Here is a 144,179-nt window from a genome sequence, read left to right on the forward strand (position 1 = left end):
AACTACTAAAGCCATAAACTACTAAACTACTAAAGCTATAAACTACTAAACTATATTTTTTAATGTATCTACACCAGAAAAAAAAAGATAAGTCTGCCATAAACTTTCCATTTACTGACAACTAACAGAGGTGTTAAAACGTTTTATTAGTTTTTATTATATAACAATAAAGCCTTATTTATATATGACTAAAAAAAACATAAAAATCCTTAGATATCACTATTCTGATGCATCCGGCCGTGTTCCTGCATTACGCTCCACCCAAAATGTTATTGCTGCTCCAGTACATGTTTGGGGCTTCACATCTTCCTTCCCACGACAGATCAGATCTCTTTGAACATTACATCAAAATAATTTCAAAGTCACATTCTTTAAAGGTCTCTCAGGAGAGAAATTTTAAGGCATCATAAAAATTGAAGGGGTTTGACTTCTGTCTTCTTGTTATGAAAGAACGATGTGAATCATCCTATGTAGCTATTATATATTATTTTGATTGGGTTGTAACTAAAAATGATGGAAGGTGTTTTGTGTCCCGGCAGCGTACATTTTAATAAATTCAAATTATTTTACAAATTATTAAAAATGGTGTGTCATTTTTGTTCACTGAATATTACATATGTCCAAATAACACAGATTAGATGTAAAATAAGGATTATGGCTCTGTTCACATCTGTATTGTTTTCCATTGGTGTTCTGGTGTTTTTTTTACATCAGGAATGGCCTCCTCTGCCGCAGTATAGTTGCTGTCAAAAACACCAGAACCCTGATGGAAACATGACAGAAGTGGTGCACACCATGATGTAGGTAAGAATCTCTTGGTGATTTCATGTCTTTTTGAATGGGATTGAATAGGTCAACGGGATCCATCTGGATTTGTTGGGATATGTCATACTGGTTATGGCTCCTTTAAGTACGAAGACCATGACGGAGGTATGAACAGAGCCTTAAATAGGGATAGTTTCCAGAATCAACATTTATCACCTATCTACAGAATAGGTGATGTGTCTGATCGCTGTGAACCCAACCCTGGAACCCCCACCGATCACCAGAACAGGGGTCCCTCATTCCTCCTCACTGCATGGCCGCTGTGAGAACTTTGAATGGAGCAGCAGATGAGCATGAGATAGATGATAGATAGATAGATAGATAGATAGATAGATAGATAGATAGATAGATAGATAGATAGATAGATAGATAGATAGATAGATAGATAGATAGATAGATATGAGAGATAGATAGATGATAGATAGATAGATAGATAGATAGATAGATAGATAGATAGATAGATAGATAGATAGATAGATAGATAGATAGATAGATAGATAGATAGATAGATAGAAAGATAGATAGATTGATTGATCATAGAAGATGATAGCTAGATAAATATTGTAAGTAGATTTAGCAGTAATGCATATTTATTTATATTTAGAGGCTTAGATGGCATTAGTGTTCGCAGTGTGCTGTCGCTATTTTCTTGTGTGCTAGATAGATAGATATGAGATAGATAGATAGATAGATAGATAGATAGATAAAAACACTTGTTTTGGTGGATCACAGCTGGTTATCAATTGTAATGGATGAATCATCCAATATTATTTAGATTGTGTTAAAATATCTGAATGTATACGATAAATGCTACGATATAGTGATTAAAGATGTATTAAATAAGAAGTATCCCCTAACATATAATTACAAAAAGAAGCTGCGGTTTCATTCAAAACCTAAAAATTGAGGTGAATGACATAATCCTAAAATTTCTGTTCCACTATACCATACTGAAAGGGTATAGGAAGCTTTGATATATGCCTGCCAAGACATGGAGGAAAGGTTGTGGCCACCAGTGATTTTCCTTCCCACTTTAACAAAATAGCAGCTCTGCAGAGGTTAAAAAAAAGTCCACATTTGACAACTTGACTATATTTTTAGTGAAACAAAAAAAATCACTGGTGACCACAGCGTCCCTTCTGTTTCACAGGCAAGTACAACTTTCCAGAGGACCCCACCAAACAGCAGCTCATACCTCAGCTTCCTGGACCCCTCTGAGTGTAACATTGGAGACAACGGTCCTAGATATTGGGATTATCGGCAGCCAGTTTGAAAGTAAGTTTTCATCATTATTGTTAGTGATTGTCGTTTACCATCAGACCATTGAGAAAAGCATTGCCTCTATTTTCAGCTTGACACATAATTGTTAATAGTGTATTATTTTATTCAATAGGAGTCAATGAGCAAAAATATTTATAAACCGCAGTTTCTCAAGTGTGTGAAAACATTATCAAATTCTCTTGTCAGACTGTATTTTAGAAGTACCATTTTGCAGCATGCTGGGAGTTGTAGTTGCACAACAGCTGGATATCCACAGATTGCTTCCCTTTTTACTATAGACAGACTATGAGCATCATTATAATGTCAAACTCTAGGTTGATACATGCAATTGATTTAAAATACTATGTGTTCAATGACATTATATTATGTTAGGTGGTCCACATAGTAAAACAGTATATACAGTATAAAGACGACTATGTATAGACACTAACCTTAGATCGTAGACTTGCCAACCACAGAGAACTGTTAGTCCAGAAAACTGAAGATCCTATAGCAGCAGCAAACTGCAGCTCTCTGTGTAATAAGGTCAGTGGCGTCAGCAGTGGGTTCGTAATATGGGCCGCGGGAGTTATTCTCACAATACCACCCCAGATCTCATTACAGTCTGACCCTGAAATCGGATGACACAGGTGTTATTGTGGCTGCAGCGATACCTTGCGTCCACAAAAGGTCCCTGTTCGCCTTGTTAGATTGATATCTTGATTGTTTTTTTTTTTAGAATGTGTTGTTGGATCTGTGTATATTTCTATATAAGTATATTTTTAGGTCCGGCTTCTCTAACCCCAGGTGATCAGCTTGAAGTCGCAGGGGAAGCTGTGTGAGGTTACCCGTTTAGCAAACAGTGGCCAGTGCCCATTCGTAAGAATGGGCCACCATGTAACATGGTTGCACCAAATCTGCCACAGAGGGATCTTCATATACCCTAACAGAGCTTATGTCCAGATAGGACATCCCGCTTTAAGTGACTTAGCTACTCAGTGAACCGGAACGGTCAGAACATTGTAAGTAAGGCTATGTTCACACCTGCGTCAGTGTGTTCCGTTGTACTGCTATGTCAGAGGAGCAGAACAAGGGAATAACAGAAGCAACACTTGCGTTGGATAGTGGATACCGACCATGGCCGGTGAAACCCATTGCCATAATGGGATCTGTTTGGGATCTGGGATTTTACCGGTGACAACAGCGCTGCATGCTGCGCTAGTGTCTCTGGTAATCTTGGCTGGATCTGCGACGGAGGCCCCTAACGTAGCCTCCAAAGCAGATGTGAACAATGCCTTATTTACAGACAAATCGTGCATGTTGTTCTGTTGACAGTTTTACCCATAAATGGGGCGTCCACTTTGGATTACCGTAGCAACTACCTGTTATCATTCGCAGTGTTACTTGGTAAATGATCACGCCGGCGGATTTCCACACGCAGATTAGCCCCATTGAAGGAGGCTAATTCGCATAAGTCTGCGGAAAAAAATCTGTGAGTAATGTGTGGATTTATGACGAGGATTTCCCTTGAAATCTGTGTCTGTTTTTCTGCCACTAAATCTGTAGTGTGAGTATAGCCTTAAAGGGGTTTTCCAAGCACTAAAAATTGATAGAATATCCATAGGTCCGACCTTCGGAACCCCCGCCAATCAGCTGTTTTGAAGGGCCATAGTGCTCGTATGAGCACTGCTTCCCCTTCATTTCTTCTTGCTCACTGTGTGTCGTCGACACGCATTTAGCGGCGATTCACAGGTATTGCATCCTTTTCACCCATTGAAGTGAATGGGAGAAAAGGATGCAATACCTGTGAATCGCCTCTAAATGCGTGTCGACGAGTCACAGTGACCAAGAAGAAATGAAGGGGAAAAAGCGCTCGTACGAGCACTGCGGCCCCTTCGAAACAGCTGATCGGCGGGAGTCCCGGGAGTCGGACCACGACCCATCAGCTATTGATGGCCTATCCTGAGGATAGGCCATCAATTTTTAATGGCTGGAAAACACCTTTAGGCTGGGTTCACACGACCTATTTTCAGGCGTAAACGAGGCGTATTATGCCTCGATTTATGCCTGAAAATACCGCTCCAATACGTCGGCAAACATCTGCCCATTCATTTGAATGGGTTTGCCGACGTACTGTGCCGACGACCTGTAATTTACGCGTCATCGTTTGACAGCTGTCAAACGACGACGCGTAAAATGACTGCCTCGTCAAAGAAGTGTAGGACACTTCTTTGGACGTAATTTGAGCCGTTTTTCATTGAATTCAATGAAGAACAGCTCTAAATTACGGCCGTCAAAGACGCCTCGCAAAATGCGAGGACGAGCAACTACGTCTGCAATTACGGAGCTGTTTTCTCCTGAAAACAGCTCCATAATTTCAGCCGTAATGGTCGATATCGTGTGCACATACCCTAAAAGTTAACGGCCCTCTGTGAATTGCACAGACATCTTCTTTGCAGCAGCTCTCTGATCTGGCTCATATGGGGATTCTGAATACTTTGTTTTCTAGAAATGCTATTTTAGTACTGCAGCCTTTGATTAGATTAAGGGTATGTTCACACGGCAGCGTCCAATACGCCTGAAATGGAGTCAATGAAAAATGGCTCCAATTACGTCTCAAGAAGTGACATGCACTTCTTTGACGCGGGCGTCTTTTTACGTGCCGTCTTTTGACAGCGGCGCGTAAAAAAAAAAGCCTGTGTGCACAGAACATCGTAACCCCATTGATTTCAATGGGCAGATGTCTGCCGGCGGTTTGGAGCCGTATTTTCAGGCGTAATTCAAGACATAAAACGCCCGAATTACGTCCGGAAATAGGGCTTGTGAACATACCCTAATAGTGTTACAATTATAGAATTCCCTACAAAAACTTCACTCCTGGATTTCAAAGCATTACACAGAGAATCGGTGTTGTACGTCCTAATGAGGTGCCGTGTGTCACAATGTTTTTGACATTACACAACCATAATTATGCCCAGGTCGTCACTATTCTTCATAATGGATTCAGATGCAGTGGTCGGAAAAACCAACGCTCATTGATTTATATAATCTAGTAAACACTCGAGGGAAAGCTGAACGTTTCTACATCAGTTTTCTGGCATAGAAATGTCACAAACGTCCGAAAAGTCAGAATTGCAACTCTTGGTACGTTTCCCCCATTCGCGGCACTTTAAAAAAAGGGTGGAGCTTAACTGAATAGGGTGTGGCCCCCCGCAGGCGACGCATTTACTATCATTTACAGGAGAAACTGGCATAAGTGTAGTGGAAATGTAAAAGGTATTTTAGAAAGGAAAAAATAAAAAATATAACGTGAAATATTATGAATAGGATACAAAGGAAATGAAAAAGAAGGAACAGCCTCACATGTATCAATGTTCATTGCACGTTATTAGATAGGAGAACGCACAATGCTTTTAGTTTAGGTTTTCTGCTTAAATGTAATGCTGGCGGCATCACATTTAATAAATATGACAATACGGTAACTCCGCCCACTTTTCTAATATGAATCACAAAGTGGCACATTCAGCACAAGTAGTAATTCTTTTTGGCACAAAGATTTAAGGGAATGTATCATGAAATTAATTTTATTTTTTTTAAATTAAATGTTAGAATGGAAAAAATCATGTATTTTATATTTTAATTTAAATATAAAATATTAAAATTCCTTCCTGTATTGTCTGCACAGCCATTGCAGCAGGGGGTGTGTGCTTTATGGCAGCTGCAATTAATGGGTTTTTCTTTGACTAAAATATTGAAGGCCTAGGCTTAGGAGAGACTATCAATGTTGGATTGCGGCATAAAATCCCTGGGCAACTCACCAATCATCAGAACATGTTTATCCAGCCCTAGAGGCTCATTTACACACATGGCTGTGCCCGATACTGCAGATTAACCCCAATCAAGTAAATGGACTATTTTTTTAAACTTGAAATCTGTTTTTTGGTGAAAAGGTTGAAAGTATTAGGTGTCATTAACATGGCAAAGCCGGGAGAATGTTGCCTTTCTACGGCACACAGTGACTATGGTTTTTCGTGGTACTACATGTGCCGCTATATACCGTAGTTCCTCCATCAGGCACCATAGTCTCCTCTAGAAGCTATACTTCAAGTGGAGAATACCTCAGGAATACAGCATGTAATGGAACATTCCATTATTTTTCCTCCATTCCATTAGCTAAAACTGCGGCTCTCAGTGGTGGAGGATGGCAGGTGTGGATTGGAAATTATTGATGACCATACATTTTCATTTAACCACAATGTTCTTACATCTATTTTCGGTGATATTGTGTATATAATCCTAGTACGCCATCTGCTGACAGCGATGTGTAAAGCTACCTGTTTATCACAAAATAAAACACGATGATATCAGAATATCCACTGCAGTGCATTCGTAAAATATTAACAATTTTATTTGTGGGGTAAAGCTGGGGTGCGGTTATCTTTTCTTGATATAGAATGGCCTTCAAGAACCCTAAATACAGTTATACCATGTGTTCTATATGAGTGGGAGAGACGCATCCATGTTTTCCAAGGAATGGCAACGTGTAGAGCATGTTTTGTGAATAAAGTAAGTTTTTTGGAAGAGTGTCAATTTCCTCTATATATGGAGACTTTTGACCCACCCAGTATATTCCAATGTAGACCCGGAAAGAAGATCTTCGGTGGTGCGACTGTATGGAGGGACTGTGTAATCACGACTCTGTGGCAGGTCTATGGATCTACTTCATACATTGAAGTCTATAATTTAATGTACTGTCTATAGACTGGCAGCTCAGTTCTTGGTTTCAGGGAATCTTAATGCAATCTAAACTGCAGAGTTTAATAATATAATGTGCCGAATAGGGTTGTCAGGATACCAGAATTTGGACTTCGATACCGATACTTTACGTAGTATTCCGATTTCGATACCAAAACGATACTTTGATAACAGTAATAAAAAAAAAAAGTTCTTCCATTTTCTAATGTGAGGCACGAGGTGTGATGAATTTTTAACGTACCTCACATTAAGGCTGGATTCACACGAGCATGTCCAGTCTGTAAAGGATGGAACGTATTTCGGCCAAAAAGTCCCGGACCAAACACAGTGCAGGGAGCCGGGCTCCTAGCATCATAGTTATGTACGACGCTAGCAGTCCCCGCCTCGCTGCAGGACAACTGTCCCATACTGTAATCATGTTTTCAGTACGGGACAGTAGTTTCACGGAGAGGAAGGGACTCCTAGCGTCGTACATAACTATAATGCTACGAGCCCGGCTCCCTGCAGTGTGTTGGGTCCGGGACTTGCGGCCGAAATACATTCCGTCCATTACGGACCAAACATGCTCGTGTGAATCCAGCCTTATAGTAATTAACCCCATCATGTTTCTCAGTCATAATGGGTCAATGTGTAAGGTATATGATGGGGTTAATTACTATTAATGTGAGGCACATGGAGGTTAAATTGATCACACATCCTGCCTCACAATAAGCAGGTTTTTTTATTTTTATTTTTACAGCGTACACATCATAAATGAAGCAAAAAAATTGTTGTGCAGGTTATTACAGCTGCGCCAATACCGAATGTGTATTTTATGTATTGAGACTTATTTTAATGTTTATTGTAAAAAAGGTGTACGAGTATTTTTTTTAAATTTAACATTACTTTGTTCTTAAACTGTATTGTACTGGCATATATCTATATGCTGATTTTAGTGTACCGGTATATATATATATATATATATATATGCCAGTAAATTAGCCTGTGTACGGATAGTACACAGGCAGTTGTTAAGACATACCTCAGTATGCCCTAACAGGGAAATATGGTAAGAAAGCCCTGGGGTCCTTCAATGGACCCTGGGCTGTCTGTCCATATATGGTATGTCCCTCAATCGCGTCACAGGGATCCCCTGTGACGCGATACAAGGGGAATCCCCCCCTTATCATTTTCCCCTTGAGTGCTGCGGTCAGCTTTGATCGCAGCATTCAGGAGAATAGCGGCGGCGATCAGGTTTCTCTGATCTTCGCTGTTAGAGCACGGCTGCAACTGTTTAATATAATACAGTCATTGCCCTGCTCCTGACAATAAGTGTGCACTAATGAGCGTCGGTTCAGGCACTGAAGACAGAACATAGGGGTGTTTTGCAGTGCGCCCGCCATGTTCTGTTTTCGGGGTCCGAGATTATTAGTGCAGCGCTGGTCGCATCACAGCATGCAGACCGCGTGCACAAACTTGTCAGCACTCAGGAGCGGGGCAATGGCTGAATTACAAAGCCGCAGTCCCACTCTCATACATTCATGTGTTACAATGCTAAACTGTGCGGCCACAGTTTAGTATCGAAATACACGAAATAACGGTATCGAACCGTTTGAGGGTGCACGGTATCGAAACTATCGACGTTTCGATGCATCGTGCATCCTAGTGCCGAACCCCTTAAGAGGACTTCCTTTATTCTTAAAGTAGTTCTATGCTTTAGACAATTCCTGATTTGTTACGCGGGTTCCCTAAAAATAAGCTGATCACAGGGGTGTCCTGCTGCAGAGATCCAAAGTGATAAGCTGAAATCTGCGAGGGAACCTAGCAGCAAGTGTTGAATTCCCCTGCAGCGCCACCACAGTGGAAAATGAATCGTTACATCTTGCCTATTAAAATGAACGGGCTGTCCGTGTAATGCACCGATGTGTTGGGTCCTCCAGAGGCCCCCTTTGTTCCAGATAAATGATTGAGGACCTATTTACTCAGAATGCCCTAATATTGTAGTTGACAATTGGTTTCTAAACCTATGAAAAAAAGAAATATATCTTTCTATATATTATTAGCTCTTTTGAGTCCTTTTCTGCACAGTGTGAATTCAGCAAGATTTTACATGGTAGAGCAAAGCTCGTGGATATAATGTTACCAGGAGTAACTCTCCTTATTAAACAATACTATGAAGACAGTGAATCTATTGTTCACAGGCACAATGTTTACTGGCCAGGTATTGATGTGCTGCACGTAAATAAGCAATCCCCCCCCTCCTAGTGTTGGACTGCGGACAGATTGATGTGAATGAATGCATTCTTAGTAAAGCAAGCATAAGGTCAGTGCTGTATGAGAAGAAATTTACCAATCCCCAATGAGATCTCAGTATTTGCCAAGCTCGATCATGAACAATGTAGAAAATTCTAAAAATTGAGACCGAATGCATACTGTAAATTGCACCACAGCAAATTTCATCATATCAAATGTATGGTTACTTACTAAAAGGAAGTACAAAATGTAACTTCTTACATTTCAAAACTGAGATATTCTTGGTAAGCTGATTGTTTATGTATATATGTATCCAAAATACAAGGTATATATAAAAAGGTTATGTTAAAGGCTATCTACACCTTTAAATTAGTGGTTTTTTTAATAAAAATGTTTATCAGTGTGTTTTGTGCAACTTTCTAAATACTTTATTAAAAATTATTTTAACTTTTGAGATACGGCTGCTTTGTATCCTACATACAGAGCAGCTGTATCTAGTGCTGAAACCTGTATCTGTCAGGTCCGCAGGACTGACGGGTTCAGTGTCGGCAGATTCTGCGTGTCTCTGACATGCAGGATCAAGCTGCTATCGATGTGATCGATTCCAGGTGGATCCTCTGTGTCAGACATGCAGGACCCACTGACACTGAACACGTCAGTCCCGCGGACCTGACCGATTCTGGTCTTAGCGCATGATACAGCTGCTCTGTACAGAGGATACAAAGCAGCTGTATCTCAAAAAGTAAAAATTATTTTTAATAAAAAGTATTTTAAAAGTTTTACAAAAAACACACTGTTAAACATTTTTATTACATAGCCTTTAAAATGTTGAACCATGAAAATGCTGTTTGGCGTCTAGATTGGTCGACACATATCCTACATCTGCAAGAGAATCCAGGATATTTTTAGCAGGGCTAGTTTCTTAGTCATTATATCTAGTGTTAGGTACGCGGGGGGGGGGGGGGGGGGGACACACGACGATAACCCCTATGAAGAACATTCGCACCGATTTTGATTCCAGATGGAAATCAACTTTACGGTGTCCCTCCAACTCCATGTAAACTTTTGAAAATTATTGAAAACATTTTTTTAAATAAAAATGTGTATCAGTGTGATAATAAATTATAAAGTTGCACCATTTTATTAAAAATCATTTTTACTTTTTCAGATACAGCTGCTTTGTATCCTGTATACCGAGCAAATGTATCTAGCGCCGAAGCCTGTATCCATTAGGTCAGCAGCACTGACTGGTTCAGTGACAGCGGGTACTGGGTGAAAAGGTGGCACTGTGGCATAATTACCCTTAATGACTGCGGTGACAACACGCATTGGCGGTCATTAAGGAGTTAAGCAATGAAGGACTCTTCTGGCGCTCTGCAACATCACAAGCCACCACTTTTCCTGCCACGGTACGTTTTGTAAACGAGCAGCCGAAACCAACGGTCCTGACTGGACTCAAAAGAAAGGAGCTGTATCAGTTTTTTCTTTATACCTTTCCTTCCTTTTGGATCCACTTTTGGCTTTGGCTCAAAAAACTGATCCAAAGACTGCATCAAAACTGTGTGTGTGAACCCTGGCCTTTTTGTGTATGTGAACTCTGATTTGTTTCATAAAGCAACAATCCGTGAAAAGAGAACCACAAAAACAAAATAGTCTTTGGACGCTTTATTGACATGATTAAAAAAAACATGTGCTTTTGGCTTGTAGATCATACAGGTTTCTCACATGGAAGAGTCTGACATCTCATGTTATACATTTTATTGCGAAAGTTGGTTTTATCGTATTAGACATAAAATTCTCACAGGGAACAACGTATAACAACATTTTATTGATGCAGCGAACGGTTGTTCTGTCACGTAAAAATATGCTCACTTTTGCTGGAAAAAGGTAGCACAGTTGAGTCAATTAAAAAAAAACATTCCTGTTGGAGATTCTCTTCATGTACAAACACAGACAATCACATATATAGTTATATATACGTCATATAAACATGGCCCTGTGGGAGATACAATTAGATTTTGGCCTTGAGGGTTATTGATTTGCCTTGGGCAACCTATTCTTCTGGTCCAGGTGGGTTAAGGACGCTTAATTTCTTTTGCAAGTTTACACCGGCCGGAGAACGAAAACGGCATCGTCCAAAACATAATAGTCATTGTACATATCACCTTCACATAAATAGGGGAGTCTGGTTAACGCCTCAACAACAAACCCTGCTTCCTGGAAGACGGCAGCCAGGCTGTTCACTTGTTCCTCCCACATGATCCCGTTTACTTCCATGAGTTCCGCTGGCTTCTCCCATTTGCCTCCTATTATCATACATAATAGTAATGATTAATATTTTGCACATGATCAATCTGCTTCAATAATCTATGATCATTTCTGACTTGTCAGATTGCTATACACTTCAATACCTGTGAATCGCCGCTCCATGCGTGTCGACGATCCACAGTGAACAAGTAGAAAAGGTGAAGGAGCGCAACGGCCGCACCCTCTACAAAACAGTTGATCGGCGTGGGTCCCGGGAGTCGAACCCCAACCGATCAGCTATCTATGGCTTATCCTGAGGATAGGCCATCAATTTTTAGGGACTGGAAAACCCCTTTAACCATTTTGCTACTTGTTTCCACAAACCTTCAATATGCCTACATGACCATGAGAAGAGTAATAAGTTGGCCTTATCAAAGCTGCATTGAGGACACTTTGCTGTATACATAGGTATCGATTTAATGTTTGGCAAATTGAAGGCTATAATGGCCCCGTGCAAAGTTTTCCATTGTGTCTCTCACCATATTTTATTAATTATACATTGGGTTACAGAAGGTACGTAAAGGTCTTCACATCAAAATTGTCAAATTGAATTAACTTATTCCATCTTCCCTTTTCTTATAGTACATAAATACATTTTTGCTAACAATATAATAGTTTTAAAAGATTATTTATGTTTCAGAGATATTACCTCATTAAATGGAATTACTGAGAGTCCTTACCACGCCAAAATGGTGTCGCACATTAATACGTTATTTCTCAGACTTGTCACAAATTCTGAAACACTAGTGTAAGACACCTCAGTATCCATGGGTATACCATCTCCCTTTCCATTTTACAATTTGTAAGTAATTGGTCTCCCTCAACCAGTCCCTAACATGTCTGAAAATATCACACATTGTATAGCCTCAAGACGGGTAAATTCACACCACCTAATTTTTAGTTTTTTTGAAGGTTTTTGCATGCTACTTCATATAAAAGCAAAGCAACTGAATTTATGCTTTTGATGTGGGATCATCTGTAAGGAGTACAATAACCTCCCAAAGATTACCATTTTTAGCAAGTAACAGCGCCCCCTAAAGGAAACAAAAGTGGAAAAGACTCCTAGGTCATTCGTTTTTATTATCTTCTCAATTGTTGTAATGAAAAAACATTCCCTTACATTTTTATCTATACAAATCCCCAGATAATGGATATAGTTATGAGCTACCTTAATATACGGACAACCCCATTCATTGAGTTTGATCCGATACACAACAGTTCAGATTTATTTGCATTTACCATATACCCTAATAAAATACTAACAAACTGTTGTAAGAAAAGTAATAGCTCCATCTGAAGACTTCTTATTTCTAGAAAGTCAAAACAGTGCTTTAGACTTTTTTTTTTTTTAACTAGCCAGCAAAATTCATTGCATCTCTTTAGAGGGTAGGATATATCTAGATAGGGGTTGTTTTAACTAGATTAAATAAAAGAGGCGATAAAGAAAAAGGGAGACGGGAAACCCAATGTGTGAACCCTAGCAACAGGTTCCTCATATATAGCACTTATAAATCTAACTAGGTCTCCCTTAAATTCAATCCTCTGCATTACAGAATGCAGCCATGGCCACTTGTTAAAGAGGCTCTGTCACCAGATTAAAAATGCCCCATCTCCTACATCATTTTATCCGCGCTGGAATGTAGTTAACAGCAGTTTTTTATTTTGAGAAACGATCTTTTTTCAGCAAGTTATGACCTTTATTACATTTATGCAAATTAGTCTATTAATGCCCAAGTGGGCGTTTTTTAACTTTTAACCAAGTGGGCGTATTACAAAGAAGTGTATGACGCTGACCAATCAGCATCATACACTTCTCTCCATAACACCCAAGCTTGTTTCACTGAACAGCGTGATCTTGCGAGACCACGCTGTGACGTCACTTCCGCACACAGGTCCTTCATCCCTGCGTCTGAAGACTGAACATAGATAGTCTCCAGGCATATGAGAAGTTAGACGTCGGATCTGTAGCAGTAGCAGCAGCGGAGGAGGCAGCATCACACAGTGCAGGTAAGCATATAGAACTCCCTAGAGACGAAGGACCTGTGGGCGGAAGTGACATCACACGAGATCACGCTGTTGAGTGAAACAAGCTTGGGTGTAATGGAGAGAAGTGTATGATGCTGATTAGTCAGCGTCATACACTTCTTTGTAATACGCCCACTTGGTTAAAAGTTAAAAAAACGCCCACTTGGGCATTAAGAAACGAATTTGCATAAATGTAATAAAGGTCATAACTTGCTGTTGTTTCTTAAAATAAAAAACACTGCTGTTAACTACATTCCAGCGCCGATAAAATGATGTAGGAGATGGGGAATTTTTAATCTGGTGACAGAGCTTCTTTAAATACTTTTTCAGCATCCAATGTGACCCTGGCTGAATTTCTTTATGGAGAAACATACTAACCCTCCTCTCACAACCTTTCTAAGATGAGTCACTACTGCTCTTTACTTTATAAACCCTATTTGCTTTGGATGTATTAGTTCTTTAAGGGTTAAAGGCTTTTTTGGCACATATCACGCTAACTCACCAGCGATATTCTAGCAGTGTCATTTGTTTCATCCCAGCTCAGCGGCATCTATACATTTTGAATCTTTTCATTATGGACAACTGTGTCATGTGATCTCAGTCTGACCACCAAAGTAGTCCACGCTTTCATGTGTAGACAGGAAGTCAGACTTCCGTGTGGCCGACTTCCTATGAACTACAGGATTACATTATCAACTATCAAATCCCTCCTGGCAGCTCCAAATCCCATCCTCTCCCCACCCAGCTCCACGCTCCTTGTTCCTCTGTATGTCTGTTAAAAACCTATTAAAATCTCAACCAGCATGACGGGGGACCAGAATGTATATTAGTCATGTACTCGCATATACTGCAGTGAGTACACTGCCCATACTTTTCGGTCCACACATAACCCCTTTAACTTCTCTACACTTATTCTGCAATTTTTATTAAAAAAAAAAAAAAAAAAAATTGTTCCTGTTAAGTCCGTAGAATTTATAAATATTTCAATCTTTTTCCCCCAATTTTACGTGTGCTTTTATTAACCATCCCATTTGTTTTTGATAAAATCAGTTTATAACATTGGTTTTTATGGAGTAGTTTTATTGTGCCCGACATCTTGCCTTCGTCAAATTTATCAAGCTGCATAGGTGGTTAAAACTTGTACCTACTACTACAATGAAGATGATGGGACACTCTTATTCGGTATAATAATTATCGGGGCAAAATTCACATGTGAAGGAAATCGGTTATATGAAAAGGATTGTGTAAAAAAGGTCTAAAAGGTTATGAGGTTAAATTGGTTGTCCCATAATCGACAATTACCACCTATTTAAAAAGGTGATAGTTTCTGATCGCTAGGACCCCCGCCGATCGGAAGAACGGGGGTCCCATATCCCCGATTCCATCTCACTGCTCGACTGCAGTGATGAGGACTCTGAATGGAGTAGAGCATGTGTGCTACTGCTCCATTCAAAGTTTATGCAACCGACGGAAACAGCTGGCCACCGTACTCTGCTGTTTCCGTCAATCCCATAGACTTTGAATGGAGCGGCAGCACACATGCCCGACCGCCGCTCTATTCAAAGTCCTCCTTACTGCGGTCGAGCAGAGAGATGGAACCCCCATTCTCGTGATTGGTGCGGCCCCCAGCATTCAGACAATTATCACCTATCCAGTATATAGGGGATAATTGTCGATTCTGAGGATACCCCTTTAAATGTTTCTGACTACCTTTATGGGGTCAGGGTGGAGTTTGTTTTCCTCTGTGAGGCAGTATTAGCTACATTTGCTTAGCTATGTCCGAGAAGGATTCAACCGGATGGACATTTGTCTTTTTTACAACCTAAATGACCCGAATGAGGAGTCTCAAAAGTTTTTTTTGATCAGCTGGAAAGCGGCAGGTGGCTAAAATCAATTATAGTACTGTATTTTTTCCCGTTTAATCCAAGTGAAGAAATACATAATAAATTTGTCTTCTCTAAATGTTTATTATGGCTGGGCACTTCACCATGTTCAGCTTTGGTAGATTTCTGCTGCAGCAAGCTGCCACCCATATGAGCCTCAGGGCAAAACCTACCTGTGCCCGTGAAGCAACCAAGAAATATTATTTTGTAAGCCTTTAGTGTTACTTTAAATATCTTATTTCAAGAAACAGGTTATATAACTAATTGAATTATCCTATCTGTACTTATTTCCCCCCTTCAGAACAAACTTAAAATAAAACAAATCAAGGAAGATTAAAATATCCTGTTAAGAGCGTCTAGTTAAGGGGATTTTACCCTGGGCGATCATCGGGCAGACAAGTGTTCATAGATCGCTCGTTGCCAATAATTGCCCTGTGTAAACAGAGCAGCGATCAGCAGATGAACGAGCAAACGCCTGTTCATCAGATGATCTTTTCGTTTTAAAAAACTGAAATATCATCACTGTCGGTAGCACATCTACCTGAGTTTACAGGGAGACATGCTGCCGACATTATAATAATATATGGGGACGAGCGAGTTGTCTCGTTGATCGGCACTCGTTGCACTGGCCAAAATTGGCCGATGTAATAGGGCCTTAATTCTCTCTTTAAAGGGACCAAAATACACTGCTGGCAATAAGGGCTATAGGGAAGGATATCAAAAAATAAAAAACTTAATCAGGAAGTGACCCAACAGTTACATGAGGTCTCTGACACGAATTGCTATCAAGGTTCAGTTCCCCTTTCAGAAGGAATTAACAGAGACAAGACATGGACACAAACAGCTTAGGAAAATCTATTCTTCTTCAGCTCATCCTTATACATTATAACTGTGGTAAGTGACATTAATGCTATGATTATTTGTAATAAATCTTAGGCTCCCAATCACTACTAGTGCAGTCTTAGGACACCAATACAGCCAACAAATTTTGAGGGTAGTGTCGTAACTTAGGGTGTCTTTACAAGCTTTTCTAGTGTACACAATTCGGCAATTTCTTGCTTCTTCTATTCTCTACTGCTCTTGAAAAGAAAAAACTGAACACCAGGTAATTACATTGAACGATTCCTCGATATTCGGATGAAATTGTACAGGAGGTGGAACATTAAGAAGTCTAGATGGGCTGTTTAATTGCCAGACCATCAACTGATTTACATACAGCGATTTGTGGATCTTCCAATTGATATTTTTAGCATACTCGAAGATCTGCCATCACGATTTTGACTATAAAAATCGATTGACTATTTACAATTGCAAATAATCTAAATTAATTGAATAAACTTGAGGAAGACGCCGATTGAAAAGCGTAGCCGGGCGTGATCTTTTCTCTTTTAGATATTCAATTTGTCTTATGGTCTTACATTAGATCTGTATTTCATCCTAGTTAAAATTCACCTATCACGGGTGTAAGCTATATGATGTGCAGACGTAGCATTCGTAACCGGGTGTTGGTGCCTGAGTGGGCCACTCTGCCACATAAGACACCAGTATCATAAATGGCACATGGTAAGCAGGGGGGGGGGGCGCAGTTTCAGATTTCATATTAGGGCCTGGAAAAAAAATTCTGTTGGCTTCTAACTTTTTTTATTTTTCTATTTATGGAACTTCTTCTTAACTGGTTCCTAAAGTGATCTACATGGCTCCTTAAGCGTATAGTAATTTGCCCATTCCTGCCCTTCCCATTTTGGTTTGAGTTTATTCCCCCTTTTCCTACAGGGTGTGCAGGGAGTTGAACTTTTGCAACATCTAGAGAGCTACAGGCTGGAAACCACTGCTTTAGCCTACGCAAAGATTTCAATCATGTCTCCTCTATCATTTCGAGAAATACTGACTCAGGGTTACCACTGGAATATGCTTTGTACTAGGGTTTTAAAGAAGAACTCTGGCAACATCTTTCTCCCCTCCCCCATTTGTAAACTTGATTATGTGAAAGGAAGTGACATTTGTTCTCTTTCTGGGCGCTTTATTTTTAAGTTCGCCGCTCAGTTCCGGGTCGCTGCTTGGTCACGTAGCCAGCGCTCTGACTGTATACAGCATCTGCTGCATGGACCGAAAGTAAATCTCTCTATGTAAGCCTCGATGGGAGTCTTATAGACTTGCATAGAGAGACTAAACTCTAATTCACACAGCAGACAGTGTGTGGTCAGAGTTCGGGTCGGATAACCAAACGGCGACCCAGAACAGAGCGGCTAAATTTAAAATAAAGTGCCCGGTAAGTAAATTAACATGATTCCCTTTTACCTAATCAAGTTCACAAATGAGGGGCAGGAGATTTCACCAGAGTTCCTCTTTAAATCTATTTCCCAGTCTCAAAGAAGAACTCTCTTAGCACGACTTTCAGAGACTCTTCTGGTTTGAGGTTTGTGCAAGACAATGTCTGAATTTGTTAAAGTCTAAGCTTTTCCTCATCAAGAATTCTCAGTACTGTTTTTGGTTATTTATTTAAGAAAAAAAACAAAAAAAAAGGTGAACTGATAAAAATTGTGGTTTAAACACTGATTTGTGTCACATCACAATACATCTTAGAACCTGTTCACGTCTGTGCCTGAAGCTCTGTCTCAGATCCAATCAGATTTGACAATGAACAGAACCCAATGGACTGGATAAGTCAATGGGATCTATCTTGCATGTATGGGAAAGGACTTCTATAAGCATTGGTAATTTGTTAGATTCTGATGTGTGTGTATAAAAATAGAGTGTATGTCTATATTTTTCTATTGCAGTCCCCCTTAGTGTATTCTGCAGTGTATTCATATTGCCTCGAAAAACGTAAACTATGGGTGACCACCACTTGGGTACATTTTGCGACGTGCACAGAGTGTACACAGGAAGCTCTACTGGCCTTATCAATATATTACAGCTTTAAGATTAAAACATGTCAAACAGAAGGGAAAAAATGAGGAAAGATTGTAAATGATATACATACCCCCATCCCCAAGTGTCCGAAACTCCGCAGGACTGTCCTGAAGTCCAGGCCCAGTCTCGCTGTCCTGGTAGCTCCTCTCCATCCTGAGTCCTGAAAGGACCTATGAGTTAGGGACCCATTGAAACTCAGGAAGCAGGAATAATTATACCAACGAAACCATCAGGTGGCAGTGTCAGAGTGATGCTACCCCCTGCTAACCTAGAGACATGATCAGGATGACTAAAGAAGGCAATAACTCTACACTGGGGGGGTTGGCATGAGATGGACACTTTGTATGGTGGCCATAGGGCAGGCACTGTATTTGGGAGCCCTGTTGGCTATTGCTGTGTGAGGTGTGGTGGCTTTCACTTTGCTTGCAGCCTATTACATTATTATTATCCCTCTCTTGTCCGACCGAAAGTTGGAAGGTATGTATGTGCTTTCTGTCTACCGTAAGGGAGACATTGTATTACAAATAATTGTCTCAGCAGCCCCTAGAGTTATATGAACCAAGAAAAAAAAATAAAAGTACACCAAAGATGAGGAAAAAACAAAAACACAGGATCCTTGGAGGTGCTGCTGTGACTAAATCCAAACCAGGCTTGTATATACTTTTTTTTTATTTTATTGGTACCAAGGCGTACATGACCATCCAGTTTTTAGGACTGAATTAGTCCTTTCTTTAGGGTAAAACACCATAATATAGTTCACACCTGAAACCGCTCCGTCATGTACACCTTGGTATCCATAAAATAATTTTATTTTTTTATACATACAGCAGCCTAGTTTGGATTTTGTCACATCAGTGCCTCCAAAGACCCTGTTTTTTTCATTCATCTTTGGTATACTTACCAGACGGCCACAGTACCAGCAAGACGTATTGTCCGGAAGGGGTGGACAGCAGCAGCTGACCCATTGCATGCTTCTAGAGAGGTTGTGCTGCGAACACAACACCCGAAGAGCAGAACGGACACCAAACCACTATTTACATTTTTGCCTTGGATCATACTACGCTATAAATCGCTGTTTCCCTTTCTTTTGAACTATTTTCTAAGAAAAAAAAAGGGGAAATGCTGACTTATTCTTGAAAGAATTGGGAAATCCCAAAAGAGAAAAAACTTCTGGTTTGAAATCAAACTTCTGCGGACCCTATGCAAATATATGATTGAATTGCATAAACGGCGATTCCCAAACTTATTATTGGAATCACTTTTTACAAACAGCATTTGATATCATCTTCCAGGGCAGTAAGGAGATCAAATATACCACCATTGTGGTGGCATCAACTACCCTCCAAAATATAAACATTTCCTGACCAATGGAAAACATCTTGGTACCAATCATTTTGACACCAGATACTCTGGTTATTTTTTGGGGATTGGACAAATTGTCACTTTTATGTCTTCCTTAGGTTTTTTAGGTAAAAATAGAACCAACTAAGAGCTACGATACTCAATATTTGAATGTGTTTGTCCTCTAGGTGTCAAATGCTGTAAAGTGAGAGTGAACCAGCATACGTTTTTTGAAGCATTAGTGGTCCAGAAAGCCGTCAATTTATCGTGCAAATATGAGGCTAGCGACTGTTCCGGCAACGAGAAGATACATTGGTTTCGATATCTTGCTTCTACATATGAAAAGATAGACCCAAATAAAGGAAACCGCTTCAGCATTGAGAAACCTTCTGAAAACACCAACCTCCTGATTATTAAGGACATAGAAGTTTTAGACAGTGGAATATATATTTGTGATGTAGTATTTCCTGAATTTCAACATTTCGCAGGACAAGGAACAACGCTAGTAATACGAGGTAAAACAAAACACCGATAGACCTTGATCTAACAGTAGACCAAAGATATTAGTACCGTAAAGGTTGGTATATTCCAAATTTATACAAGAACTATACTAAAGGTATATTCACACTGCGCTTGCAGTGTACATTCAGCTTATACACTGCTGCATATGCCAACCATATCCATGGGGCCCCATTTGCCCCAACTGATACCAAAAGAATGTCCTCTGAGCATCCGTCGGCGGGTATACCCATTTGTCCAACTGTGTGGAATAGTGTAGTCTACTACGCAATTCCATACAGATGCATCCCGCAAAAAAAAACAAAAAAAAAAAAACAGTAGTATATAATATATATATATATTATATACATATATGGATGACAACAGGATGTGTTAAAAAAAGATGTTGGATGAGAAGAAAAGGAGTGTAGGTGACACCAAAATAGGTACGTAGAGATATTGAGGTGGATTTGCAGGTTGATGCCTTTGGGAGAAGACAAAAGATGCTTTAGATAAGAGGTCACCATTGTAGCTTCAATGGGACCCAACAAGTGTAAGATCTTCACTTTACAAACCAGCAAAGAATTCCAAATAGTAATCTCCGATAAGGATATTCTGGATTATCAGATGCAAGACTAATGGATGTCAGATGAAGGCGATTATACTTTATTACATATACAAGAAGGAAGTCAGTTGGAAAAACGTGCAGACCCATCATGGGACAAGTAAAATGAAGAGGATATTTGACGGACCTAAATAACAAGAGCAGTGTTAAGACAAGTGCAGGAAAAAAAACAATGTAAAATTTAAGAGACAGCCAGAAGAATCCGGGAGCCCCCTTAACTTCTCTGGCGCCAGCACCAAGAGCTTCCATAGACATCAACAGAGCCATAGACAACAACCTGTCAAACTGTTCTAAAATAGCGTCTAATACATCCTTTTTAACTTCATTATAAGCTTTGCTGTTATCGTTGCAGACACAGGGCATCAATAAGGGCCAATAAACCCAAAAAAGGGCACAAGTACTGTTTGTTGAGGCTGGGCCTGTTCAACAAGGCAAAGCCTGTGCCCACTCAAGAACCCACTGGTGGGTCAATCCAAACCCAACATCCCAAAAACATAGGTGCCAGCCGCATACTTATAGTCTACCTGGCTTGGGGCGTCCTATTTCAATAGAAGAGATTAGTGGTGTCACACAGGAATGCACAGTCTTACAATAAGAGTAAATCTATGTAATCACAAAGACTGTTAGGGTATGTGCACACACACTAATTACGTCCGTAATTGACGGACGTATTTCGGCCGCAAGTACCGGACCGAACACAGTGCAGGGAGCCGGGCTCCTAGCATCATACTTATGTACGATGCTAGGAGTCCCTGCCTCTCCGTGGAACTACTGTCCCGTACTGAAAACATGATTACAGTACGGGACAGTTGTCCTGCAGAGAGGCAGGGACTCCTAGCATCGTACATAAGTATGATGCTAGGAGCCCGGCTCCCTGCACTGTGTTCGGTCCGGGACTTGCGGCCGAATTACGTCCGTCAATTACGGACGTAATTAGTGTGTGTGCACATACCCTTAGAGGTTGCAATGCAACATGCCGCAGATTTTTGCAATCTTACAAAGCATCGAAAAAGGCACAAAAACAACGACTACTGAGAAAAAAAAAAAAAAAAAGTTGCGCCACGGGGAAACGTGTGTACGTGATGCTAAACGGTCAGGAACAACTTTCAGTTGACTCAAACGGTTGCAGTGATTATTCGGACATATATACAATAAGGTAAAGGTCAGTAACCGCATCTTTTTCTTTGCAGATAAACCGGACGTGGCTGTTACACCAACCAATACTGCTTTAATAGTCCTGTGTACATTGCTTTTTATATATTGTATAGCAGTGTTCTCATATTATACATTTAAGGTGAGTGATCTTATATACTCGAATACATATGGAAATCTTTGCTATAAGAAAAAAAATAAGATCCCAGCTTATTTGCCTCAGTATATGTGTGTCAGTCACCTGATAATCTTATTTTCCCTCTGGTGGTTTAGTTGCTTGAAATTTATAATGATTCTATCCCTGATGTAAAGTTGAGCTTTTGTTAGGCTTGTATTTATGCACAACACACAGTGTGAAAAAGCAGTGCTGTAGTTTAAAGCATGGTGGAGGGACAGAGCAGCAGCCTAACCCTCAGAGTACACAAGAGATAGATTTCAGACTACCTTACCCACTCAGACAAGGTGACTGGGGTCACGGATTATAACGGTGACCTAATGGAGCATAGCTTTAAGCGAACACTAAAGAAAATAGAGACGTGAGCAGTATCCAAGGAGACGAATTTAATTTCTAATGTTGCAAGAGGAAGCGCGATTTAAAGATACATTTCTAAAATCGAAGCTGTATCGCCTGAAGATGGCCTGTTACAGAGTAGTCTTCAGCCTTCATCAGCTATAAAGGCTGAGGCTGGTCATACACATTAAATAGCCGTCAGTCGAATGCTCCTTCGGCCCGACAGCTATTCTTCCCGGCACCCGTTCCCCCATACACACACACGCGTGGCTTGGCCGAGCATGCACAAATTATGAATGAAGAGAAGAAGTAACCCACTGCCAGCGACAACCCCTGAGAACAAAAGGGTCGGGCATGTTGAAATTCAACTGCCCGATAATTCTCTCAGGGAGTCGGGAGGCCCCATACACATTAGATGGGCATCCGATCCTGTCGGCAGGTTGGGCCGACATTAATCTAATGTGTATAGCCACCTTAAGATAACCAAATGGGCACAATGCTCAGCCTAGCACCCACTGATATAAATTTCTGACTTGTCAAAATTGTATTAAAATTATGTGTGTCGATGACGTGGATGAAGGTGTTGGGTGCCTAGCTCGATTCCACAGCTAAGACAGCCCCCTTCTCTGTCTCGGAGTCTGCCATGACGGTTGAAGCTCCATGCACACAAGCGTAGAATTCACCCGTAATTACGGTCCATAATTACATACCCATTAATTTCTATTGCCCACGAACACCTTCCCGCATATTTACGGGAAGGTGTCCGTGCCGTAGAAAGGCTCTGCAAAAGATAGAACATGTCCTATTTTCTGCTTTTTACGGACCGTGCTCCGAAACTTTATATGGAAGTTACAGGCAGAGTCATGTCATGTGCAGCCAGCCCCTTCATCGACAGAGTGAATGGGGAGCTCCTTCCCCCCGCAGCCTGTGTCGAATCGTCACCGCAAGAACGGCAGCTCCGAACTTCCAGATCCATTCAACGAAGACTGAAAACCTGCACACCGTGCAGGTTTGAAAAATAAAGTACATTAGAAAGTTTCTTTACTTCGCAAAGCAAAATAATATTTTTTTTCATCGGACAACCCCTTTTAGGGCGTAATTACAATCCTAATACGCTTTAAATTGGCTCCAAAGTCAAAACTTCACTTAAAAGGCAATGTAAGAATTAGAAATACATGGCTCCTTTCCTCTGTAGCCCATGGGCTGTGTGCCATATTGCATATTAAACAAGTGAATGGTGCCGAGCTGCAATATGGCACACAGCCCATGGACAACAGTGGCACTTTGTCTGGAGGAAAGGAGCCATTTTTTTTTTTTATCTCATACAGCCACCTTTGAATAACTAGAAGCCATGCTCTTATCACATTGCATTTTCTTGTCAGTTCTTTTTATTCACTTGCTTGTTTAATAACTTTGCAAACTCCGTTTGTAATGAAATTATTGACCGAAAATTGTAAAAAAAAAAAAATTCCAGTCAAAGTGGAGAATCTGGAACAAACCAAAGAAGTCCGGCTTCACAATGGAAAAAAACGTAAGTGACCACGTTTTATGTCTACTTTGTCCACTACTAAACATACTGGGATATAAAATAAATCTCTCCCTTTATATAGAAAACTTTCAGGACAAGAAGTGCTTTTCAGGCAATTGCAGCAGAATACCACAAGAGATACGATAGGAAAAACAAAAAACAAGTAAGTCACTTTTCTGATCACACGCAACTCCAATATAGGCGAGACTAATAACCTCACATCAATCTGGGAAGTTTGTTACTTTCCTAAAGGCGTTGTCTCACGATGACAATCCTTGCCCGTGCAGCCTACCAGGGCATATAGACGTCATCGACGGGGCTCTCCCCACTAGGAGCACCCCTCTATGAGCCAGAACAGAGAGCCGCTATATAAGAACATTTGGTACTCCGGTTGACCTGGCCGGTCCACGTGTCTTCCAAGTAGGACTACACTTCCCCTGCAGCGATAGCCGCGTGGCAAGACACAACTATCATTGGCAATAACAGCCGATTGCCAGGAGCTAGAAAAGTGGGACGTGAAACGATAAGCTGATCGCCGCGTCGGCATCTAATTAAGAAGGAGTTGTCTCACTAAGAAATAGTCAGCGTGAACTGCACGTCACCAAGGTGGTTTTTCAGCACAGGCAACGTTGGAGCTCCATGGCAATTGTACGCTCTTCAATTATCTTACGTTATCACAGCTCTCTAAGGGGGAATGTGGGCATAGAAATCGCATGTGTACATGCTGTTCAATGCACTCGAGATTTAGGGATTGCAAAAAAAACAAACAAACAGACATAGTTGCTCGCTGATGGTCTCCGTCCATTTGTTTTGCTGCCAGCCTCAAGCCCAAAGCCTCCTGCCACCCGCACTTCTTCTGCCCTTTCTATTACTAAATGCCACACCGGGTAATAGAAAAGCGACACCACTGTTTTGTGAGTTAATTTTCTCAAGTTTCTTTCTAATACGAATACCCTACTTTTTCTTCTTAACAGAGCCAGGTCATAGAGGATGACACAATCTATCAGAACACGCAAGATTTACATTGAAATTCCTCTGGGTCCTCAGAATCACAAGGCAGGAATGTATTGACCGTAGTGATCAAAAGACAGAAAATATGTAAAAAGTTATTAAAATATTTTGGTAATAAAACTTCACAATGTAATAGGACTACTTATGTGCAGGAAGGAGTAGAAATCTGTTCATGATCATCAAGAATCCCATGTTCTTATGCGGTTTGTGAAATCAAGCACAGTCAATTGGCTGTACATGGAAAATGTATTAGTTTCCCCAAGAATATTACCCAGCATGCAGCACTATAAAAACGTCAAACAACGTACCCCATTACAGTCAATGGGGTATGTAGGGTGCCAATGGTGTCTATTGTTTGATGGATTCAGCACCGCCGTCATGGATTCTGTTACAACAGAAACCATGACGGCAGTGTAAACAGAGCCTTAAGGCACACCGCTTATTTTTTAGCGTATTTCAGAGCGTAAAACTCTTGCATTATGATCCGAAATACACCCGGAAAACCCCTGCAAACAGATTCCCATTGATCTTAAAAAGGTAAAAAGCTGTGTAATTCATTTGAGGAATAATTTTACGCTGCTGTTTCTAAAAGAGACTGCGTAAAAAGACACCATTTTTGAAGCCCATTTCCAATGCATAATGCCGAAACGCTTTGAAAAAAAGATCTGCAAATCTACTTCAAGAACACCTGGTTTTCGGAGGCAAACTTCTCTTGAATTTAGCTTCGTCTTTTCTGCTTCCCACATAAGCTGTGTGAACATGGCCTTAGGCTTCATTCATACAAGCGTATTTCTTGTTCATATTAGTCATACCAGGAATGAGCTAATCAATGCATCCAATCATGCGGCCGTATTATTATTTTTTTAAATTTTTACACCCGCATATCAAATGTGCAACATGTTCCACCCAAATTTAGTATCGATACCATAATTTTCCTATAGATGTCAACAAAGAAAATTTGTGGCTGGGTTTCGGGAGAAAATTTTTATTTTTTTTTTAAACCTAACAAAAAAAAACAACCCATGGATGAAAGGCTGCTTCCACGTCAAATCACTAGTGACTTCCTACTGCACACAGCCAAGTATAGTCCAAACCTCAGCCAGACTGGGAAAGAGCAGTCCTATAAAGCAATGCTCAAGATTTAGTAATAATCGTAGTTTACCTGCTATCCTCCACCATATTAACACAAAATACCTTACCACGCCACTGAACATAGGCCACGTTTATTGGGCTACTTACCATTTTCCACATAAGGGTGAAATGGCAGGACCAAGGCTAATATAACCCGACCTCGTGTTGGCTCAAGGACACTTCTCATTTCCTTCAGTAAGGTCACGGGCTGGTGGCAGCGATCAAGGAGGTTTAAGCAGCTAATGACATCGTACTGGAAGCCAGTGCGTTGCCATTCATCAATATTAAGTACTCTAAAAATAAGAAAAGATGTTCTAATTTTATTAGTGGAAAATATTGACTTTTGCCAGGTACTGGGTGAATTCCAGCTCCTTGGTAATAAAGGTTAACGATAGACAAGCAGGTTTAAAGGGACACTAGAACTTATTGCTGATATCTGCAGGCCTGTTTGATATGGTTTGTGCAAAATATCAATCCGGTTGAAAACAATTGATCCCTGTTAATCATGCACCCGCTAATGTGAGAGTATTCCTGGTGAATGGAGAACATACATCCATTATCAAACTAGCATTACAGTTCTATAGAAAGTCTAGGAGAGCACCATCCATATTAGGTTGGAGATCTCCAAGCTAAAAAATGAATGAGCTTAGAAACCCCCCCGGGGTCCCATCATTTCAGTTGTTAGTCCCCCACTGATGGAAAAACTGGACATACGCCAGTATATGATTTATTGCGTATGTCGAAAAACATTCTTACAAGATTTTTATGGGTGTGGGCAAAACATACCTGTACTTTTTCTTCTGAAGTTGCCATATCATTGTCTGGGACATCTCTGTGACATAAATCTCCTCAAAATGTGGACTCATAACCCTTGTCACTTCACCGTCTCCAGCTCCTAAATCCAATAATCTATGAGATTTCCAATCTGGGCCGACTCGGAGAAGTCTCTGGAACTGCTCTGGTGAAAAGACAAACATCGACCCCCTCCCAAGGAGCCTAAGGACGAAGGGGAGAACGGCAAACATGTGGTCACAACTTCACTCCGATACAAATCATCGTCTGCATCACGTGATCCACAGTCATAAACCTGATAAATAATGATCTTTATATTACCCACAGTCGACCCTTTTTCCTTCAGTTCACAAGGAATCCATAGCAGCTGCTTCTTTGTTACAAAAAAACACATTAGGGCAGATTTATTATTACTATCCTAAATGTAAACCTAAACCAGACAGGCAGAAACGTCACCAAATTTATCACAGTGGTGCACGCTGTATAATAAATTTGGCGCATCTTGCTAGATAGGTTAGATACTTTTTATGCCACCTCATGGCTGGCGCACTCCCCAGCGGTATTTTGTGCCCAACAAAATGTTGCACGCCGTTAATAAACCTAACCCTGTTGGGTTGCAAGCATGGCTAAAACACAAATTTAGTGCACGTCATGGGTTTTTGGTGCCATTTGAGCCAGAATTCTAGTAAATCTTCCCCTAGTGCATGGATTTGGTTATCCCCAACTAGTGAATTGTAGGATACACGGAGCTCCAAGTATACCGCATGTTGCCCTATACAAGCAAATTCTACTTTCTCCCTGCTCTAAATGTTTTTGTCCAGCTGTGTAGAAACTCAAAGAAAACTATGGCTGATAAGAATGACGTCTAGTGCTGCACGTCTGGGGAACATCATTCAGAAATGACCATCATCACATACAATCCTCCGGAGGTCAGACAGAATTACTGACGGTCAGATACACACAGGTCATTGTGCATGCGTTACAAGTGACTACAGATGTTCGCAGGGTCTCGCAGGTTGAGAAGAGGTTGTTAAAACCAGGCCGAGTACAATGGGCCGCATTGGGTCTCCTGGATGGAGGTAAATCAACTCACCCATTGATGGAGGTTCTGGACATAAACATGCTGAAGACAGAAGACATGAAGGAGTGGTAAAGCTGTATAGACAACCAGCCAGATTTCTCGATGCTCCTGTTCAGGAAGGTCTGCGTTTCTTGATCCAGGTAACTCTGGATAAATATTGGTTCAAGTTCTTCACTTAACTTCTCTTTGTCACATAAATACCACTGTAAGAAAGGATGGCAGACGTTAAAAGAATTTTACCCAATTTTCTAAAACAGCCTTCTAAGGGTATGTGCACACGATGAGAGGCTTTTACGGCTGAAATGACACTGTTTTCAGGAGAAAACAGCTGCCTCGTTTCAGCCGTAATTCCTCCTCCTCGCATTTTGCGAGGCTTCTCTGACGCCGTAAATTTTGAGCTGCTCTTCATTGACTTCAATGAAGTACGGCTCAAATTACGTCTGAAAGAAGTGTCCTGCATATAATGTATATAAGTGTCCTGCACTTCTTTTGACGAGGGTGTATTTTTACGCGTCGTCTTTTGACAGCTGTCAAACGACGACGCGTAAATGACAGGTCGACTGCACAGTACGCCGGCAAACCCATTCAAATTAATGGGCAGATGTTTGCCGACGTATTGGAGCCGTATTTTCAGACGTAAAACGAGGCATAATACGCCTCGTTTACGTCTGAAAATAGGTCGTGTGAACCCAGCCTAAACGTTGTCGGCAGCACATCTCCCTGTGTAAACCGGGAGACATTCTGCAGACATGATAGAAATGTATGGAGACGAGTGATCGTAGTAATGAGTGCTCGTCGCCATACATTACTGATCATAGCTCCTGGTGAAATGAGCTAGTTTGCTCATTTTACAAAAGAGCTAGTATGGGGAGGAGCGCTCGTTACTCCGATCACTCGTCCCCGTACATTTCGATCATGTTGGCAGCACGTCTCTGTTTACACAGGGAGATGCGCTGCCGACAACTATTAGGGTATGTGCACACGTAAACTGCATTTACGTCTGAAATTACGGAGCTGTTTTCAGGAGAAAACAGCTCCGTAATTTCAGATGTAATTGCTCGTCCTCGCATTTTGCGAGGCGTCTTTGACAGCCGTAATTTAGAGCTGTTCTTCATTGAATTCAATGAAAAACGGCTCAAATTACGTCCAAAGATGTGTCCTGCATTTCTTTGACGAGGCAGTCATTTTACGCGTCGTCGTTTGACAGGTCGTCGGCAAACCCATTCAAATGAATGGGCAGATGTTTGGCAACGTATTCGAGCCGTATTTTCAGGCGTAAATCGAGGCATAATACGCCTCGTTTACGCCTGAAAATAGGTCGTGTGAACCCAGCCTTATATTTTCTGCATTTAAAACGATACAATCAGCCGATGAACGAGTGTTTGCTGATGGTTCCACGGTTTACACAGGGGAATTATTGTGCATGAGCATTCTGTGAATGCTCGTTTGCCCAATAATTGGCCAGTGTAAAAGGGCCTCAAAGGGGTTGTCCCATAAAACACATGTATCCACTAGATAGTGGATGCATGTGTGATCGCTGGGGGCCCAACCACTGGGACCCCCAGCGATAAGGAGAACGGGTAACCGAAAGTCCCCCGAAGTGCTCCATGAGAAGAATGGGACTTCCAGGGTCTGTGTCCGGCTTGTGTGTCCGGAAGCTCCATAGAAATTAATGGTACGCCAGCCGCGCTTGTGCGCATGTGTGACCGGCGCTCCATTCATTTCTATGGAGCTTCTGCAAACACAAGCCGGACCCAGAGCCTGGAAATCCCATGGTTCTCACGGAGCACTTCAGGGGACTTTCAGTTCCCCGTTCTCATCGCTAGGGGGTCCAAGTGGTCGGACCCCCAGCGATCACACATGTATCCCCTATTCCGTAGATAGTGGACACATGGGTTTTGTGGGACAACCCCTTTAAAAGGACCACCAAATCATGCCAAAAAAATATCAGGAAAAAGCCTTGATGTGTAATTTTATAAGGACATCTTACAGGTACTCTAACACAGGCTCTGTTCACACCATTTGTTGGCCTTTCAAGAGATATACTGAACTCATAGGCTTCTGATCCAAAAATATGGGTATACATTTGCACAGTAGACACGTTGAACAGTTAAAAAACCCAAAAACAACCATTTCCTTTTTTGCTGGATACGTCTGATGTATGGCGGTTGCGTTTTATAGAAAATATCCCCTATTTTTAATGCAGCAGAAATACTCTGTACTCCAAGTTGGTACACTTTACAATACGAATATAATTAAAGCACATTATATCTAATTTAATCTAAAAAGTGGCAGCGCATGACATGAGCGAATTCTGCCAGCCTAGTGCCAAGGAGCAATGTGGCAGGCTTGTACCATGGTATACAGCTAGTGACAGAAACGGGTGCAGTAAGATGGTTTAGGAAGGGGGGGGGGGGCCACACGATTATTAGAGAAAAAAAATTGCCCAAAATAGCTTTTTATCCGTCACAGGGAATAAACTGGAGTAGTGATTAATATTATTAATTACCAGATCCAATGAAATAAAATATATTTCAAATAAATAAATGAAGAAATCAAAGCAATGTAGAGATCCTACTTATTGAGACAACGAATGCTAATAAGAATCTGCCTGGAGGGAGAACAGAGCAGGATGAGGCGGCTTCCATGCCCCTTGTGGCCTGACGGTGAGAAGTGCATGCCGTGATGAATAGACGGCGCTGCTCTGCCAGACAATGAGCAAGAGGAAGTCGCACAATATCCTGATGAACAATGACAACACGTCACTCACGTCTATGTGCCGGCCTGCGTTCCATCACAATCCATGTCCTCCACTGCACTGTGTTCAGCACTATATAAAGCCAATGAGGCTTGTAGCGTAATAGCTTATAATATAGATCTAGCAATGACTAGGGATGGAGACTGGGAAAATGGAAACAGACAGGTTGTAGCATTAGAAATATAAGCCCATTGTAATAAGCGGCATGAAGAAGAATCCAATCAAGGGCGATAGATGAAGAGCCAATGGTTGGTAGTAGGTAAAAAGAAACCCCGACAGGGATAGATCAAGTCCAGATACCCCCTGAGAACCCTTTAGAATTGCAATAATAAAATGCATCCTTATTGGCATGGATTAAGTGGGTTTCTCCACCAAAGACATTGATCAGATATCGATACGATGTCTGGTCCCTGGGACCCCCACAAATTCCAACAAAGAGGTTACTGCACTAGGTAAAGAACAGAGGCTCCTGCTTGTATCCTGAAACAGCGCCACTGCTGGTTAGAGGCAGCATGTGCAAGGAAAATAAATATTGTTTTCCCGCGTGATCTGACATCAGGCGCGAAGAGACGAAACTGCAGCGCTGGGCAGTACATTTGCCGAGGCAACCCTACGATGCCCAGCAAGTTATGAGTCCTTTTTAATTAATAGGACCCATGCACAATGCAGTCTGGGTGTCATACGGTCGCCTTGGCAACTGTACCGCCCAGCGTGCAGTCGTGGCTCTCCATGTCTGATTATGATGGAGTAACATTAGAGGGAGAATTTATTAAAGGCCCACTTACACGAGAAGATAATCGTTCAGATTCGACCGCGAGCGTGCACCATAATCGCTTAGGTGTAGCGATTGAAAAACGAGCATTTTATCGCTAATCGATCATGAAAACCATCATTTATGCCGACATAAAAATAATTGGCGGTCGTTCTGACAATTTAGTAGGTAAACATGAATGATTGATCGCCGACGTGATATTGGCGACCGAATTATCTTTTCTTTTTTTAACATATATTGAGATGTAAATACTCGGCGTACTCGCTTATAGCAAATATCGAAGATCGCTAATACGAATATCTGCTCGTGGAGATGGACCATTATGTTCAGGATTAGGGGGGGGGGGGGTCCCGCGCAGTCAGACCCCCATCTACCGGCTTCTAGTACAATTGGATTTTCCTCCCAATGTAACAATCTCATAATATATAGAAATATTCATTACAGGAGAAATATTACATCTATAGATGGATACAGAATATATGAGCAGCACATAGATACAGGCTGCAGAATAACACACGTCTCCCGGTCACGGCCACACTCCCATTACCGTGGCACACACCTGGTGGCTTACTTCCCAGTAAGGGGCCTGGTTTTGGCTCAGCATGTTCATATACAGGGATCTAGTCAGGTGACTCCTCAGGTACCGGCTGCTCCACATCTTCTTCACCACGGCCAGGCAGAGCACGTAGGTGAGTACCCAGCCGACGAACAGTTTCATCTGAACAGCCTCGGCTGAGGTCCTCCGGAACCGAGCCCGTCCATGGCCCACATCGGCCCGAAGAGGCGAGTGATGGGTGGGAGGAGAGCAACCGTGCTGAGAAGGAGGGGTGAACAAGACTGGAGAGGGGCGGAACCAAAGTCATAGTCTCTGTTTCCACACGGACATTATTTTCCAGGTGATCACACAACAAAGAGACGGCAGAGGGCGCTCTCAGCGCCGAAAAGCCTAGCTGTATTACTGAAGCCTTTCTCTATGATAAATACTTCCGGTGTACTGGTCTAGAATATACATATGATGGCGGAGGAGTCAGGTGTTAGTCTATGGTCATAGGAAACATGTCCGTCGCTGCCTATGAAGTGTTCACCTAATAATTGATAACTTTTTAGTGTCGGGGAGATTTGAGGCGAGAAGCACCATCTGCACAGCCACTATTTTTTTCCATTTATCACAGTCCTCAGAGAAAGTTAAGATTTTTTTTCTGTGTAAACTCTGGCCATAAACAAGCTCCATTAGAGCGCCCCCAAAAAATACCCCATAAATAACAGCAGAGTGCCAGTATAAAATCTTCCTGCAGCTGCGATAAGGGGGAGCTCACATCCCTGCATACGTCCGTTCCCATTTCATTCAATGGGAGCAATATCAATACATGCACCATATGGACAAAAGTATTGGGACACCTCCACATTACACCTACAGGATCTTTTATGACACCCCGTTCTATATCCACAGGCATTAGTATGGAGTTGGTCCCTCCCCCCCCCCCTCTTTTGTAGGTTCCACGCTTCTGGGGGCTTTCTACGAGGTTTTGGAGTGTCTGGGAATTTTTGCCCATTCAGCCGATAGAGCATTTGTGAGGCCGGACCCATGTTGGAGGAGAGGGGCTGGCTCACAATCTGTTCTACTTCATCTCAAAGGTGTTGGATGGGGTTGAGGTCAGGGCTCTGTGTGGGCCAGTCAAGATCTTCTACACCAAACTCACCCAACCATTCCTGTATGGACCTTGCTTTGGTGCACTGGGGCACAGACATGCTGGAACAGAAAAGGGCTGAACCCCAAACTGTTCCCACAAAGTTGGAAGCTACATTGTCCAAAATGTCTTGGTATTCTGAAGTATTAAGATTTCCCTTCACTGGAACTAAGGGGCCAAGGCCGACCCTGACAAACAACCCCATAGCATTAGCCCTCCTCCACCAAACGTTACAGTTGGCACAATGCAGTCAGGCAGGTAACGTTCTCCTGCCATTCGCCAAAACCAGACTCGGCCATCAGACTGTCAGATACAGAAGTGTGATTCATCCCTCCACAGAACACGTTCCCCTACTCCAGAGTCCAGTGGCTGCGGCTTTACACCCCTCCATCCGACGCTTGGCATTGTGCTTGGTGATGTAAGGCTGGCATGCAGCTGCTCGGCCCCCATGCCATGAAGCTCCTGGTGCAGTTTTTGTTCTGATGTTAAAGGGGTTTTCCAGAACCTGACATGTGATGGTCAATCCCCTACAACTGGCAATACAAGTGACTTTTCAATTTACTCACGCTGGAGAATCTGCACAGTTTTCCCGATCGCATCGCGGGTCACATGACGCCAACCGCATCTGAAATTCACTCTTCCGGTGAATTCCCGTCCGTTCACTGTCCACACTTCCTTCCGGCCTGCTCGATGTACGGAGCGTCATTACTGACGTCATGTACAAGGGTGGGGGCCGGATAGGTTCAATAATTCACAGAGCATGCGTGGTTCGAACTAACTCTTTCCTCCACGCATGCTCAGTGCAATGTGCGGTCTTTCTGAAAACAGAGGAGGTGTGCTAAGGAGCTGGCTGAAATACCAGCTCTATGCATTGTGGTAAATGTAGTCTAGGCGGGACCGGAAACTAACGTGGACCGGAACTCCTGGATGTAAACAATCGGAAAAATTAGGAAGAAGAGGAATCGTGAGGAAAACATCAGAATGAAGAAGAAGGTATTTGGGGGGGGGGGGAATATTGGAAGATACTAAGTGCGCCCAGACCTTTTTAAAAATTTTAAATTCGGGTCGGAAAACCCCTTTAATACCAGAGGAGGTTTGAATCTCTGCAGTTATTGAGTCAGCAGAGCGTTGGCGTCTTTTATGCACGATGTGCCTCATCACACGGCGACCCCGCTCTGTAACTTGGTCTGACACTTCGTGGCTGAGTTTCTGTGGTTCCTAAACACTTTCACTTTACAATAATAAAAGTCACAATTGATCGTGGAATATCTAGGAGGGAAGAAATGTAATGAACTGACTTGTTATAATGGTGGCATCTATTACAGGACCGCGCTGGAATTCAGTGATCTCTTTAGAACGACCCATTCTTTCACAAATGTCTGTAAAGACGACTGCATGGCTAGTGATGGATTTGATACACCTGGGGCAATTGGACTGAATAAAACACCTAAATTCAATGATTAAGAGGTATGTTCCAATACGTTTGTCCATAAAGTCTATGTGGCACCCTTACATACTCTGCTGGGGGGGAGACAATCTGGAAGGGAAGGCAGGTACAATTTAAGTGTCTATTAAATCAGGAGTTACTGAGATTTTAAATGCAAATTTGGAATCAGAGGGAAAAAAAACAGCCCAAATATGCCTCACATTGATTTCAATGGGAATCAGAGGCTTGCTGAAAAATGTCCCCTGCCCTATCTTGGAGTGGATCATTCGAGAAAAAAAAAAATGCAATCTTTTTTTTTTTTTTTTTTTTAAAACCAAAGAAGACACACTAGAGGATTTTTGAGATTAATAAAATTCCCAACCAAAAAAAGATCCAACTCAAAAGCACCTGCATTTAAAAAAAAATAAAAAAATTAAATTCTGAAACAAATTTAGAGGCAGACTTTTTTCTGCTTGACAAAAAAAACTCAGCGTGAACTTACGGTTAACCCTTTCTTCAATCACCTGAGCTTCAGACATCCACACGCCACAAACTTTGGAAGTATTGAGAACATTGCTGTTCTAGCTATAATAAGGGGACTTTCGTGCCGTCAATGTTATGAGTACATTGCCGGGAACTTGAGGGCGCTGCCACTTATGAAGACTGGCTGGCATTTCTAAGTGTACTATGTCTAAGACTTATGAGGGCACCGGCTGACACATGGGATCTCTTCAGCTCAGACACTCTGAACAGGACTGCTGGCTTTTTCAGGTGACCAACTAGCAATCTTCATTGTGAGCCCAGTGTGGCATCCACTCATGGGGGCACTCAAAAAGGGGTATGTGGGAAATTTGCTACAGTATTCATGTGTGAACGTCGTGGTGGACAGGTTGTTCCAATTTTTTATTTCAGAATGTTGAAGAATATGCAAAGCGTGTAAGAAATCTTTGGATACAGAAGTCCCATGAACATTGCCTGCCAGAATCCCCCAAATAAACCCTTGAGGGGGTTGTCTAGTTTGGGGGCTCTTTTTTTTATACTGATGACCTATCCACAGGATAGGTCATCCGTGTATGATCGTGGGGGTCCGACACCAGGACTCCTCATCGATCAGCTGTTCTGACTGCCTCCAGGCACCGTAAGTTATGCAGTGGTCGGTGCCGGAATCAGATGGCCCCGATCACTGTATATCAAGTGAATAGGAGCAGAGCTGCAGTACTGCATCACGGCCACTATACAGTGTACGGCGCCATCTGCTTCTGACACCGTACACTGAAATCCAAACCTGAAGAGCTACGGGACTTCAGACATTACAAAGGCAGGTATAATTTTATCATTTTGCTCCTTGGCTGTACAGGCAACTTGATCTTAGAAAAAAATGGACGTCTAACCCCTATAGTAATATATAGAGAAGTGAATCAGCACAGAATCAAGGCTCAAATGATGCTCAAAATCCAGAGAAAATAACGCACTCAGCACTGGTTTAATGTCAATCATCGACTTTTATTTCTAAATGAAATTCTAAAAAAATGTAACAGTTCTACCAGTGAAAACACATAAATAAATACATCATCGCTCTTCACAAATAACACCACAATAAAAAGATCGATTTTACAGACACGGATCAAACTAATAAGGTAAAACCACTACAACCCCGGCAATTACGGACACCGCAGAGACAGATACCATCTTACTACTGATGTCACATCCTTCAATCTTCCGGACACTATATTTATACGCTATAATCTTGTGTGCAATTATTTAGATGAAATCATCTTATACGTGTGGTCTCTTAAACTTCTAATAGTAGTAACTATCATTTGTAGCTTTTTGTCAATCGCATTGGATTCAGTATTGTGTGTGGCCCCGGCTCACAAAGAAGATTATTTAATGGGAAAATGTAAAGAACTTGCAGTTATACCGTGAAAATGGCAAATACATAAAATACCTGGTTGCCTCCTGTCTGTGTGTCTTCCTCTAGGATTCCCGAACATACGGATCATATGACAATTAAGGTGGTAGCAGGATTTATGATGGGATCTAAGGCCCACTTTCCCATAAATCTGGCGCAGTACAGAAACGCCAGAGGAAACTGATGCTAGAACTGATCAATGTTTTCCTATGGGATCGTTCCTGGCATCAGCGGTGTCACTTTTTTACGGCAGATGTCTACCCTCGCCGGACAGAATTCTGTTGCATACAGCGTTTTTTTTTGACCGGCTGTGGACAGCGAACCAGAACACAAAATGTCATCAGTTGTGTCCAGCTCAGGAGAAGAGCAACTGGCCAGATGCAACTGATATATGTGAACCCAGCCTAAATATGTACTAAGAACCTCACATTTATTTACGATTATTGTAGCATAAATTTATATACATATTATTCACTTATTTACAATATGAAAGAAAGCCAAAACTTCTGCCTCCCCATTTCCCCAAACAACCATAGCACCATTAAAAAAAAAAAAAAAAGAAAGACGATCCCAGGGCTAGGTCGCCATTTTTCTCTGCTTAGATCTCTAGGTCAATGACTCACAGACTGTTGGTTAGCAAACAGCACGGCTCAGAAATTATTCATTATGTAAATTGAAAGGCTACCTAATGCAAAATTAGGCTGGATATCACAAATGGCGTATTTTTAGTGAATCCGCCGCCATATCCACATGTTGTAAAACATGCAGATTTTTCTGCGGCTAAATCCGTGGCACAAAGATCCACCAGATGTGAATCCAGCCTTACAATGGGAAACTACACATTCATAATGATCCAGTGACTACAGTGCGCTTCTATCCTGTAGTTGAGAGAATTCAAGAAAGTTTTCCCAAAAAAATGCTGCCAATGAACACCAGCGGTTATATTTATCACTTTCAATATAGGTCATTAAAATTACAGTTTTTACCGTGGGGGAATTTCAGTACTAGACAGCAACCATCCAGATGAATGGACAGCTTGAGCAAGACCCAGGACTTATTAGTGGCCTTCTGCTCTGGCGGATAGAGAGGGGTCCAGAATGGGGTATATGGACGGGGGATATCCTGATGGACAAACTACTTTAATATCATAGCTACTTATAAATAAACAGATTTCAAGGGCATTTCTAGAAAAAGGAACCAGGAGTAAATTCATTTCATTCAAAACGTTAACATTATAGCCCTGAATTCATAAAACACAAAATATCCAACATTCACTAAAATAAATAAAAGTAAAGCAGAGTCGCCCAGACTTGTAAAATGCCCTGGCAGGGATTTTGCTTACCATACCAATATTAAAAGGAAAGTATAAGGCACCAGTGAGAAAAGTATAAAGTCATTGTATATTTAGCCGTTCAATGTGCATTGGCCACATGACTGTTCCGAATAGAGTATGGCGTCCATATGATGATCTGTACAAAGGCTATACAGAGAGGGACGATGCAGGTCATATAGAACATGGTGTCATGAAGGCCTAAAAATAAACTGAAAATAAAATTTTATTAGAGGTCTGCAGAATAGGTTACCCCCCCCCCCCCTAATAGTTTCCGAATCCAGCTCTAGATATACAATCCATCATCATTATAAAATATGTAGACAGATATTTATGCATGTTTGCAGTGGAAAGTATTGTCCAAGCATAAAGCTATTAAAAAAAAAAAGAAGATAGAATAAATAAAGTCTCTAAACCCCCCCCCATGATGCATCCAATAGCTGACATAGTACATTGTGTCACTGTGGGAAAAAACGTGGCCTCGGCCGTGGTAATGCGACATGACGTCATTATGTACAACAAATCATTGCAAACAGATCTAAACATGGGAGCGTCAGGGTCCTGAGGTAAATATATTAGAACATTTATTGTTTTTAGTACTGGGAGTGTCGGGGGTATTCTTCAAAAGACCCCTTTAACAAAAGCTTCAATTAAATGTAATAAAAACTATATATGGAGCAACTTTGGAATTTTATGCCATAATCGTGGAAATCTGCAACTCAATAACAGTGATTATTACACCATCTCACCACTAGATGGCCCCAAATAACCTTTTTATGATGGTTTTCCCCACAATGGACATTTATCACCTATCCACAGGATAAGTAATAAATCTCTGATCGCTGGGGGTCCCGAGCCCCTGTTCCTCCTCACTGCACGACCACACCATTCAAAGTCTATGGAGCTGACGGAAGCAGCGGTGGGGCCCTCAGCCATGAGATATCTGTCACCTATCCTGTGGATAGGTGATAAATGCCTATTGTGGGACAACCCCTTTAAGAGCAATCCTAAAATATAACCAATACGACATCCAAATGCCCTAAATAAACAAATGGCAGGGAGTTGTCTTTACGAGACAACCACTTTAATTAGAGGACATTAAAGGGGTTTCTGGCGAAAAAAAAAAATAAGGACCATGGCCTCAATGTAGCGCCCATGGCCGCGGGCCGTCGGGTTTACTCACCTCCCGACGCCCGCAGCCATGGATCTGTGAGCGCTGGCTTCCGTCTCCCTCCTAGGAGATGCCAGCGCTCACTTCCGCTCCGTACGGCTGGGTCCCGTAGGGTGCGCGCGCACGCCCGCGCCCGGCCTTAAAGGGCCAGCGCGCGCAATTAGGAAATCATCAACTGCCACGATTTCCTGGTCTATAAGAAGGCCCCTGGCGTTCTAATCCTTGCCTGAGCGTTGTTAGTCTTTCCCAGTCTGTCTCGCAAATGGTCCCTTAGTGTCTCCCGTTCCAGCTGTTACCCGTGCCCTGTTACCGTTCCTGTATTCCGTATTGTTCCTGTGCCTACCCGCGTTCAAGTGCCGTCTGCCACGTCAAGTGCCGTCTGCCACGTCAAGTGTCTTCTGCCACGTCAAGTGTCTTCTGCCACGTCAAGTGCCATCTGCTACGTCAAGTGTCATCTGCCACGTCAAGTGTCTACCGCTCATCGGATACTGCCCGCCACGTCTGGCGCCACTTGCCGCACCTGCCTCCATCCGGAGGCAGTGGCCACTTGCCACAGCCACCGCCCGTTCTAATTCAAGTACCCAAGCATTACTGTCTGCAATTTTACTTTCGCATAGACTGTGACCTGGTCAGCTGCCTCCCCGCTACGGTGGAGCGGCCTAGTGGGTCCACAAACCCAGTGTCCGTGACGCTCAAAATTAGAAACTTTTTAATATACTAATCTTCGGGATTCTTTACAGTTCTAGCAGTAATGCTGCAAACCTCTCCTCAACACTAACGGTTTACTCATGTATGCAATGATGTGTATGGAGATGACACCTCACCTGACCCATAACTGCCTGTGGAAGTGACGTCACAGTGGATGACATGATGAGGTGACAAATTGTGTACAGGAGAGAACTCCTAAGTTTTTCTTCTTTTCTTACCTGGTCTGCCATTGAATTTCCTGGAAAATCCTTTTTACTAAAGTTGTTAGCTGGTATTGACATATTAGCTTAATTTAAATCTGCATTAACAATCGTGAAACTTTGTATTACTCTTGTACTGAACATTTGGTCTTTATGCCGAGATGGCAATAACGGCTGCTTTTGTGTTTGCACAGCAGATTCTCTGCATGGAGTGGATATTCAGACGCAGCACATCCACATAGATGGGGTCACGGACATATTTTTAGTGCATAGTATAATACAACGTTTCAGCAATTTAAGTGAACATGGAAATTTTTTTTTTTCCGTTAGGCCCAGGCCTTTAAAATAATTTTTTTTATGTTAAAATGACAGATTTGCATTCCATCAATAGAAGACCTGACCAGGCTACAGATCAAGGCAAATATCGATCGGTGATTTGTCATCCAAAACGACAACCTTCACAAACCAAGCGTGGACGACGCGTCATTTAGAAAACGGCAGTCTGAGATCAGTAATGTATGGCTAGCTTTAGGCATATCAGCGGTGTGCAACTCACCTGGGATCCGGCTGATCCACTTTGTTAGATAAGTTTTCATATCCATACTGATTAAGTATAGTAACAACAAACATGGGTGCCAGGGACTGTGCAGGCTTTGTGAAGAGGGCATTTGTCCCAAAAACCATTGAGGACAATGGCGACCTAAGAAATAAAATAAATAAAAATAAATATTTCCTTAATAAGTTTCCTAAAATAAGTTTTGTGTAGCAAAGTAGCCTACAAGTAAGGGTATGTTCACACGCAGTTTTTTGCAGGCAGAAAAATGTGCCACGTTTTTCAGCCGCAGCCATCGAGCGCCACGGGCAAAAAATGCTGCGAAGACCGCTTTTTCTGCCTCCCACTGATATGAATGGGAAGTCAGAGACGGAAACGCAGGAAAAAGAGAGCATGACGCTCTGGAAAAATGACTCCATCTTCTATTGAAATCTATAAGAGGCGATTTCGGAAGCATCTTGCTCGATCTTCAAGCAGATTCTGCCCAAACCTTACATTAAAGTGAATGGGAGTAGGAATCTTCCTGCTGACGGCAGGAATAATTTTGCGGCGGTACCCGCCAAGCAAAATCCGCCGTGTGAACATAGCCTTAGAATTAAGCTGTTAGTTCACGTGTTTGACAGCAGAAGAGAACTGAACCAATTTTTAGTCTAGATGCGACCTGCAGAGGTTTTTAATTTTGTACATGAATGGAGAAAACAACTTGACCGAATTCAAAATTGGTACAAAAACTATTAAGCAAAATATTTGCAAAGTTGCTTAACTTTTTGTTTACATTTCAACTGTGAAAATGTGCAAAAAGGTGGAATTTTTCAGTATGTTCACGCGCAAACTCAAAAACGTCAAAGTATGGAGCGGTTTTCAAGGAAAACAGCTCCTGATTTTCAGACGTTTTTTAAGCCACTCGCCATTTTTGCAGTGTTTTTCGCTGCGTTTTTTTACAGCCGTTTTTGGAGCTTTTTTCAATAGAGTCTATGAAAAACGGCTCCAAAAAACGTCCCAAGAAGTGTCCTGCACTTCTTTTTCACGGCTGTTTTTCAAATCGGCCACATAAAAAAAACGTCCCGTCGGAACAGAACGCCGCTTTTTCCATTGAAATCAATGGGCAGATGTTTGAAGGCGTTCTGCTTTCCGATTTTTCGGGCATTTGCGGCCAGAAAAATGGGCAAAAATAGGCCGTGTGAACATACCCTAAGGCCTCATGCACGTTTCAGTTTGCGGTCGTATGGCCGCTTATGACGGACCAAATAAATGAAAAGGCCGAGACTGTTTCGGCAAAAACCGAGTAGGACCTGCCCAATTTTTGTCAGAACGGCCACACGGTTCTGTTAAAACGGAAGTGTGCATGGCCCCATAGAAATAAATTTGTTAGGGTATGTGCACACGCAGTGTTTTCAGCCGTTTTTCTGGACGTAAACATCCTGAAAAACGGCTGAAAATCGGAAGCAGAACGCTTCCAAACATTGCCCATTGATTTCAATTCGAAAAACAGCATTCTGTTTAGACGGGCCGTTTTTTAGGCGGCCGTTTTTCAAAACGCCCGTGTAAAAAAACAGCCGCAAAAAAAAAAAAATTGCATGTGACTTCTTCAGCCGGTTTTTGGAGCCGTTTTTCATACAATCTATAGAAAAACAGCTCCAAAAATGGCTGTAAAAAACGCAGCGAAAAATGCGAGTGGCTCAAAAAACGTCTGAAAATCAGGAGCTGTTTTCCCTTGAAAACAGCTCCGTATTTTCAGACGTTTTTTTATTTTCTGTGTGCCGTACCCTTAGGGTGCTATCAGTTAAAAAAAAAACGGATAACACCCTGAAGAAAATAACTGATGTGGGCACGAGGCCTAAGTAACACAAGCCAAATGTAAAATGTATTCTCCACACAATTACATCACAGATGAAGAAAAACAAAAGCGTTCTCGGAGGAGAGATGGGGGAGTTGCTAGAATTCTCCACATACTCGACATAATTATTAAAAGAAGGACAGTATTCAATGCGCAGATCACTGGGAAGACTGCGGACACATTACAGGAGGAACAACTGTTGTGTGTCATTATGGCCTATGAAGAAAGCCAAGGAAGGTTTGTTTATTCTTGTGGTAAAAATCATATAAAGAAATGATATATTATGAATTGTGAGGCGTCCATCTGTAAACGGGAATCATTGGTTTTCATTTTGACATACTGCGGATTTTCACCACAGATTTTATTCATTGCAATGTGTGAAATCCACAGCTTTATCTGCACAAAAATCTGCAACGAGCTCTGGGACCCGCACCTATCTCAGGAATCGCGGTCACCCAACCCGCACCTATCTCAGGAATGGCGGTCACCCAACCCGCACCTATCTCAGGAATGGCGGTCACCCAACCCGCACCTATCTCAGGAATGGTGGTCACCCATCCCGCACCTATCTCAGGAATGGCGGTCACCCAACCCGCACCTATCTCAGGAATGGCGGTCACCCATCCCGCACCTATCTCAGGAATGGCAGTCACCCATCCCGCACCTATCTCAGGAATGGCAGTCACCCAACCCGCACCTATCTCAGGAATGGCGGTCACCCAACCCGCACCTATCTCAGGAATGGCGGTCACCCAACCCGCACCTATCTCAGGAATGGCGGTCACCCAACCGTCACCTATCTCAGGAATGGCGGTCACCCAACCCTCACCTATCTCAGGAATGGCGGTCACCCAACCCTCACCTATCTCAGGAATGGCGGTCACCCTACCAGCATCTATCAGACATTTATGGCATATCTTGTGGATATGCCATAAATGTATAAGGTCAGAATACCCCTTTAAACAAGCAGCATTAACCTTGTTATCCCGTCCCCCTTTCGTATTTCTGATTCCCTGTTAGAACCGTGGTGCTGCAGGGGAAATAAAGTATTACATGGGCACCCATAAAAATTTATGATATGACAATGTATTATTACATGTTCATACAAGTACTCCAGACTGAGAGCTGTTCTTTGCTAATATAGGGAGTCCCTGAGCAGGGGACCTCACTCTTATTTGTCCATATAATCTCATAGGGCATATGGACAGGGGCTGCCCTGAAGGGATAACCCCTTTTGGCTATGGTCACACATCATGACAAATCCGTGTGAAAATCCACGGTAGAAATGTGCAGCTGACACTCAGATTTCTGCTGTGGATAGGCCAGCGGATCCGCACGAGTGTTAGCCCCATAATAAATCTACTTTGTGGCTTTTCAGCACGGAGTCTGCTGCAGATTTTAAAATCTGCGCTGATATTTTCCTATAAAATACCCCATTAACATTCATGGTCAGCGGAATGTAATTCTCTAAGGATTTAGGCCCGGAATCCACACCTAAATCCTGAATGTGATCCAAGTCTTAAAAGTTTGCAATTTATATTATGCTATTCAGTGGTCCCTCAAGTTACAATATTTTGGGCCGATGATTGTAAGTTGAAAATATCGTAACTTGAGACCATAAAGGCCCTTTTATACCGGGCAATTATCGGGCAAACGCTCGATATCGGGCAAACGCTCGATATCGGGCAAACGCTCGTTCCCGATAATTGCCCTGTGTGAACAGGGCAACGCTCAGCCGATGAATGAGCTCGTTCATCAGCTGATTGCATAGTTTTAAATACAGAAAATATTATCGTTGTCGACAGCACATCTCCCAGACATACTGCCGACATGATAGAAATGTATGAGGACGAGTAATCGTAGTAACGAGCGCTCGTCCCCATACTAGCTCCTCGTAAGAGGAGCAAACGAGCGCCGATCAACGAGCTGACTTGTTGATCGGCGCTCATTTCCACAGCCCTCGTCGGCCGTGTAAAAGGCCCTTAACTCTATGGAAAACTAGGAATTGGTTCCAAAGCCCCAAAAATTTCAACCACAGATAAGAAAAAAATAATGATTAAGCAGATAACGAATACAGATAAAGCAAGTTCTCACATATAAAAGTCAGAAATACTGTAGCGGCTGGAGGCTGTAAATCACTTTCTACGATGAGGACAGGAGCTTCTTCAGGAGCCTGTACAGTACACAGTGTACCAGAAATATAACATGGAGCCGTCCTCACCTGGTGTCCAAAGGAGCAACTCATCCTGGCACAGGTAAAGAGCAGTACAGGACATGCAGTACCACACTGTACTGTAGAGAGGCGCTGCTAGACAGCCAATCAGGACATGCACTTCATTACAGCAGGTGTTAAACCAGTAAAGTGCGCATGCTGATTAGCTGGAAGATCCAGCCAATCACACGCACCCGAGATCCAGACGTTTTGTGGCAATGTATGTTGAATGTGGTTTCAAGTTACAAAGGCTCAGGAAATATCATTGAATGTTGAAAATATTCTAACTTGAGAGATGATGTAGAGTTCGTGTACAGACACATTAAATAGTCTTACGCGATCATCATATGTAAATAGACCTTTATGATTGGCCGAGCATGCACCTGTACTGCGGAGGGATAAATCACTGCCTGACACCTCTGGCAACGCTTATCTCCAGTGGAAACAAGGGATTATGCATGTTAAGATTCAACATGCCGATCCCTGTTTCACAGTCGGACTGCTAGCTGTAGTGGATCCCACCAAATCGGGATCAGATAGTATTTCTCTAATATGCATGACCAGCTTTAGTGTCACTTTAAATTGTAGGGTTAGTCTAGAACAAGTAAAACATTTGGTGCTGGCGTTACTGGAGAACAACAAGAACTTATGAAAATCAAGCAGTCACTTACAAATAGTTATGCAAAATGTTTCTAGTGACAGTTTACACGCTATACAAACTATATTTTTGTACAACTATGCAAGTCCCATGAAAACTCATTGAATGGGTTGTCTTGAAAAAAAAAAAACATTTTCAAATACTTTTTTAGGTATTGTAAATTAATAAAAGGGAATGGGGGTCCCCATTCAGGACCCTTATCTATTTGCCAGAATGGAAAGCAGTTACGAAGAGTGTCTTTAACTCTGGAGGACTCGGCACATCCATGCATTACATAGCCTGTTCTTTGCAATGTAATGCTTCATTTATCCTGTGGTTGTGCTGTAGAAGAAGAAGTGGACCCTTCTTGCTGGGTCCTCTCACAATTTATTTCAATGGTGACAGATCCGATGCAAATTATTTGTCTCAGTTGGGCAAGGGTTCGGTCGTTTTGACGGACTACGGTAATCATTCCGTCAAAACTACGAAACCCTTGAACAACTGAGACAAACGGAAACCATTTGCACCGGATCCGTCACCATTGAAATCAATGGTGATGCCAACGGAAACCTATGGTTTCTGTTTGTTTCAGTCAGGGCGGCTCCGTTCTGACGGAAAGCTCAGACGGAACGTCAGAACGGAGCACTGATGCAGATGTGAACGAAGCCTTAGGCACATTTTACTCCAGTGTTCTTTAGATTAAGAAGGACGTATGAAACGCCAGTCTTAATAAATCTGCCCCTAAATGTTTTCAAGAGAGGTGTTCCTGTAACCTCTTCTCTTCTAATTGGACTGATGATCTATTTTTGTAAAATAGGGTAAATGAATATGGAACAGGCCTCCCTACAGACAGAGATGAGGGATCTCATTCATAGTGAGTAAAGGAATAATAGGTCAGATTATCACTAAGTTATAGACAAGTTTTTCAAGATGTGCAAGTCACAAACAGGTAGATCAGGTCAGTCATAATAAGAATAATAAAATAGTCGGAAAGACCAACTATCGGGTTGTACAGTAACTGCAATACCAAATACAGCCCATGAACAGGTGTGGAGCTGTTTCTGGAAGAAAATAGCCATCTTTTTTTAATCCTGTAAACCATTTAAGGGGGTTGGATGAGATTAGCAAACGTGGCTACTTTCTACTAGAAACAGCACGAATCTTGTCCTTTAGCTGTGCCTAGTAATGCAGCTTAATGCCATTTAAGTGAATGTAGATGGGCTGCAATACCAGACGCAGCCTATGGACAGGAGTGGCGCTGTTTATGGAAGAAAGCAGCCATGTTTTTGTCATTTCAACCCTTTTAGGCCAGCCATACACACTAAAGGGCCTCTTACATCGGCCGACAATAGTTGATTGGCGCTCATTTGCTCCTGTCACACGGAGCTATGGATGGGGACGAGCGGTCGTTACTCCGATCGCTCATCCCCATCCATTATTATCATGTCGGCAGCGCATCTCCGTATTTACACAGGGGGATGTGCTGCCGACAACGATAACTTTTTAGTTTTTTAAAACGATACGACCAGCAGATGATCGAGCGTTTGCTCGTACATTTGCTGATCGCTGCCCTGTTTACACAAGGCAATTATCGGCAACGAGCATTTTATGAATGTTCGTCTGCACGATAATCACCCATTGTAAAAGGGCCTATACACACACACACACACACACACACACACACACACACACACACACACACACACACAACACTTAACACTTTATATATCACTTACTTGCGTTTGTAGTTGACAAAATCTGCATCTACAATATCAGCCAGTGGCAGGTTAAATAAGCTGAATGAGGCCTGTACTAACACCCTGTGAAGAAAAGAATAAAACAAAAGTTAGAGGAAATGCAGATAGATTCCGATTCTCTCTGTAACGGAGTATGAGAACATTATAATCTCCAGTGCAATATAAATAAATCATATTAACATTTATCAAATACAGGGTATGGTTCATTGGTGTTTGGGAAGTATTGTATTAAAGTGTTTTTCCCAAATCAGAGTTCTAAGACCTGTCACAAGGACTCCGATTATGTGGGGTCCAGATCCTGGGGCCTGAACTAATCCCATGAAAAGTTTGGTTTCTGTCCTGGTCAAAATTAGCCAAGTGGCCACAGATATGAGGTCATTCTCTATTGAGCTGCCAGTACACAAAGAGGCCCTGAGGCTGTAGTGCACCCCTCAGCGGAGAACACACATGGTTTTATCGCAAATTACCGGGGGTTTTCGGCTCTGCGGCTTGTACAGGTGAAGCAAAGGGTATCAATGTGTTTCAACTGTACAACCCGCGCAGCCGAAAACGGCGACAAATCAAGTGGTGTGTACTGGCACCCTTAAAATGAAGAGGAATTATGGAAAACCAGCCAGAACTATGGCCTATGTAGTCCTATGTGTCGCCATGATGACAGACTACAATCAATCTACTTTGTAGTCTGATTCTGTAGTCATATCTTATTCACTCTGCCTCCTTTTGTTAACCTATAGACAGTAGATGGGCAGGCAGGTTGTAGGGAGTAACATGTGACTATAGCATGGGTTTGTAGTTCGTAACCATGGAGACACATAGGTCTGCATAGAAGCTGTATACGCAAAACCATTACAATGAATATGAATACATAGTCCAGCCTGCTCCCTCTATCCTACTGCTGTGCCTATGTGAGTGTCACAGTAGTTCTGGCATTCTATTCATGAACCAGGAAGCCCAGAATGAACAGTGTTACAGGCATCTTCCACATAAGGGAGACCTGCAGTGCAAGGAATTGTGGGAGGACACAAAAAAAGGAATGGAAATGGAATCAGTAATCAATATAAATTCGGTAACGGTGATCTAAAGGGTTGATAAAACAATAATAGATATTTGAAGAATCTGCTATTTCTTCTAAATTATATGTATATGTGGTTTATATATTCCAAAGACCTAAATCCCATTTTCAGTACTTTTTACCTTGTGGTCAGCGAGTTTATTCTGAGCAGGGAAAACATTAAACTGTGCCAACGTGTTCCAATTGTGTGGTATATTTAACCCATGATGTAACTAAACCAATTTACACCTCAACATTATATATATATATATTTTTATTTTTTATTTATTTTTTTATAATTTCTTTGGTTTTCTTTGTTTTATGCTGAAATTTCAGATTTTCTTGACCATCGGATGCTGGATTCACCCACAACATATTTTGTTGTCAAGGTGCCTTTGCTGAGATTTATGAGCCCGTCAGGCAGCGATTACGATAGAAATGAGGGGGGGGGGTAAGGAAAATGACAGGGACGATATACAGCGATAAGCCATAACATTAAAACCACTGACAAGTGAAGAAGTGAAGAACACTCATTATCTGGTTACAATGGCGTCTGTCTAGGGGTGGGATATATTAGGCAGCAAGTGAACAGTCAGTTCTTGAAGTTGAGGTGTTGGAATCAGGAAAAATTGTGCAAGAGTAAAGATCTGAGCGACTTTGACAAGAGCCAAATTGTGATGTCTAGACGACTGGGTCAGATCATCTCCAAAACAGCAGGTCTTGTGGGGTGTTCTCGGTATGCAGTGGTTAGTACCTACCAAACGTGGTGAAACAGCAACAGGGTCATGAGGGCCCAAGTATCATTGATGTGCGTGGGGAGCGAAGGCTAGCTCATATTGTCCAGTCCCACAAACTGTAGAACAAATTGCTGACAGTTACTGCTGGCTACGATAGAAAGGCATCAGAACATACACTGCATCGCCGTTTACTGTGTTTGGGGCTGCATAGGCGCAGATTGGGTCAAAATGCCCATGTTGACCACCTGTCCACTGCTGAAAGCATCTATAATGGGCGCATGAGCATCAGAACTTAACCATGGAGCAATAGAAGGAGGTCTGATAAATCACGTTTTCTCTTACATCATGTGGACGGCCGGGTATGTGTATGTCGCTTACCTAGAGAAAAGACGTCACCAAGATTCATTATGGGAAGGAGACAAGCCGATGGAGGCAATGTGATGCTCTGGGCAAAGTTCTGCTGAGACACCTTGGGTACTGGCATTCATGTGGATGTGACATGTACCATCTACCTAAACATTGCTACAGGCCAAGTACACCCCCTAATGGCAACGGTATTCTCTAATGGCACTGGCCTCTTTTAGCAGGATAATGCACCTTGCCACACTGCAGAACTTGATCAGGAACGGTTTGAGGACAAACCACATGACAAAAAGATCAAACTGTTGAATTGGCCTCCAAATTTCCCAGATCTCCATCTAATCGAGCATCTCTGGGATATGCTGGAAAAAGAAGTCTGATCCATGGAGGAACAACCTCGCAACTTAAAGGACTTGGTTGCTAATGTCTTGGTGCCAGATACCACAGGACACCTTCAAAGGTCTTGTGGAGTCCATGCCTGGATGGGCCAGAGCTGTTCTGGTGGTAAACCTACACAATATTGGCCTGATGAAGACGCCGGTCCGGCGTTGAAACGCGTAGCCTGTCTACTTTACTAATAAATATCGAACTATATGTTTGCCTAGCCTCGACATTAATAACAGCGCCCTTTGGTCCCCCTTTTTGCTCTCTGTTTACTACACAATATTAGGCAGATGGTTTTAATGTTATGGCTGATCGGTGTATGATTGAGAGGGTAATAATAGCACTACATTAGAACATACTCGTGGTTGGTGGCACACTTTTTGCACGACTTAAACATAGGTGACAACCGCTGCACTCTCTACCTTCATGTGCCGTATAAACAGATGTGTGGACTAATACCATGGATAGATCTAAATCAGATCCACTAGCCCGAAGGGCATCTCTTAAAGACACAACGATGACACTGATGGAAAATGTCGTGTCGGAGTCCTTGGGTAGCGTTTTTTCCAGTTGATTGTACACAGTACCAGCTTTACATCACGGACACCTGAGTTTCCAAAGACGACCTCTGTTTCAAGGTGGGGTAGGTTTTTGTCTAGCATTTATGACATTGAATATGATATATTTTGGTATTTTTTTATACCCTGATGTGTATTCAATGCAAAACTTGAAGGGTTATAGGACAGCACCCGCCACTATAATGAGGACACTGATGTGGTTAAATCTGTGAAAGGGTTCTACAATAAGCTGGGGACAATGTACGATGATGAAGATACAAACAGATATATCTTTCATTAAAGGCAAAATGGATTTGAAGAAAAACAGAGGGAATTACGGCCATCAGTGACAGAAACCAGGAGCGGGAGATGTTTACTTACATGTTCATGGTGAGGAACGCAGCCAGGATATAGTAATGCTGAGGTCCTATTAGCAGCATCAGGACTGCGGAAAAGGCTTCCACATAGAACGCATACAAGATTACCTTATAATAACCGATACTTGACAATAAAGAGTGACTGATCAGCACGAGAAACTGAAAATATAAATCAAATGCATTAAAACTGTGAAAAATGGAAAACTGAACTCATAAGGACACGTAAACCTGCGAAACAGCTCTAAAATATTACTTACCAACATTATAAGTCACATTGAAATGAACTGCTCACAAAATGAATGTAAATCTCCACTAAAAATGTTAAAACTTCTGATTACAAAGGTTATTATTTTTTTTTTTAACAAATCCCATTGCTAGTATATGCCATACCTTCATCTTCATGATTGGGATCCCATTTGTCAGATCCTCACTGATCATGAAGTTGGCACCTCCTAGAATTTCCCTAGAACAAGGGTCCTCTGCCCCTTCGCCTGCACAGCGCCATTTCTGACCAGTGCTGGTTCAATAGTATTGCTGTGCAAGGAAATAAAATCAGAAGTGGCCATTGTGCTTTACTTGCACTTTAGCCACTTTGGTCTAGTGATCGCTGGGTATCCCAGTGGTTGGACCACCATAGATCAGGAAGTATCCTCTCTGTACGCTATAACGTGTATTCATGGGAAAAACCCTTTAAGGGCATGTTCACACTGCTTATTTTCGGATGTTTTTCGAACGCCTCCAAACATCTGCCCTTTGATTTCAATGGGAATAACGGCGTCCTGTTCCGACGGGGCGTTTTTTTTTTACGCAGCCGTTTTGAAAAGCGGCCGTGTTAAAATACGCCCGCTAAAAAGAAGTGCATGTCACTTATTGAGCTGTTTTTCATTGACTCTATAGAAAAACAGCTCCAAAAACGGCTGTAAAAAAAGCAGCGAAAAACGTGAGTTGCTAAAAAAACGGCTGAAAATCAGGAGCTGTTCTCCCTTGTATTTTCAACCGTTTTTTTGTTAAGCGTGTCAACATACCCTAAAAGCTACGTGCACTTTTGCAGCCATTTTTTTATTGCTCCAATGCATCTAAAATAAAACATGAATGGTTAAAAATAAGGCAAGGGGGCAGCAAGTAGTTGTAGATGCACTCAGATGTCAGGACTGTGAGCAATCTATAAAGCGCTTTTGGAAGTCCGGGCCATGTTCAAGAGGTGAATGTCACTGGGAAGGCCCGTCTGAAATAGCAGCGCATTAGAGCTCAAATAACTATACATCATAATACATATTACAAAAATCAATAGAAGAATGTGAACATATGCTTTAAAGGGGACTGTCTGCTCTCCTGACATGTCTGTTTTAGTAAATACTTGCATTTCCCATGAAATAACAATGTTGAGCATCTTTTCTTAGAACTCTGCATTGTGCGGTTCCTCTGTTATTACTTCTGGAAATGTATGACATTAAAAAAACATTTACCATTTTCCTTGTTAAAAAGGTGTGTCTCTAGAGTTTGACGCGGTTAGCACGGATTAGACAGTTTCAGAGTGTGTAGGGACACGCCCCTCTGACAAGGAGAATAGTAGCCCCAAATTTATTCCTACATTTCCAGGAGTATTAACAGAAGAATGGAACAATGCAGAGCGGATATTTCTGAAATATTATTTTATGGGGAATGCAAGTATGGGGTTGTCCAGGCAGAGAGCGGTTTTTCATACTGATGACCTATCCACAGGATAGGTCATTAGTACATGATCGGTGGGGGGTCCGACACCCGGACCCTGCACCAATCAGCTGTTCCGGCTGCCTCAGGGCACCGGAAGTTATGCAGTGGTCGGTGCCGGAAGCAGATGGCTCCGACCACTGTGTAGCCGCCATACTGCAACACTGCAGTTTTGCTCCTATTTAAGTGAATATGAGCAGAGCTGCAGTAACCCAGCACAGCCACTATACAGTGTACGGAGTCATCTGCTTCCGGCACCGACCACTGCATAACTTCCGGTGCCCTGAGGCAGCCGGAACAGCTGATTGGTGCAAGGTCCGGATGTCAGACCCCCACCGATCATATACTGATAACTTATCCTGTGGATAGGTCATTAGTATGAAACACCGCCCCCTGCCTGGACAACCCCTTTAATTCAAACTCCAGCCAAAAAGAGAAAATGATCAATTCCGAGAACGGGTAGGCAGTTGAACAACATTGAAAAAAATCAAGTTGACGAAATGTAATTTAGAATGTTCTACAATTTACCTGAGGAAAAATGAAGCCAGCTCCATACATGACACTCCTCACAAAAGAGGGAAGAGCATCTTTGGGAATGAGGTTATCTGCAAAAATGATCATGAAGTTGCTACAAAAAGTGGAGTGAAAAACTTGAAAAAAGTTCATAGACACAAATAGAAGAAAGTTCCTTTGGGTAAGGATCTGTTTTGTAAGAGTCAGCACAGCTGCCCAGGAGAGAGACGTCTCTGGCCGTCCGCTGATCTCCACTGACTTCTCCCGTTCATACTGACTTATACCAAACACCCCGGTGTAACACATGCACACCGTGGACAGGACCGCCACAAAGACCGTGAATATCTGAAAGCTGTGGAAGTTATCCATGTTGTCAGACACGAGTCCACAGAAGAGAATACTTGATGAACCCAGCAGTGAAGCTACTTGGTTGTATTTAATGAGTTGAAGGCGACTTTCATGCTTGGTTGAAATCTCGGCAAACAGGGCGCATTGGGCAAGCAAAACAAAGGTCAGCATGCCATCAAATATGCAGAGGGCTATCATGAGATGGATACCACTGAGCCATTCACCCTCTGAGTAATCTTTCCAGGGAAACCAAGGAAGCAAAAAAGCCAGGGCATAAAATGGAGCTCCGTATAATATGGAATGGCGTCGTATGGAGCAGAAGCCTGTTTTGGAATTATCTTGTACATAACCAAATAAAGGGTCATTTATGGCATTCCAGATCATAAAAACCACCTAGAAAAAGCAAAATCGAATGTAAGTAGCATGAAAACAACACAACGGGGGAGATGTATTAAAAATGGCGCAATGTAAAAGTGGAGTAGTTGCCAATGGCAATTGGTTGCTGCTTTCTTTGGGCAACTTCTCCACTTCTGCCTTGCACTAGTTTTGATAAATCTCCCCTCGTGTGTGTGGACCGACTGGTACCGAACACAAACTCTAATACATATTCATTGCATATTAAGCTCTGTTCACACGTATCAGATGTGCAATAGGCACTGAAATCTGTGTCAAATCCTGAATGAGTGAACAGGGCCTTAGGTTGTGTTTACATATTGATCAAAATGCGTTTTTTTTTTTTATGGATTGCAGCAAAACTACGCCATTTCACCCGCAATGTGTGAAACTAGCCTTACAGTGTGAGGTGTTAAAGGGTTTCTTCAGCTCTCCTATCCCAAGGATAGGCTATCAGTACTTCATCGGTGGGAGTCCACGACACTCCTGTAGTACTTGTATGTCTGACGGCAAGAGGAGCACTTAGTGTTTGTTCACACAGCTTATTTTCAGGCGTATTTTAGACCGTAAAATGCTCGTATTATGCTCGAAAATACACTTGAAATCTGGCTGCCAACAGTTCCCCATTGATTTTAATGGGAAATACACGGTGTAGTTCACATAAGGCATATCATTACGCTGCTGAATTAAAGTAACGCCGTACAACAGACACGTCACTTCTTGAAGCGTTTTACAAACGGATTTACCATTTGTAAAAAGACGTCAAAAGACGCTTCCAAAAAACTTGCAAAAATCAAAAACTCTTTGAAAACCAGCTCCAGAAACGCCTGGATTCAGAGGCTGTTTTCTCTTTACATCAGCCTCGCATTTTTCTGTCTCAGACATATGCCTTGTAAACACCCTAAGGGTATGTTCACACGCTAGCTTCCTTTTACGTCTGAAAAGACAGACTGTTTTCAGGAGAAAACAGCTGCCTCGTTTCAGACATAAAAGCTCCACCTCGCATTTTGCGAGGCGTCATTGACGGCCGTAATTTAGAGCTGCTCTTCATTGACTTCAATGAAAAACAGCTCAAATTACGTTGCAAAGAAGTGTCCTGCACTTCTTTGCCGAGGCAGTCATTTTACGCGTCGTCGTTTGACAGCTGTCAAATGACGACGTGTAAATGACAGGTCGTCTGCACAGTACGTCGGCAAACCCATTCAAATGAATGGGCAGATGTTTGCCAACTTATTGTAGCCCTATTTTCAGACGTAAAACGAGGCATAATATGCCTCGTTTACGTCTGAAACTAGGTCGTGTGAACCCAACCTTAGGGTTCACACTTATTTTGACGTGGAAACCGTGCCAGAATCTGCACCCAAAAAACTGCCCAAATCATCCCCCATTGATTTTAATGGAAGGCAGAGGCGTTTTTTTTTACACTGGCGGAAAAAAAAAAAGCGCCATGCTCTTTCTTTGAGCGGTTTCCACCTATGACCACCCATTGAAATAAATGGGAGGCAGAAAAAACCTGCAGTACTTGTTTTGAGTGGGGTTTTTTTCCCGCAAAAAAAGACAAGGAACTTTGAGTCAATTTTTTCTGCCTGCAAAAATTCCAGGTGAACTAATCCTAACTGTCAAAAATACCAGGACCCCTGACCGCAAGCATAAGGGGCAATGTAAACTGCTTTTCCTAAATCCCGAGGTTGATCTATTACCTGTGCTTGGTGAAAAGCTCCTTCTGATATTTTATAACGGTTAAGAAACAGCTTGACGTAATAGAAGTTAAATATGCTGTTCATCATTCCAGCACCTAATGTGGTCATAGAGTAGGCCAAGGCCGGCCCGTGGATTCCAAAGGATAACTTCATGTTCAGAGTTCACCTAAGGAAACATAAATAGAGCTACATAAAAAAATCAGTACAAGGCAACCTAAAAGGGAATGAAATTATGACACAATCAAAGAGTTTCTCCAGGTTTATATCACTCGAGCTTATAGTGTTTCATTCAAATTTAAATATAATTTTTTGATTTTCCTTTTTTTTTTCCCCGTTTACTTATAATAACTTATTACCAATAAATGTAAAAACATTCTTTTTTGGTCCCCATGTACATGTTTCTGCACTAGCCACCTTATAATGCCCGGTAGAAGTGCGTCAGCCGTTGTTGCGCGGACAATCAGCTCCATGCGTGGCCACCACCTGTCCTCAGGACCAGCCTCAAGCAGTTACTTAGCCCTCACGCACACGACCGTTGAGCCACTCGGGCTGTTTTTGACGGCATCCGAGAGGCACCCGATAGTTTTCACGGACCCATTCACTTTAGCGGGTGAATCTGATCCATGAAAAATGAGTCCAAGTCTCATATCTGATGAAAGATAGAACATGTCCTATCTTTCCTCGGATCACTGACGGGACTCGGACGGCGCACACGGTCGTATCCCAATTTATATTGGTCAAGATTTATTTAAATTAAACGTATCTACTCTTCCAGTTGACATTTTCTTCTAGCAAAACCCCAAAATATCTTATTGGTTAGGCCAGATTCACACGAACAAGTGCAAACTCGGACGTGAAAAATGGCAGTTTTTCACGTCCGAGTTGCACCCGTGTGGGTCACGTTTTCACGGATCCCGATAGACTTGAGTCTATCGAGGGATCTGTGAAAATGGAAGAAAATAGGACATGTTCTATTTTTTCAACGGACCCTTCACACGGAAATTGAAATACATGCGTCCGTGTGACACGGATATTAACTACAGTCGTCTAAATTCGGCCTTACTGTAGGCACTGCTTGAACTTTTTGTCTGCACTAGTTTTAGGCCTAACACACACGACTATTGTTTTTTGTCCATGTGCGATCTGCAATTTTGCGGATGGCACACGGACCCATTTATTTTTATGGCCCCATGCAAACAACCGGGATGTTCTCAGATCTATGTGGTGGCCGCGAGCCCGGGATGCAAAAACTCAGGACATGTCATTTTACGGTCCGCATTTGCGGCGTGGACTCGCCCATGATTGTCCCTGCATTTTTTTTTTTTTTTTTTTGCAGATCCATGAATACACACAGATGCACTATGGACAAATGGACCGCAAATACAGACAACAGGGCTATGGTTTTGCAGATCGCAAAATACCTACGGTTGTGTGCATTAGGCCTAAAGGTCCACTCTATTTTTTGGCCTCCTGAATACACCTTTGTAGATATGCAATTGTATTTATGGACAGGCTGGAGATAACTAGGTAGGTTCAGTATATCATGTGACGGTCACTGCAGCCATTGACTGAGGGGTCCTCAGCAGGATCATATGGGTCCCTACCCCAGGTAACACTGCCTGTCACCTTGCTGCGGAAAAATGCAGGAATGCGATGGTTACGTAGTTTGTTTTTCCCCCCCGTTTTTAAATTCCCATATTGACGAGAACATTTATTACCATTGTCTTGAAGATTGATGCCATTAAATGACTTTACCGATGCCTAGAATGAAAGGACTGCACCCCCTATGGATTTTTTACAACACAGTACCCCACCCAACTGGGCACGGAGTCTGGTATTGAAATAGCGCCCCATTGAAGCGTATAGGGGTGTGTTGTAATTTCAAACATAATCCTAGGTTGGGAATGGAGCGGATTTGTAGAAAGGTTTCCCTCTGTATTACATAGTGGCACAGCCCATTTGTTGTAGGTATTTAGTGGTCGGACCCCCAACATTCAGATACTGATGACATATATAACCAATAGGCCAACATGGTCTATTATTGAAACACTATTTTAAAAAAAACAAAAAACTGGAATTTATATGGAGTTGCAGACTACTTATTACTAGCGGTCAAACTGGTGTCGTAAACCTGCAAATACAGGGCAGAGGATCATTCCTTCCTCACTAAAAGGGAAGTATCTTAAAGGGGGGTGTAGAATTAGAAAATCATGGCTGCTTCTTTCAAAAACAGTGCCACACCTGTCTATGGGTTGTGTCTGGTATTGCAGCTCAACTTCATTTAAGTGGGGCAGAGCTGCAGTACCACAAACAACCTGTGGACAGGTGTGGAGCTGTTTTAAGAAAAAAGCAGCCATGTTTTTCTAATAGTGGTCAACTCTTTTAACGCGCTCACTATGTCCTGTCTTTACAGAGAATGAGACCATTAATTACAAACCGTATGCACAGGTTATGACGGCAGTACAAAGTGCATTTCCATGAAGGTGGCATCTTCCAACCGTTCATGTAAAATACTATAATCTAAGCACAAATGTAATGTAACCTCAGAACCAGCGTCAGCCATAGGCAACCTGAATAGATGATCAAGCCCACCGGGCTTGGGAGGACATGGCAATCTTGTTAAGCATGCTCTGCACTTGTTAAGCTGAGGGTGGGGCAAACAATGGGCCCACGGGCGAAATACTCAGAAGTGTAAAAAAATAAATAAATATTCTCCTGAGTGAAATAAACGCGAGTGACGTGGACAGATTCTTTATGCACAACAGCGGTTACCTCTTCTATTGTCTATGAGGGGGGGATCGACACCCAAAATCGCTTCGGTCTCCTATGCAAATAAGGAACGAAAGTGTCACCTGCAGAGAAAAGTCCTGGGTCAACTTGACATTTGCATTCTTTTCCACAATCACATGGCAGCTAGCATTGCCTACTTGTCTTTCAACTAAAAAACTAAACATCATGTACAGTCACGATTCCTGCAAGGCGAACATGCATAGCAACAAGAGCGATTCCCGGTGCCAGATTCGCTAGAACATAATAAGGTGTTATAATAAAAACACGGTGCACCATTACAGAGGTGATCTTACTAAAGACATTGACGGTATATCGCTAGTATAATCCGTGAAGGTCCCACCGCTGCGATATGCCATCAGTGTGGACAACCCCTTTAATCCTATGAAATCTAGATTATGGGTTGCTGTCAATGCCCCAGTATTACTATATCCTGTGATCATTTGGGGTCTTTCCAACAGATCAGATGTCAACAAAATGATCAGTACATTTTTCAGCGCCCCTAGTGGCTGCCACCCTGCTTCCCCTACATAGAAGTCTATAGGGAAGCAGCGCCCCCAGTCTGGCATACATTCCTCCACGACTATGGGATATGAATACGGCAGTGTTTGTATTTGCTCTATATCATGTAGCGCTATATGCCATACGATAAAAGTAGTTGTGCAGTGCCACACTGCTCGCCGCCCTGCATGATATCACAACCCACAGGAAAGCGGGTCGTCTGACACAGTGATCTGAAAGGGTTACATTTTAAAGTGGTATTCTGGTTTACTGTACCTAAAGTGTAATCATTGTATAAAGAAAAGATTATCTACTTTAAGGCACATTTATTAATGCAATTAAAGTGACAGTCACATATGAATAGCTGTATCTCAAGCCAAAGTTCACAATCACTGTGGGAGATGCAGTGTCAGATATGGCGGCCCAGTTGAATCTCCTGACTACACATCTTTCACCGCTGATTGCAAATTTTGGCCGGAAATGGTGACTAGTTTGTGACAGTGTCACTTGCCGCATTGAGAAGGATGGCATTTATCTGGTCACCCAAAACCTTTCTTCAGCACCTAGTTTTCAGAATTGTCAGGAAAAGTGGGTGCAGCTTTCAAGTCGCACTCCACGACTAATCTACAAAGGTTTCTCGCCATTTTTCCTTTAAAAACAAAGTGTCGGTTAACCACACCAGGTACAATATTGTCCTGTATTCCTCAATAAACGCGTTCCGTCTTGAGGATAGAGGCACACACAACATGGTCATTACATACTGGCGTACCAATTGGCGGTATGCTAACATTGTGCCCCTTTGCGTTTCCATTTTTCACCATTTGCTTGCTGTCAATGAAAGCAAATAGAATCAGTGTCATCTGGTCATGATCAGGACAGGGTGTAAACAAGGAATGTTGCCATTCACTAACAGCAAACTGAGATCTTGAAAATGGCGAGAAATTGAATGTATATTACAAAGCTGCAGAGCTTTTATTTACATTAATTGGGCAGTCATCGTCTGCAGCAAGACGAATCCCTCATGAATAGATCAGCAAAAGAGGGCGACAGCACATGAACTGCATCATCATGCGACAGTGTGCGATTTTATTCCAGCGACATGACATAATCGGTTATTGCACATCCACGATCACCATCTAGCACCTAGACGTTCACCCTCACCAAAGAAAATGTAAAGCATGCACCCATAGAGAACACATACTACCAGGCAGTGAGAACCAGGGGTCATGGGTAATACGGACACAGATACGGACTGCTATAACACACAATGGTCAGGAATCTCCCACCAGCCTGTTGCCCTTCGCAACCCGCACGCCTCAAGATTCTCAAAATCAGCAAAACACGGAAGTGTCAAAACTTAGATCTGGGAGTGGTTTCTTATGCTTAACCAATCATAGCACTGCAGCGTGCCTTTACGAACCGCTGATTTGTCTAAAGGCATCCGCTGTCTCTTCAGCCCGCGATGCTATTGGTTAGTTTGTAAACAGACCCGCCCATTTGTAAGTTAGACGTCACGTACTTCAAATGCCACGTTGCGGCGCTGTTCGGAGACGCTCGCCTCTTTCCGGGAGGGTTCGGGGGATAGAGACGGGAGGGGCAACTTGAAGAGTCGAAGGTGCCGCTTCTTGAGCTGTCAGCATCAGCCACCGCCGCCTTGCTGCAGTCGGGAGTCCCGGGAGAGCGGAGCGCCATCCGACCAGGCAATCATGTTGACCGACAGCAATGTGGAGGAGTTTGAGATCAAGGAGGATGAGCCGTGGTACGATCACCAGGACCTGCATCAAGGTGAGGGAGCATTTAAAGGGCTGTTCTCCATGTGTAGCCAGCGTCTTGTGCACTCCTTGCATCGTGATCCACCCTTTATGTAGGATGTTCATGCTTCTTCTTGTCACATTGCTGGATCATCTTGGATCACTGAGCGGTGCAGAATTGCTGAGAAACTTACTGTGGTCTGAAATGGAAAAACAAGTAAATGATCATCATTTAGGGTATTTGTCCATGCCATGCAATGTATATCACTACTACATTAAATTCTATGCTGGCCATAGCTGTAACAATATGATGCGACTAAACACAGATCCGATTGTTACAAAGTCTTTGTATATTATATTTTTTGGAAATTATCATTTGAAATCCATTGACGTGTCATGGAAAAAAATCAATGTCATTGTGACAAGCTGGTAGACGTGAAGACTTGTCAATTTTTTTTTTTTTGTTAAAGGGACTGGTCTGAAAGATATTTGTAACCATGCGATGGTTTTTAATTGATAACCCGACACGTAAAATCTAACAAGAAGTTCTTCCCTTGCTCTGACCTATAAAATAAATCTCCATTAGCCGTAAATCGTTTCAGTACCATAGACGTAACGATTATCGCCTGCAGTCAGATTGTGGCTATAAACGTAATTATTGACATTTATGAGGCGCGTTAGATATGGCGGTCGTGGTGTCTTAAGGTGTATAAAAGTATTAGATCACTTAGTGGTTTTAATATTCTTTGTCTGGTACACTGAATTCTTCGTGTTTGTCGTATGTGTTTCACTTTGTAGGACGTTGCAGGTGATTCATTGGTTCCATCCGATGTTGTGTGTACACGCTCTGCGGTCTAGCGGATGTGGTGTGCTTGATGCAATCCCTTTTAAATTGCAGCACTGTCCCTTTAACAGCCAGTCCATCCCTTCCCTGTGCATCACTGTCGGTGCTGAAGAGTTCGTCACAATAACTGCAATCTCTAGCCAGACATTGGGTTTATGCTTGAAGATTATGATTAGGAGTAATTTATTAGGGACTTAAGTCTTTAAAACAGTCCGTGATCTATCGTCTTTCATAAATGTGTTCTAAGTTCTATATTGTAATTTTTCAGGAACTTGTGCACATTTCTTTCAAGTAACTTTTGACGGGTCTCTTTGACATGCCAGGAGATGGCATCAGCGTGGGTGTTATCACAAGCATAAAGGGCCCCATGGAGGCTTTTAACCCATTATTTGCCGCAAAATCCAGTACAATTCATGTGGATGGGGTTTTTAAAAACCCATCCACGTGTAACGGAAAAAAATATGCGTGGATTTTCAAATTGTCAATTATGCATGTAACACTGAATCGTCACAGACCGTGGCTACGTTCACACAGGGCAGATACGCTGCGTAAAAGTACAGTGTATCCGCCCTGGACCCCGCAGGGGATCTTAGTCCGAAAAACCGCACCAAATTGTGGTGCAGTTTTTCGGGCAGAACGTCTACTGCGGAAAACCACAGGTGAAAAAAAAGCTTACCAGTAGTCAAGGCGACGCATCTCTCTGTGCTGCAATCCAGCAGTCACATGGGATGAAACGTCCTCACAGGAGGCCGGGCTGCAGGACACCGGAGGAATGTGTCGCTATGGGTAATATAAGGGTATGTGCGCACACAAGTCTGAAAATACGGAGCTGTTTTCAAGGGAAAACCGCTCCTGATTTTCAGATGTTTTTGGAGCTGTTTTTCTATAGTCTATGGAAAAATGGCTCCAAAAAACGGCTGAAGTGACATTCACTTTTACGCGGCCGTTTTGAAAAAGACGGCCCTTCGGAACAGCGCTGTTTTTCCCATTGAAATCTATGGGCAGATGTTTGGAGGCGTTCTGCTTCCTATTTTTCGGACATTCTTCGGGCCTTTTACGGCCCGATAAACGTCCGAAAACACCACGTTCCGTGTGAACATACCCGAAGGCTGGATTCACACGAGCATGTTACGTCCGTAATGGACGGAACGTATTTCGGCCGCAAGTCCTGGACCGAACACACTGCAGGGAGCCGGGCTCCTAGCATCATAGTTATGTACGACGCTAGGAGTCCCTGCCTCGCTGCAGGACAACTGTCCCGTACTGTAATCATGTTTTCAGTACAGGACAGTAGTTCCACGGAGAGGCAGGGACTCCTAGCGTCGTACATAACTATGATGCTAGGAGCCCGGCTCCCTGCAGTGTGTTCGGTCCGGGACTTGCGGCCGAAAAACGTTCCGTCCATTACGGACGTAACCTGCTCGTGCGAACCCAGCCTAAGTGTTTCCGCCGCAAAAATTGCAACATCTGCTATTTGTTGTGGGTTTTACCTCTCTATTAAATGGGGAACAAGGACAACAGAAAACAGCGTTTCCGCATCATAAATTGACATGATTGACAGATTAAAAAAACGCACCGCGGATCAATCTTTGAACTGTTTTTCAGCTGATTTTTCTGCTACTGTATTGCAGATTTTCTGCAATGAAATCTTAAAGTCCGCAGTGTTTACGCTACGTGTGGACATACCCTATGTCTTCCGCTAGGTGTAAACGTAGCATAAGGCCGGTTTTAGAAGAGCACAATACAAATGCATTTTTGCTACCCTATTTAGCCCGCAAATTCCAACTTGTCTGTGGGTCTAATGACCGCCAACTAACCACATCATAGATCGCTATTTGCATGCGTAATACGGTTGCAATAATGTGTCTCTTCTAGAATCACCGTAAGATGTAAAGACCATTAAAAATCGAAAGTGCGTATTTCCTTTACATCTGGGTGACAACCGGTATGGCCAGTTACAGCTCCCACAAGGCAGCTGGCGCACAGCTTTCCTTTAGTCCTGAATGGCAAACCTGTCAGTAGTTATGCAGTCATATACCCAGACCCATATCGCTACATAATCCAGCATATCTAATCCGATAAACATTTTATTAAATGGGGAAGTTGTAGTTCACTTGATGGATCGTTTAATAAAGCGGAAAGTTGCCCATAATAATTCGCTTTTAGTACCGTTCCCTCTTCTAGTAGATAGAACTAATTGTGACCAAAGGATGATTTACAGCCCGCAATAATTGCTCCATGGTGAATGATCAGGAGCCTTCATATTAATAATTGACTTGTGTAAATGAGATAAAAATTAGTTTGGCAAAATGATGTGTGTAAATATATAGGCCAGTTGTGTAAAATCTCCATAAATTATTACATTATAAAGTCATTACAGAACGATTGTAAGAATTTCCCTAAATCCACGGTTGCTTATTTTCAATTGCACTTGGAAGGCATTATGGAAGTGTATGGTTGTCCGTATCATACAAGCCGCTACATTTTTTGCTGGTGAAAAGTTGTATTGTTTGGAAGATCACCCCATTTCTCCCCGGACATGAAGTACAGAGCTCCAAATTCTCTGATTCCCATAACGCAGCCAGAATTTTGGGAGTCGTAAATGGGGAATTCCCTTTTTTTTCTAGGATTCCCCTTTAATAACTGAAGCATGGCTGTTTTGTTCACGTAAGGGTATGTTCACACACAAACTCAAAAAGCTCCTGATTTTCAGAAGTTTTTTAAGCTACTCGCGTTTTTCATGACGTTTTTTACTGCCTTTTTTGGAGCTGTTTTCTATAGTCTATGAAAAACGTCTCTAGAAGTGCCATGCACTTTTTTTCTCACAGCCGTTTTTTTTTATGCGGCCGTTTTTCAAAACGGTCGCGTAAGAAAACGGCATGTCAGAACAGAATGCTCTTTTTTCCATTGCAATCAATGGGCAGATGTGTTGAGGCATTCTGCTTCCGATTTTTTCTGGCCATTTTTGGCCCGAAAAATTTCAGAAAATAGCCCGTGTGAACATACCTGAAGGCCTTCTTCACACGGACGTGTCCGTTTTGAGCGCGCAAAAGGTCCGTGTGGCATCGGCATATGGTGCGTGGCTGTGGGATTTTAGCGCAGCCGACATCTTTATGACACTCTGTTTTTATGTTTACTCCTTTTCATTCATTATTTTTACTACTGTTGCGCGAATCACACGCAGCACACGTGCGCGATTTGCACGCAACCATTGACTTCAATGGGTGCGTGCTGCGCGAAACACGGGCAAGTATAGGACATGTTGTGAGTTTTACTCAGCGCACATACGCTGGGTGAAAATCACTGACTGTCTGAACGGCCCCATCCACTTACATAGGTCCGTGCGACGCGCGTGAAAATCACGCGCATAACACGTTCGTGTGAATAAGGCTTAAGAATGAACTTAGCAGTAACCAAAGGCACCACAGTGATTTCTGCGGAGATCAGGTATCTGCATCTGGGAATAATGGATTATGCAATCTAAATTGTAATCCGCTCTGCGTGGACTCTAGAATGGACTGCTTCCACGCTGTTCACTTGGCAAGTGATGGGATTGTCGAGTTAATTGATTAATAATTAACTGTAAATATATTGTTTTGTTCATCACGTTCCTATGCGGCCTAGAAATGAGAGCATTGTTTCTAGAGAACATATTCTTCTCGGTAGAGGTCCATACGGCAATACAAGTCCCTGCAAATCGATACTGCGTAGCCGCAGGGGACTCTGTGTGCCACCGTACAGCTTCCTGCACCCGGTGTGTTGGGCCTAAGGCCTTGGTCAGGCAGTAGTATTTAGGTCAGTATTTTGTATCAGTTTTGGGAAGCCAAAACCAAAAGTGGAACCTACACCGATTAAAAAGGTATAATAGAAGCATTTGCATCTCTTCCGTGTTTTGGACCCACTCCTGGGGTCTGAATGAAGCCTTAGGCTGTAATCACACTTTTAGGCTGGATTCTCATGAGGTCATTACGTCCGTAATTGACGGAGGTATTTCTCCGCAAGTCCCGGACCGAACACAGTGCAGGGAGCCGGGCTCCTAGCATCATAGTTATGTACGATGCTAGGAGTCCCTGCCTCGCTGCCGGACAACTGTCCCGTACTGTAATCATGTTTTCAGTACGGGACAGTAGTTCCACAGAGAGGCAGGGACTCCTAGCATCGTACATAACTATGATGCTAGGAGCCCGGCTCCCTGCCCTGTGTTCGGTCCGGGACTTGCGGCCGAAATACTTCCGTCAATTATGGACGTAATGACCTCGTGTGAATCCAGCCTTAGTCTTGAGATCTGTTCTCCTGCCTGTCTGCTTTGACCAAAAACAAATGAATACCAACATAGGTAAAAAAGGAAGCGTAACCCCCCCCCCCCTCAAAAAAAAACAAAAAACCTTTTGGGGTACGTTCTCCCCTAGTGGACAGTGTGAATTCAACCTAGTGTCAGCGCTTTCAGATATTACTGTGATTGGAAAATAATCGTCCTAGTGCGCATGTTTGTGTATATAATATGTATTTGTTGGCTGAAATTGGTCCACGTGATGATACTACAAGACGGATGCCGAATACAGGTCACACTGACTACTAATGACATAGTAAGGTGACGTCATCACTATCACTTGGTAGATCGAGGTTCTCCTTACGTTTTATCTTTTCATTTTATTTTTTTTTCTTCTCTGTGACAAAGTAACAAATCCTGGGCAGGAAGTTATGTAGTCGCTGTCTTTTGTCTTCCTCATATAAACTTAGATTAATTTTTGCTTCGCTACCTTATGTCAATACATTCTTCCAAATCAACGGTTTCCCCAATGCCTCCAAGAATCCTGAGCATGTGAGCGTGAGATCCTGATTCCTGTTCGTATGTGAAATCACCTCCTCCAGACAAATAAGATTCACATAGTTCACATTCATCCAGTCGTCCTATACCTTGGGCAAAAAATCTTTTTCTTTTGTTTTTAGCTGACACGAGCTGGTCATAGATTCTAACTTCATAGAAGCGTACCTTAGGGATATTTTAATTATATGGGAATGTTTGTTAGGGTATGTTCACACTGCCTATTTTCAGCCGTTTTTCGGGACCGTAAACGCCCTGAATAACGGCTAAAAATATGGAGGCTGAACGCTTCCAAACATCTGCCCATTGATTTCAATCGGAAAAACCGGCGTTCCGTTCCCACAGGGCGTTTTTTTACGCGGCTGTTTGAAAAAAATGGTCCGTAAAAAGCAGTGCATGTCACTTCTCGAGCCGATTTTGGTGGCGTGTTTTTTATTGGGTCCATAGAAAAATCTCAAATGCAGCAAAAAACACCTGAGGCATAAAAAAAAAACAAACTGAAAATCAGAGGTTGTTTTCCATCAAACGGCTCCGTATTTTACAGCCATTTGTTACGCCATGTGAACACACCTTTTGAAAAACAGTTTTTCCTATTGAAATCAATGGGCAGACGTTTGGAGGCGTTCAGCTTCTGTGTTTTCAGCCGTTTTTTGTGGTGTGAAAAACGGCTAAATAAAACAGTGTGAACATACCCTTGTTGCGCACAAGCGTTATAGGTGGATTAGTTGCAATGCGTCTCTAGAAATATCAGTTAAAGGGGCCTGGATTTTTTTTTACATTTTAGTTTTTCCAGAAACTGTGCCACTCTTGTTCATGGGTCGTGTCTGGTACTGCAGCTCAGCCTCATTTACTTAAATGAGGGGATAAGATGCTTTATCATAACAGCCTGTGGATAAGAGTGGCGCTGTTTTATCCCAGACAGCCTCTTTAATTTCAGTTAGTGTACAATAAGAAAAATATTGAAACGCCATTCTTTCATGGGTTATTTTGATTATTGGAGGGGTAGATGAATAACTGTAGACTTAGGCCTCGTTCACATCTGCGTCAGGCTGCCGTTCATGGTTTCCGTTAGACCTTTCCATCAGGGGAACCCATGAACTGCAAACAAAACGGAAACCATAGCTTCCGTTTGCATTACCATTGACCTATACTAAAGACTGCTTTTGTATTTTGGTTACTACTGTGTCGCCCACAATGTTTGCAGTGCTGTGCAGCTCCGTGTGAGCGGTTCTACAGTATGATAGACCGCTCTGCTCGTCTGTCTTGCCACAGTCCTGTGTTCGGAGATCACTACTATATATTATTGCCAGCCCCGAAGCTATTCATGAAGCAATTTATCTTGCAGGCATGGAAGTTTACCCTGACTTCAGCATGTGTTTACATCCGCTGGAGTAACCCAGAGTAAAGAAACAGGCAGTTTTTTCATCATAAGAAGTTTATCTAATATTATTTGGCCCTGTTCACATGGAGGCTTTTGCAGGCAGAAAAAAAATCTGCCTTTAAAATTCCTTTAGGAAACAGCAGAAAAAAAAACGCCTTCGCCTCCCATTGAAATCAATGGGAGGCGGTTTCGGCTGTTATTGAGCACTGATTCTGACGCGGTTTCCGCGCCAAATAACTGAACTGGGTCTTCTACATTGCAAGTTGTTTGCTGCTGATTTTACCAAAACCCAGACAACCCCATTTAGTTCGTGGAAAAGGGACGATGAGAAGCTGCTCTGAGTCGCCAACAAATGGCTATTGTTTCTAGTCCGTTTAACTCTATTCTGATTGACCGCCCATTGTGCTGTATTCAGGCTTAAAGAAGACTAACAAAATTTGGATGTCAAACAATGGCCTCTGCCCCTGCATTTTCGGAGTCCCTGTTCTACTACGGAAGCCTTTTGTTAACAACGTTCGGGATCATGGTGTCTTTAGTGTTGAACGAGAGATTAGATTCCTTTTTTAATAGGAGCCAGATTATCAAATATTCTGAATGATCAAAAAGTCAAAGAAAAGGATCTCGACCTGGTTTGAGGGTAGAAGACCACCTCTTGTCTTGAGGAACCCGCTAGGTTCTCTCCGCTCAGAGAAGGATCATTTGTTCCTCTATGTATATTTATTATTGCATTACTGTGCCTCCTGTATCTATATAACTTTACGTTTTGAATGGTGCGTGTGCGTATTGGAATGAATAAGAAGTCCATTTCTGTAGTATAATTTGCATAGCTTGTTTCTCATTGTCACATTTGTGAATGATCCTTCTGTGTCCTGTGCAGCTGTGCCCGGCTCAATATATTTAGTCATGGATGTCGCTTTAAGCCCGCACTGGTTTACCAACTGACATCTTGGAATGTTCTGCAGTTCACATCAATATGAGATGTCCCGACTAGATGAATTTATCTATAGTATGTGCTATTTTCTTCCAAGGTAAAAGTTCTCTGAACCCTGCCCCATGTGCTGATCTCAGGGGGTTGAAGACAGGATTTTATTCATTGGCACCAGGCCAGGAGTTGTTTTAAAAGTTAGGCTTCGTTCACATCTGCGTCAGGGCTCCGTTCAGGCGATCCGTCTAGAGCTTTCTGTCAGAACGGAACCCTGACTGAAACAAATGGAAACCATAGTCTACTAAGGTATTGGCTTCCTTCAAAACAACGGAACCCTTACACAATGGAGACAAACGGAAACCATTTGTATCGGATCCGTCACCATTGAAATCAATGGTGATTCAAATGGAAACCTATGGTTTCTGTTTTGTTTGCAGGGTTCTGGTCTGACGGAAAGCTCAGACGGAACGCCTGAACGGAGCCCTGATGTGAACGAAGCCTTAAATGGACACAGTTTTCAAACCACGCATGCTAATCTGATATATATATATATATATATACGGTATATATTTTTTTTTTTGTAATTTTACTTAGTTAAAAAAAATTTATTTTTTTTATCCACGCAAATTTTGTGTGAAGCTACTGCAACTAGGTGTCTCCCTTCCTGTAATCTGCTGTCCACCCCCTGTCGTCAAGCTAAATTCATCCCTAGTTACAGAGCAGAATTGACGGCTGCTGAAAGTATGTGTGGGGGGTATCTCTTCACTGCCTCCCTATGCAATTCTACGAAGGGGAGAGAGGGACACGCTGCTAATACAAGTCTGTGGAGATGGGTGGGGGAGCAGAGTGAGAAAGAAACACACGTGCTGCAGCTTCCTGGTAAGTGTTAGGGTATTATCACACGCTTGGCAAAAAACGTCTGAAATTACAGAGCTGTTTTCAAGGGAAAATGGCTCCTGATTTTCAGACATTTTTTAAGCCACTCGTGTTTTTCGCAGCGTTTTTTACAGATGTTTTTGGAGCTGTTTTCTATAGTCTATGAAAAACAGCTCCTAAAACATCCCAAGAAATGTCCTGCACTTCTTTTTCGCGGACATTTTTTTACGTGGCCGTTTTTCAAAACAGCCGTTTAAAAAAACGGCCCATCGGAACAGAACGGCGTTTTTCCCATCGGCAGATGTTTGGAGGCGTTCTGCTTCCGATTTTTTTGGGCCGTTTTTCTGGCGTTTACAGCCCTGAAAAACGTCCGAAAACACTGTGTGAACATACCCTTATGGTCTCACCCCAGTGCTGGATTCTAAATACCACTGCTCCTTACTGCTGTATAATCTCTGTGCTGCAGTGTGTGTATATATGATAGCAATAGGTGAGCAGGATTCTCTTCTGCTATATGTATAGAAGACATGATAGCAGTTAGCTGTTAGCTCAAAAACCGCTAAGAATTAGAGAGCGTGCCTGCAGAGAGGAAAACTGCTAAATAATGCAGACTAAGTGTCATAGAATGGCCAGAAATAGTGTTATTCCTCATGTACACACATATGACAGCTTATTCTGATAATATGGGTATGCTTTAAGTAGTAAAGGTTGTGTCGGAGATTTATACAAAATAGGTTCTCAGAGGCCCTTTGAAAAATCAAAGCCGGTACCTGATTGGTTGCCATGTGTAACATCTTCACTTTTCCTTTGCACAAGTTTTAAGAACATTTTATGTATCCCTCCCCTGCATGAAACGATCTTCCGGGCAGACCCTGAACTTCCTCAGTGGGTACAGCAAGGCTGTCCCTAGCCATACCCTGCGTGTATTTCTGTCCATAAATAAATACAGGATCCCCAAGATTATCACTTCTGCACTGAGTTTCGTAAACATTAGAAGCTCCAGTAATGTAGAGGACGTGTTATAGGCGCTTTAAAAAAAATATTACATATTAACCACTGATATTGGGTTCTGCAATCTTAGCGAGTCTAATATTTAACTTGGCTTCAATGTGGAACTTCCCTTTAAAACAAAACCGGTGTATATAACAAGATATTAAAGGGGTTGTCCACTACCGGACAACTGATGACCTATCTACCGGATAAGTCATCTGTACATGATCTGTGGGGGTCTGACACCTGGACCCCGCACCGTTAAGTCATACCTGCTGCCTCAGGGCACCAGGCGTCCATCTTGGAAGCAGTTGGCTCCGATCATGGAATAGCTGCTAAGCAGCAGTACTGAGAGTATGGATCCAACTGCTTCTGGCTCCGTACATTGCATAATGGCCATAACATCCGGTTCCCCTCGGGCCACCGGAGCAGCTGATCGGTGCGGGGTTCTGGTATCTGACCCGCACCGATCATGTGCTGATGACCTATCCAGTAGTAGACAACCCCATTAAGTGCCGTTTAATATGCAGAGAAACCTGGTTTTGTTTGGTAGATAAAACTGACCTATATAAATATTTCACCTTGGCTATTCCCTGTCGGTCATGTGTGGCACCTGATAGGCTGTCCAAGTTGATGTTTTGGTGTGATTCATAAATGGCGCATCTGTGTCCTGTACATTTTGTTGTTTCATACTTGTCACGGTCCTTTCTGGCATACCAATACATGTTACCAGTCAGATGAACCATCTGTTATTTATGCCATATTGGAAGATTGGTCCTAGAACGCCCGATCAGCGACTATATTTTTCTAGAAACCTAACCATATAATTGTAATAAACCGCATTTTTACACTGATCCACAAGTGTACCGTGTTTATCACCATTGGTCCAAACCTCCTGAAAAATCTACATAGATGAGAAGATTATTTCTCAATCCACTAAATTGCAGCACACTTTCAGAATTAACTATATGGCTAGGATGTATTCACACGTGCAGGTTTGTTTATGCATTTTTTAAAGCCAAAACCAGGCGTGGATTATAAAATGAGCTAAAGTATAAAAGACAGATACTATTTCTCTCATTTGAATCCACTCCTTGTTTTGGCTTAAAAACAAAACCCTGTAAGGTCAGGGGAATTCTCATTGCTGGTTGTACAGGATGTTGAAATAAAGCTCCGTCCTCTGTAGCAGCCATGAATGCCGGCGCGGATCACGATCACGATCCCTATCCTGCTGCACTATTCTTCCCTGTTAAATTCTGGATGTTGGTTACCGCTAGCAGTTCTGGGATTTTGGTCATTGTCCTATCTCGTGGATGTGCAGCAAAACTGAAGCAGGTAATGGATTGGTTATGCCAGCCAGTACTAGTGTCAAACTAAAATAGGGTATTTCAGCCCGAAAATTAAATTTTGCATTGTTCCGTTTCTTTGTGAGTAGTCTACTATAGATAAATGTAACCGCTTGCAGGCTACGAACGGACTATATACATTCGTGCGGTCTCCATATAACCATGGTTCCTTTGTACTCTGGATTAACATGGGTCCCGGAGGTCGGACCACCACCAAAATACTCAACTGTTTTTGCTCAGTAAGGGGTTAAATGTCCTGATTATGAACTGGTTAATGTTCAACAAGTTCTTATGACATGGACTTAGATCTTTCTCTGTACCTCCTTACAGTATTGATTTATAATTAATTGGTTTATTGTATCTGATGCATTTACTTCAAGTCTTTATAACTGAATATTCGAGTCACATTATTATGACCTCCTCCTAATTCTGACAGCGGCAGCGCGTAGGCCATGAAGGAGGTGATGTGTCGTGGGTATATAAGGTGTGTGATAGGCTGTCTGATTACATATCACTCGTTGTTGCCATGGGTAAAAGGGGCGATTATCAGAGTTGCATAAAGGGATGATTATTGGCTTTTGGGCCAAGGGTGGCGGTATTTCGCAAACAGCGCAGTTTGTATTGTACCGGGGCGCTGCCAGACATGTCTAAAACAACAATTCAGCGAACTGTACTGCGTATGGGGCTCTGAACCAGACGGCTGGTCACTACTCCTATGCCAGAAAGGTGCATCAGAAAAAAAGGCTTAAATTTGCACGGCTGTATCGGAATTGAACCACCGATGATTGGTAAAGTGTTGCCTTCTCCGATGAGTCACGTTTTCTGCTACATCTAACTGATGGACGTTGGCGTGTCAGGCGCGAAACATCTGAGAACAAACACCCTGCAACCATTGCTGTAAGGATGCAAGCTGGTGGTGGCAGCATTGTGGTCGTGGGAATTTTTTCATGTCCGTCTATGGGCCACTGATCCATGTGGAAGACTCTGAACCGATTAGGGTATGAATCTGTCGTTGCAGATCATGTCCCCCCCCCCCCCCCCATACATGCTGCTTCTCTTCCCTGGGGCAGATGGAATCTTCCAGCAAGACAATGCGACATGTCACACGGCTAGAAATGTCCAACAGTGGTTGGAAGAGCACGACCAAGACTTCAAGTACTTCCCTGACCCCCTAATTCTCCAGACTCGAACCCATTGAGCATCTGTGGGACCTCGATCGTCTTGTTCGCTCTATGGCTCCTCCCCCACGCACCCTCCAGCGAATGTGGGAGGCTCTGCAGTCAGCACGGCTCCAGATACCGGAGACAACCGACCACCACCTTATTGAGTCACTCCCAGCCCGTCTAGCTGCTGTCCGTGCTGCACATGGCGGTTACTCTGGATATTAGCTGCTGGTCATAATAATGTGACTCGACTGCGTATTATGGTCCGTATAGGATTTTTAGTCCTTTCTCATGAATACTGGTTACAGAATGGCTTGCAGGGCCTGAAAGTCCTTTTGTTAATTCAAATACAAGGTGGATGCATTTGCATGTAAAATACGTGATTTCTGACAATACACAGGTGCAGCGTAGACTACGCTCTATTCCTATTTTTTTACAGTCTGTTTGCTTTTTCCAGTTTTATATTTGTTGTTTTAACCTGCCCCAGCACCTCCCAGATTAAGGTAACAATACCGCGCTAGCTTTTTACAGGGCAATATAATCTTATAATTGTGCGCGTTTGGTTTTTGCAAACCATAGTCAATCCTTTAATAAATTTTATACCTTCCTTTTTTTTTTTTTTTTTTTTTTTTTTCTGGTTTGGTGTATTTGGTTTTTCTCCCGCAAGTATATGTATGTAATATAGATAGATTTGCATATTTCCAGTTTATAGCATCTATGTTGTGTTTTATTATCAGATCTGCAGCTTGCTGCTGAGCTTGGCAAGACATTACTGGACCGCAACACTGAGCTTGAGGAGTCTCTGCAGCAGATGTACGCCACCAACCAGGAACAGATCCAGGAAATTGAGGTACAAAGCTTTTCCTGTCTCTCGCTGCTTTACCATTGTGTATTCATACTTCTATGCAGAGCTTCATATCACCTCCATGTGATGTCTTCGGTCCTTTCTTTACATGCTTGAAATGTCTGCTTTATGGGCATCGATTTAAATGAGATATATATCCTATATTTAATTTATATATATATCCTATATTTAATTTATATATATATCCTATATTTAATTTATATATATATCCTATATTTAATTTATATCCAGAGCTGTACTCAAAATTCTGCTGGCTTTCTTCTGATTTTATCCGATCTTGTTCCAGCAGCACCTGTTAGTTGAGTGTTCGTAAAGCACATGCCGTTTGGTGCATTATGGGAGGCATTATACATTAGTCTGATATTGCATTATAGGAGCTTAGCTGGGCTGATACGGGTTACTCTGTCAGCAAAGTGATAGATTCCAAGCAGCAGCTATTAGATTTTTAATTGTAAACTTTCAATGTAGAAGCTAAAAAGGCATAATGTAACCCAAGAATGGAAAGATAAGCAAAGTAAAATATTTACATTTTAAGAGGTTTTCCCATCTTGTACATTTATGGCATTTCCACAGGATACCTCTGGAACCCGCACCTATCTCTAGAACGGGACCCCCTGACACCCATCCTAACTCTTGTTTCCTGGCTCCGGCCTCTGTTTGACGAGGCTGCGTTTTCTGGGAAGTTACGGAAACTACATAGCACAGCAAGCTACGCTCGTTCTGGAGCTCATATCCTGTGGATATTGCATAGATGTTAAAAATGAGTACCACTTTAAATGTAAAGACAAATTCTACGGCATACTGGCTCAGTGTTTGCCAAAAGGACAATCTACATGCCTAATGGATGTTTTTTGCGTTTATACCAGGATCTTTACTGGCACACATGCCGAGTGTAGGGCCAAAAAGTGGTGTCAACGGGTTCTAACCTGTATTGGAGATGGAGGAAAGCACCACCAGCAGAGTCTGCAGAGGGAAGGGTGAATTGCATAGGCTGCATCAGATTAGAGCAAGGCGAGCACCCAAGCAGATTTCACAGACAGAGGGGAGGAGAGATCAAGAAAGAAAGCCGTACAGGAATGAAGCTGTGCTGATACATGAGCTAGTGAGGGCAACAGCATCATGGATTCACAGAATTCATATCCAACATGTATTGAGTCAAGTTTGCAACTAGAGGTAGGTTGCAAACTGCATATCAGGAGTTTCGGAAAATGAATGAAGGTATGGAGATTGCAGCCTGATACTTAATGCAACTTTTTGAACTCCCAAGTATCCACTAATGTATGTAAAAATATTTTTCCCAGTATCGGAGGGGTCTATAGCTTTTAAGCAAGCTGCAGGGAACTGTGACCACATTCTGCATGTGGTGCTGGTACACTGTTCATTGGTGTTGGGACTAATGTAACTACGTTTTGCATACAGCACTGCAGAATATATGGAAATTTATATAAATCATGTACTATTGGTTGTTGGCATTCGATTCCACATTTTGAATATCAGTGTCATCGCACCATTAGAAAGCTTTCTAAAAATAGGATGCTGTCAATCCCTCGTACTTCCTGTATGCCCCATAGGAAGGTGCTAATCTGAATTAGGTCATATTGAAGCACTTTAGGTTAATCCATACTTTGCAACAAATCCTTCAGACGTATGAAGCAGCTGTACCAGGGGCCTGTCTATCCTAGCACTGTCTGTGCAGTACCTGGGAAGGTGTTGACATATAAATATTAATAAACTGCCTAACAATCCGGTCTAGATTATTATCTTGGAAATTATAAGGTAGAGCATAATGGGAAATGGAGTTTATTAATATATGGATGTGGGTTACTGTACATATCCGGTGTACGCAATATGGGGGAAATGTATTAAGACTGGCACTTCATATGCCAGTCTTAATTAGACACGTTTTTACTCCAGTAATCTATCTTTTAATAAAATCGTATATTAGGCTCGTTTCTGGCCGTCCGTGCGTCAAAGTAAAATCTACGCTGGCATAGATTTGCGCTATATTTTATGCCAGTTTCTGATGTAATTCCAGTAAGTCATGTGGACTGGACTGTGGGGCGGGTGCGTCCATTTACTAAGTATGCCCACTTTCTAGAAAAGTATTGTAAGTGGCGGAAACAGCACAATTTTTTTTCGCACAAACCAACTATTGTGCCATTTGTGAGTTTTCTACGCTATAAAAACAAACAAAAAAAAAACTCCCCCTGTGTTCTTCTCTGGAAGTTATTTACGGTTTCTTAGTTTCCCCCTAGACTCTAGATTCCAGAGGGTAGGGTTGGGCAGTATTAGATGGGTTGTACCAAAATCCTCAATAGATAGTCAATAATTATCTGATCTCTGGGTGACCCACACTGGACCCCAACTGATCACAAGAATGAGGGTCCTGAACCCCCTGTTCCTACTCTGAACCCACCATGGTGAGGAGGAACTTTATCGGAGCGGCGGTTAAGCATCTAATGTGTATCGCGGTGTCCTGACTAACCCCCCCCCCCCCCCAACTTCTCGCCCCGACGGCAGATGTCACTGGAGAGTAGGGTTGTTCATGTTGAATTCCGACATGCCCGATCCTTTTTGTTTGCACAGAGATAAGCTGCTGCCAGATGAGTGTGGCAGCGGTGTTACTCCTTATCCCTATTGTCGGCCAAATAAGCGTTTGGCAGACAGCTATCTGAAATGTATGGCCAGCTTTAGGTCTGGGAGTCTCACAAACAATAACTCCCTGTAACTAGTCCGTATCCTCCTCTGACATCCACGCTTGACTTTCCAGGCTACAGGGCTGGCAGGTGTCTGGCTGCTGAATGTGAGAGTCTCTTATGGTCTGCTGCCTTTCCCGTTGCTGCCAATCTCCTGCTTGATCTGGTCCTGATGCTGCTTACATTCCTAGGGCTGGGTGGCCTGGCCAAGGAAGAGTACCCAATCCACATAAGAAGTAACCTGACTACTCACACACTGCCCACAGAGTCTTAAAGCCGGCAATAAAATGTACTTTTACCGGCCTACTAGTGTATATGCTGGCCCGATGGTAACCCTAGCCATTGGTCTAGAGCAGGGGTCTCCAGCACGCGGCCCCTGGGGATGTCATCTGCGGCCCGCGGGACACAGAGCCGCTAGACTCTGGAATTCCCTGACATCGCTGTCCACATATGAACAGCGATGTCTGGGGCTTCCCCAGAGCCGGAGTCCTGTGCAGTGCGCTAGTATCGGCTCTGCTCCGGGACTCTGTGGAATTCCCTGACATCGCTGTCCATATATGGACAGTGTGTCAGGGTCTTCCCCAGAGCGGTGTCCCGAGCAGAGCGCTACTACAGGCTCTGCTCCAGGACTCTGTGGAATTCCCTGACATCGGTGTCAATATATGGACAGTGTGTCAGGGTCTTCCCCAGAGAGGAGTCCCGAGCAGAGCGCTAGTACAGGCTCTGCTCCGGGACTCCGCTCCCCAGAGCAGGAGTCCCAGTGATGTCAGGACCACAGCTGGAGTCCCAGGAAGAGCCTACTAGCGCTCCGCCCGGGACTCCAGATCTGGGCAAGCCTCTGACATCTTTGCGGCAGCATCTGCGGAGGGCACTGCGGCAGCATCTGCGGAAATATCTCAAATTTTAAACCTAGCGGTATTATTATAGTAATGTAGTAGTAATTTTATAGTAATGTAGAAGTATTATTATTATTATTATAGTAATGTAGTGTTATAGTAGTTCAAAAGTAATTTATTAACAATTTTGTGTTGTATCAAATTTGAAAGTAATGCGGCCCGTCGACGTCCCATTTTTTTTCTATATGCGGCCCACTTACCCTGCCGAGTTTGAGACCCCTGGTCTAGAGGAATCTTCTTGTTTTTTTTTTTTTTCTTTCTACATACTGTTTGTGACTACGTTTTATCGGGGGCACTTATACAGACCTGTTTTGAGGTACCAGGTGGGTAAATCACGAGCCCGTTTTAACACTGGGATGCTGGTACTTGTAAAAACATAAACAAACCGGCAAAAAAGAAGTGCCGCAATTTTTGCATAAGGCATCACGTGCGAAGTCAGATTCATTCCTATTTGGATTGGATACTCCTTTGCCAGGCTGTTTAACCTTAGGACTAGATCAAATGTAGGATTACAGCCGCCAAGGCAGGAGAGAGCCAGAAATGCTCAGATTTGGCATCTGGGCATGAGCACCCTAGCTGCCTGTGCAGCCTCGATAGTCAGGAGTGGAGGTTGGAAGAGGAGGAGTCTGATGGCCGTCACGTGTATATACTCCCTAAACCTGCTGGATATTTTTGGCCTATCCACACATCCCGGTTCTTATTTCATCTCTGTAGACCATTTGGTTAAAAAGCAGGCAGCCGTTGGCCCAGACTTCAGTCGCTAAGGTTAGGTTCACAACATGTTTTTACTATACTGTCAGTATACGTTTCATCTTCACCACCTGTCCTCATTGTGCCTGTGTACGAGTAACGTGTCCATAGTGGTGTTACGTGGTTCTATAGTCAATACTGCAGCGACTGCGCGTGCGTGTGCGTATACTCCGCAGAGACCTAGCCGATACCAGGAAAAAAACTGGGGGAACGTTTTAACAATTAGCCAGTAAAAAATTTAAATTAGAAAATGTGCGACTTAAGTCTTCATTTAGAAGGAATGAAATTTTGTTTAGCTACATCTGTCAATTCAGGTAGGTAGGACACCACTCAACACGTTAGGAGTCAGTACTACTTGGCAACTGTGTATTAGTGTTATTTTCTCTAGCGTTTAAGGCCTCATGCACACGACCGGAAGGGTTTTTACTTTCCGCAGATGCACGTCCATAGACCTCCGCAATTGTGGAAGCCCCCATAGACTTCTATGGGTGTGTCTGTGCGGAAAAGAATAGGACACGTTCTATATTTTGAGGATCATTTCTACGGCCCCCGACAAAAATCCGTAAATATATGGAAAGGTGTCAGTGGCCTATAGAAATGAATGGGTCTGTAATTACCTGATTTGTAAATACGGATGAAAACTACCATCGTGTGCATGGAGCCTAACTATATTGTTGTGGTACAAATTGTTAGAGGCGTGTGTGAATGTCTTACTGGAAAAAAAAAAAGTTTTACTTCATGATTTTATTTTCTTCCTTCCAGTACCTCACAAAGCAGGTGGATCTACTAAGACGAATGAACGAGCAGCATGCTAAGGTGTATGAGCAGCTAGATGTCACAGCCAGAGACTTGGAAGATGCCAATCAAAAGCTGGTACAGGAGAGCCGATCAGCACAGCAAAAGATTGTAAGGTAGGTGGCCTTGTAAAGAGGAAAACGTTCCATTCCTTTATCTGTGTGCCAGTGACCCACAACCTTAGAGGACAGTTAGGCCAGGTTCCCACGGGTTGGATATGCTGCGTAAAAAGTGAGCAGCGTATCCGACCTGGAACCCACAGCACCTTCCGTCCACAAAATCGTATCACATTGTAGTGCGTTTTTTAGGACTGAATTTCCGCTGCGGAAAGCAGCGCTTAAAAAAAAAAAAAAAAAAAAACCCAACCCAAAAACACACCGATACTTTCCCCCTCCATCTTATCTACGCATAGTGTTGCCATCTACGATAACTTTGCAGGCCATGTGACACTGCAGCCTGTGATTGGCTGCAGTGGTCACATGGGATGAAACCTCATTCCAGGTGCCCGGACTGAAGGACGGAGGAGGGCGTTCTGGGTAAGTGTGTTTTTTGTTTTTTTTTAAAGTCGCAACTCTTGGTTTTCTGTTGCGGGTTTTGCATCCCTATTGAATTCAATGGGAAAAACCCACAATAGAAAATCAACAAAAACGCAGCATAAATTGACATGCTGTGGAATTTAAATTCCGCACCACAGGTCAATTTATTAACGTTTACGCTGCATTGTTTTTTGTTTGTTTTTTTAGCAGCGTGGGCATGAGATTTTTTTTTTTGGGACTCTCATCCACTTTGCTGCTAAATGCTGCGGAATTTTCTCAAAAAATTCCGACTGACTATTTCTCTTTTTTTGCTGAAGTTTCTCTTCTAGTCCCCCGTTATTATTATTCATCAGTCTTTCAAAGTCCTTAATCTGTCCCTGCCATTTTTGAGGATAAGGCCGAGAGTGATACTTGCAGACAGTTGATTTTCCCGACAGAAGTTGGCGTCAGCAGGTCTACTTGTTAGCAGATCTCTACTGCAGATTATGGAGAGGGGTCTCAAGCGGCGGAAACCCCTTCTATGAGGTCTTTCTGCCCTAAAAAGGCAAATGGTTGTCTGATTTTAGAGGGTAGGATGGCTGTGGATTTCTAGGTGAGAACATAATGGTCTTCATTTTTCCATGGTGCACACGTGGAGTGGATAAAGAAGACATCCAGAAGTTGACTTTTTTTTTTTTTTTTTCTGCATTTCAGTGCAGGTAATTTTTTGTTGTGGCATTTTGCCATGTCTGATATATAGAGGGTCATGATGTCCATTTTTACCCTAAATATAGGGGCAGCACGGGAACTCAGTGGTTAGCATTGTTGCCTTGCAGCGCTGGGGTCCTGGGTTGCAATTTGACAGAGTGCAAAATCTGCATGGCGTCTGCTGGTCCTCCGTGTGTCTGTGAGGGATTCCTCCGAGTACTCCGATTCCATCCCACACTCCAAAAGGAACTGATTGATAATCTCTGGAAATAAAACCGGCAAAATGATTAGCTGGTTGTCGTTTTCTCGAAGGCCAAATTCAGACGAACGTAGAGTACACAGTATGACGGCCCTTAAAACAACGGGCGTCACATGGACGCATGTATTTCAATGAGGCCGTTGTTTCAACGGACCGTGTGAAGGGTCCGTTGAAAAATAGAAATGTCCTGTTCCGGTTTCATAGATCCCTCCATAGACTCAAGTCTATGGGGATCCGTGAAAAACGGAACCTGCACAGGGGCACCTCGGCCGTTAAAAACATCAAGTTTTTCACATGTATCCCCATGTTTGTGTGAATCTGGCCTAAGGGCTCATCACACATCTGTTAAGTTTTTCCATGTGGTATCTGTTGTGTTTTTTTTTTTTTTTTTTTTTTTAAGGGTATGTTCACACGGCGGGAGTCCGTAACGGCTGAAATTACGGGGATGTTTCAGCCTGAAAACATCCCCGTAATTTCAGCCGTACCGGCATGTGCAGGCGCTTGAACGCCGCGTCAATTACGGCCGTAATTAGCGCTGCTATTCATTGGAGTCAATGAATAGCGGCTCCAATTACGGCCAAAGAAGTGACAGGTCACTTCTTCTACGCGGGCGTCTATTTACGCGCCGTCATTTGACAGCGGCGCGTAAATATACGCCTCGTGTGAACAGACAAACGTCTGCCCATTGCTTTCAATGGGCAGATGTTTGTCAGCGCTATTGAGGCGCTATTTTCAGACGTAATTCGGGGCAAAAACGCCCGAATTACGTCCGTAAATAGGCCGTGTGAACATACCCTAAGATTACACACCGACTTATTAATTTCTTTGGGGACATGCACATATCCAGTTTTTTTTGCGGATCCGTGTAACCAGCCTGCAAAACTCAGGGCAAATCCTATCCGTGTCATCTTTTGCATATCCGTCTCGCCCATCCTAGTCTAGGGGTTCAATTCAAAAATAAATAAAACAAACCGGATGGCACACAGAACCAATCCGTATGCAGTCCGGTTTTTGCAGCCTTCTAAAAAGACTGTGTATATGAGCCCTAACTCAGGTCCAGAGTTACTGCTAGAGCTGAAAGGGGGTCAACTTTAGGGTGTGTTTACATCAGCGTTCGGTTTCCGTTGATGGGTTCCGCCAGACCTCTTCGTCGGAGGAACCCATAAACACAAAGGCAAACCATAGCTTCCGTTTGCATTACCATTGATTTTCTATGGTAATGCTTCTGTTGCTAATTGTTTCAGTTTGTCTCGGTTCCGTAAGGTTTACGTGTTTTTTTTTTTTGTTTTTTTTGTTTCGTTTTTTTAGTTTTTGTTTTTTAAGGAATCTGTAGCACAGTCCGGGTCCTGTGAGTGCAAGAGTGGGTATGTTTCCACTGCTTTCCATTATACCTAACTAGTGCTCTCCGCAGTATGGGGGGGGGGGACAAAACTGATGACAGACTACGTTTTAAATGGGACTTTTATATACTATGACCTCCTATGACATGACTTTACAGTTTGATAACTGTATCACATATTCTAAACTGCAATATGTATGCTGTAAATGTGATTGTGTGTGTGTGTGTTACTGACATTATTTAAAGTGGACCTGTTGCCCAAAAACACTCGCAAAGGGAATGGGGTCGGTGGGTACATAGAGGGATCCTTTAGTAAAAAATAGTCTTCCTTTTAGATTAGGGCAGGTATGTTAAGATATGTTAAAAACAGACCTAGTATAAAAAAATGTTACCCATTAAATGTCAAGTTCTAATCCGGGCTCTTTCTGTATCATATCTGAATGGTCTTGGCTGTGAAGAAGTGTCATGTAACCCTTCTCTCTGCCCATTCCCGGAGTGGGCTTATTGCAAGAAAAGCACATGTGCACCATCACTCACTACTTCATCATTGTTGGGGAATCTATAAAACTGACCGTGAGATATTTATTGTTCGTCTGGCTAATTTTTGTGGGATCTGCAGAAAATCTGTCATTGGTGGACCCTAAACATTAGAATATTGTGTCCGTACACGGAGCCTGCTCAGCAGCACATGGAGTCCCTGTGGTTTGTATTACAGAATTGGAGGGACATTGTGTGCTGCCATATAGTCCCTTCATATGGCACCGTATTCTCTCCTGGAAGCAGCGCTTCTAATAATTGGTATGCAATGGAACTTGCCACAATTTAGAATAATTTATTTATTTTTTGTCACAATGAATCTCCGAAGAATTTTTGTTCTGATGTTTTCAAAAATGCCCACAGGCAATGCGGTATCTTACATTGGCGGGTCCACTTTAAGTAGGCTTTCTCCTCCAGTGCAAAACTGAAGTGTCTTGACAGAAAGAAACGCTTAATATGCATTGCACCGCCACCTCCGTTTGCCCTTCACAGATACATCTGTGATGGAGATTTCTGAATATATCAACCATTTGTACATGAGTCAAATATTGATCTAAGACATGTATCAGTATTTAGTAAGCTACCAAAAGCACCTTGCTTTCTAATGGTCAGTTCACACAGTTTTTTTGGCGTGGAAACGGTGTCGGAATCCGCACCAAAAAAAAAAACTAAGTGCCCCCTCCCCCCCAGAGGCATGTTTTTTTTCCTGGCTGGCACTTGACCGCTTGCGGGGAAAAAAAAAAAAAGAGGCGGCATATCCTTTTCTGAGCGTTTTTTGCCTGCAGACTCCATTAGCTTCAATGGCCATGGGCAGAAAAAACCCCAGAAAAATACATACATGCAGGCAGATGAAAATCTCCCTGAAAATTCCACAAGGATTTCCGGGGCAGATTTTTAATCTGCCTGCAAAAAAACCTCAGTGTGAACAGGACCTAAATATGCTCCTGCAAATGTTTCTTAAATGGCCAAAATCCCTTGTGAACTGTATCTGGGGAGTCGATATCTTTGGTAATAATGAGGTTTTTCCTCTGTTTAGTCTAACAGAGACTATTGAAAGTCTGCAGATTCACATTGATGATCTTCAGAGACAGGTGGAAGAACTGAAGAAGTCGCGACGGGTGTGTGAGAATCGTGAGAAATTTGAGCAGTCAAGGTCAACGCAGAGTTTCCCCTGTCTAAAGGAGCTCTATGACATGCGCAAGTGAGTGTTATTCTAATGAATAATAGATAAGATATTGGATTTATATGCATTGGAGTTTCCTGAGAAACGGCTGCTTAAAAAGATCTGTCTTTATATTACATTATGGATTAAATATAAAGTATTTCTCAATGTGGTTCAGATCATAAAGTCTGAATGAAGCCCACATTAGAAAAAGTGACTAGTGCTGATCACATCAAATGTACAAGCCGACTATCCCCTCAGTGTGACAACTCTGTTAACCTTCCAGAATAGAATCCTAAATTTCACAAAACCTTTTTTAGTTTCCCCTTGAATTATTATTTTTTTTTTGTCTCATTCAGGTCCAAGCTGTCAATTGGTGCGAGAGGTAACCACTGCACCAACCCCAGGCATAGAATGTTTTTTACGGGATGCCTCTGTATAAGGAAGCATGGTCTGCTGTGTTTTCCTATACAGTTAGGCTGGGTTCCCACGTAGCGTAAATGCTGTGGAAAATCCTCAGCGTTTACAGTAGCGACAAAGTGAATGAGATTTAAACACCTCGTTCATACGCCGTTAAAAGAAAATCTGCTGAAAAAAAACATGTTTTTTTTTAATGATTACCTATCCGTGGGATAGGTCATCAATGTCCGATCTGTGGAGGTCCCACTCTTTGCACTCCCACTAATCAGTTAACTAAGGGTGCCGTGGTGTCTGTTCCAACGGCCGCCTCAGTGTTTACCGGGCACCGTGCCGTACACATCTGGAGCTGCGGTGCCTGTTATTGCAGCTCGGTCCCCTTTGCTTTAATGGGACCGGAACTGCACTCCCACGCACATCCGCTCTGGATGTGTACGGCGCTGTGTCTGTAAACTGACAGGATCGCAGTATTTGCCACTGCAGCCATTTCACAATCAGCTGATCGGCAGGGGTGTCTGGAGTTGCATCCCCACCAATCTGACATTGCCTTTCCTTAGGATAGGTCATCAATCAATAAAACATGTCTGGACAACCCCTTTATAAGGTTGTCTTGATAATTGTAAAGCATTTGCCTGAACAAATGTATTTCCCCTCTGCAGGTATTTTGTTTATGATCATGTCTTTGCTGAGAGGATCACATCTTTAAACACACAACCTGGTCCTCTTGAGGAGGAAAATGAGAACCTCAAGAAAACTTTGGCTGTTCTGGAGTCACAGTTTATCCTAGAATGCAAGAAGCGGGAGACCTTAGCGGAGGAATATAATCAGGTCCTGAAAGAAAATTCAGAGTTAGAACAGATTCTCAAAGATAGAGATTCCTACTATGCCCGGGCAGAAGAGCTGGAAGCTGAGGTGGCCGAAATGCGTCAGATATGTCGATCAGACAGTGTATTTTCAAGCAGTGTTGAAAAGCTGATACCAGAGTCAATCTTCATCTCCTTTAAAGAGACTTCAGAAAGGGACATGGAGTCCGATTCAGTTATACCAATCGCAGAGGTAGAAAAAAAGCCTCTAAAAAGAAGCAGTAGTGAGATGGTCCTGCCTACTGTCGCTGCAGAAGCCATTCGTAATGGTCATGATGAGACTTGTATCAGAAGGACTGAGGCCGTGAAGCAAAGGGGAATTTCTCTGCTCAATGAGGTGGACTCTCAGTACAGTGCTCTGAAAGCTAAATACGAGGAGCTTCTTCAACGCTGCCAGATTGAGGATGACTTCTTCAGTCACAAAACCGTCCAGGCCTCGAAGCTGTCCAATATGTCCTCACCAGACAACTCTCCACCGAACTCCCTAGATTTTGTTAAGCACAACCCAAGCTGCCCTGTGTCCCAGCCAGAGTATAAAGTTATTTTTCAGGAAATATTTAGTTGTATCAACAAAACCAAAGAAGAGATCAGCGAGCAGCGAACAAAATACAAACTTCTCTCCAACTCCTAGAGCAGCTAGGACCTCCGCATTCCTGAACTTCTGTATGTATTTTTCATCAATGTACCCACTACTTTAAACTAAACATGTTCATATGTATATTTCCTTCTAAATTATTTTTCAATGTTTTATCATTAAGACGTCTTATGGCTACCTCACTAGCCGATACCATGTCCAATAAGATGGTAGAAGAACCATAGAACGTGTAATCCACTTTTAGATGGTCGTCTTGTTTTCTCTTAAAAGCTTTAAAGTCTTCTCCTTGCAAGCACGGTAGCCAAGGAAAGTTAAAGTATCTGCTCTGGGTAAAGTACCATTTTAGTGTGACAAAACGCCACTTTCTTAGTACAATCCACGTGTAGTCTTCTACACAAAACGAATGGTTATTTTATGCATGACAGCCGTGGAGGAGCTGTGGTGTGTAGATTATATATCTGCATTAAGCGTAGTTGTATGATACCTTTTTAGTATCATTTTATGTAAAAGCTAAAGGTGGGATGGGGCCCTTATACTTAGTCCTATTAAGAGAACTTTTGAAATAATACTTTGACGTAGTATTAGTGAACACTAATATATTGCACCGATTTCTAGCTGTAAATGGTCTCTCATAAATGTTTTATTTTTTTATTTTATTTATATCATTACTATTTTTTAGTTCCCAATGTTTGGCATTTGCGGTTGTAAGATACAAATCTCACCTAAATGCAGGAACGCCATGGCAGACCATTTGTTAGCTACAAACCGGTGCCCCCTTACTAAAGCAAGAAGGGTAGCCGTAATTTTCACAGGAGAAGCTTCCCTTCAACAATTTTTGCCTTATTTATAACGCAATTGTGTTTTAACTCTGGTCAAAAGTACAATCCTATAGACAAGGGACAACAATGTAAGGTCCTGCCTGGTGAAAGCACCATCAACTCAAACACAAAACAGGCAGGAAAATCATTGTGATATAAGATAGTATAAATCTTTATTATGGATCAAAAATAAAACCTAAGAATAAAAACAACAAGCCAATAAACCAAGTCCCTCCAGGAAAGTACAAAAATCCTCCTACATCCATATAAACATGAACCAGTCAATTAAAGTACTAGTGCCAATCTGTGATAGCTGGCCACCCTAAAATACGTAGTGAAATGAGAGGCAAATTAGCACACAAACAGGCACTTAAAGGAGGAAAAAGTAAAGACCAAAGGAGGGAATCTTGAACCCCATCATGTGTTTTGCCACCTGCTTCGTCCGGGGGGGGGGGGGGGGGTCTCCAGATTTTGTTTTGCACCCATAATAAAAATGTATACTATTTTATATCACATCGATATTACCGCCTGTTTGTTTTGTGTTGGAGTTTCTTGTCAAAAGTGGGAAATTCTCTCACTACCTGAACATTGTAAAGTCTTTCCTATATGCGAACTATATTTACTCAGCTACTATGTAGAAGCCATATAATTACCTCAATGGTGTCAGGGTAGCTTCCTTCTCCCTGTTATCTCACACCGAATAACCACCTCTGTAAATTGAAAACTGAATGCATTCATGGGAAAAAGTACCAGACAGACAAATGTTGGTAGACATCTTTCCCTCAGTCAAGCAGGAAGTGAACTAACTTTATTTGAACAAATAACACAAAGATCTTCTCTGTAGGAAGGTGGGATGTGCTTAAGCCCCATTGGCTCCTCAGCTGTAAGTTCTTCTGTACATCTCTCTTGCATTCCAGGGAGGGGCGGTGTCTTCCATAGGCGTGCCCCTGATACATTCTCCATCTTATTAGATTCCAGTTCTTTGTGTTATATATATATATATATATATATATATATGTGAGGATAATATTTTTGCAAACTATATACATGGTAATGATCCCTGACAATGGCACACATCCAACAATTGTGCGCCATAGTGCACCCTCGATATAGTCATGCCTTGGTTGTGGTCATGTGACATCCAACCACCACCTGAGTTGGAAAAGCTATAGATAATGGCAGGTGGAAATGACGCATTACTAAATGTATAAACACTTAACAAGGACTAATCCTAGTAGCCTACGGCGGCAACAATGTGAGGCTTTATTCACATGGCGTGTGATGGCTTTGTGAGAATGTGCCTATAATGGGATCAGATCCCCTCCGAGAAATGCCTAAAAAGCTTTCCTGAATCTTTTTTTAATTTTTTTGGAAAGGTTTTTCTGCATATCCAAACCTGTTTTAGGCTCTAAATATTGGGTGTTTACATAGAACCTTACCGGCTGCTGTGTATAAAGCCTAACATTGTGATGACTAAGGTTTTGTTGCTTTTTTTTTAAATTTTAATCCAAGAAAGGTTAAGGATAAAATGCCAGTTTAGAAATACTTAACCTTGAAATGTGACCACAGGTGCACTTTACTGTTGTCTACATTTTTAGTACAAGTCAGTCTGAGTGGCCAATCTGACTTTGAAGGGAAGAGGGAGGGAGGGGGGGGGGGGGGAGGAGAGACGGGGACTAAAACACCTTGAGCTATACTTGTCTTTACATTACAGGAACACTAAAGACAGAGTCCTTGAGCTCTACCCATGGTATAACGCAGTGTGTCCATTTTGTCTGGAATGTACCTGTTAAGTATTAGTGCTTATTTTGATTAAGAATATTCTGCAATCAATATCAAGACCCCCCCCCCCCCCCCCCATTCTTGTAATCAAGAAAATAATTTTAGTATGTTAAATAAATCTAAGGCCCCATTCACATGTGCATCAGAGGATCCGTTAGGGTCTTCCGTCCACAGATGTTGTTTTTGCCAGACAAAATAGCGCAGCGTGCTAAACCATGACACCGACCCGACATGCAATGCTGAGACCTATCATGCGATGGATCCCAAGCTTTTGGTATTCTCATTGTTTAGTTCTCATGACTTAGTGGAACTACAGAACTCCGATGTGAACAGAGCCCAAAGTGTTTTATCTTAGACCGCTCTGAATTTGAGCTTTATTTGCATTAACACATGCGGAAGAGAAAGTTGTCGAGTACGGACGACTAAGGGTATGTGCACACACTAATTACTTCTGTAATTGACGGATGTATTTCGGCCGCAAGTACCGGACCGAACACAGTGCAGGGAGCCGGGCTCCTAGCATCATACTTATGTACGATGCTAGGAGTCCCTGCCTCGCTGCAGGACAACTGGTCCCGTACTGAAAACATGATTACAGTACGTGACAGTTGTCCTGCAGCGAGGCAGGGACTCCTAGCATCGTACATAAGTATGATGCTAGGAGCCCGGCTCCCTGCAGTGTGTTCGGTCCGGTACTTGCGGCCGAAATACGTCCGTCAATTACGGACGCAATTAGTGTGTGTGCACATACCCTAAGAATTGCTTCAGAACTCAATTATACTACAAAATCAGAGGAGAGATTAAGCCTTAGGGTATGTTCACACGCAGAGTCAAACAGCTGAAAATTACAGGGCTGTTTTCAGAGGATACCGCCTCTGATTTTCAGCCATTTTTGAAGCGGAAAAAGTGTCTTGCAGGTGGTTGAGCCGTTTTTCTATTGACACAATGAAAAACGGCTCAAGAAGTTTTCTTTAGCACTAAGTTGTGTGACTAATGCATTTCGTTGATCATTTATATAGTCTGTCCTTCATAGAGCAATATATATGCCATAAAGTGCATTCGTTGTATACTAAACCAGTGCACACAGCATCAGTCCCATAATGTAGGTGTTTCTAGGAATAATGAAGTCCGGTTAATGTAGATCTGAGTGAAGGGTAAGGAGAAGACTGAGGTAGGGGGTGGCAGGAGACAATGAAGCAAAAGGTTTGTCTGAGTTGTTACAGTATTAATATGAAGGACACTGGCTCAAGCCAAGTTACTTGGTGTCTCGTAATAGAAAATGTGTGCGTTTATCTATTTCTAATAGGAGAAAAAGTGATTTATAACAAAAAAAAACAAGTATTTGTACTGATGCAGATATTGGATTGCTTATTCTGCTGATCAGACTGAGCCAGGAATAAGTCCTTCCTAACATGATTGTGTCGTGTCTGTCATCTGACTTGAATCTCAACCAGCACATAACTCTGTAGATGGTCTTTAAGCAATCATCTTTCGTAGCAATTTTTTTTTTTTTTTTTTTTAAGAAACTGTCAAACTTTTTTTTAACTTTTTAAGATACAGCTATGTATCTCAGCTGTATTGTTCGCTCTTAGTTGACATGATCAGCTAACAGCTCGGCTGTATGCTGGTCCTGCATGTGTGACACACAGGATGCAGCCAATAGTGATCACAGCTAGCAGTGAGCTGCTATCGAGCACATCTAAGTTCATAACAAAGATGTGATATATTGCAGGACCTGCTGACAATGAACTCCTCAATCCTGCAGACCTGACAAATACAGGTTTCAGTGCTAGATACAGCAGCTCTGTATACAGGATACAAAGCAGCTGTATCTCAAAAAGTAATAGGTATTTTGAAAATTGCACCACTTTTTTTTTTTTTAATAAAAATGTCTAAAAAGGTGTACATAAGCCTTTAATAATCCCCGTACTTATTGGTTGTTTCTACTGGTAAGGTCGCTCTGTTTGTTCTATTTCATAGATCCCCCCCCCCCCCGTAGTACAAGCAATGTAATTTATTACTTCTAAGGTCATGTTCACACTCCCAATACAAAAGGAAGCCACAGCGCTCGGCCAGACCCAAATGTATGACTATTACCACCCTATTGACTTGCAATGGGATCAGTCAGGGTGTGCGTCATTTTGATATGAAAATTTGACGGGTTGTGGGGACCTGAACAGATTCTCCGCCACAGATTTGATCTAAATCATACAAAACAACAGTAACGCCTCAATACAGGATGAAAATAATCAGACATAGGGCAAGTTAATCATGTACCAATTTTTATTTATACCGTTTACAGCAATTATCAAGGCTTGTTGTTGGTCTCCTTTTATTCCAGTATGACAAATGTAAGGCCATTCTTTACAGCAGTTCCATAGAAGCAGAGTTGCTGCCTGATTTGTGCACATCTTAAGGGGAATGAAAAGATACAGAATAGATAATGAAATAAAAAAGGGTTTGGTCATTTTCCGTTATTCTGTACGGGCACTGTCAAGTTAGATGGTGAATCCTTATATCCCTATATACTAAACCGTGGGCAGAACATAGTGTGATTAAAAACCGCATGGTGTTTTAATTCCCGACTGGGAATCTAAGAGTCCATTCACACGTTGTGGTGCGGTTAGGACTACATCTAAAATCGGATCCAAAAGCTGCATGCATTTTTTTGATGCGGTTGCGGTAAAGACAGGCATCAAACTGCGGTTTTAGCCACACCTCAACGTCTGAATACATCCTAGGGCATGTGCCTTACAGTGAATGTCCACCCTTGAATACCATTTGTTAACCTAAAATGGCCCAAAATTCTGTGATTCATTTCTTAACATACCTCTGTAGGGAGTTTACATTTGTGTTTTTTTTTAAATTAATTCTACAAAGTTCCATAGCATATGCACTAAGCTCCTTAGCCCCCTCTAGTGACAGCTGCAGGCAACCAGAATGTTATCTTTTAAAGGAGTTATCCCATAATCATTAGTTAGCACCTATTCACGGGAAAGGTGATAAATATCTAATCCGTGGGGATCCGAACCCCCCCTACAGCCCCATAGAAATGAATAAAGCAGTGGTCGAGTATGTGCAGTACCGCTCCATTCTTAAGGGGCTCCGAGGAACAGTAAACCCGTTCTCGTCATCGGTGGGGGACTGAGCAGTCGGACCACCACCAATCAGATGTTTATCACCTATCCTGTGAACAGGTGATAAATAACGATTATGGGTAAACACCTTTAACTATTTGGAACTCTTCCAGAAAAACGGAGCTCCAACCACAAGAAAGATATTAAGAAATACATCCAGACAGAATTGTAGACCTAAAAACAACATGGTGTTAAAATGTGGACATTCACTTTTAGGACAATGCTCACATAAACTCTTCTTTATACAGATATGGCACCCAAAAACTAATATTCTAGTCTTGTAACTGGTATCTTACAGCAGATATTACATGTAGGCATCAGTTTTTTGTTTTTTTTTAAAGTAAGGACAGTAATAGTACAACAATCCCCAGAGCATGTTCTAATCCATGAACCAAGTCTCCCAGGGTTAAGGAACAAAAAAAAAAAAAAAATGGATCTGATTTTTCTTCCTCCGAAACAGCACATCTGTCCACAGGATGTACCTGGTATTGCAATTTTATTTTTTAAATCAATCCAATGTTTATTAACAAGAATAATAAGACAATGACAGTCAGATAACTGTAGCAGCATCATATATAACATTTCCAGCATGACGGAAAGATTCCCAACATAACACCCCCCCCCCCCCCCCAACCCCTGCACAGCCCCCTATCAGCATCTCAAACAGTTACACTTAGTACAAGATCAGTTCCATTAGCAGGACCCAACGTTTCCTCCCCAGTCTGCTCTTGATGTGACTACATATGATCCCTGAGGGTATGTGCACACACACTAATTACGTCCGTAATTGACGGGCGTATTTCGGCCGCAAGTCCCGGACCGAACACAGTGCAAGGAGCCGGGCTCCTAGCATCATTCTTATGTACGACGCTAGGAGTCCCTGCCTTGCTGCAGGACAACTGTCCCGTAGTATAATCATGTTTACAGTACGGGACAGTTGTCCTGCAGCGAGGCAGGGACTTCTAGCATCGTACATAAGTATGATGCTAGGAGCCCGGCTCCCTGCACTGTGTTCGGTCCGGGACTTGCGGCCGAAATACGTCCGTCAATTACGGACGTAATTAGTGTGTGTGCACATACCCTTATAAGACTTGCGTCCGTATTCTGCTCAGTTCAGATGACAACACCTCGGGGCAAGCCAACCATTTTCCCCACTGCTTATCAAATTTCTTCACATTACCCCTTTTCAAAAATATTTTATACTCCATCAGAATATTGTGATTTAGCATTCCCACAATTTCCCTCTGCACGGGAGGCTCCACATCCAACCAGTGTTTAGTGATGCACTTTCTAGTCTGATATAAAATTTTTGCAATGGCCAAACATTCCAACCTGTCACCCACCAATTCTCCCACAAATCCCAACACCACCACCTTTGGATCCGCCGCCAATTCCATACCGTATACCTTTTTTTTTTTTATCAATTCCGATATCTCCCCCCCCATAAGGTTCGCAAGGCCCCACGTGTCCAGAACATATGATAAATGTCTGCCTTCTCCGGACACCTAGGACACTTAGCATCCGATCTGAGCCCCATCTGTTTTAGCACCCAAGGGGTTAGAGAAACTCGATGTAGCAAGAAAAGTTGTGACCTTCTCTGCACCATACTGAGAGAAAGATGGTAAGATGACGCTAAGATCTCCTCTCACTCCTCTTTGGGTAAAGATCCTATATCCCGCTCCCATTTCACTCTCACCAGCTCCATAGGATCTCCCAAGTGTTTGGATAACAAGCTCTTATAAGCCATCGAGATCAGACCTTTAGATGTGTCCGCCTTAACCACATATTCTAAGACCCCCATCGCACAAACCGTCAGATCCACCACAGCCGCCTGCAGGGCATGACGTATCTGCAGATATTGGTAGAACATACTGTGTTCCAGTTGGAATTGGTCTTTCAACTGCTGAAAGGACCGCAGTGCGGTATCATCATACAAGTGACTCAGTCGTACATCCCCTACCATTTTTGCATGCACTCCAATTGATAGAATTCCCACAGAACCGGATTATGCCATATGGGAGTATATTTAGTACACATCCCTATACCTAAGATCTGTTTACCTTGCCACCATACTTTATGTATCAGGAGCAATGTCGGTTTAGTACTTGCTATTCTCTTACAGGTATGCGCTTCCAGCCCCTCCAGCGGATTAAGCCCTCACCCCACAAACGACAATAAGCGTGCACTAGATCCCCATTTCTCTTTGTTCTCCCACCCTTTAAAATGTTGGCTCTGAGCAGCCAAGTAGTATATCCATGAATTCGGCAAAGCTACACTCCCTTCATCTTTTGGCAATTGTAGTTTCTCCAATTTTATTCTAGGCACCCCCCTTTTCCAGACCAGATCCTGAAAGAGATTATGCAATTGTCTAAACCAGTGTTTGGGTATCCATACCGGGGAATTGTGGAGAATGTACAGCACCTGGGGCATAAGAATCATCTTAATTAAGTTGGTCCTATCCAGAGCAGAGAGAGGGAGTCTATTCCAGGTCTCCACCTTAGCTTTAACCTTGAGCAACAGTGGCAAGACATTTAAAGTCATATAATCTTTAACCCGAGACATCACCTTAACCCCCAAGTACGTAAACTCCGATACTACCGAGATACAGGGTCCCATTCCATTGTCCACAATATTAACCGGGTCAAGTGGCATAAGAGCTGACTTGTTCCAATTAATATTTAACCCTGAAAATACGCCAAATCTAGTGATTGTGTCCAGTACCAAAGCCAGAGTGTTCTCAGTGTCAGGTATATCAAAATATCATCCGCATATAGAGAGATTTTTTTTCCTCCATTTCCCCATATTTCAAACCCTGTATGCGCTCCTCCTGACTTATCAGACAAGCTAACGGTTCCACTGCCAGAGCAAATAGCAATGGTGACAGTGGGCACCCCTGGCGCGTTCCCCTAGCCAACGGAAGCCTTCCAGACAGCGCTGCATTCACCCGTATTCAGGCCGTAGGAGCCACGTATAGCAACTGTACCCACTTCACAAAATTAGGACCAAATCCCATCTTACCCATAACCTTCCATAAATACCCCCATTCTACACAGTCAAACGCTTTAGCAGCATCTAGCGTTAGCACAGCTCTCACCACAGGGTCAACCGGTAGTGCCTGAAGATTGAGGAACAGTCGCCTAAGATTTACAGCCGTTGACTTGGATGGCATGAACCCAGATTGGTCGTCGTGCACAACCTTATTTAGCCTTAGAGCTAAAACCTTTGCCAGTACACGGTGTTCCAAATTATTATGCACATTGGATTTAAGTGTCATAAAAATGTAATTATTAGTTTTTCAATTAAACTCATGGATGGTATTGTGTCTTAGGGCTCTTTGGATCATTGAAATCAATCTCAGACACCTGTGATAATTAGTTTTCCAGGTGTGCCCAATCAAAGGAAAACTACTTAAGAAGGACGTTCCACATTATTAAGCAGGCCACAGGTTTCAAGCAATATGGGAAAGAAAAAGGATCTCTGCTGCCGAAAAGCGTGAAATAGTGCAATACCTTGGACAAGGTATGAAAACATTGGATATTTCAAGAAAACTTAAGCGTGATCATCGTACTGTGAAAAGATTTGTGGCTGATTCAGAGCACAGACGGGTTCGTTCAGATAAAGGCATAATGAGGAAGGTTTCTGCCAGACCAATTAATAGGATTAGGAGAGCTGCTAAAATGCCATTGCAAAGCAGCAAACAGGTATTTGAAGCCACTGGTGCCTCTGGAGTCCCGCGAACCTCAAGGTGTAGGATGCTCCAGAGGTTTGCAAGTGTGCATAAAGCTATTATTCGGCCACCCCTAAACAACGCTCACAAGCAGAAACGGTTGCAGTGGGCTCAGAAATACATGAAGACTAAATTTCAAACCGTGTTGTTTACTGATAAGTGCCTTGCAAACCTGGATGGTCCAGATGGATAAAGTAGTGGATGGTTGGTGAATGGCCACCAGGTCCCAACAAGGCTGCGACGTCAGCAAGGAGGTGGCGGAGTCATGTTTTGGGCTGGAATCATGGGGAGAGAGCTGGTAGGCCCCTTTAGTGTGAAAATGATCTCTGCAAAGTACGTAGAGTTTATGACTGACCACTTTCTTCCGTGGTACAAAAAGAAGAACCGTGCCTTCCGTAGCAAAATTATCTTCATGCATGACAATGCACCATCTCATGCTGCAAAGAATACCTCTGTGTCATTGGCTGCTATGGGCATAAAAGGAGAGAAACTAATGGTGTGGCCCCCATGTTCCCTGACCTCAACCCTATTGAGAACCTTTGGAGTATCCTCAAGCAAAATATCCATGAGGGTGGGAGGCAGTTCACATCAAAACAGAAGCTCTGGGAGGCTATTCTGACATCCTGCAAAGATATTCAGGCAGAAACTGTCCAAATACTCACAAATTCAATGGATGCAAGAATTGTGAAGGTGATATCAAAGAAGGGGTCCTATGTTAACATGTAATTTGGCCTGCTAAGTTTTTTTTGGATTGAAAGAGCTTTTGATTTCTGTAAATATGACCTCCTGATGCTGCAAATTCAACAAATTACCATTTTAGTTCTCTTTACAACCTTTAAAATGTTTTGATCTCTGTTGTGCATAATAATTTGAAACAGTGTATTTTGAGTTTTTTACTTTTAAAAAAAAAATCTTATCATTAGGAGATTTGTTCAATAAAATTCATATTATACTGCAACGGTTGATGGCGTGAAGATTATACTGACTGTCATTTGCATTGACTATTTAGGAAAATCAGCAAAAAATAAGATTTGCATAATAATTTGGAACGCAGTGTATTTTAATGTCTGATGTCAGCAAGGATATCGGTCTATAGGATTCCGGTAATGGAGTATCTTTCCCCTCCTTAGGTAAGACCACTATCATTGCTTCATATAAGGAATCAGGTAATTTGCCTCTTTCAAAACTATCCAGTAGAGTGTTTAAGAATTGTGGAGCCAATTCATTCCTATATTCCTTATAAATTTCCCCAGGCAAACCATCTGGACCTGGAGCTTTCTCATTTGCCATATCCCCTATCGCCCTTTCCAGTTCCTCCAGGGAAATAGGTGCCTCCAAACTTTCTCTGTCCTCAGACCCCAGAATAGACAATTGAATGTGCCCCAGATAATCCTCCAGCTGCTGTGTAGTGTAATACACTCTCTAGGTATATAGGTCAGAATAAAACGGTTTAAACACTTGTAGAATTTGCTCCGTGTCCGTGTCCACCCTCCCCCTAAGGTCATAAATGAAGTTATTGCCCCCTTGTTGCTGTGCCATCCTAGCGAGCAACCTCCCAGCAGTCTCCCCTTCTTCATAATATTTCTGCTTAAGAAACAATCTTTTATTATCAACCATCACCAGTTGGTGATTTTTTTTCAACAGCGTCTGAGCCTCAACCCAACTTCTAAAGGTGTCCTCTGAACCCTCTTCCACGTGTCTCCCTTCTATTTCTGCCACCCGTTCCTTCAGACTGTCCCCCAATTGCCGAGACCTGGTTTTGATCCGCTTAATATTCTGGATGAATATTCCTCTCAGCCATGCCTTCATGGCGTCCCATAGAACCCCCTCTGGTACCGAATCAACATTAAAAGTAAAATATTCAGATTGGGGGCGTGGCCAGCTACTGATGTGAGAGGACGTGTGTGGCGATAGCTCCGGGCTGGCATCCTGCATTATATCCTCCTGACGGTACTGTAATCCGTGAAAGTTGCCAAAATTCCTTACCAGCTACGTCGGAAGGGAAGGACATCTTCCAAAAAAAAGATGAGCCCGCCTAAAGCGATGAATGCGGCGGAAAAACTGAAATCCTATGCCCGCGTGGTAATCCAAGATGGCTCCGGCGAGTGTTCTGCTGGGCAGGCCGCGGCAATGGCAGGGACATCCACATCAGCTCCCTCGGAACGGGATGCGGGACTCACGTTGCAGGAGGCATCGGATAAGCTGCTGACAGCCATCCTTGAGACACGTACGACACTCACGGCCAAGATAGATGAGGTGAGAGTGGACGTGGGCCTATTGAGGCAAGACCTACAGAATGTGCGGGAAAGAGTGACGGAGACGGAGGGCAGGATTTCGGCCTTGGAAGATCTCACTGCTAATATGCCTGCGGCTATACAAGACCTGCACCGTAAAGTGGATGTGGCGCCAGAAAGCCGACGATCTGGAAAATAGATCGCGCCGTAATAATCTCCGCATTGTGGGGCTGCCGGAGAGGGCAGAGGGGTAGAGATCGGGAGAGTTTGTGGAGAAATGGCTGAAGGAGATCTTCCCAGATGCGCCATTCTCGTTGGCGTATGCGGTAGAAAGGGCGCACAGGGTTCCAGCACGATTACCACCTCCGGGTGCTCCTCCAAGACCTCTGCTTGCTCGGATGCTGAACTGCAAAGATCGGGATACGGTTCTGCTGGAAGCTCGGAAGGCCGGAGGGATTCGATTTGGAAATGCTTCTGTGTCCATATATCCGGATTTTTCTCCTGATTTGCAGAGACAGAGGGCGTCTTATGTTCCTATCAAGCGCCGACTACGGGACCTGCAGATTCCTTACTCGATGGCATATCCGGCTAGATTGCGGGTTGTGGATGGAGATAGAGCCATATTCTTTACGAATCCAACTGAGGCGGAAGAATGGATTACAAGAAAACATAGGCAATCTCCCCGAAGATGAGAGCTGTGGCTATGCAGGATGGAAGTTATATCTGACATATGGAACTCATGGACACCCCATATTGCTTATAGCACGGACGTTCCAGTTTAAAGTATCCTTCTAAGATAATGAGGTGATGATGTACCGTATTGTCTGCAACGTGTTATGGGGGGCATGAGGCCCAGGTTATAAGGTGGGCAGTTTAAGGCCCATAGTAACATCCTTATATGTTATAAATTGAAGGTATGAGAGACCGATATTATACGTCAGGTATTAAAATGTCTTTAAAAGGGCCTGGGGATGCTGGCTCGGGGGTGTGCTACACTTATACAGACAGTGTATTTACGGCAGAAGCACGCTAGCCGTAGAAACTAACCCCTAGAGTATAGGCTACAAAGGTTAGCTCCTGTTGAGCAATGTTTGGTTTTGAAGTTGTTATGAAGGATATTGAGTCAATTAACATTACAGCAGAACGCGGCTCAGATATTGCATATATACGAGTCATGGAGGGCAATGCATACGGGAATGGGATAATTGTTACTCAGGGGCTGGGGGGAAGGCTTCAAGGCAGTGGGGATCCAATGTGTGTTAACAGTATGAAATGGCAGGATTACGGTTAATGTCCTGGAATGTCCGGGGAATGGGGTCTCCTGAAAAGAGGCATATGATATTTGCTACTGTGCGGGGACAGCGTCCACATATAACGTGTCTACAAGAAACACACATGACACCGGACACCGTGTCGATTCTGAATAAGCCCTGGGTACAGTGGGTGGGACACGCTTCGCACACATCGTACTCCAGAGGGGTGGCCATCTTAGTACACACAGAGCTTCGTTGGAAATTGCTACAATCCAGTGTAGACCCGGAGGGGCGGTACATTTTTTTACACGCGGTTCTAGATAATTGCCCATATGTGATCATGGGGGTGTATAATCCTCCACCAGCCTCATTGGCAGTAATTCAGGAAGCCGTCCGATTTGTGGCAACACACCCCGGGGCTCGAGTGATCATGATGGGGGATCTCAACTTGGTAATGGACCCAGGTATGGATAGACTGCCGGGAAATGGGAGCAGAGGCCCGGGTAGTCCCACTCAATTGAGCATGTTGGTAAAGGAAATGGGATGGATAGACTTGTGGAGGGTGACACATGAAGGGATCAGAGAATTTACATGTCACACCTTGCAATACAACGCGCTGTCCAGAATTGATTATATATTTGGATCACATGCGGTTTTCCAGGAGATAGAGTCAGTGGATCATTTACCGAGGGGGATCTCGGATCATAGCCCGATATTATTGACATTAAAAAGGCCACAGGTAGGCAGAAGGGGGATGGGTAAAATACATCCGTTTTGGCTTCAGCTCATCCAACAGAATGATCGCATACCGGATCAGTTGTCAATTTTTATAGAAGCGCATGCCCAGATGGAAAATCGGTCACTGGTGTGGGATACCCTCAAGGCCTATTTAAGGGGGTGTCTCCGATCCTCCATATCCTATGTAAAACGAGCATCCGCCTTGCAGGAGGAGGACATAGCATATCAATGCTCACAGGCGGAAAGGGCATTTGTTCAGGATCCCACACCAGCTAACCGGAATACATGGCTGGAGTTGGGTAGACAGTATTTGCAGATCCTGAGGGATAAGACATCGCGTAGCTTATTCTTTAGCAAACAATCTCATTTTGAACTGGGCAACCAATCGGGTAAAATTCTGGCACAAATGGTACGGAACAGCTCTAGATCCCCCCCGGTGATGGGCATTGCGGGGCCTGGAGATGAGATCCACACCTCCCCGGGAGAGATTCTCGAGCAATTTACACAGTTTTATGATCAGTTGTATGCATCAAAAGTTGATTATAGGATGGAAGAGATGGAGGGCTACTTGGATGGAATATCGTTTCCTTCATTGACAGCGGAGGGGGTGGCATCGCTTGAGGCTCCATTTACGTTAGATGAGGTGTTGGAGGGTATGGCTTCATTGGCTAAGGGGAAGGCTTCAGGGCCGGATGGTATTCCTCTGGAGGTATATTTACAATATGGAGAGCTGCTGGCCCCCCAATTGTTGGCCCTGTTTGAACACAGCTATCGGAATTCCGCTCTTCCGGAATCCATGTGTGAAGCCACCATAATTGTGTTGCTGAAGCCAGACAAAAAACCAGAAGAATGTGGTTCATATAGACCGATCTCGCTGCTGACAGTGGATTACAAAATCTTGACTAAGATGTTAGCTAGTAGACTCTGCAGGGTGATAAGTGAGATTATCCATTCAGACCAGTGTGGCTTTATACCTGGCAAGTCCACCTCAGAAAATATTAGGCGGGTGCAGGTGGTGACACAGATCGGCTGGGAGGAGCAGCAGGACTGGGCAGTGGCATCTTTGGATGCGGCCAAAGCATTTGACTCGGTAGAATGGCCTTATCTGCTAGCAGTACTGCGAAGATTTGGGTTTGGGGAGAGATTTATTAATTGGGTTTCCTTGTTATATAAGTCTCCACGAGCGCAGGTGTTGGTGAATGGGGCTCTGTCCCCTTCCTTTGGCCTCCATAGGGGCACGAGGCAGGGGTGCCCTCTTTCGCCACTTCTCTTCGCTTTAGCCATTGAACCACTGGCTCTTAAAATTAGGAAGGATCCTGCATATATGGGAATTAGAATAGGAGACAGAGAGGACCGGATAGGATTATATGCGGACGACATGGCGTTGTTTATGGCGAACCCCAATGCAACCCTCCCCAGAGCTATTTCCCTTATTAACGATTTTGGAAGATACTCAGGGTTATTAATTAATTGGTCTAAATCGTATTTGATGCCATTGAGACAGGATAATTGTGGATGGGGCACCCAGTTTGGCGGACTGCCGGTAAGATCAGAGTTCAAGTACCTGGGGATTAATATTGCTAGAGATAGCACTAGATCGTATGGGTTAAATGTAGCGCCCTTGGTCACGTATCTAAGGGACAAAATACAGGTGTGGAAGGGCCTGCCTCTGTCAGTAGCAGGACGTATCAATCTATTAAAAATGATAGTAATGCCAAAGTTCTTGTATGTGCTGGAGCACATGGATGTGTTGGTGCCTAAAAGGTTCTTTAAAATAATAAACTCGTTGTTTGCGCCGTTTGTGTGGGGGGGGGAGATCTAAACTCAAGCTGTCGATTCTACAAAGACCTAAAGATGAGGCTGGGGCTGCGTTACCGGATGTTTTTCTATATTATTTGGCGGGGCAGCTAAGGTATTTGATCTCTTGGGTCTCCCCCCCCCCTAAAGACTAATGCTGAGAATCATCTGGCCCGAGTGTTGGGCTTAAAAAATCTATGGCCGATACTGGAGCCGTATGATTTTAGACACAGCTCCCTGTTACCCTTACATAAGCTGGCGAGACGAGTCTGGCAACAGGCCAAAGATGTACTGGGATGTGTGGGGGTGGTGGCGGAGAGTCCGTTGTGGGATAACCCGAGCTTTTCTCATTTACATGGGTTGGTGGGGAAACGTTACTGGTCATCTAGAGAGGTAGTTACTGTATCACAACTGTTAACGGAAGAAGGGTCGGTGATGACGGTGAGCGAGATTCGGGCAGCATTCAATATACCGCCAGGGGATGAATTATATTGCATACAGCTTCATCATGCTCTAGTAGCACAATTCCCATTGAACTCCGTGACACACTCTAGCTGTGACTTGGTGGTGAGGCTGTGCACGCCGTTTACAAGAGGTGCTATCTCCCAAATTTATTCTTATCTAATGGAGGCTAAAATGCAAATGGAACCCCTGGGGGTGGAGGATAGGTGGCGTGCATTAATCCCACATCTCACAGCAGAGGAATGGAGGGAGGCGCAGGGCTCCCACCTGCTGGTTTCACCAGCTGCAAATAATAAACTTGTGCAACTGTTTATCATCCACCAATGTTATTTAACGCCCGTAAAGTTACATCGTATGGGAAGATTGGAATCCTCACAATGTCATAGGTGTGGAGAGATGAGGGCAGACTTCATACACCTAATGTGGGGTTATCACCGGATTCTTCGTTTCTGGGAGGAGGTGGTTGCATTATTAACGGCAGTGATGGGGAGGACGATAACTTGCAGGCCGGAGGTGTGTTTACTGGGACTGCTAAATGAGGAGCAATGGTCATTATATGAGAGGATCTTTCTCAGAGAAACACTGTTTATGGCAAGAAAGGCGGTGGCCATGAGATGGATGGCGGATAGGACCCCGACAGTAGCGCAATGGCGCAAAATGGTCAATGACATGCTCCCATTTGAGAAAATGGTGTATAAACACCGGGGAAAGCCAGCTAAATTTGATCTGATCTGGGATGGGTGGTGCTCATCGAGTCTCACTCATTGTACAGTCCAAGGGCTGACAGCTGCTCTGGCACAAGCTGGAGGTGGGAGAGGGTAAAAGATTAGGGAGGAGGACATGTCCAGGTGCTCAAGGGTATGATGTACAAGAGGATTGAGGCGGGGTGATAGAATATGGAAATGTGGGAATATTCCTATTGTCATGATGTAATGTAATAAAAGACAGGGTGGAATGCATTGAGAATTCTGTATTATGTGTGAGTGGTCTGCGAACCACGGGTTATCATGACGGATACCTGCGAGTACTCCTTTTGTATATATTGAGTCTTATGACATATGCACTATTGAATGTATAATGTTCACCTGCTGTATGTGATGGATTGACTCTGACAGTTACTTTTAATAAAACGAGTTTAAAAAAAAAAGTAAAATATTCCCTTATCAGGTCTCGTAACTCCTTGCCATCCATCAATTTAAACCAGAACGCATTCAGCTTCCAATTCCCAGAACTTCTGACAGGCCATTCACCCACTTCCAACGTCACCGCCACAGGAGAGTGGTCCAACAACGCCCTCTGTAAATATTCTATGGCATTGCAATTTTAATAGGGATGAACTGCAATACCAGACACAGCCAATGGACAAGAGTAACACTGTTTCTGGGAACCTTTATTTCTAATCCGGACACTCTTAAGAATTTCTTCCTGTAGGGATTTCAGTAATGATCAGTTAATTTTTTTTCAGAACATAAATTGGCCATGTACCACTAGGATGAGGCGCATGCCTTTGAAAGGGGGTGTGTTTCACATTTAAAAAAAAATGTTCTTACTGATTAAAATTTGGTATTTATTTACATTTCTAAAAATCTGCATTTCAAAAATCAATGTTTTCACAGTTAGATATAAGCAGGGGGCGCTGTTTCAATGTTATATACGGAAAGTAGTTCAGTGGTAAATAGTGGAACTGCATGGTAAATATTAATTGCTATTGCTCAGAAATGTAAAATACCACAAATACTGAAGTTTTCCATCCCCATTTAAAAAATAAACTATTGCTTAAAGAGGCTCTGTCACCAGATTTTGCAACCCCTATCTGCTATTGCAGCAGATCGGCGCTGCAATGTAGATTACAGTAACGTTTTTATTTTTAAAAAACGAGCATTTTTGGCCAAGTTATGGCCATTTTTGTATTTATGCAAATGAGGCTTGCAAAAGTACAACTGGGCGTGTTGAAAAGTAAAAGTACAACTGGGCGTGTATTATGTGCGTACATCGGGGCGTGTTTACTACTTTTCCTAGCTGGGCTTTCTGATGAGAAGTATCATCCACTTCTCTTCAGAACGCCCAGCTTCTGGCAGTGCAGATCTGTGACGTCACTCACAGGTCCTGCATCGTGTCGGCACCAGAGGCTACAGATGATTCTGCAGCAGCATCGGCGTTTGCAGGTAAGTCGATGTAGCTACTTACCTGCAAACGCTGATGCTGCTGCAGAATCAACTGTAGCCTCTGGTGCCGATGTGGCCGTCACGATGCAGGACCTGTGAGTGACGTCACAGATCTGCACTGCCAGAAGCTGGGCGTTCTGAAGAGAAGTGGATGATACTTCTCATCAGAGCGCCCAGCTAGTAAAAGTAGTAAACACGCCCCGATGTACGCACATAATACACGCCCAGTTGTACTTTTACTTTTCAACACGCCCAGTTGTACTTTTGCAAGCCTCATTTGCATAAATACGAAAATGGTCATAACTTGGCCAAAAATGCTCGTTTTTTAAAAATAAAAACATTACTGTAATCTACATTGCAGCGCCGATCTGCTGCAATAGCAGATAGGGGCTGCAAAATCTGGTGACAGAGCCTCTTTAAGGCAAAGTCCACATGGGACGAAAATGCTGTGGATTTTCCGTGCAGATTACAGTGCCGGTCATGTGGATGAGATTTAAACAAATCTCATCCTCATGCTGCTGAACTTTTTCCCCATAAAAATCAGAGCATGCTGCAGACTTTCAAATCTGCAGCATGCTCATTCTGTTCTGGAATTCACCCTTTTCCATGCAGAAGGAATAAGATCTGCAGCAAAATCCACATGCAAATTTTGCTGCAGAAACGTCGCTGTAAATCCACAGCATTTCCGTCAAGTTTGATTCCAGTTTAAAGTTAAAAGAAAATAAAAAACCGATTGAATATAGAAGACGATTTATAAATTTCAAGAGACTTTCTAAAAGAATGCAGTGATACGATCCCGACAGCTTTTATTTACACAAGGTAATAATTTACACAAATATGGCCATGTGCTTACGCAAATGAATAATGAGCAGGTTGGGTTTTTTTTTTTTAAATGCCTCCATTTCAATACCGTTTATAAATCCCCCCCCCCCCCCCCCACCAAAAAAAAATAAAAACTGTACTAAGGAGGCTACGTATGCATATCATCCAACATAATTGTCATCAGTTCCTGCTGGTCCACACATCTTACATGGTGTAATTATTATTACATTAGTCTTTTGAATTAACCTTATAAATGAATAATTGATTGTATATAAAACACAAAAGTGTAAATAGGACACAGTGGGTGGGGTGGTGGGATTAAATCACCAGGCAATAACCAGGCCTAGTCACCTTTTTATTATTATGCTTACCAATATTTATATCATTAGAAACCGGTGACATCACACGGTACCTCATTCCCCAGTGATGTCACTAGTTCCATTTCTTTATTGGTTCTGCCACTTCCACTGCCAACTGGTGGCAGCAGAGCATCCAGTCGTCACCAGACATACGTTACGATGGGGAGAAAGATCTTTATGAACCATCAATTCAGGCTATTATTGCAGTGTTTGTGTACATCGTTCAGATTATGATGTTGGCACATATGTAAACCCAAAACACACCCATCTTTTCTTCCACAGGGCGTGCAGATTTATGTGAGGTTAAAGAACAAAAGGAGATTTAAAAGCAAACAAAGACCTCAAAAGAGCAGCTTTCTTCCTTGGAACAGTCTTCCTTCCACAGACCATACAGCGAGCTGCCTCCTCTGCCTTTGGTAACGGTTATGTGATGTGCAAGGGCCCAGCAGGGCATAATCCAGAACAGACATAATCTGTGCTCAGGCCACTGTGTTCTTCACCTATTGCCGGCTTCCGGATATCATCAGGACTGCACAGTTCCCTTAAGATACCACATACCTCCGTAACACACGCAACAGTCCTAAAAAGAGGATATTGACATTAAATATAAGTAAATCAAGGCTTGTACATATTAGGTATCTGTTCCTAATCATATAATGGCCAGAACGGCTTGACAATATTGAGTCTGCCCCCTCCCCCCATTTCCGTCAATGGGTGAAAAAAAAACCTATAGGAAAACCACATGTGATTGAGTTTCACCCAAAGAGACAGTCCCTAGCAATGCTTTAAAGGGTAACTAAACGTTCAAACTTCTGACATGTCCGTGTCACGTCAGAAGTTTTGATCGCTGAGGGTCTAAGCATTGAGACCCCCACCGATTGCTAAAACAAAAGCGGCAGAAGCGCTCGTGTGAGCGGTGAGCCGCTTTTTTCGGAAAGCCGATGTAGCGGTGTAGGACTTTCTATGGCGTCCGTACACCAACTGCTCGGCTTTCCGAGAAAAGCCGAACAGAAAGCAAGCGGCTCAGCGCTTCTGCGGCTTCGTTTTAGCAACCGTGGGGGAGGGGGTCTCAGTGCTTAGACCCCCACCGATCAAAACGTCTGACATGACACGGATTTGTCAGAAGTTTGTTGAACGTTTAGTTACCCTTTAAAAAATAACACCAAAAAAACAGTAAACAATAAAAACATGATAGTCTATGAGATGTCCAATGAATTGGGATGAACTACAATAGCAGACACATGGGCAGATCGGTGGTTCTGGGTGATGTAAGACCAGCTTCATTTAGGAACAATAAACATAATGTGGCTGGGCCAGTATAATATTAGCTTGTTAGTCACAGAAAAACAGCAACGTTCTTCGTGAATGGCCTCATGGCATCGAAATAGTTAAAAGAAAATCACTGCTGGTAAACACACAACTTATTAAGGGGTTAATTGGCTTAACCGCCGCTGACGAGGCCATTTTGCACATTAATGACCAAGGATTATTTTTTGTTTTTTTCACGGTCGCATTCCAAGAGTCGTAACTTTTTTTTTTTATTCCGTCGACAAAGCCGTATAAGGGCTTGTTTGTTGCGGGACGAGTTGTATTTTGTAATTGTACCATTTTTAGATGCTTATAATATATTGATTAACTTTTATTAACTTTATTTTAGGAGAGTATTGAAAATAAGCAGCTATTCCAGCATTGATTTTCACGTTATAAATTTACGCCGTTTACTATGCAGCGTAAATAACATGTTAACTTTATTCTATGGGTCGGCACGATTACGGGGATATCAAATATGTAAAGGTTTTATATGTTTTCCTACGTTTGCACAATAAAAACCCTTTTAGAAAAAAATTACTTGTTTTTGCATCGCCGCATTCCAAGAGATGTAATTTTTTTATTTTCCGTCAATGTGGCCGTATGTGGGCTTGATTTTTGCGTGTCAAGGTGTAGTTTTCATTAGTACTATTTTGGGGTACAAAGGATTTATAGATTAAATTTTATTTTTTTTTTTTATGGGGGGAATGGGAGAAAAGAGAATTTTGCCGTTGTTTTTTTGGACGCCCTTCATCCGGCGGTTTAATTAATGTGTTCATTTTATTGTTCAAGTTGTTACGATCGCGGGGATACCATATATGTGTATGTGTGATTTGTTTTGACACTTTTACTAAATAAAAACACTTTTTGGGCAAAAAATTTGTTTTATTTTATTTTGACTATTTTTTTTTTCTCACAAACTTTATTTAACTGCTTTCAATTTTTTTTTTTAGTCCCACCAGGGGACTTTACTATGCGATCTGCTGATCACATATATATAATGCTTTGGTATACTTATTATATGAAAGCATTATTGCTTGCCAGTGTAAAACTCTTAGGCATTTGCTGAAGGCAGACCTGGGGGTCTTTGTTAGGCCCCCGGCTGCCATGGAAACCCAACGATTTGCGGGGGCGCCGATGGGGTGACAAACGGAGCTCCCTCCCTCTGTCAAACACATTAGATGTCACATTCACTATTGACAGTGGCATTTAATGAGTTAAACTGCCGGAATCGGAGCGCGCTTCAATTCCCTCAGTTGTGGCAGGAGCCAGGCTGCGTATAACAGCCGTGCTCCTGCCGCTGATCGCGTGAGTACACTGGCAGTATCCGTCCTTTTGCGGGAACTAACTCCTGCACAGAACGAATATATCCGTCCTTCGTGGTAAAGGGGTTAATACGGTTTGTCGGAACGGTGTTTACAAAGAGGTTTAACTCCTTTCACACTTCGTACCTTCAGCACCTTGTCCAGCAGCTGCTTACTGAGACTTTCTCCAAACTCCTGGCTCATCCGTGCTTGGATCACGTTCCTGCGCAACCTGTGGCCCTTGGAGAAGAGCTCCAGCAATGTTTGTCTTTCCTACGGCACAAAGATGCAATGGTTCATATTACCAGCATGTGACCACACAAAAAGCGCAATTCTACCTACTCTACGAACAGATCCTGAAGAGGAACCAGACACACCTGTTTTAGTAAATAATTGTATTCCCCATGAAACAACAATTCTGGAGCATCTTTTCTTAGAACTCTATGTTGTTCTGTCCCTCTGTTATACCTCCAAGAAATGTAAAAATACATTTACATTGGGTGCCATTAATTGGGGGTGTGTCCCTGCACAGACTGGCTGTCCAATCAGTGCTGACAAAATGACACGCCCCATTGACAAGGAGAACGTTAACACCCAGTTGTTAATTTATTTATAAAGCTTCTAGGCGGAATAACAGAGGAACGGCACAACGCAGAGTTCTAAGAAAAAGATGCTCCAGAATTGTTATTTTATAGGGAAAACAAGTATTTATTAAAATAGACATGTCAGGAGAAGTGACAGGTGCTTTTTAAGATTATATCTGTCCATCATTTCACACAAGCTACTCAGACTTACCTTGTCATAAGTGTCTCCACAGATCCAGAGTGCAAACACTTTTTGTTCCTCAGATGTAGCAGTGCTCTGAGGAGGAAACTAACAATAGATTTTTTTAAAAACAACTCATACCAAAGACAAATCACGTTACAATATTCATGTGAAACAGCAGCACTTTGCCAGATCATACACTAGAGGCAGTACTAGTAAATCAGAATGAGTGAGGGGGTGGCAGTACCTATAAAAAGATCTGTATGAGCACTGCAATGTCACCCCCACCCCCTTCAATGCACCACAGTCCAAAATTTATGCTGCACCCATATAGAAGTACGATGTAGGTTGTAAAGTACTTTATAAATGAGACTACTGGTACATGTGAAATACACAGAGCTTACATCCATAGCTTTGCCTATTCAGTTCTTAGTTCTGTTAAAGGGATTCTCTTACTAGGACAGACCCTATTAAAGTTTGGTTTTTAAAGAGGACCTGGACAGTGTTCGATTGTAGAGTTACACACTTTTTTACAAGGAATACGGTAACTTCCAATGGTCAATGTATTCCTACATTTCCAGGAGGAACAACAGAGGAACGGCACAGCACAAAGAAACAATATTGAAGCATTTTTTTTAGAACACCAAGAATAAAAGTATTTACTAAAACATACATGTCAGAAAGGTCCGCTTTAAAGTGTTATTGTAAAGGTGGACTAAAGATCCCGAAAATGTAGCATGCGCTATATGGAAATGGATTGTCATTTGACAGCTGGTCAAACTTAGCAAGAAGGCTTTTGCCTTGCACTAGTTTTGATAAATCCCCCCATATGTATGTAGCATGTCTGTACAGCCCCCATAGGTAGGCAGAATGTAAATAAAGTGTGTGCCCCTCCTTGACCATCCACGTTGCTGAATATTACGAGGGTTTACATATTATTAAATGAGCGCTAAAGTACATCAGTACTTGATATTCCAGGGAAATTGGAGCGGAGAGAGTCTTTGAATAAGTTCACTGTTCCCCCAAATCCTCATGAAAATAAAAGATTAACTGAGCCATCAATCATGTACAGGATAAAGCGAAAATTCTCAAAGAAATCAATGAGATGTAAGGGCGATTGTTCAGTGAATTCTTTTGTGTTACTTGACCTAATTGAACGGCCAGATCTCTGCAGAAGCCTGGATTATATGAGAAGGTGCACGGCAATAGGGAGACACAATAAGAGGCTCTCAAAGGAAAACATTCCAATGCTCATGTGAGCCCGGGTACGGTTTCCTTTTCATCTGGGTATGTAACCACCCTACATGAGTGCCAGTCTGAACTACAGCCATTCTTAAGGGCTCTTGAATCACTAAGTCTATTCACCATGCGGGAATCTGAAGGTTGAATAAGCCAATACACTACAGATGGTGTAACCCAGGACTGGACAAATCCCAGGAGCCGGCGGCCAATGCACCTAGAAAAGCGCTTCTCACTTGTTTGCGTCGTCTTCTATTGAGATCTATGGAAGTTCTTATTTCCTGGACACTAAAACAGTCAAACTGATGCCTGGAGGTGTCTACCTGGCTCCCAAGTTTTAGTTTTACAGTATTTGGTCCATCCCTGGTGTAACACCTTCTGAAAGTAGTAGTGGAAAGTCAAAATCAACTGGACTTGTCCAGTATGTTCTCCATGTCGCTTGCATTTACCGTATGTCCACACCTTGTGCAGCGAATGTAGAGACAGGACAGAGGATATACTGCGCTTTGCATCAAATATAAACTAGAACATGTTAACTTAATGAGCGTTCATATGAACGCGCGTTCCCAATGATTGCCCTGCGTAAAAAGGGCAACGATCAGCCGAGTCCAAACGCTCGTTCATCGGCTGATTGTATAGTTTATGCAGCACAAAGTAACAATCACTTGTTCCCACACATTACTGATGTGAAAGTAGCAAATGTGCGCGGATTACCAAGCGGTCGTCCAGGATTAGAAAAACATGGCCGCTTTCTTCCAAAAACAGCGTAATATCTGTTGTGCATGGCTTGTGTCTGGGACTGCAGCTCAGCCCCATTGAAGTGAATGAAGCTTGGCTGCAAAGCACAATCTGTAAACGTGAACATGAGATTCTTAGTAAACATTTTGATCACAATGTATAATCCCACTTGCCACTTTATGGCGAACTTTAGGTTGTGGTTCTCTGTGGTGCTGTGCCTGTGAGGGTACATGGCCCAGAGCCAAGGTGGCTTAACTTTGCAGCAGGGATGCTATTGGGCTGCTGCGTTGCTCCCCCTGCAGGTGCTGTGTTACGATGGCTGCCATGTAGTGCTGCACCGAATAGATTAGGGACTCCCTTAAAGAGAACCTTTCACCTGCCCATACATGTGCAGCTGAGCTGCACAAACCCTGGGCACTTTAAATATTTTCCTATCCTCCTCCGTTATCTAGATATCGGTGCCGTTATATTTGGCGCCTGATATTTAAATAACCCCCTGAACTATCAATGGGGCGTGTAACGTCGCTGTGACACTGTCCAATCAGCTACGCACAGTGCCACAGCAAGAGCTGGAGAGAGGAGAGCGTGTGCACGCGCACGCACAGCTTGGAGCTGTGTGAGCATGCGGGCGCATGCTCTCACTCTTGGCAGACAAGGACGACAAGACTGTAATCTCTCGCGAGTGAGAACGTGAATGCACGTACAGCTCCGATGCCGAAGATACTCCCACCGCCATGGAACAGAAGGAGAATTATTCATCTCTTCTGTTCCGTGGTGGCAGCCGAGCTGTGCGCGCAAACGCTCTCCTCTCTCCAGCTCTTGCTGTGACACTGTCTATAGCGGACTGGACACTGTTACAGCCATGTTACACGCCCCCTTGCCAATTACACGCCCCATTGACAGTTTAAGGGGTTATTTAAGTATCGGTGCCAAATATAACGGCACCGATATCTAAATAACGACGGAAGATAGAAAAAATATTGATAGTGAGACAGGGTTTGTACAGCCCTGCCCATTACATGCTGCACATGTATGGGCGGGTGAAAGGTTCTCTTTAAAAATGGTCGCCGTGAAGTGGCAAATGGATTTATACAGTTTGATCAAAATGTTTATTTTGCTTAGCAGCAATAGATCAATGTTAAAATTGAATGTGCTGTTCATGTCTTTTTTTTATTTCTATTTGCTATAGTTTTGGAAGAAGGAAGCAAAATGTTCCCAGACCTGGACAAGCCCTTTAAAAGAAAAACTCTGGGCAAAACTGATTGACAAGTGCAGGGAAATGAGGAGGCAGTGCATGGCACAGGGATTCAAAAGGAAACCATATGCCCTGCACTAGATATAGCAGTGAATAGTTTTGTCCAGGGGGAGGGGCAAATGCATTTCCCACCAGAAATATTTTGCGAAATCCTGAAAAGCAGATGTCACTATAGACAAGAGGATAGGCAGAATCTCCTAACAAATATATTACGGCTATGGCCAGATTAAAGGATAAGTAAACTTTCAAAAAACTTTTGGCATGTCATAGTGACATGTCAGACGGTTTAATCGGTGGGGGTCCGAGCACTGAGACCCCCATCAATCGCTAAAAGGTAGTGGCAGAAGTGCTCAGGTGAGCGCTGTGCTGCTTTGTTTCTGATCGGCTTTTCTCGGAAAGCCAAGCAAGTGGTGTATGGGTTCACTAGAAAGTCTACAAGCCCGTGCACCACTTGATTGGCTTTCCAATAAAAAAAAGCTGTTCAGAAACGAAGCAGTACAGCGCTCACCCGAGCGATTCTGCCGCTTTGTTTAGCGATCAGTGGGGGTCTCAGTGCTCGGAATGCCACTGATCAAACCTTCTAACATGTCAAAAGTTTTTTTTAAAGTTTAGTTACCCATTTAGATTTACTGAAGTTGAACTATGGAACCTACACCCAAAAAGCAAAAATAATGAAAAAACAAAAAAAAGTTTGTCGAGCCAAAGATCTGCAGACAGACACAAACAAAACGCTGGATGATACTTACAGGCACCATGATCTGTTTACAGCCAGAGGTTAAAACCGTTTCCTGCAACATTTTGTCGGAGATGCCACTAAACAGAATATGTCCAGGAGGAAGACTGGCTAAATGAAGATTAAATAAACGTTTAAGTTCACTCATAGTCAAAACATACTGTCTCCTAAATGTAGAATCCACAAACTCCATTAGTTCTTTTGCAACAGGATCTTGATCTCCGTTGATCGACTCCTTAGAGTTCTCAGTCACGTGTACACCATTGACCATCCCATTATTGACACTTTCATACGCGGAGGTGTCCATGCTTTCATCGTCACTCATGGGCTCCTCTTTGATGTGGACGTCTGCCACAACAGTCATGCTGGAGCTCAACTTGATCTGGTCTTTCTTCTTCTGCATATCCTTTTCTAACCGTTCCTGGTTCTCCTTGGCTTTGGCTCTGGCCATGTGCACTACTTGGTCCCCGGTGATCACAGTGGATGAAGCTGTTGAATACAAAAGCAAATGTTACAGCAAATTCAAGGACAAATCTTTCAAGAAGAATGTTAAATACACTTAAAGCGTTGGCGAAAAACATTTAAAATAACTTTAGATCCAAAATTCGTGCGGACACGGAGAAGACTGACCGGCCCTCCAGATGACAGGGAGCCTCTTACATCACCCTCCTTTCATAACTGTGGTCACTGGAGATAAAAGGTGTTATCCGGGATGTGGAATTTTTTTTTTTTTAATTAGGGTCTGGAAATGAACTAAATAAACCAAAAAAGTAATACCTATCATTGCCGCCGGTGATCCAGTGCGGAGGCGGCAGTCCCGGTGGTTGTTTACATGCATGTAGCATGTGTCTGCTGCAGCCAATCAGAGGGCTCACTGGTGACGAATTGTATTTCTGGCATGCTGCCAGAAATACAACATATGGCCGCTGAGCCCTCTGATTGGCTGCAGCAGGCACATGGATGTAAACAACCACGGGGAGTGTGTCAGAGCTTCAGCGTTGGATCACCGGGGACAAGGATAGGTAACTATGGCTTATTTGGTTTATTTAGTTCATTTCCAGCCCCAATTAAAAAAAATATTTACATCCCGGATAACCCCTTTAAAGGGGTTGATTAATTAAGAGATAACCCAGGTGCAAATAAGCTGATTTGCTGGGGGTTCCACTTCCAGTACCCCCTGCAAACAGCTGATTTTGCAGAGGGAAGCTGTAACTAGCTAGGCATTTCCCCTGCAGTGGGCAAAATGTAGTATTACATGGCAGCCAATCAGATGAATGGCCGTCCTACTAATACAGGGATAGCTTGAGTCGGCCAAATTGGGTGCTGCTTGTTCATTTCTCCGTTCTGGCTCTCTAGGATGTTCCTAATAGGGAAGGTTGACAAGAATTGACTTCAATAGACAACCCCTGTTAGCTTCTCAGCTACAGGGGGCAGACGGTCACTTCTTCAGCATGTACTGTTAATAACAAAACGCCACTTGCAAGTGACCACTATTACAGTGGCCGATCCGGTTGTCACAGACGTCAGACGTTCTCATTGGTCTGTGCCCCTTCGTCCTCTATTGGATTTGTGCAATGAATGGTAATTTGTTCTAATGAATTTGAGTGAATGAATTAAAATATGATAGAAGCCAAAGCAGCATGGCGCCCGTCCCTTTCATTTCAGTGATCATCTAACACGTCTCCATGAAATCAGAAGTCATCGCAAACTGGAATTTCACTCTAAGGACTTGTCCACACGTAACGGAATTGCTGCGTATTTTCCGTCTGGGATTGCGCACGGAAAATACGCCGCAAAATACAGTAGCAGCAAAGTGGGTGTGATTGAACAAATGTCATTTACACGCTGCGGGAAAAAAAATACAAAAATAAATCAGTTCAGAAATTCACCTGCGGTGCGTAATTCCGCTGGATGTCAACTACTGCTGCGGAAAGGAAAGTGGACTGATTTCCTGTGTTTTCTCGTGAAAAATATCACCATCACACAGCCTTTAAAAAAACGCTGCAAAACATGCACTATTTTCCGCAGGGAAAAAACGCATGAAATGGTGCGGATTTTCCAAAGCACATGGTCTGCTAGATTATGAAGAAATACTGCAGAAGTTTTCTGCAGCAAATCCGTTACGTGTGGACAAGCCCTAATACTGAGAAGAATGATAAATTATAAGTTATAAGAAGCAGATGAGAAAGATCAAGATGCCAAAAAGCCCTAAACGATAGAGAACCCAAAAAAAAAGTGGAATTAGTTCAGAAATCCCGGTACTATGCAGATTATACCTGGCAGGAATTATTATGGAGACGATGGAAGGTACAGAATTAAAGTCATGGAGGGCCCGATCTTAAATTCTTGCTCTCACATGAATATTACAGCCAAAACCTAGCAATTGTGAGTTAATAAAGCGGGATTATACATTGAAAATCAAATCCTCAATTAATCCTGTGAATATCCTCAAAACCGGTCTAAGGGGAGATTCACACGAGCGTTGCGTTTTTGCGCGCGCAAACAACGCGGCGTTTTGCGAGCGCAAAAACCATTTGACAGCTGCGTGTGTCATGCGTGTCTGATGCGCGGCTGCGTGATTTTCGCGCAGCCGGCATCATAGAGATGAGGCTTGTCGACGCCCGTCACTGTCCAAGGTGCTGAAAGAGCTAACTCTTTCAGCACCCTCGACAGTGAATGCCGAACACAACAGCGAAAAACCTGTAAAAAAAAAAGATAAAGTTCCTACTTACCGAGAACTTCCCGGCCGTTGCCTTGGTGACGCGTCCTTGGTGACGCGTCCTTGGTGACGCGCCTCTCTTGACATCGGGCCCCACCTCCCTGGATGACGCGGCAGTCCAAGTGACCGCTGCAGCCTGTGATTGGCTGCAGCCTGTGCTTGGCCTGTGATTGGCTGGAGCTGTCACTTGAACTGAAGTGTCATCCCGGGAGGTCGGACTGCAGGAAGGAGACAGGAGTAATCGGTAAGTTAGAACTTCGTTTTTTTACAGGTTCATGTATTTTGGGATCGCAAGTCACTGTCCATGGTGCTGAAACAGTTTAACTCTTTCAGCACCATGCACAGTGAATCTCTCCCGACGTCGCGGACCGGAAATTTTTTTGCCGGGTTCGGCCAAAACGAGTTTGGCCGAACCCGGTGAAGTTTGCCTCGGTTGTCGGGGTTCGCTCCTCGCAAAGACACTCCGTTTGGATGCTTGGAAACAGAAAAGCACGTGGTGCTTTTCTGTTTTCATTCATCCTTTTCACTGCTGTTGCGCGAATCACGCTCGTCCCACGGAAGTGCTTCCGTGTGGTGCGCGTGATTTTCACGCACCCATTGACTTCAATGGGTGCGTGATGCGCGAAATACGCAGAGTTATTGAACCTGTCGCGCTTTTTGCGCAGCAGACAAACGCTGCGCAAAAAGCACGGACTGTCTGTACTGCCCCATAGACTTGTATTGGTCCATGCGTGCCGCGTGAAAACCACGCAGCCCGCACGGACCGAATACACGCTCGTGTGAATCCCCCCTAATACAGGACAAAAAAACGCCAGGACAATGATTCTATAGAAATGAGCTAATTACCAGCACGATAGAATATAGTGGGGGATGGTAGACGAGGCCTGCAAGCTTTCCTGCTTAGCCATGTTAGATCCTGGGGATCAACCCATAAAAGACACGTAGAAGAGCCACACAGAACTCGGATTATAGCATAGGCCATAGGCGAACACCAGGTACAGCTCTCGCTATATGTTACCTGCAAGTTGTAATCAAATTGGGATCGCAGCGTAACTTCAATATTTACTTATAAGCGGGGAAAAAAAAAAAAAGGTCACACACTACCTTGCATCTAAGGAAAAAATTCCCAAATAAAATCGGATTTTTATTTTTTCCTAGATAGTCGTAATGTCCAGCTACCACATACACATGCATGTAAAACGCTATAGGGCCACTTATGTGGGTAAAACAATAGGATCACACAGACCGCAATCAAACTTTTCAGATCCTTGTTTCCTACAACGGTGGCATCATGGACTATTAGCCAGAGCCCATAAAAAGATTCTTGGCAGGGATAGTAAAGCCGGGTTGCATATATGAGACAAGAAGCTGAAGTATTCAAACTCCAAAGATTTGGATCACCCATTGGATTACTAATGAAATCCCACACATTTGTTTTCAAGGGCGGATCAAACACAGGCTCAAGGTTAATACTTTGAGCCAATTCTCCAGTTGCAATCCAGATAAAAAGGTTATAGCTATTAGGCCGGATTCACACAAGCGTGTTCGGTCCGTGATATACGGACTATATGTCGGCCACATTTCCCGGACCGAACACACTGCAGGGAGCCGGGCTCCTAGAATCATCGTTATCTATGACGCTAGGAGTCCTTGCCTCGCTGCGGGAAACCTGTCCCGTACTGAAAACATGTTTTCAGTACGGGACAGTAGTTCCACGGAGAGACAGGGACACCTAGCGTCATATATAACTATAATGCTACGAGCCCGGCTCCCTGAAGTGTGTTCGGTCCGGGAAATGCGGCCGACATATGGACCGTATATCACGGACCGAACACGCTCGTGTGAACCCGGCCTTAGTGTCTATCCATTCATAATGCAGTTTTTGCCGCGATTTCCCACATATCCTAGATAGAAAGGAGAATTTTATATAGACCCGTAACATAACAGATAATGTACAAGTCTTGTGGGCAAATGCTAGAATATAATGCAGTTCCCGCATCAACTAGAAGAGCGATGTCAGAACATGCAGCTATGAAATAGAGGCAGACACAATAGAGGTGCACCGACCCATCCATTTATAGCCTACATCACCAATGCAAAAAACCCTACAGACAGTCTTTTACATTACCTGAAGACATATCTGCCTTTTTAGACGTCAGATCTTCTTTTGACAAATTAAACACTTTCTCTAACCTGCAAAAGAAACGGACATCAAAAATATCAAAAACAAATGAAAACTCTTGCAGCCTCATCAGCCCACAAAGGGTTGTGTAAAGGCTACGTAAACCTTTGAACACTTTATTTTCTCTTTAAAAGATCACGATACATTGTTTTATTTAAAACAGCTTTGTAATTATTTTTTTTAAATGTTTTTTTGAGATACAGCTTCCATGTATCCTGGATCCAAAGAAGCTATATCTTGCGCTCAAACCCGAAACCGTCAGGTCAGCGAGACCGACGGCTTCGGTGACAGCAGGTCTTGCATGTCTCGGACACGCAGGATCCAGCTATTATCGATCACATGTAAATTCAAGAATTTGGTTTACATAGCCTTTAAGTGAATGTGTATATATAAGAATCCAGGGACCCACCACTACCGCTGGCATTGCCAATATCACACTTTTTATGCACAAAATTTGCATTACATCGTATGAATGCATTAAGTATTTTGTAGAAATCTTATAGCACCCCTCCTAATAGCAATAATGTGCAGTCGATGCCCTGCAAGATACCCTATAAAGTCCAGATACACAGAATTTCAGGCACCGCTGCAAGACTGCGCTTATTATGAACGAAGCCCCTAAACCCAGAAATAAGGAGAAAGGACCCATCCGTAGGGTCTTTCCTCTCACATAAACCCTGTAGGTGCGTTAATAGGGGGCATAGTGCTGGTAATTTTATGTAGGTTTTGTTTTGATAGCATTGGCTGTGTCTCAATCCATGTTTGTGTGCATGAGCGAGCTCAGTCCATCCACAAAACCTTTAAATTATACCCCCTTTCCAAACAAAACCCTCTGTTTCTGTAGGGTAGGATTTCCCTGGGATGAGAAAATTTTATCCAGGGGTTACTACATGACAAAAACATTAGGAATCACTGCATTTGGCTTCTGCTCTCTTCTACCAGAGAGATCGAATGTAATAACTACATGAATGTAATGGGATCATTCACACTATACGTTTGAAGCCCTCCGTTTTTAGGGTATTCTTCCTTTTCAAACCACATGCCCTTTTTTCTGACATTTCATTTGCTTTTTTTTTTTTTCCGGTCATGTATTATTTGCAGCGTGGTAATGTTGCGGCTTTGTATCGCACCTCTACATGGTAGAGCCTAAAAAGTCGACATCACAAACTCCATGGATTCCGATGACGTAAGTATTACTGAAAGGAAACATTCTCTACGTGACTGGATCATCTGATTTTCAGGTCTACGCTATAAAGATTTGGTTCGAGATCTTTCTAATCTGAGCAATAAAGCTCATGGAAACTGTAGTTATTTCTTTTCTGATCTTGGCGCTTAGTGATTTGAAACAAATCATCTTATAAAATAGGGACAGAAAGAAAAAAAGTATCTGCAAAGCTTATTAATTACAATCTCTGATCCGCCTGGCTAGGCACATGCATATTCTGTAGTACATGGAAAGAATAGGTGTTACATAGACTGCCTGCTTCTCGCACCTTCTGTGACTGCCATTAGTTTCAATGGAAAGAGAGCGAAAACGCATGATGGGCAAGATCAAAAAACTGTTGCATACTTGTGATCTGTGCTGGTCTCCTACTACAGTCACCTGCTGATCAGTATTTTATGACACATTGATAGGAAGTTGGGTCATAGTTTATTAGTGTTAAAGGGGTCTTCCGCAACTAAAAAAAATTATAACCTTTCCTAAGGATAATTATTGAAGCCTGCTCCTTAAAAAAAGGACATCAATGTTTGATCACTGGGGACCTTTTCAAAGGTTTATCCACGAATAACTGACCCCACCGATCACATTGATGGCCTATTCTAAAAAGCAGCCATCAACTTTTCAATCCTGGAAAGCGGGTTCAAAGGCATTATCCCATGATTCATTCCATAACAAAAGTCATGAAATACTGTTAATAGCGGTTTTAGAGTAATTTGCGGTGTTTCTAACATAATATTAAAAAAAACAAAAACCTTTTCATCATTTTTTGCTTCCATGTGTAACCCTTGGTACAAATGCTACAATGTGCTACTGAGGGAGAAGCTCTGAGCCAGATTATTTTCCTTCCACCTCTGGCTGCTGACAATCTCGTTCCTTTTCACTTCCCCTGCAGAAGTCTCCCCTTAGCTATAATGCCATGCTACTGCAGAGGCTCTGCTCCTTTCCTGACAAGAAGGCTCTTTCTATTGGCTGCTCTGCAGTACACGATCACTATGTCCACCAGCACTTAGCTCATTAAGTGGACATGCACATTGCTATACACATTGAACACCAGGTGGCGCCATACTATGTATGCAATGCCACTGGGGGTAAAAAAATAATTTTTTAGCACCATTTAAATGCCAAACTTTGTTATTTTTATATGATCTAGACCATGAATATAATATTTAGTGGTGGGACAACACCTTTAGATAAAGGAGACTGTAAATTATAACGCTAACCTGGGGTGAGATTGTGCCAAAACAAATGTTAGACATTATGGGAACACATTACAGGACTCTGATCACCCAAAATTTCCAAATTATAGGCCTGAGGAGTGTTTCCAGCCAGGGTTCTTTGGATATGTAGTTTGGGGTTCCCCAGAAAACAGTAAGAACTCTCACCTTTGCATTAGATAGTTGTAGTGGTTCTCCATGGGGAATTTTTTGCAGGGGTCCCTCATTATAAAAAGGTTGGGGACTACTGCTATACAGCATCTTGAACCCCTTATGTGCCACTTTGGACCAAGTCCTGTTGAGGCTTGCACCCATTTATTTTCATATATCCGATGCGGTGAGATTTTTGTTTTTGGCTTATTCTATTGCGGACTAAGTAGCTGAACTGAACTTACTTGGACTGTATACCTTTCCATAGCATAGACTGTCTCTGCACCACATCTGGATGCTTCTTCATAAAATCCTCATCAAAAGGCAACATAAACTCCCAGCCTTTGTTAATTCTGGGTATTGCCATGTGATCCAAGAAGTCCTTCACATCTTCTTGGCAGAGCTAGGAAAAAAACATAAGAAGCTCATCGGATGTTCATAGTAGTATTCTAGTATAATTCCTATGCCAATAGAAAAGCTTATTCACCCAAGTGCTGGGTACAACACAAGAGGTTCACTCTAAACGCATGAGTCCTGCCAAACACTCACTGTGCTAATTAAAAGAATGTAAGTGGCCTAATCACTTGTTCTAACCTAAATTTCCATTTCGTTGCTGCCCCCCATGCTGTGTTTTTCATTGCTGTGGGAGTGCTTATGCATGAGTAACGCCTCCCTGTTTCTACTGTGAATGCACTGGTACCGGATGTCGAAAAGACCTGCGCACGCATTAAGTACAGAGGGGAGGGAATATAAAGCCATAGGACGTGCTGATCACATAGAGCATAACCATGAATGCGAAACAAGGCTGATCAATGCCGCAGTTCACATTGTTTACATGAATTCCAAAAATGAATTCCAAAAATGGAGCAAAATTCTATAAATTGGTAAGTTACATAACTTATTGTTAGTATAAAGTGGACAAACCCTTTAAAAGGGGTTGCCCCACCACAACAACTCAGCACAAATGCACCAGATCAGTGAAAGATGTTTGATTGCTGGGAGTCCCACCGCTGGGACCCCTACCGAACAAAAAAAAACAGGGGTCCTGAGAGCCCTGTATGAACGGAGCAGCAGGTCACGCAAGCGCGCTGGCGCTCCATTCATTCTCTACAGGACTGCCAGAGATAGAGTACAGCACTCTGGTATCTCTGGCAGTCCCATAGACCATGAAAGAAGTGGCAGCGCGCATGCGTGACGTGCTGCTCCATTCATACAGGGGACTTGGGATCCCTATTGTCTTGATCGGTGAGGGTCCCAGCGATCAAACACTTAACACCTATAGGCGATTCGTTGTTGTGGTCGGACAACCCCTTTAAGTGTATAAAGAGTATGTCGGATGGGCATAGTAATGACTCAGAATACTTGCTTACACGCTGGACACTTTGCAGGCAGTGTAATCACTAAGTTCCAGGTATTATTCCACACATTTTACACCAAAACGTATTGGAAAGGCCCAGGTAAGCGCATGGTTTCTACATTTACAGCAGTAGCACAACACGTTTGGACTATGTCCATCATACCTATTCTGCATGACGCATCTATACTTCACATACCTTTGTCACAGTCGCCACCTCTTTCCTCACCACCCAGCGATCTTGCGTGAACTTCCACATCTAAGAAAGACAAAGCCAGTAGTAACAATGCTTTACTGCACCTCATGATTTAAAAGACGGTACATATTAAAATTTGGATCACTGTATTACTGTCAATTCAGTCTGTACTAAAACAAAAAACAGTACAAAATGTTCATACTGTATATGTACAATAAAGATAGAAAGCTGTAAATGGCAGCAACCAGAAATTTGCTCCCAAACAGTATTAATATTATTTTCTTTTGGTTGCTATAGCATTGTTTTATAGCCTTTCCAGAGCAGATTCCATGTCTGCTGATAGGATACGGTTTGTTCTAGGGAAACCAGGATAAATGAGCAGACGTACATCTGTTGTCTTATATATGCAGGAAATAGGACATTTAAAGTAAAAGGTTCTTTTACACGGGCCAATGATCGGGCAAATGCTTGTTCATCGACTAATCATTTAGTTTAAGCAGAAATAAATATTATCGTTGTCAGCCGCATATCTCCCTGTGTAAACAGTAAGTTAAGTTGCCGACGTGATAGAAATGTATCGTCCCCATACATTACTGATCATTGCCTCTTGTGAAAGGAGCAAACGAGCAGTTTAGTTAATCGGCGCTTGTTTTTTACGGCACATATTGGCCGGTGTATAAGGACCCTAAGTGTAAAGATGTAATTTAGGTTGAGACTTAGTTGGAAGCTTCTTTGAAGACCACTTCAATAATTAGGAGTGGCTTTACACTTTTGTTATAGGAACCAATTCTAAATATCCTTTCACCTCCCCATACATGTGCAGCATGTAATAGGGAGGGCTGAACAAACTCTGGGGCACTTTACATTTTTTTCTACCTTCTTCCGTTATTTAGGTATCGGCGCCGTTATATTTGGCGCCCGATATTTAAATAACCCCCTGAACTGTAAACAGGGCATGTTACTATGGCTGTGACACTGTCCAACCAGATATGGACAGTGTTACAGCAAAAGCGAGGAGAGAGTGCGCGCGCACGCTCTCACTCTTCAGCCGAACTTGCAAGGGTAGCGTGTCACTGCTACGGACAGTGTAAGAACTGGGGAGCGCTTGCACTGTCCGTAGCAGAGACAAGCCCCCTTGCCAGTTCGGCAGACAATGTACAAGACTGATCTCTCGCAAGAGCTGAAGAGATGAAAGCGCACATGCGCGCTCTCCTCTCCACAGCTCTTACACTGTCCGTAGCAGTGACACGCTCCCTTGCCAGTTCGGCAGAAGACTGATCTTGAATGCTAAAGAGTGAGAGCGCGCACACACACTCTCTCTCCTCTATCCTCGCTTTTGCTGTAACACTGTCCATATCGGATTGGACATTGTCACAGCCATAGTAACACGCCCACTTGCAAGTTCAGGGGGTTATTTAAATATCGGGCACCAAATAGAACGGCACCGATATCTAAATAACGGAGGGAGGTAGAAAAAAAATAAATGTAAAGTGCCCCAGGGTTTGTGCAGCCCTGCCCATTACATGCTGCACATGTATGGGGAGGTGAAAGGTTCTCTTTAAAAAGGAGGCACAAACATTGCCTAGTAACAAAAATCATAACTATATTTGGTAAGGACGTGGTGTCCGAGGCAGTTAGCTCCGCCCACAGCCCGACCTGTAAGAAGCCTGTGAGGAAGGAGATGTGAGTGCTCAGTCTGTCTGTTGTCTGCGTGTGTCTGTGTGTGTATAAGTTCCAGTATGTGTGTCTTTGTGTGTATAAGTGCCTATATATGTATCTGTATATATTTCTGTGTGTGCATCTACTACATTATCTGTACTCAGAGATATCGCTGTGTGTTATCCGTGGTGTTAGGCCCTATTCACACGACAGGGATTCTCGGCCGTGTGACGACCGTCACATGGCCGCATTAGGAACAATAGACCTCAAATGGGGCTATTCACATGGCCGATTTTTTGACCGCGCCGTCAAAAAAATGGAACATGCCCTATTTTGGGCAATTTTCCCGGCCGCACGGCTCCTGTAAAGCACGGCTGTCACTTGGATGTGAGCCGAGTGATGGCCGTGCATTCTGCCGCTCGCTCTCTTCTCCTCCTCACAGTGCAAAGTGCATGTGAGGAGGAAGAGGGTATTTTGTTGCTCCCTGTAGGAGCGGAATCCCTAATCCCCGGCTGCAGCTTTGGCCGGGGATTCCGCTCCAGGACAAGTTCCTGACGTCATTGTCCATATTTGGACAGTGAAGTCAGGGACTTCTCCTAAAGCTGTCCCCTACAGGAAGGTGGGGGGAGTGCCATCTATGGGGGGTGACTATGTACAAGGGTGCTGTGTGGCTCTACCTACAGCGGTCTGTGTGGCACTACCTACAGGGGGGGGGGGTCTGTGTGGCACTACCTACAGGGGGGGGGGTCTGTGTGCGGTATCTACAGAGGGCAGTGTGTGGCAGAATATGTATGAAATTCATCCATTTTTAAATCGGACAGGGAAAAAAAACGGATGAAAAACGGGTCAAAATTGTCCGTTAAAATCAGAAACACGGCCCGAAATGGAAAGGATGCAAAATGGCCGAGACAAACGGTATTATTAAAAACTACAGATTATCCCGCAAAAAATAAGCCCTCATACCACTTAATCGACGGAAAAATAAAAAAACGTATGGCTCTTGGAATTTGGCGACGCAAAATAAATTTTCTTTTTTACACTTAGGTTTTTACATGTAAAAGTAGTAAAATATAGAAAAAACTATAGATATATATTTGGTATCGCCGTAATCGTATTGACCCACAGAATAAAGTTAACATGTTGTTTTAATTGCAGAGTGAATTCCGTAAAAACGGAGCGCAAAAAACCATGGCGTCGCCTGTTTTTTTTCATTTTCTACCCCACAAATAATTTTTTTGCCATTTCCTAGTACATTATACGGCAAAATAAATGGTGCTAAGAAAAACTACAACTCACCCCGCAAAAATCAAGCCCTCATACTAGATCGTAGGAAAAATAAAAGACGTTATGGCTTCTGGAATGTGGGGAGGAAAAACCGAAAATGAAAATCTGAAAGTTGTTTACGACGGGAAGGGGTTAAACACTGATCACATCTTTTATGCGCCCAAAAAAAATGGTCGCTAGTCAGAAGCACATCCTCCTGTGTAAGAAGGGTATGTGCTGAGGACAATACAAATGTATGTGGACGGAAGATTGTAGTAATTGCCGTTCATCCACATACAAACTATCATTGCTCCGTCTGAATGGTGCCAACGACCTGCTGTATTGGTAATCCTTACTCATTTAAAGGTGGTAAGTATGGGCGAATATCTATCTCTGTAGAACCACCTTAAAGAGACTCTGTCACCACATTATAAGTGTCCTATCTCGTATATAAGGAGATGGGCGCTGTAATGTAGGTGACAGTAATGCTTTTTATTTAAAAAAAATGATCTATTTTCACAACGTTAGGAGCGATTTTGGTTTATGCTAATGAGCTTTCTTAATGCACAAGTGGGCGTATTTTTACTTTCGACCAAGTGGGCGTTGTACAGAGGAGTGCATGACGCTGACCAATCGGCATCATGCACTCCTCTCCATTCATTTACACTGCACTAGCGATATAGATATATCGATATGTGCAGCCTCATACACAAACCCTAACATTACTAGTGTGTCCTGATAATGAATACACATGACCATCCAGGCTGGACGTCATTTTTTACTCAGTATCCTGACACTTCTGACTCTTTTTTGTGAGATTCCGGCAAGTGAAACGAAATCTCGTTTAGCTCCGTAATCTCGCGAGACTTCGTTTCACTTGCCTCATCTGAAAAACCATTGATAGATACACCAATGACCAATATCTATATACCCATCAAATAGACCACAACTCTGTGATATAAATGTGATGCAGGTCACCTTATTGCCCTGTATTCTGTTCATACTTACAACAAAATCTCTTCCCCGACACAAAACATCAGCAGAGACCCCGCTGTGAGGACTGGATGACTCTTTTGGATACACTACATCACTGGAGACAAAGCAAAATCACAGTGGAAGTCCAGCTTTTATACTGCACCGTTGGACAGATTGTTTTTTTCTCAGCTAGATTCCATTAAGCAACATCCTACAATTCTAACTATATGTCAAACATGTCGTCGTCCAGGGACCTTTAACCCATTTATCCAGATTTCAAGAGCCATAACTTTTTTTATTCTTCCGCCGATGCATTTGTAGAAGGGCTTTTTTTTTTGTTGCTGGACGACTTGTAGTTTTTATTGGTACAATTTTGGATTACACCCGACATTTTTATCCCATTTTTTATTTTTTTAACTCCGGATGAACTGAAAACCGCAATTCTGGCATTGTTTTTTATTTTATTTTTTATGGCGTTTGCCAAACGGGTTAAATATTGTAATAGCTTTATAGTTGGGGTCGTTACAGACGTGGCGATACTAAATATCTGTAACTTGTTTACTTTTTTTTTTTTTTCATAATAAAGCATCTTGAAAGGGGAAAAATTGGGTTTTTCTTTGGGTTTTTTTAAAATACATTTTTAACTTTATTAAAAACTTTTTTTTAAAACTTTTTTATTAGTCCCACTAGGGGACTTCACTATGTGATCCTTTGATCGCTTTTATAATACACTGCAATACTTCTGTATTGCAGTGTATTACAGCCTGTCAGTGTAAAACCGACACGCATCTGTTAGGCCAAGCCTCTGGCATGGCCTAACAGGCATTAACTAGAGGCAGACCTGGGGGCCTTTGTTAGGCCCCAGGCTGCCATAGAAGGCATTGCATCGCAGGGAGCCGGTGGGGTGCTCGTTATTGAGCGCCGCATCTAAGGGGTTGTACGGGCTGATTTCGATCCACCCGCTCAAGCAGCGCTGCTCCAAACCCTCAGCTGCCTGAGACAGCCGAGAGCAGGGAGCTTTTACTGCTCCCAGCGGCGCTGCTTTATTCTGATGCAGCGCCGCGAAAAGGCGTATGCATCAGAACAAAGTGCGTTCGTGGCCACCGTGAAAAGGCGTATTGGCGGTCACTAACGGGATAAGGAGAATACTATAGTGCTTAAAGCTGTAAGTCATCCGACAATATCACATATATATGTTAATCGTATACCATTACATTAAAGTAGGTACCACTATATATAACTTAATGTAGTGGCATATCAACATATCAGTTAAAGGGGTTAAAGATATAAAATTATGAAGTTATATAATTTACAGTAAACTATTCCGAGCTTACCTCTTAACCACCCAGTTTCCTTGCACCAACATTGCCACTTGCTGTATGCAGCGCAGAACTGCAATAGATTCTGTTCCTGCTGCCATTAATCCCATGAGATTTGCAAAAGGTATTACTTTAACTGCAGGGACAAAATGAAGACTGGTGAAAATAAAAAACTGTTTGCAAATGATGACCAATAGTTTTGAAAAATGACATCCATCCCTAATAAAAAGTATATCGTTGTATTTCCTTTCAGCCAGAGGCTGTAAGTTCTATACAAGTTTTTATTAACTTGGCTAGACAGCCTCCGAATATTGGACACTACAAACAGTGGAGCTACATTTAATACAAATAAATACGACCTCACTTACACAGGTACGTATTCTAAAATTTGTACTGTACAGGAGGATACTCATTTCTTTATGGATGTGGTTATGGACTGCTCTAGTAAAACACGCATTATTAACACAATGCTGGGGGGGGACGGGGGACAACAACACTTTTTTTGTGCAATTCTGTAACATTAGTGATAGTTCTCGGTTTTACTGGATAACATACTATGTAGGATATACCATTTTTCATCAAGATCTTGATCTGATCAGCCAATGGCAAAGTCCTCAGTTGTGCCATTGATAACACGTTGCTTGGAGCTACTGGTTTTTCACTGTTTAGGAAAAAAAAACAAAAAAAACAAAAACTATTAGTCATTGAGAAATCAAATACAGTTTTCGATAATGGTCTATAGCAGGGGTCTCAAACTCGGCCGGGTAAGTGGGCCGCATATAGAAAAAAAATGGGAAGTTGAGGGGCCGCATTACTTTCAAATTTGATACAATACAAAATTATTGTTAATCAATTAGTTATTTGAACTACGATAACACTATATTAATAATACTACATTACTGTAATAATAGCGCTAGGTTTAAAATTTGAGATATTTCTCCACATGCTTATTTCAACAATCCAGCTTTCCAGTTTAAGTGTCGCTAAATGCAGTCCGGCGGTTCAGTTAGCACGCACGTCAAGATTGGGCAGCCCCTTTTTAGATGCTGCCGCAGTGCCCTCTGTGGATGCTGCCGCAGTGCCCTCTGTGGATAATGCAACAGACCCGTAGGGGAGGCCGCCCCCCAGTGCCCTCTGCCGAGGAGGCCGCCCCCCAGTGCCCTCTGCCGAGGAGGCCGCCCCCCAGTGCCCTCTGCCGAGGAGGCCGCCCCCCAGTGCCCTCTGCCGAGGAGGCCGCCCCCCAGTGCCCTCTGCCGAGGAGGCCGCCCCCCAGTGCCCTCTGCCGAGGAGGCCGCCCCCCAGTGCCCTCTGCCGAGGAGGCCGCCCCCCAGTGCCCTCTGCCGAGGAGGCCGCCCCCCAGTGCCCTCTGCCGAGGAGGCCGCCCCCCAGTGCCCTCTGTAGATGAGGCCGCCCCAGTGCCCTCTGTAGATGAGGCCGCCCCAGTGCCCTCTGTAGATGAGGCCGCCCCAGTGCCCTCTGTAGATGAGGCCGCCCCAGTGCCCTCTGTAGATGAGGCCGCCCCAGTGCCCTCTGTAGATGAGGCCGCCCCAGTGCCCTCTGTAGAGGCTGCCCCAGTGATGTCAGGGGCTTGCCCAGAGCTGGAGTCCCAGGCAGAGCGCTAGTAGGCTCTTCCTGGGACTCCAGCTGTGCTCCTGACATCACTGGGACTCCTGCTCTGGGGAAGCCCCTGACATCATTGTCGATGTATGGACAGCGATGTCAGAGGCTTCCCCAGAGTCCCGGAGCAGAGCCGATAATAGCGCTCTGCCCGGGACTCCGCTCTGGGGAAGACCCTGACACACTGTCCATATATGGGCAGCGATGTCAGGGAATTCCACAGAGTCCCGGAGCAGAGCCGACACCAGCGCTCTGCTCGGGACTCCGGCTCTGGGGAAGCCCCAGACATCGCTGTTCATATGTGGACAGCGATGTCAGGGAATTCCAGAGTCTCGGAGTAGAGCCGATACTAGCGGCTCTGTGTCCCGCGGGCCGCAGATGACAGCCCCAGGGGCCGCATGCGGCCCGTGTGCTTGAGACCCCTGGTCTATAGTAATGACTAGACTATGGAGTAGTAGAAGGTATGACTGTGACCGATGTGCTTTTCTTTTGTTCCTTATGGCTTGCTACCTCATCTTATCTATTGATGTCAGTGCCAAAATTGGAATTGCCAATTGTAGACAGTCAGCAAGCAGTCTGGTAAAATCTTAGTTTACACCGCTGGCTCTGTAGCATTCAGAGGAACAAGCTGGTCTTCATGAAGGCCAGGTGTTTAAAGGGATATTCACTGAGACATTTACTTCATATCTGATTGGTGGAGGTCTAACTGCTTGGACCCCTGCCAAACCAAGAATAGAAATGTATAATCCCCTATATTCCTGGAGGGAGACCCCAGGGATCCAGGAGTCAGACACTCACTGATAATACATTTGTGGCATATCAAATAGATACAAGCAACTACTTACGTTTCTTCCTCAACACTAGGAGGCATCAGCATCTGTAGGTATTCACTGAAATACAAGAGATTATACTGTGACTACGTAAAAAAAAAAATCTAAATACAAAACTATCGCCAATTTAGGAATATCTCCTCTCAACCAGTTGAGCCATCTATATGTACACAAGCTATCCAGATGTGTTCACAAGATCATGATTCCTGATATTTGTATCAAGTGGCACAAAACATATCAAGCGAAGTGTAAAAATCTAGCCAAAGACGTGTAAGCATTGGGATTTTTGTTTGCATTACTCCAGGTATAATTTTATCAGGTGTTCGTAAACTTCGCAATCGTAGCACATACCACTAATGAATGAGAAAACGTAAAGAATGAACGATGAGTTTTTGGACTGACAAGTCAGATGTTCATCAGTCAGAGCAGAACATTTTTGGTATCAAACATAATACATTTTTACACTACTAAAAATATTTAGGCTTGTTAAAGGGGTTTTCCAATCCCTAAAAATGTACGGCCAATCCTCATGATAGGCCATCAATAGCTGATGGGTCTGGGTCCAACTCCTGGAACCCCCCGATCAACTGTTTTGAAGGGGCTGCAGTGCTTGTATGAGCGCGGATTCCCCTTCATTCTACTTGCTCACTGTAAATAGTCGACACAGATGTAGTGGAGATGTAGCCTTCGATGGGAGAAGGTGGCTGCAATACTGTGAATCGCCGCTACATCTGTATCGACAATTCAGTGAGCAAGTAGAAATCGTAGGAGCACTGCACGGCCTTCAAAACAGCTGATCGGCAGGGGTCCCGGGAGTCAGACCCAACCCATCAGCTATTGATGGCTTATCCTGAGGATAGGTCATCAATTTTTAGGGACTGGAAAACCCCTTTAATGATTAAATCTATGGCCAGCGTATGGAAACTTACCTGGGGGATTTCATTAATTCTTGGTTTTCAGACATGGTTTGATTTTGGCAAAGCAAATATTGTTTTTCATGTTCTGATCGACTGTCCTAAAAAGAAACAAATTTGTCTAACGTTATTTATTTGTTTACCAATCAAACATTTTTTGGGGCAAAAAAATTAATTAAAAAAAAGCAAGCTCTATATGCAAATAAAATACAATTCATAGAGTAAAGATCAAGTATCACTGATGAAATCCATGCAGTTCCGCAACCGGACGGTGAAAATGTTGCACCCCTTATATTGGAGTCTGGAATTTTGGACATTAGAATCTCATATATTTATCAAAAATAATCCCTTAAAGGGAGCCGGTCAGCAGGTAACCGCGGGCAGAATGATAAAGCATCATTACATAAAACTATGTTTTCCTCGAAAGCGCTGTGGCGTTTCAGAGAAAACTGTTTTAAAGAGGCTCCGTCACCACATTATAAGTGCCCTATCTCCTACATAAGGAGATCAGCGCTATAATGTAGGTGACAGCAGTGCTTTTTATTTAGAAAAACGATCTATTTTTACCACGTTATGAGCGATTTTATCTTTATGCTAATTACTTCTTAATGCCCAACTGAGCGTGTTTTTACTTTAGACCAAGTGGGCGTTGTACAGAGGAGTGTATGACGCTGACCAATCAGTGACCAATCAGCGTCATGCATTTCTCCCCATTCATTTAATCAGCGCATAGGGATCCTGCCTGATCACTATGTGCTGTCTTATACTGACACATTAACGTTACTGAAGTGTTTAGACAGTGAATAGACATTCCTTCCAACCAGGACGGGATGTCTATTCACAATCCCGACACTTCGCTAACGCTTTCTGTGGTACGTTTATGTGGTTCCTACGTTCTCTGGAATGCCGGCGGCCCCAGAGGTTGGACACCCACAGATCAAAACGTTCTAGTATATCCTAGAGATACACCATAACATTTAATGGTAGAAATATCCCATTAAAAGGATAGGTCCACTTTTGCTGAGATTTGCCACATGACATAAAATTTCCGCCAGATAGACTACAAGCCGCCACCGTGTTAGCGTATACTGGTACAGTAGTTTATCAGTTTGCATTTTGTTCCTAGTGAGCAAAAGACAGAACTTTCAAATTTCAGCAAATGTGAAAATGTTTTCTTCACTGTAAAAATTGCAGTACTGAGGTACCAAACATTTTATAGGCCAAATCAGTATCTTGCGCCACAATTACATTATAATAGATATTTGAGACATTGGGCTTTCTATAATTTTCTCAGCCCTATCTCATATGTGAAACTAAAGAGAAAACTTGAATGCACCTTGATCCCAGAGTAATGCAGATGCACCCAGGACTCCTCAGCTTGCTTCTTCTGAAGAAACTCATAGGACTGTGCCCTCCTCTGCTTTGCCTGCTCAGATTCTGGACGGGAAAAACGTACCTACAAAAGGAGATAAAGAATTATTTACTTAAAAAAAAATAAAAAAATAAAAAAAAAGATATCACTTAAGACATGCGGGCTCTTGGAGGAAATACAGCATGCGTATAAGACGTTTTTGGACTAACTTACCTCCTCCACTAATAATAATCCTAATAATTTGTTTTTATTACGTAACTAAGCAGATGAGATAAAAGTAGGCAATGGAAGAAAGTGGACATCTACAGTCCGTGTCAAAGTACACACCAAAACAAACATCGAAATGAATCCTTGAATTGTGTCCTAACAAACATTGCTTACATATACAATTCCATAATGAGATGCTGAAATATCGCAGGTTCCAACAGACGTTTTCAGAAATACGACCATTAACACTTAGGGTATGTTCACACGCTTAATAAAAAAAACTTCTGAAAATACAGGAGCTGTTTTCAAGGGAAAACGGCTCCTGATTTTCAGCCGTTTTTTTGTTTTTTTTTTAGCAACTCACGTTTTTCGTGGTGTTTTTACGGCCATTTTTGGAGCTGTTTTTCTATAGAGTCAACGAAAAACTGCTCCAAAAACGGCTCAAGAAGTGACATGCACTTCTTTTTCGCGGGCATTATTTATCGCAGCTGCTTTTCAAAACGTCCGCGTAAAAAACGCCCGTCAAAACAGAACGCCGTTTTTCTGCCTCTGATTTTTCGTCCGTTGACGGGCCGAAAATAAGCCGCGTGAACATACCCTTAAAGGGGTTTTCCCATACTCATTATTTATCACCTATCCACAGGATTGGTGATAAATATCTGGTCGGTGGGGGTTCAACCGCTGGGACACTCACCGATCACGAGAACAGGCTTACCTTAATGGAGCGGTGGCCAAGCATGCGCACTACCACTCCCTTCTTATGGGGCTCCCAGGAACGGCAAGGTAATCCTGTTCTTGTGATCGGTGAGGGTTCAAGCGGTCGGACCCCCACCGATCAGATATTTATCACTTATCCTGTAGATAGGTGATTAATATTGATTATGGGAACCCCTTTGAGAACTGAATACAGTCAAGGACGAGGGTTACCATGCAAGACTTACAGTTACTTGCTTGACGTCCTCCTCAACTTCATCCTGAGAGGAATCACCAGCTAATAAAAACAAGAAGTAACAATAAGGTGTTTATATAACACAGCAAATATAAATGTGACAAAATCAATGCTTTGAACACAAATATTACATCTCTTTACATAGCATTACTATCGCCTACCATCATTTGCAGCTTCTCGCTCTCGATGTTTGGTATCTGCTTTGTCTAAATATGTGAAGCTGGGCCGTAGCTGCAAAATCCCATGCAGAGGAGTTACATGAATCTCACCTGTTTTAGGAAATAAAAAAATTAAAAAAACTGAATTTCATAAAAGGACTACATATCTAATATTACAATATTTTTTTACCACACAAGTCACTAGTTCATGCCATGCGAACATTCCCATTGTTGCATCAACTACGTTCTAATTGTGTTTGGTGCAACTTCCTAAATATATAATTGTAAAAAAATATTTTTACTTTTTAAGATACAGCTGCTTTGTATCCTGTATAAAGGGCAGCTGTATCTTTCGCTAAGACCTGAATCCGTCCGATCCGCGGGACTGATGGGTTCAGTGACAGCGCGTCCTGCGTCTAAGTTATGAAGTTGTGATCGATTGCAGCTCAATCCTGACCCGCTTTCACTGAACCCGTGAGTCCCGTTGACCTGACAGATACAGGTCTCAGTGCTAGATACAGCTGCTCTGTATACAGGATACAAAAGTAGCTGTAGCTCAAAAAGTAAAAAATTATTTTTAATAAAATGTATCTAGGAAGTTGCACCAATCACACTGATGTGCAAATTAAATAAAATCTATATATATATATATATATATATATGAAATTTTTTTTTTTAATAGTTGGGTCACATTCTATAAAACATTACTTTAGCTGGACAGACCATGCCCAGGTTTAGGAGCCCTCAGTGACATGACCTGAAGACATCAAAAATTCACTGAGATTTTGGCATTAGTCAGAAAAACTACGAGAATAGTACTGTTGAACGAACATATAGTACGCACCATCATAGACTAACAGTCAAACCGGAATTACCTGAAACAATGATGACCTGTCGGGAAAAAAAAGCAGTCCTATCTATAGGATATGTTGTTAATGTATTATCATTGGGCGTTTGGTCTCTGGGGTCCCCTAGGATCTCGTACACGAAATTGACCATGGCCCGTTCATCTTTTTCTGATACAGTACTGCACCTGACCAGGTGTTTTACACAGAATTCCAACTCTGCCTCAATCTGAGCCATGGGACCGGCATATCTATATGCCAACAATGTCTCTCGTTGGTAAATCTCTTCGAGATACCCGAAAAAGAATGATCATAAAGAAGATCAACAAACTCACCTTTTCGATAAAACGCAACCGCATAGCGAGAGATGTTGCTTGCAGCTTGTATGGAGGAGAATGTCTGCTTGTCCATAAGTTTTCTAGAATTAAATAAGATTAGAGGACACATACTATACAATAAAACTACATTACCTCACGTTCTAATTACCTTTTTTCATTTTAAAAATGTCCCTATAAGGGAGATTGGAGCTCCAAAGTCTTTCCTTCTGCCAATGCAAAATTACGAGGAGTGCAAACACAGCCAACGTTGGAAACCGGAAAGCTTTCAGGACTCCAATCTCTCCTGAACTGCTATAAAATCAAAAGAAGAAGTAATACTCCTAGCATTGTTTAGAGGACGTGTATACACCCTCCTATGTTTAATGTCCAAGAAGATAAAGTGGTGACATCACCCAGAATTACAAGTGCAGATGGCGATACATCAAAGTGATCTCTGTTGTGGTTTCTTAGCAGGGATTTAACATGCATCTCCAATCCAGAGGGACTTTTAGATGAAACATTTTGTGGCTGTCTTATCCAACATAAGAGTTGGAGGGAAATTAAAGCTCATAACAGGGTGGAAGGTCCATCTTGGTAAAGAAGCTCTTGAGCTCAGAAGACTAAAAGGCATTAAAATCCCCCTGATCCTTTAGGAAGCCGGGGAATATGTTCATCCACGCCTACGTCAGTAACTACAAAACTTTCAGCAGATGACACTGCCTAACCCAATCTGTAAACCTGAAGCTAGCCGTCATACAATCACTCGACTATCTGTTTTGTCTATAGCCGTCTAAATCCGGGTCTATCATCCTAGGGAACAATTGATTGAGTTACAAGGGTTTTACAATTCATTGCCTATCCTCATCAATGAAAGATCAAAAGGAGGTCTGGCTTTGGAATGCCTCCGTTGATCAGAAAGAAGGGACCACGGTTCTCGTTTGTTTATTCAGGTACAGCGCCGTCCATACAAGCGTGGCTCTCCCTGGTACTGCAGCTCAGCCCTGTTTACTTAAATCGGCTAAGCAGCAATATTAGGCACAATCAATCATATGGAGGTCGCTGTACTAGTATAAAAAATTAAAGGGTATTCCCAGATTCAACATTACCTATCTACAGGACAGATGATAAGTGTCTGATCGCTGGGGGCCCCACTATGGGGAAACCCACACAATCTGGTCTCTGAGCTCTACAGGCAGTTCTTTCCTCCTCATGGCTTGGTTTTTGCTCTGATATGCGTTGTCAGCTGTGAGACCTTATATAGAAAGGGGCGTGTCTTTCCAAATCATGTCCAATCAAATTAATTTACCACAGGTGGACTCCAATCAAGGTGTAGAAACATTTCATAGATAATCTAGAGAAATAGGAGACCCCCAGAGTTAAATGTCAAGTGTCATAACAAAGGGTCTGACTACTTATGTCCATGTGAAATTTGAGTTTTTCATTTTGAATAAATTTGGTTTTCACTTTGTCATTATGGGGTATGGTGTATGAACGATGCGGATAAACTTGAACAATTTTTTATGGCCTTAACGTAACAAAATGTGAAAAATATAAAAAGGGTCTGAAGACTTTCTGTAGGTACTGTATCTATTTACACACACACACATATATACATACACACATGTACAAGGACATATATACATAGCCACATAAGAAAAGCATTGACTTACGAGGAGTAGGTGCTGCTATCATCATTGCAGGTGCCATCCACATTCAATGCGATCTGTTCTCCTTTACTACGACAGTAATTTGGACTCATTGTATTAACAGCCATGTCGAGCTCCACCTGAAACATAACAGAGAAGGCAACGTCATATCTGTCAGAACGGAGGACTAAATAAAATCAACCTTTTATCTCCTACCTTTTGAATCTTTGGTTTAATCCTCGCTGAGAGATGTGGGACACCATCATAGTTCATCATTGATGGTCGTATTGGATACTAAGGAGAAGAAAAACTAAAATTGTTGAGATTGTGTATGTCATTGATCATTGGCCCGTGTTATAGGGCCTTAACTCGTGGAAAAGTGGAAAAATGTTGTATAAGTGAACAGAACCGGAGGAAAAATGTAAACATCACAGCGAAAAAAGCAGATTCCATATACAGTGCTGCAAAATATGTATCCACTATAAAAGAACTCCCACAACAGGACTAGAGACAAACAATAATGGATAACATTATGTAATCATTTATGATCGCATACCTGGAATAGGTACAGCTTCTCTGCCAGGCTTTTGGCCAGATAAACATCGAGCTGAAATACAGAAAGAAAACCGCATCAGCCAGTGCAGCGGGAATGCATTAAAGCCGTAATGGATCCTCGGACATGTGAGATAACCTCTGTAGGCACCGGCTGCCAATTCCCACCTCTATAAAGTGCCGGAGCTCCTTCAGCGCTGCTTGGGGACTCCAAGCACTTGGAAACTCAGACAGGGCTTTTGCTATAGTTGAGATTGTGTATGCCAGAAATCCCTGGGTGGCCGTAAAGTAGCGACTTATGTCTGAACATGTCAAAAGAACCATTAAGGTGGAATCCCCCTTTATACACAATATCGTCGCTTCTATTCATACAGAAGTCTTTCATACAATAACCCAGGAGACTGAGTCTAAATGCATTTGGTGGAGAAAATCCGCATCAAAACCGAAGAGAAGTGCAAGTTATTACGCCGGTAAAATCTGCACTTAGCGCACATTTTTATGCAGTTTTATATTTCAATGCGGAAAGAAGTGTGGATTTTATGGTGCAGATTTTGTTATTTTTTTTTGTATAAACTTGTCAGCAACAATTCTGACACGGAAACGCAAGATAAATTAACATGCTGCAGATTTGAATACACGCACCGAAGGTTAATTTACGTGCGTAAAAATTCCACAACATTAAATCCGGGAGGGGATAAGGTATAGTTAGATCTTACGAGGGGGTTGCCCGAGATCCATATAGGATTGGTTGATATACATAGACGGCGCGATGATGTTAAATGTGGATATATGCCGCCTTTGCTGTATATGTTACTAGAAACAAGTCTTTAACATTTCATACTGTTCTCTAGCCTTGGGCTGCGACCCAGAGGAGAAATGTCATTGAATAGCATGTGTACCACATATACTGTACTGTCCGCATTATGGTACTGTATGCATTGTCATTTATGTGGCATCGATATATATATTTTGGCACATTGTTCAAAAAAAGCAAACAAAAAGAACGTTTAACCTGGTACTGTGTCACGCTGCGGATATGCCGCAGGAAAATCCGCACGTAATACACATTGTGTGCGGGGGATCTGAGGCTCCTGATGCGGGTGACTGTACCGTGGCATTTGTGACGAAGGGCAGTGGTCTTCAACCTGGGGCTTTCCAGCTGTAATGAAATTACTCCACAGGTTGGAGACCACGGACAGTAGGTAGACAAACTCTATAGCGCACACATATAGCATAGACACTGCCCATCAGTACCGTGCATTGCCGCTGTTCACCAAGGACAATGCGCCCGTTGCTGCAGGTTGTCTTGGCCGAAACATTGAAGATAAGATGCATCAATAAAAACAATTATGGGACAGCATTCAACAAAATGATGTAAATCCATCATAAATGTATAATCGGTGGGGGTCCAATCTTCTGGTACCCCCAACCAAGCAGTCCTGTGGCCCAGACATTTTAGCAGACACTCCCGGTTATAGTCTATGGGAGTTTCGGAAAGGCCATAATTGTTATTGTCGAGAAAACCCATTTCCATTGTTTTAGCAGAAAGAAACTTATGTTTACATGGTCATAGAAAGGAGGCCATGATGGTAGTGTGAACAGGGCCTTAAAGAGCAATAGCACCTGAAATACATACGACCTGTACGTTACATTGTTGTTACCTCTTGTATAATTGGGTCGTCATCTTCATTTTCCATACTACTGCCAAATGCACCAACGCCCTGTTATCCTCTCGCCTCTGGACAGAACAATAGGAACCTATAAAAAAATAAAAAATGGAGTAAACAAATCACGTGACCAGATCTATATGTTAGGCTAAGTTCACACTGGGCGGATACGCTGCCTAAAAGCACGCAACGTAACCACCCTGGGCACCGCAGGGAATTCCAGGCGAAAAACCGCGGTGCAGTTTTACGCCCGGAATGTCCTTAGCGGAAAACGGATAGCAGGCCGGCATCCTGGGATGACGTTTCATTGAGCCTGTGATTGGCTGCAGCTGCGGTCACATAGGATGATACATCGTCCCAGGAGGCCGACCTGGAGGAAGAAACATTATTTATTTTTTCTGTTTTGCACTTATTGCGGCGGAATCGCTGCGAATCTGCTGCAAAAAACCCGCAATAACTGCTATTTGTTGTGGGTTTTACCTCCCATTGAACCAAATGGGGAAAACCTGCAACAAATAAGCAGCGTTCACGCAAATACAACGGACACGTTGCGGAATAAAACTCTGCGCCGCAGGTCGATTTGTGAGCGGTTTTTCCGCTCAGTATTGAAGCAGCGTGTGGAGGAGATTTATTCTTTGATCCAATTTTTTAAACTCCATAAAACAGGGGAGCGTCCGGGCTTAGAATTTAAAGGGCAACATTTTTATTTCATTTTATAGGAAAATGATCCTTAGGCAATTTCAGACAGCTGTAAAGCGGACATATTTTAGCATCTGTGTTACCCAGACTTCCAACGGGAAAACGGCAGGAGGTTCGGATAGTGACGCTGTAATGTGGACACTGAAGGGAACCCACTTTACAGATCTCTGAAACCAACAATAAATTGGTTTTCTAACTACGAACTTGGCATGTCAGTTGTTCCATTCATATCCCATTCATTCCAATAGTAGGCGACAGCGGACGTGCAGCCATCTCTTTTGCCATAAACGAAGACCAGGGAGTTTTACTCGTACAAGCGCTCGTTACGGTGTGTAAACAGGGCAGCGATCAGGCAATGAATGTACAAACGCTAGTTCGCCAGCTGATCGGATCTTTTACGTGGCCGAAAAACAACCGTCAATTTTTGATATCGCCTGTGTAAAAAAAAGCACATGTGCTGCTGACAAGATGCAGAACCTATGGGGTGAACTATCGTATTAACATTTTGACCATTGCTCCATGTAAATGGGGGTAAATGAGCAATAAATGAGAAATCTTTCCGTGGGAAAAAACACTCTTCGGGTATGTTCACACAGGGCAGATGCGCTGCGTAAAAGCACACATCGTATCCGTCCCAGTCCCCGGAGGGAATTCCAGCCGAAAAACTGTTGCAGCCTGTGTTTGGCTGCAGTCACATGAAAAAAAAACTTCGTCCCTGAAGGTCCGGCCTGGGCAAGTATGAGATTTATTTTGTTGCGATCTTTGTGTTGGAATCGCAGCTTTTCCACCTCAAAAGTCTCAACAACTGCTATTTGTGGCGGGTTTTACCTCCCCATTGAGTTCAATGGGGAACACCCGCAACAAAAAAGCAGCGATTCCTCAACATAAATTGACATGCTGCGTATTATAATAAAAAAAAAAAAAAAAAAACGCACCACAGGTGAATACATGAACAGGGTTTTTTACGCAGCATGTGGATGACATTTGTCCAGCTCTCATCCACTTTGCTGCTACTGTAATACCCTGCGTATTTTCCACAATCACATCCGTTGCGTAACATCCGCAGTATTTACGCTACGTGTGAACATGGCCTTAGAATCAGTAGTGGTGTACACCGCGCCTCACGTTTTTATGCCACGTCTCAGAAGTTAGTGGGAAAACCCTATAATCACTTTATTAGCTGTGGTTATTAACAAGTCTTTACACACCATTAAAGCAGCGTCTATCTTGTAGATTTCAGTCACGGAGCCAAGTACGTGACTCACTGTAACAATCCCAGGCTATTGCAGGTCCAGATCTCAGGGACTGGGTTTGGCTAGCGGCTGACATTTGCTCCTTTGTTTGCCCGATAATTGGCCAGTGTAAAAGGTGCCTAACCCTGCACACAATATGGCAGCCTGTTCCTACGTTTTGGCAGCGTTTATCCCATGTCAATGGAAAAACATGTGTAGGAAAAAAAAAAAACACCACGTGGCAAAAACCACAGGTATAAAAATGCTGAGGTGGTGGTGGCACGATGTCTGCCACACCACTGATAGTTAATAGTTTAACCCTAAATATCATTGGCAGCAAATAAGGGGGTTGAGCGTTTCCTTCACAACGTTATATAACATTGTATGGTATAATATATTGCAAATCTTCTAATTGAAGAGCTGTTTAGCGCCGCCCTATAGAGCCAGATCAGCCAGGAATATTGAGCATGCGTAATCAGCTTTATGAATTATGAACGTTGCAGCGCTCGCATTGCGCTTGGAGGAAGGAGTCCAGCGTATTCGTGAGCTGCCGCTCCCCCTGCCGTAGATTGCACAGGAATATGGAAACAGCTGAAAGTCATCGGCAAATGTGGTAGCACGGTCCGTAAAAAGCAAAAGATAGGATATGTCCTATCTTTTTAGGCATACGGTGGAACACGTTGCCCGAACTGCTCTGGCACAGCACTACTTGAAGTGCTGTGCCTGGGGAGCACCTGACATCAATGTCCATATATGGATAGTGAAGTCAAGGTCTCCCCCATGCCCAGAGTCACCGGACTGAGCAATACATAAGGCCTGATGCATACGACCGTAGCCATGTGCACGGCCGTGATTTCCGGGTCGGCCGGCCACGGAGTGACAGCCGCGAGCCGCCCGCAAATCGCGAGCTGTGCACATGGTAGCGGCCATTATTTTCAATGAGTCCGGACCACAGAACACGGCCGTAATAAGACATGCCTGTTCTTTCTGCAGTCCGGGCTCCGGGGCCATGCACGGACAGTGGAAACCAAGGTCGTGTGCATGTCCCCATAGGAATGAATGGGGCCACAATTCTCCCGTGGATTTTCGGGGGACTTGCAGCTGCAAAAGCACGTTCGTGTGTATGGGGCCTAACCCTTGAGGACTGAATAATATTTAAAATATTTTCCTCTTTGCTCATAACTTTTTTATTTTTTGTTCGACGCAGCTGTATGAGACTTAGTTTTTTGTAAGACAAGTAGTACTTTAAATGTACCAAAAAATGGCACCTACGTACATTATCGTTAATTTCTCTAAATTTTTATTTTGGCAAAAATGCAGTTCCGCTGCAGTGTTCATTTATTTTATTTTTTCACCATACACCGATCATCATAAATAATGTTATACATTTATTGTACAGGTTGTTACAGTCATAGCAATAACAAATATGTCTATATTATTTCATGTTTTGGGACTTCTATTTGGTAAAGTTTATTAATTGTAAAAACAGGCACTTGTTAGGACATACCTAAGTAGGCCCCAACGACAGGACATATGGTCAGACAGCCCTGGGGTCCTTCAATGGACCCTGGCCTGCCTGCCCATATATGGCATGTCCCTCGATCGTGTCACAGGGATGCGATCAAAGGGTCAGCTTTGATCATGGCATTCAAGGGGTTAATGGCGGAGAGAAGAGGATTCTCTTCTCTCCACCGTTAGAGCGGGGTTGCGGCTTTGTATTATAGCCATTGCCCCGCTCCTGATCGCGCTGGCACACTGTATTCTCGCCCTGTGATGGCAGGCAGTTAATGCTCTTCCTGGGGACTCCAGTCCTGGAGAAGCTCCCCGATATACGTTATTCCATTCTCCCACAAATAGGTTTACCGATGTGTACCAGATCGAACCCATGAACAGGGTCCCAATGCAGATGTGAACGAAGCCTAATGTGTATGGGCACCTTATGGATAGGCCATTAATATAGAGCCCCCCCTTTAGACTATCCTGGTAACAGTTGGCTACAGACGTAATGATTTTTCATACGGTACATCCAATAATAATTTCTACATCTGTGGTAACAAAACATTCAGATATTATTGTCTGAGATCCTTAGCACATGTTCACACGGCGCAGATTTCGCATAGGTAGCTAAAACTCGGAATGTAGCTGATTCGGTCTGGATTTAGAATCCGGAGCGTGTGAACACGGCCTTAGTCACTGACTGCACAATACAACACGACTATGCAAATACAAATCAGGCAAACCGTGAATTATAAATCGCCAACATACGGGTGTGTACATCAGTCATATACAAAACTGTAATTATATAGGTTTCTGGGAAATCTATGCAACAACCAACACGGGCAGCGCTACAGCTTTAATAAGGTTGTCACCCAGCTTTCCTAGACCCCTGAATGGTAAACCTGTCAAATCATTGGAGTAGTAAGTAATACGGAGAATACATGTGTACAGTGAAGAGAGGAGAACTCAGCAATGCAGGGCGCTCACATGCAGGACGATGGGTGATGTAATAGCAGTATTATTACATAGGGGATGGCATATCATGGATGTGGACAAGTTCCCAGCTATAGGGTGATGAGACTCCAGTACAGGCTGTAATCAACAGACACTCTGGGGCCTGCGACTACTGTACTAGGATGTGACCCGGCCCCATAAAATAGCCCCGGCAAGCTTCTACTCCGCTCCAGCCTAGATATGCCTGAGCCTCCGACCTACCTGCTGCACACGACTCCCAGTCGTTGTCCAGGTGTCTGAGTAGCTACCCGGCCAGACCTCAGGTAGCAGCCATACTGCTTGTAACGCAGACACGTGGGGAGCGGCTCCTCTTACCCACAATGCAATGAGCTGTCTGTCTAGTGACAGGGTCAGCAGGTGGCGCTGTCACTCTATCCAAAAGTAATTGATGAGCAACAGGAGGGGGGAAAAAAATTCTGGCAGCGGTGGGATTCGAACCCACGCCCCCGAAGAGACTGGAGCCTTAATCCAGCGCCTTAGACCGCTCGGCCACGCTACCTTCATGCAGAGCTCTTGTTGTGTTTAGTTTATATCCAGGACAACCGACGTTCTACAGAGAATTCTGAAACTTGTTGAAATCTATTTTTGATTCAAATATATATTTTTTATTATGTATATATTTTTTTTTATTTATTTATTTAAATGTTACAAAAGTTGCCTGAATTATTTATTAGTAAAGTTATATGTGAAATGTGAACTAGTGAAAAAGTTTATTTTTTCATTACCTGAATTCTTCAAAAAAAACTCTATTTCACCCACAGGCTACTTTTGTAAGGGCATATTCAGACAGTGGGGTCAAATTGCAGTTATTTACCACGACTGCCGTGAAAACATGGCGAAATTCTGTGGTTTTGTTGTCATTTCCCCCCCAAAAAAACACATTATTTTACGAAATTCTGTGGTTTTGCTTTTCATTTCCCCCCCCAAAAAACGCATTATTTTACCGCGCTTCTGTGGCAGTCACAGTAAAAATTGTGACTTGACCGCACCACCTGAACATACCCGTTTAGAGCCTCCGTCGCATATTCCATCATATTTGACAGGAAGAATGCAGCGCTATTTTTTCTGTCAAAGCAATCGATAGTAGGACGGAACACAACTATTATTAATGGCGCCGATGGTCTATCACTAATCCGGCACTCTGTCAATTTCGTTGTTCTGCTCCAATGACAGAGCATGGCGACGGAATTGGCAGACGTAAATGTGAGCAGAGCCTTATCGGCACAGTCCTGTCTCCTTTTTGTTTTATTGTTTGTTCATTTACTTTCATTGCTTGTTGTTTTATTTGTTGCTTTTCTGCTTATAAAACTTTGCAGAATATGTTGGAGCTATATGAGTAATTATTATTATGATAATTTTTTATACTTAAAGGGGTTTTCCTTACCACGACCCCCCCTGTTCCAAATAGGGTATATGGAGGTCATATTGGCGAATCTCTTACTCAGGATCCCCAAGTATGTGGCAGAACGGAGAGCCGCTCATTACATGGTCGGCCATACATTTTAGAATTTTGCCATTTATTTGAAATTTGGAAATGTGTGGATGTTCTTGGTTTCCACCAGCGATAACAGCTGATCACTGGGGGGGGGGGGGTAGAGAAGTTGGATCCGCAGTGATTGTTCTTTTCCCTATATGTAATGATGGCATAGGGACATGTCGATGGCTTTATAGGGCAAGTCTTTAAAGTGAGACGGCCCTTTCCTGTGCAATTGCTTTTCATTTGGATCGGGCCTGAAACCTTCATCGTAGGGGACATTAAAAAAAAAAAACTATAAAATTGGACACATCTGCACTTATGAAAATCAAGCAGACTGCACGACGGTTAGATGATTTCCCCATTTAACTCCATTAGCGTTTTGTTTAGATATACAGAACGTGTTTGAACCTCATCAGGTATAATTCTTTGTATTTACTGGATTGGGTTTGAATAGGGGCCTTTGTCTATATCCAATCAAAAAGGCCTACTGTGAACATCTTTTTTATATAATAGCCATGCTGATTATGATGTAATAAATCTGGCAATGATTTACTCCAATCAGAAAGCAGCAACCACAATCAAACCAAACAGAACTATCCATGAGGTAATCATGCTGACTGTGATGTCATAAAATTGACTTGAATTTCCACCAATCAGAGAGAGTGGGTATAAATAGCAGCAGCCGCCAGTTCTGCTCAGTCTTGGTTATAGCAATAGCCTTTCGGTTTCTCCTGGACATGTCAGGAAGGGGAAACAGCGGAGGCACAGCCAGGAGAGCCAGTCTGTAGTTCCGAGTTGGCCGTATACACCGCTTTATGCAGAAAGTGAATTATGGCAGACGGTTTGGTGTTGATACTCCAGTGTTCCTGGGCGCTGTGATGGAGTATAGGATTGCGGAGATGCTGTTCTTGACTGGGGTTGAAGAGCGGTATCGGAACAGCCACTGAACTATACCTAGTCACCTACAGCTGCCAATTCATGGAGATGTGGAACTGGACGAATTGCTAAAAAAATTCACCAAAGCCCAGGGAGGCAATGTGCCCCATATACAGGCCGAGCCTCGCTGGTACATACAGATACAACAACCTCAAGACCACTAAAAGCCTCTCACATTGACGCAAAGAGCCATCCCTTTTAAGAGACACCCACAATTATTGGGCAAACGAGCGTTCACAGAACGCTCGTTCCCAATAATTGCCCTGTGTAAACAGGGCAGCGATCAGCAGATGAACGAGCAAACACTCATTCATCTGCTGATCGCATCGTTTTAAGGCTGGATTTACACGAGCGTGTGTTTTTGCGCACGCAAAAAATGCAGCGTTTTGCGTGCGCAAAAGGCACTTAACAGCTCTGTGTATTATCACAAAGGATGCGCGACTGCGTGATTTTCGCGCAGCCGCCATCATTATGACACTCCGTTTGGATTTTTGTAAACAGAAAAGCACGTGGTGCTTTTCTGTTTGCAAACATAATTTTGACTGCTGTTGCACGAATCACGCACGTCACACGAAAGTGCTTCCGTGTGGTGCGCGTGATTTTCACGCATCCAT

The 144,179-nt window shown here is 42.9% G+C and overlaps 5 protein-coding genes, 1 long non-coding RNA gene and 1 other non-coding gene across 16 annotated transcripts; 3 read left to right on the top strand and 4 right to left on the bottom strand.

Annotated features, from left to right (window-relative positions):
- Nucleotides 1-10,722: 10,722 nt before the first annotated feature.
- Nucleotides 10,723-32,248, bottom strand: METTL9 (methyltransferase 9, His-X-His N1(pi)-histidine). 3 transcript variants are annotated; one of them, XM_075830209.1, is made up of 6 exons: nucleotides 31,960-32,248; nucleotides 27,883-28,073; nucleotides 26,784-26,993; nucleotides 26,106-26,290; nucleotides 18,271-18,360; nucleotides 10,723-11,378 (listed from the first exon to the last, which is right to left on the bottom strand). In XM_075830209.1, exons 1-6 carry the CDS (start codon nucleotides 32,116-32,118, stop codon nucleotides 11,176-11,178), a joined length of 1,038 nt encoding a protein of 345 aa, XP_075686324.1. In that variant the 5' UTR covers nucleotides 32,119-32,248; the 3' UTR covers nucleotides 10,723-11,175. The 3 variants fall into 3 exon arrangements, with proteins under 3 accessions (XP_075686324.1, XP_075686323.1, XP_075686322.1); XM_075830207.1 differs by having other exon boundaries at nucleotides 11,179-11,378; nucleotides 18,271-18,370; nucleotides 31,960-32,202; XM_075830208.1 differs by lacking the exon at nucleotides 18,271-18,360 and having other exon boundaries at nucleotides 31,960-32,202.
- On the top strand, nucleotides 16,099-24,945 carry IGSF6 (immunoglobulin superfamily member 6). Its single transcript, XM_075830210.1, has 6 exons — nucleotides 16,099-16,181; nucleotides 19,730-20,056; nucleotides 21,855-21,958; nucleotides 23,802-23,858; nucleotides 23,938-24,018; nucleotides 24,830-24,945. Exons 1-6 carry the CDS (start codon nucleotides 16,118-16,120, stop codon nucleotides 24,881-24,883), a joined length of 687 nt encoding a protein of 228 aa, XP_075686325.1. The 5' UTR covers nucleotides 16,099-16,117; the 3' UTR covers nucleotides 24,884-24,945.
- A 630-nt stretch (nucleotides 32,249-32,878) lies between the features above and the next one.
- Nucleotides 32,879-40,530, top strand: LOC142655724 (uncharacterized). The gene is made up of 3 exons (XR_012849540.1): nucleotides 32,879-34,081; nucleotides 34,414-34,555; nucleotides 40,208-40,530. It is a non-coding gene; the product is annotated as an uncharacterized LOC142655724 (long non-coding RNA).
- Nucleotides 35,997-59,642, bottom strand: LOC142655723 (transmembrane protein 180-like). Of its 8 annotated transcripts, none has more exons than XM_075830218.1 (8): nucleotides 59,536-59,642; nucleotides 57,734-57,813; nucleotides 54,962-55,127; nucleotides 52,536-53,261; nucleotides 50,302-50,456; nucleotides 46,811-46,894; nucleotides 40,392-40,535; nucleotides 35,997-37,968 (listed from the first exon to the last, which is right to left on the bottom strand). In XM_075830218.1, exons 3-8 carry the CDS (start codon nucleotides 55,112-55,114, stop codon nucleotides 37,839-37,841), a joined length of 1,392 nt encoding a protein of 463 aa, XP_075686333.1. In that variant the 5' UTR covers nucleotides 55,115-55,127; nucleotides 57,734-57,813; nucleotides 59,536-59,642; the 3' UTR covers nucleotides 35,997-37,838. The 8 variants fall into 8 exon arrangements, with proteins under 8 accessions (XP_075686333.1, XP_075686332.1, XP_075686331.1 ...); XM_075830217.1 differs by having other exon boundaries at nucleotides 59,516-59,642; XM_075830216.1 differs by having other exon boundaries at nucleotides 59,491-59,642.
- Nucleotides 59,643-59,778: 136 nt separating this feature from the next.
- CDR2 (cerebellar degeneration related protein 2) lies at nucleotides 59,779-84,866 on the top strand. Its single transcript, XM_075830220.1, has 5 exons — nucleotides 59,779-60,034; nucleotides 73,088-73,200; nucleotides 78,320-78,468; nucleotides 82,747-82,911; nucleotides 83,949-84,866. The coding sequence occupies exons 1-5, from the start codon at nucleotides 59,956-59,958 to the stop codon at nucleotides 84,781-84,783; spliced, it is 1,341 nt and encodes a 446-aa protein (XP_075686335.1). The 5' UTR covers nucleotides 59,779-59,955; the 3' UTR covers nucleotides 84,784-84,866.
- Nucleotides 84,867-104,024: 19,158 nt separating this feature from the next.
- On the bottom strand, nucleotides 104,025-141,459 carry POLR3E (RNA polymerase III subunit E). Its single transcript, XM_075830221.1, has 21 exons — nucleotides 141,354-141,459; nucleotides 136,705-136,801; nucleotides 135,048-135,098; nucleotides 134,708-134,785; nucleotides 134,516-134,631; nucleotides 132,864-132,946; nucleotides 131,687-131,794; nucleotides 131,518-131,567; nucleotides 130,334-130,453; nucleotides 129,013-129,098; nucleotides 128,099-128,143; nucleotides 126,206-126,297; nucleotides 125,652-125,772; nucleotides 124,351-124,432; nucleotides 120,424-120,483; nucleotides 119,116-119,273; nucleotides 116,231-116,295; nucleotides 111,397-111,872; nucleotides 107,449-107,526; nucleotides 106,801-106,926; nucleotides 104,025-104,621 (listed from the first exon to the last, which is right to left on the bottom strand). The coding sequence occupies exons 2-21, from the start codon at nucleotides 136,738-136,740 to the stop codon at nucleotides 104,565-104,567; spliced, it is 2,088 nt and encodes a 695-aa protein (XP_075686336.1). The 5' UTR covers nucleotides 136,741-136,801; nucleotides 141,354-141,459; the 3' UTR covers nucleotides 104,025-104,564.
- A 110-nt stretch (nucleotides 141,460-141,569) lies between these two features.
- Nucleotides 141,570-141,651, bottom strand: TRNAL-AAG (transfer RNA leucine (anticodon AAG)). Its single transcript has one exon. It is a non-coding gene; the product is annotated as a tRNA-Leu (tRNA).
- Between the last annotated feature and the right edge of the window lie 2,528 nt (nucleotides 141,652-144,179).

This window comes from Rhinoderma darwinii, chromosome 6 (genome assembly GCF_050947455.1).
Source record: "Rhinoderma darwinii isolate aRhiDar2 chromosome 6, aRhiDar2.hap1, whole genome shotgun sequence".
Classification (NCBI taxonomy): Eukaryota; Metazoa; Chordata; class Amphibia; order Anura; family Rhinodermatidae; genus Rhinoderma; species Rhinoderma darwinii.

Coding starts and splice junctions, on each gene's coding strand:
- IGSF6 (XM_075830210.1), top strand. CDS start 16,118: ATGGACACAAACAGCTTAGGAAAATCTATTCTTCTTCAGCTCATCCTT. Junction 20,057..21,854: donor AACAACGCTAGTAATACGAG/GTAAAACAAAAC, acceptor TTTTCTTTGCAG/ATAAACCGGACGTGGCTGTT. Junction 23,859..23,937: donor GCTTCACAATGGAAAAAAAC/GTAAGTGACCAC, acceptor CCCTTTATATAG/AAAACTTTCAGGACAAGAAG.
- METTL9 (XM_075830209.1), bottom strand. CDS start 32,118: ATGAAACTGTTCGTCGGCTGGGTACTCACCTACGTGCTCTGCCTGGCC. Junction 26,291..26,783: donor CTTCAGAAGAAAAAGTACAG/GTATGTTTTGCC, acceptor TCTTATTTTTAG/AGTACTTAATATTGATGAAT. Junction 11,379..18,270: donor TCGGACACTTGGGGATGGGG/GTATGTATATCA, acceptor GTATGATAATAG/GAGGCAAATGGGAGAAGCCA.
- LOC142655723 (XM_075830218.1), bottom strand. CDS start 55,114: ATGAAGTTATCCTTTGGAATCCACGGGCCGGCCTTGGCCTACTCTATG. Junction 46,895..50,301: donor GCGTTCCTCACCATGAACAT/GTAAGTAAACAT, acceptor TTTTCTTCACAG/GGTGTTAGTACAGGCCTCAT. Junction 40,536..46,810: donor TTTGTCAACTACAAACGCAA/GTAAGTGATATA, acceptor TTTATTTCTTAG/GTCGCCATTGTCCTCAATGG.
- CDR2 (XM_075830220.1), top strand. CDS start 59,956: ATGTTGACCGACAGCAATGTGGAGGAGTTTGAGATCAAGGAGGATGAG. Junction 73,201..78,319: donor AACAGATCCAGGAAATTGAG/GTACAAAGCTTT, acceptor TCTTCCTTCCAG/TACCTCACAAAGCAGGTGGA. Junction 82,912..83,948: donor GAGCTCTATGACATGCGCAA/GTGAGTGTTATT, acceptor TCCCCTCTGCAG/GTATTTTGTTTATGATCATG.
- POLR3E (XM_075830221.1), bottom strand. CDS start 136,740: ATGGAAAATGAAGATGACGACCCAATTATACAAGAG. Junction 125,773..126,205: donor CAAGATCTTGATGAAAAATG/GTATATCCTACA, acceptor TTGTCCCTGCAG/TTAAAGTAATACCTTTTGCA. Junction 104,622..106,800: donor TGCTGGACAAGGTGCTGAAG/GTACGAAGTGTG, acceptor TCCTCTTTTTAG/GACTGTTGCGTGTGTTACGG.